The following is a 107515-nucleotide window of genomic DNA, read 5'->3' as shown; positions in this document are numbered from 1 at the left end:
GAGGCGGTGGCCCTGCCTCTCAGTGAGGGATGGGAAGCTCACAGTACAAGAAAGGCACAACGTTACAGTGGCCCTGCCCCAGGGAGGTGCTCAGAGTGTCAAACGGGCACAACATCACAGCAGCCCGGACCCCAGGGAGCTCAAAGTATCAGACAGGCCCATTGTCGGTGGCGGTGGCCCTGCCTCTCGGTGCAGTGCAGTGCCGGGGGTCGACAGTGTCACATAGGCACAACTCTGCATTGGCCCTGCCCCAGGGGGGTGCTCAGAGTATCAAACGAGTACAACATCATGGCAGCCCGGCTCCCAGGGAGCTCAGAGGGTCACACTGGCCCATTGTCAGTGGTGGCCGCCCTGTCCCTCAGTGCGGTGCGAGGGGCTCACAGTACCAGACAGGCACAAAGTTGCAGCAGCCCTTCCCCGGGTGGGGTGCTCAGAGTGTCAGAAAGACACAACATTATGGCAGCCAGGCCCCCAGGGAGCTCAGAGGGTCAGACAGGCCCATTGTCAGTGGCGGCAGCCCTGTCCCTCGGTGTGGTGCGAGGGGCTCACAGTGTCACATAGGCACAACTCTGCAGTGGCCCTGCCCCGGGGGGTGCTCAGAGTATCAAACGAGTACAACATCATGGCAGCCCGGCCCCCAGGGAGCTCGGCGGGTCAGACAGGCCCATTGTCAGTGGCGGCCGCCCTGTCCCTCACTGCAGTGCGAGGGGCTCACAGTACCAGACAGGCACAAAGTTGCAGCAGCCCTTCCCTGGGTGGGGTGCTCAGAGTGTCAAAAAGACACAACATTATGGCAGCCAGGACCCCAGGGAGCTCAGAGGGTCAGACAGGCCCATTGTCAGTGGCGGCAGCCCTGTCCCTCGGTGAAGTGCGTGGGGGTCACAGTGACACATAGGCACAACTCTGCAGTGGCCCTGCCCCAGGGGGGTGCTCAGAGTATCAAATGGGAATATCATCATGGCAGCCTGGCCCCCCAGGGAGCTCAGAGGGTCGTACAGGCCCATTGTCAGTGGCGGTGGCCCTGCCCCTCGGTGCGGTGCAAGGGACTCACAGTACCAGACAGAGACAAAGTTGCAGCAGCCCTTCCCCGGGTGGGGTGCTCAGAGTGTCAGAAAGACACAATTTCATGGCAGCCCGGCCCCCAGGGACCTCAGAGGGTCACACTGGCCCATTGTCAGTGGCAGCGGCCCTGTCCCTCGGTGCGGTGCGAGGGGCTCACAGTACCAGACAGGCACAAAGTTGCAGCAGCACTTCCCCGGGTGGGGTGCTCAGAGTGTCAGAAAGACACAAAATTATGGCAGCCAGGCCCCCAGGGAGCTCAGAGGGTCAGACAGGTCCATTGTCAGTGGCGGCAGCCCTGTCCCTCGGTGCGGTGCGAGGGGCTCACAGTGTCACATAGGCACAACTCTGCAGTGGCCCTGCCCCAGGGGGGGTGCTCAGAGTATCAAACGAGTACAACATCATGGCAGCCCGGCCCCCAGGGAGCTCAGAGGGTCACACTGGCCCATTGTCAGTGGCGGCGGCCCTGTCCCACGGTGCGGTGCGAGGGACTCACAGTACCAGACAGGCCCAAAGTTGCAGCAGCCCTTCCCCGGGTGGGGTGCTCAGTGTGTCAGAAAGACACAACATTATGGCGGCCAGGCCCCCAGGGAGCTCAGAGGGTCAGACAGGCCCATTGTCAGTGGCGGCAGCCCTGTCCCTCGGTGCGGTGCGAGGGGCTCACAGTGTCACATAGGCACAACTCTGCAGTGGCCCTGCCCCAGGGGGGGTGCTCAGAGTATCAAACGAGTACAACATCATGGCAGCCCGGCCCCCAGGGAGCTCAGAGGGTCACACTGGCCCATTGTCAGTGGCGGCGGCCCTGTCCCACGGTGCGGTGCGAGGGACTCACAGGACCAGACAGGCACAAAGTTGCAGCAGCCCTTCCCCGGGTGGGGTGCTCAGTGTGTCAGAAAGACACAACATTATGGCGGCCTGGCCCCCCAGGGAGCTCAGAGGGTCAGACAGGCCCATTGTCAGTGGCGGCAGCCCTGTCCCTCGGTGCGGTGCAAGGGGCTCACAGTGTCACATAGGCACAACTCTGCAGTGGCCCTGCCCCAGGGGGGTGCTCAGAGTATCAAACGAGTACAACATCATGGCAGCCCGGCCCCCAGGGTGCTCAGAGGGTCAGACAGGCCCATTGTCAGTGGCGGCCGCCCTGTCCCTCGGTGTGGTGCGAGGGGCTCACAGTGTCACATAGGCACAACTCTGCAGTGGCCCTGCCCCAAGGGGGTGCTCAGAGTATCAAACGAGAACAACATCATGGCAGCCGGGCCCCCAGGGAGCTCAGAGGATCAGACAGGCCCATTGTCAGTGGCAGCCTCCCTGTCCCTCACTGCAGTGCGAGGGGCTCACAGTACCAGACAGGCACAAAGTTGCAGCAGCCCTTCCCTGGGTGGGGTACTCAGAGTGTCAAAAAGACACAACATTATGGCAGCCATGACCCCAGGGAGCTCAGCGGGTCAGACAGGCCCATTGTAAGTGGCGGCAGCCCTGTCCCTCGGTGCAGTGCGTGGGGGTCACAGTGTCACATAGGCACAACTCTGCAGTAGCCCTGCCCCAGGGGGGTGCTCAGAGTATCAAACGGGAATATCATCATGGCAGCCCGGCCCCCAGGGAGCTCAGAGGGTCATACTGGCCCATTGTCAGTGGCGGCGGCCCTGTCCCTCGGTGCGGTGCGAGGGACTCACAGTACCAGACAGGCACAAAGTTGCAGCAGCCCTTCCCCGGGTGGGGTGCTCAGAGTGTCAGAAAGACACAACATCATGGTGGCCCGGCCCCCAGGGAGCTCAGAGGGTCACACGGGCCCATTGTCAGTGGCGGCGGCCCTGTCCCTCGGTGTGGTGCGAGGGGCTCACAGTGTCACATAGGCACAACTCTGCAGTGGCCCTGCCCCAGGGGGGTGCTCAGAGTATCAAACGAGTACAACATCATGGCAGCCCGGCCCCCAGGGAGCTCAGAGGGTCACACTGGCCCATTGTCAGTGGCGGCGGCCCTGTCCCTCGGTGCGGTGCGAGGGGCTCACAGTACCAGACAGGCACAAAGTTGCAGCAGCCCTTCCCCGGGTGGGGTGCTCAGAGTGTCAGAAAGACACAAAATTATGGCAGCCAGGCCCCCAGGGAGCTCAGAGGGTCAGACAGGTCCATTGTCAGTGGCGGCAGCCCTGTCCCTCGGTGCGGTGCGAGGGGTTCACAGTGTCACATAGGCACAACTCTGCAGTGACCCTGCCCCAGGGGGGGTGCTCAGAGTATCAAACGAGTACAACATCATGGCAGCCCGGCCCCCAGGGAGCTCAGAGGGTCACACTGGCCCATTGTCAGTGGTGGCGGCCCTGTCCCACGGTGCGGTGCGAGGGACTCACAGTACCAGACAGGCCCAAAGTTGCAGCAGCCCTTCCCCGGGTGGGGTGCTCAGTGTGTCAGAAAGACACAACATTATGGCGGCCAGGCCCCCAGGGAGCTCAGAGGGTCAGACAGGCCCATTGTCAGTGGCGGCAGCCCTGTCCCTCGGTGCGGTGCGAGGGGCTCACAGTGTCACATAGGCACAACTCTGCAGTGGCCCTGCCCCAGGGGGGTGCTCAGAGTATCAAACGAGTACAACATCATGGCAGCCCGGCCCCCAGGGAGCTCAGAGGGTCACACTGGCCCATTGTCAGTGGCGGCCGCCCTGTCCCTCGGTGTGGTGCGAGGGGCTCACAGTGTCACATAGGCACAACTCTGCAGTGGCCCTGCCCCAAGGGGGTGCTCAGAGTATCAAACGAGAACAACATCATGGCAGCCCGGCCCCCAGGGAGCTCAGAGGGTCAGACAGGCCCATTGTCAGTGGCAGCAGCCCCGTCCCTCGGTGTGGTGCGAGGGGCTCACAGTGTCACATAGGCACAACTCTGCAGTGGCCCTGCCCCAGGGGGGTGCTCAGAGTATCAAACGAGTACAACATCATGGCAGCCCGGCCCCCAGGGAGCTCGGCGGGTCAGACAGGCCCATTGTCAGTGGCGGCCGCCCTGTCCCTCACTGCAGTGCGAGGGGCTCACAGTACCAGACAGGCACAAAGTTGCAGCAGCCCTTCCCTGGGTGGGGTGCTCAGAGTGTCAAAAAGACACAACATTATGGCAGCCAGGACCCCAGGGAGCTCAGAGGGTCAGACAGGCCCATTGTCAGTGGCGGCAGCCCTGTCCCTCGGTGAAGTGCGTGGGGGTCACAGTGTCACATAGGCACAACTCTGCAGTGGCCCTACCCCAGGGGGGGTGCTCAGAGTATCAAACGAGTACAACATCATGGCAGCCCGGCCCCCAGGGAGCTCAGAGGGTCACACTGGCCCATTGTCAGTGGCGGCGGCCCTGTCCCTCGGTGTGGTGCGAGGGACTCACAGTACCAGACAGGTCCAAAGTTGCAGCAGCCCTTCCCCGGGTGGGGTGCTCAGAGTGTCAGAAAGACACAACATCATGGCGGCCCGGCCCCCAGGGAGCTCAGAGGGTCACACGGGCCCATTGTCAGTGGCGGCGGCCCTGTCCCTCGGTGCGGTGCGAGGGGCTCACAGTGTCCCATAGGCACAACTCTGCAGTGGCCCTGCCCCAGGGAGGTGCTCAGAGTATCAAACGAGTACAACAACATGGCAGCCCGGCCCCCAGGGAGCTCAGAGGGTCACACTGGCCCATTGTCAGTGGCAGCGGCCCTGTCTCTCGGTGCGGTGCAAGGGGCTCACAGTACCAGACAGGCACAAAGTTGCAGCAGCCCTTCCCCGGGTGGGGTGCTCAGAGTGTCAGAAAGACACAAAATTATGGCAGCCAGGCCCCCAGGGAGCTCAGAGGGTCAGACAGGTCCATTGTCAGTGGCGGCAGCCCTGTCCCTCGGAGCGGTGCGAGGGGCTCACAGTACCAGACAGGCACAAAGTTGCAGCAGCCCTTCCCCGGGTGAGGTGCTCAGTGTGTCAGAAAGACACAACATTATGGCGGCCAGGCCCCCAGGAGCTCAGAGGGTCAGACAGGCCCATTGTCAGTGGCGGCAGCCCTGTCCCTCGGTGAAGTGCGTGGGGGTCACAGTGTCACATAGGCACAACTCTGCAGTGGCCCTGCCCCAGGGGGGTGCTCAGAGTATCAAACGAGTACAACATCATGGCAGCCCGTCCCCCAGGGAGCTCAGCGGGTCAGACAGGCCCATTGTCAGTGTTGGTGGCCCTGCCCCTCGGTGCGGTGCGAGGGGCTCACAGTACCAGACAGGCACAAAGTTGCAGCGGCCCTTTCCCGGGTGGGGTGCTCAGAGTGTCAAAAAGACACAACATTATGGCAGCCAGGCCCCCAGGGAGCTCAGAGGGTCAGACAGGCCCATTGTCAGTGGCTGCAGCCCTGTCCCTCGGTGCAGTGCGAGGGGGTCACGGTGTCACACAGGCACAATGCTGCAGTGGCCCTGCCCCAGAGGGGTGCTCAGAGTATCAAATGGACACAGTATCATGGCAGCCCGGCACCCTGGGGGCTCATAGGGTCAGACAGGCCAACTGTCAGTGGCAGCATCCCCGCCCCTCGGTGTGGTGTGGGCGGCTCACAGTGTCACATGGGCACAGAGCCGTGGCAGCCTAATCCTACTCACAATGTCGGTCACTCATTCATTCATTCAATCGTACTTATTGGGTGCTAACTGTGTGCAGAGCACTGTCCTAAACACTAGGGTGTATACAATGTAACAATAAGCAGATGCATTCCCTGCCCACAGTGAGTTTACAGTCTAGAGATAAGCTTACTATGCCAGTGCCAGACCCGTCTAGGAACCCGGCATCCCTGCTCCAGGTGGGTGCTCAAAGTGTCAGGGAAGCACATCATCATAGCAGCCCTCTCTCCAGGGGGATCAGACAGACCCATTTTCAGTCACAGGGGCCCTGCCTCTCGGTGCATAGTCCAGGGGTGGAGGGGTAGCTCACAGTGGGAGACGGGCACAACGTTGAGGCGGGGCTCCAAGTGTCAGAGAGGCGCATGGGTCCGAGGTATGAAGCCAGCCTTTTTGCTGACTCTAGTATTTTTAGTGTGCTTCCTGGCATCCGGGTCAGGAAGATCCAAATGGGTACCGTCAAAATAGCACTCACGTTATTATTGTTCTTCCTGGTGCCTGGACCACGAAGACCCAAATGGCAAGACTCAAATCTGGGGTTCATGGGATGAAGCCACTACCCCCTTTTGCTGGCACCCAAATTTTTAAATTATCATCCCTGGTGCCCAGGCCATAGAGACCCAAATGGGAAGACTCAAATCTGGGGGTCAAGGCATGAAGCCATTCTCTGCTTTTGTCGGCACCCCAATCTTTATTACTGTATCCACTGCCTGGGCCATATAGACCCAAATGGGAAGACTCAAATTTGGGGTTTGTGGCATGAAGCCAATCCCCCATTTATTGTTGTTCCCGGTGCCTGGGCCATGAAGACCCAAATGGGAAGATTAAAATCTGGGGTTTGTGTCATGAAGCCACTACCCGCTTTTGCCAGCACCCATATCTTTATTGTTGTTCCCAGTGGCTGGCCATGAAGACTCAAATGGGAAGAGTCAAATCTGGGGTTCACGGCATGAAGCCAGTTCCTCCTTTTGCTGGCACCCATATCTTTATTGTTTTTCCCAGTGCCTGAGCCATAAAGACCCAAATGGGAAAAGTCAAATCTGGGGTTCATGGCATGAAGCCACTCCCCACCTTTTGCCGGCATCCATATCTCTATTGTTGTTCCCAGTGCTTGGGCCATGAAGACCCAAATGGGAAGAGTCAAATCTGGGGTTTATGGCATAAAGCCAGTTCCCCCTTTTGCCAGCACCCACATCTTTATTGTTCCCAGTGCCTGTGCCATGAAGAACCAGATGGGAAGATTAAAATCTGGGGTTTGTGGCATGAAGCCACAAACCCTTTTTGCCGGCACCAAAGTTTTTAAATTATTGTCCCCAGTGTCTGGGCCATGAAGACCCAGTGGGAAGACTCAAATCTGGGGCTCATAGCATGAAGCCAGTCCCCCTCTTTGCTGGCATCCATATTTTTCATTACGCTCCCCGGCACCCAGGCCACGAAGACCTAAACGGGAACATCGAAATCTGGGGTACTTGGCATGAAGCCAGTCCCCCCATTTTTGCCGGCATCCATATTTTCAGTGGTCTTCCCAAAGCCCAGGCCATGAAGACCCTAATGGAAACACTGAAATCTGGGGTTCTTGGCTTGAAGCCAGTGTCCCACTTTTGCCGGCACCCATATTTTCATTGTTCTTCCCGGCACCTGGGCCACTGAAGACCCAAACGGGAACACTGAAGTCTGGGGTTCTTGGCATGAAGCCAGTCCCCCCGTTTTGCCGGCACACATATTTTCATTCTTCCCGGCACCTGGGCCATGAAGACCCAAATGGGAACACTGAATTCTGGAGTTCATGGCATGAAGCCACTCCCCACTTTTGCCGGCACGCAAATTTTCAGTGTTTTTCCCAGCACCAGGGCTATGAAGACCCAAAATGGGAAGACTTAAGTATGGGGTTTGGGACATGAAGCCAGTCCCCACTTTTGAGGGCACCCATGTTGTTGTTCTTCCCAGAACCCGGGCTAAGAAGACCTAAATCTGAGGCTCATGACATCAAGCTAACCCCCTTTCTCTGACATCCAGAGATCTGTTTGTTCTTTCCAGTGCTCGGGACAAGAAGAACCATATGGGAAGATTAAGGCCAGCCCCCTTTTGCCACCAGCCATATTTTTTTAATCATTCTTCCCAGCACCCAGGTCCTAAAGACTTAAAGTGTTACATAGGCACAACATTGCTATGGCTCTGCCCTCGAGGGTTCATAGTGTCACACAGATACAACGTCATGGCGGCTCTGCTCTAGATGGGCTCACAATGCTACATGGGCAGAATATTTTTGTGGCCCTGCCCCAAGGGCAGGGAGGGGGAAGAGACTCACAGAATCCGACGGGTCCAACATTGCAACAGCCCTGCCCTCGAGGGCTCACAATGTCAAACAGATAAAACATCACGGTGGCTCTGCTCTGGATGAGCTCATAGTGTCGCATGGGCAGAATATTTTTGTGGCCCTGCCCCAACGGGGGGGTGGGGGGAGAGACTCACAGTATCCGACGGGTCCAACATTGCAGCAGCCCTGCCCTCGAGGGCTCACAGTATCACACAGGTAAAACATCACAGGTGCTCTGCTCTGGATGAGCTCACAGTATCACATGGGCAGAATATTTTTGGGGCCCTGCCCTAAGGTGGAGGACTCGCAGTATCCGACAGATCCAACATTGTGGCAGCCCTGCCCTCAAGGGCTCACAGTGTCACATGAGTATTGCATCATAGCGGCTCTGGTCTGGATGGGCTCACAGTGTCACATGGGCAGAACATTTTTGGGGCCCTGACCTTGGGGCGGGGGGAAACTAACAGTATCCGACGGGTCCAACGCTGCGGTGGCCCTGCCCTCAGGGGGCTCCCAGGGTCACCCAGACATAACGTCACAGCAGCTCTGCCCTGGACGGCTTCAGGGCTTCAGACCGCTCCAGAGTTGTGACAGCCTTGTCCTCATTAGCAGTGGGTGGGGAGGGGGCTGACAACCCCAGATCACGGCCAGCCACCCTGCTCTCAGTGTCCCTGCCTCAGGGTGTTCACCGTGTCCGACGGGTCCCAGTTTGTGGGGGTCCACCGTTAAGCGGGCTCACTGTGTGCGACGGAGAGTCCAGAACACTGGGAGTGAGCAGAATTTTACATTAAGAGCATTTAATAAGTGCAGTTTGTGCCGAATCCTCCCAAAAGTTTAGCACACAACACACACCATCACTGCGCTTCAGTAGTTTACAAGTTACCTCCTGCACACAGCAAGTGTACAATAAATACCATGGATTCATTGTATTGTACTCTCCCAGCATGCTTAATTCAGTGTCTGCACAAATAAAGTGCTCAGTAAATACTATTGACAACGTCACGGGCGGCTCTGCTCTGGATGAGCTCAGTGTCACATGGGCAGAACATTTTGGGGCCCTGCCTTTGGGGGGACCGCACAGCATCTGGCAAGTCAAAGTTGCAGGTGGCCCTGCCCTCGGGGGGTTCCCAGTGTCACCCAGGCACAAACGTCAAGGTCACGGCGGCTCTGCCTTGGATAGGCTCATAGCTTCAGACTACTCTACAGTTGTGGCAGCCTTGTCCTCAGTAACAGCGGGTAGGGAGGGGGCCCACGGCCATAGATCATGGCCCCCCTCCTCCCTCAGGAGTTTAAAAGTACTCTGCACACAGCAAGTGTGCAATAAATACCATGGATTCATTGTATTGTACTCTCCCACATGCTTAATTCAGTGTCCTGCACAAATAAAGTGCTCAGTAAATACTATTGACAACGTCACGGCGGCTCTGCTCTGGATGAGCTCAGTGTCACATGGGCAGAACATTTTTGGGGCCCTGCCTTTGGGGGGACCCACAGCATCTGGCAAGTCCAAAGTTGCAGTGGCCCTGCCCTCGGGGGGTTCCCAGTGTCACCCAGGCACAAACGTCAAGGTCACGGCGGCTCTGCCTTGGATAGGCTCATAGCTTCAGACTACTCTACAGTTGTGGCAGCCTTGTCCTCAGTAACAGCGGGTGGGGAGGGGGCCCACGGCCATAGATCATGGCCCCCCTCCTCCCTCAGGAGTTTAAAAGTACTCTGCACACAGCAAGTGTGCAATAAATACCATGGATTCATTGTATTGTACTCTCCCACATGGTTAGTTTAGTGTCCTGCACAAATAAAGTGCTCAGTAAATACTATTGACAACGTCACGGCGGCTCTGCTCTGGATGGGTTCCCAATGTCACACGGCAGAACAATTTTGTGGCCCTGCCCTCAGGACTGGGGGCGGGGGGAAAAAACGACCCACAGTATCTGACAGCTCCAACGTTGCAGTGGCCCTGCCCTCGGGAGGTTCCCAGTGTCACCCAGGCACAAAAACGTCAGCAGTCACGGTGGCTCTGCCTTGGACAGGCTCACAGCTTCAGACCACTCTACGGTTGTGGCAGCCTTGTCCTCGGTAACGGCGGGTGGGGAGGGGGTTAACAGCTACAGATCACGACCGGCCACCCTGCTCCCAGTCACCCTGCCTCAGGGGGTTCACTGTGTCCGACGGGTCCCAGATTGTGGTGGTCGACCTGTAAGGGGGCTCATTGTGTTCAGCAGAGAGCCCAGCACACTAGAGTGAGCGCGATTTTACATTAAGAGCATTTAATAAGTGCAGCTGTATGCTAAACTTTTGGGAGTGCAGTTGTGTGCCAAACTTTTGGGAGGATTCAGCACAAACACCACACCAGCACTGCGCTTCAGGAGTTTACAAGTACTCTGCACACAGCAAGTGTGCAATAAATACCATGGATTCATTGTATTGTACTCTCCCACATGCTTAGTTCAGTGTCCTGCACATATAAAGTGCTCAGTAAATACTATTGAAAACGTCACGGCGGCTCTACTCTGGACAGGCTCATAGTGTCACATGGGCAGAACATTTTGGGGAGAGTACCCTCCGGGGGGGACGCACAGTATCCAAAGGGTCCAATGTTGCGGCAGCCCTGCCCTCGAGGGCTCACAGTGTCACATGGGTACATCATGGCGGCTCTGCTCTGGATGGGATCACAGTGTCACAGAGACAACATATTGGGGGCCCTGCCCCCCCGGGGTGAGGGGGCAGAAATCACAGTATCCAATGGGTCCAACATTGCAGCAGCCCTGCCCTCGAGGGCTCACAGTGTCACATGGGTACATTGTCAAAGTGGTTCTGCTCTGGATGGCCTCACAAGTGTCACATGGGGCAGAACATTTTGGGGGCCCTGCCCTCGAAGGGGGAACTCACAGTATCCAACGGGTCCAATGCTGCAGCGGCCCTGCCCTCGGGGGGCTCCCAGTGTCACCCAGGTATAACGTCACGGCGGGTCTGCCCTAGACGGTCTCACAGCTTCAGAGCACTCCACAGTAGTGGCAAACTTGCCTTCGGTAGCAGCGGGAGGGGAGGGGGCTCAGCCACAGATCACAGCCAGCCATCCTACCCTCGGTGGCCCTGCCCTCAGAGGGTTCAGCATGTCCGACGGGTCCCAGGTTTTGGTGGTCCACCCTTAAGGGAGCTCACTGTGTGCGATGGAGAGCTCAAAACACTAGAGTAAGCACAATTTTACATTAAGGGCATTTAATAAGTGCAGTTGTGTGCTAAACCTTTGGGAGGATTCAGCACAAACACCCACCATCACTGTGCTTCAGGCGCTTACAAGTACTCTGCACACAGCAAGTGTGCAATAAATGCCTTGGTTTCATTGTATTGTACTCTCCCACATGATTAGTTCAATGCACTGCACATATAAAGTGCTTAATAAATACCACTGACTGATTTGAAGGGACACAAGCATTATAATTTTTTTTCTTTTACAACATTTATTAAGTGCTTACCTTTTACCAGGAACTGTACTAAGCGATGGGATAGGCACAATTTATCAGTTGGGACACAATCCCTTTGCCACATGGGGGTCACGGTGTTAATTCCAGTTTTACAGGTGACGTGTTTGAGGCGGAGAGCAGTGGAGTGCCTTGACCAAGGTGACGCAGTAACCACAAGTCAGGGCTGGGACTAGAACCCAGGTCCTTTTGATTTCCAGGTCCAAGTTCTATCCACTAGACCACACTGCTTCTTTCTTGTCTATAATTCCTTACAACTGGTTAGAAGAGAAAAGAGTAAGAACGGAGACAGAGCAGGAAGCGGCCCTCCACCCTTTATCCGCCCCCCCCCCCCCCGCCCCCCAGCCCCGAGGAAGTGACACGGGCTCCTCGCCCACAACCCTGCAGAGGCGGGACCACCCCTCTCCAACCCTCTCTGCCCTCGACCAGTACATTCTGGGCATCGGGCACCACTTTGAGTTCTGGGTTCTTTGTTTACAGTATCTGTTAAATGTTTCCCGTGTATCAGACCCTCTATTAAGCATAAGGATAGATACAAGCTTATTGGACTGTGTCCAACCTGATTACCTTGTATCCACCCTAGCGCTTAAAACAGTGCTTGACACATGCTATTATTATTAGATCATGTCCCACATGGGACTCACAATCTTAATCCCCATTTTACAGATGAGGTAACTGAGTCACAGAGAAGTGAAGTGACTCACCAACGGTCACACAGCAGGTCTTTCTAACTGCCAGGCCTATGCTCTACACACTAGGCCATGCTGCTTCTCAAGGACAGAGAGGATAGCGTCCCAGCCCTCTTACTAGAGGGAGTGGGGCAGACAGACCAACGTTCAGACACATGGAGATGTAGACAGACAGGTGAGCATGCACCACCTGACACTCAGCCCACATGCCCATGCGTCCGTCAGTAAGGCCGTCCTCTGTCCCCAGCCATTCAGTACCCTTGACCCGAGGTCCAGCGGTCACCCCAAAAACCAGGCCAGACTTTCCCTAAGACCAAAGCTATCTGATCCCAAAATCTCCCCCCAACCATCACCCCCAAACTCACCTGCGTATGCCTCCAACCCCCAACCAACAAGGACAGCTCTAAGTCTCCAGCCCCTCCCTCCTCAGACCCTTCCCCCAGCCCTGAACCAACAATCAGAACCCTCAGGACAATCGGCTCCCCACACTCCCTCCTCAATTCCCAAATCGTCCCACCCCGGCAGCGCACAACATATGCATATCATCGGCAATGTCACAACCCATCAGACACCCCACACCCTTCCCTCACCCCCCAACATGTGCATTTAAGTCATTTCAGAAACGCTGGAATCGACTCCTCCCCTCGCTCCCACCCATCAACCCAATCCTAATGGCCCTCCCCAAGCTTCATTATCATCGTCATCATCATCAATACAATAATCATCAGCAATCCCAGCAATTTCAGTCCCACACCCACCCTAAAAAAAAAAGAGGGGTGTAACTGGAACAGCCAGAGCCCCCTCCTTACCTGGACCTAGGGCAGGCCACGCTCTGTCTCCTATCCTCTTGCAAACTGAGGTGGGTCTGGCTCAGGAGCCTTATATAGGGCAGGGAAAGGCCCAGCAGCATCTGGGGCCTTAAAGGGGCAGTGCCACCTCACCTCCTTTAGAAGCACCTGGGTTGATTAGGGCTGGGGGCGAGGCTGTCCTACAATACTGAAAACCACTGAGCTCAGTCAGGTCTGTTCTTCAATTCATGGCCAGCAGAAGGCTCTGCCCCAAGGGAGCTCTTGTGGAGGTGGGCTTGATCAATCGGCTCAATTAATCCAAACATTTTTATTGCGCTCTTACTATGTGCAGAGCACTGCATTAACGCTTGGGAAAGTAGGATGTAACAAAAGTTTGAAGGGGGGAGACAGACATTATTCAGTTCAGTTGTATTTATTGAGCACTACTGTGTGCAGAGCACTGTACTAAGCGCTTGGGGAAGTACAATAGAGACAATTCCTGCCCACAAGTGAAACTCGCAGTCTAATTAACCAATCAGTGGTATTCACTTTTGCGGCTTAGTGAATGCAGAACAAGGTAATAATACTAAGTGCTTGGAAGAGTGCAGTACAACAGAGTGAGAAAGCAAGCGTGGGTGTAGTGGATAGAGCGTGAGCCTGGGAATCAGAAAGTCATGGATTCTAACACCGGCTCCACAACTTGTCTGGCCGGGTGAACCTTGGAGCAAGTCACTTGCCTTCTCTGTGCCTCAATTACCTCATCAGTAAAATGGGAATTAAGACACTGATCCCCATGTGGGACAACCTGATTACCTCATAGCTATTCCAGAATTTAGAAACAGTGCTTGGCACGTAGTAAGCCCCTTAACAATACCATTATTATTATTATTATTAGAGTAGCAAGGTGAGGTATGAAGGGGCAAAGTGACTAAGTGGTTTAAAACCAATGGTGACGAGTTGATGTTTGATACCTAGGTGTATTTTCAACCACTGAAGTTTCTTGAGGAGTGGGAAAATGTAGTCTGAACCTTTCTGAGGGGAAATGATTCTGTACACAGAATGGAATATGGACTGAAGTAGGGAGAGACGGGAGGCAGGGAGGTCAGCAAGGAGGCTGATACAATAAACAAGGTGGGATAGGGTAAGTGCTTGCAAGAAGCAGCGTGGCTAAGTGGAAAAGAGCATGGGCTTTGGAGTCAGGGCTCATGAGTTCGAATCCCAGCTCTGCCACTTGTCGGCTGTGTGACTGTGGGCAAAGTCACTTAACTTCTCTGTGCCTCAGTTCCCTCATCTGTAAAATGGGGATTAAGACTGTGAGCCCCACGTGGGACAACCTGATTCCCCTATGTCTACCCCAGCGCCTTAGAACAGTGCTCGGCACATAGTAAGCGCTTAACAAAATACCAACATTATTATAATGTGGTAGCAGTTTGGATGGAGAGGAAAGGGTGGATTTTGGCGATGTTGTGAGGGTAAACTGGCAGGATTTAGTGATGGCTTGAATACTCTCCCCCGATTAGACCTGTAAGCCCGTCAAAGGGCAGAGGGATGTTCTCTATTGTTACTGATTTGTAGCATTCTAAGCGCTTAGTACAGTGCTCTGTACATAGTAAGTGCTCAATAAATACTATTGAATGAATACGTGGGTGGAAGGAGAGAGAGGAGTCAGGGATAATGCCAAGGTTACAGGCTTGTGAGACAGAAAGGATGGTGGTGATGTCAACAGGGATGGGAAAGTGAGCAGGAGGACAGAGTTTGGATGGGAAGACATGAAGTTCAATTTTAGCCATATTAAGTTTGAAGTGACAGGAGGACAACCAAGTATGGATGTCCTGAAGGCGGGAGGAAATGCAAGACTGCAGAAAGGGAGAGAGGGCTTCCTGCTGCCCTTACGTGATGGGGCCTGCTGCTGCCTGCTGCTTTCCCCATGTGGGGAAGAGAAAGCCCAGAAGGCAACCTTCACTGGCCCATTTCATTCATTCATTCAGTCAGTCATGTCTGGGGATCTAGGACTAGATCCCTAGACACTCAGCTTCATTAGGCAAATATGGCAAGGTTAAAAAAAAAGAGGCTCTGGTCTTTCCCAGTAAAGAAGAGATATTCAAAAATAAAATAATCAGAGATACCAAAGCTACAAAATTTATGGTGGTGTTTATTAAGCTCTTTCTCTGGGCTGACTATGGGAGGAGAGACAAAATAAATAGATTGGACACAATCCCTCTTCCACCAAGGGATTCACACTCGTGAGAGGGAGGATGAACAGGTTACTTTATCCCATTTTAGCAGATGAGCAAACCAGGACACAGAGAAGGTAAGGGACTTTTCCCAAGGTCTCACAGCAGGCATGTAGTGGAGGCAGGATTCGAACCTGGATGCTCCTAACTGCCAGTCCAAGCTCTTTCCACTGGTCTTTATTTTCTCATAAGGTAAATCAGTAGAAGTATTGGTCATACTGAGCAGGTTTGGCTCAAAGCCATTTAACAAACATGGACCAAAAGAGCAAGGAAAAATGTCCCCAACTCTCACCTTCTAATGCAGAGCATTTTATTCTTAGCTAAAAAAAACCTGACAAATGTATCTTCAGTGGAAATTAGTTTATTTAATGATCAAGTTTAACCATTAACAGTTTTGCTGAACCTTAGTGTTTGGAGTTTCAGTTTACATTTATTTATTTCACACTTTGATGGAAGTTTGAAAAAATACCTAGGTGATTATAACAGGGACTTTCTTAGTCTAATATTAACTGAGTTTGATCAAAATAAAGATTCCATTGAACGTTAAAGAATGGGGACATACACAGAGATCGATTCTATTACCCATAGTAGCAATATCGACCAAACAGTCTTGAATATGAACTCAATCCACTAACGTTTACCCAAGCAGGCTGACGGTGGATCTACAAATCCACTCTCAGTCCATCCTGTTAGTGAAAAAGCCCCTGAACAACAGATCATTATTTGGCTCAGGGAATTCCACCTTGGAAAGCCCTCTGATTCTGGTAGCGTCCCAGGGCCAAGCTCTGGGACTGTCCGTCCTCTGGGCCCAACGTTCTCATCATTTGGAGATCTCTCCCCTTATCACTCGCTTTACAGGTCTAATCACAAATCCGGTGAGGGTGGGGCTATGAGGCCTCCTTCTTGGTGAAGGGAGAGTCGACCGCTGACGCCATCTTGGTGAAAAGGAGCCCCTCCATCTTAGGGTGGGGTGTAGCTGCTGGGTCCGCCATCTTAGTGAAGGGCAAGAAAAAGCCATCTTGGAAAAGGGTCAGGGTTACCTAAGGCACCATCTTTGTGAAGGGCTTGGGCGCCATCTTTGAAAAGGACAAAGTTGGCGCGCGCCATCTTAGAGAAGGGCAGGGTCGCCATCTTTAGAAAGGGTGAATGTGATGGGATCGTCATATTGCCAAAGGGCAGAAGTTATTGTGACGCCATCGCATTAAAGGGCAGAGTTCCCATTCACGATATCTTGGAAAAGCGTGGAGTGCCATATTCAGAAAGGGCGGAGGTGCCAGTGAGTCATGTTGCTGAAAGGCAAGCGGTTCCATCCACAAATAGGGCAGGGTTGCCGCCATCGCCGTCTCAATTGGGGGTTTCCGACGCCATCTTGGGGAAGGGCAGCGTGGACGGCCTTGATGGGGAACGGTGGCCCAGCCATTTTGAGAGAGGGCAGGCTGGACGGCGCCGCCGCCCGTTCCCTGATCCTAGCCTGAGTCCACGAGAGGGCGATAGAGAGCCGCAGCCCTTCCGGAACCAAAGGGGTTTTCCCGGGGCATTGCTGGGCTTTCGGAGACGGAAAGGATCAAGGGGCAACCGCCAACTGCTTTGGAGAGGCACCGTGGCCTAAAGGATAGAAAATATGAAACTTGCTAATCCTAATGTCTGACCCCGACCTGCTATGTGACCTTGGGCAAGTCACCGTACTATAGACTATAAAGCATTCGATCACCTTCTCCAATTCTACCTTATCTCTGATTTCCTACTACAACACAGCCCGCGTACTTTGTTCCTTTATACCAACCTACTACTCACAGTACCTCGATCTCATCTCTCTCGACCCTGACCTCTTGCCTCTGGCCTGGAACTCCCTCTCCCTTCAATCAATCAGTCAATCAATCATAATACGATTGACTTTGCTACAGGAAGAGATAGCAAAGACCCGCATGGCCAGACGCCCTCTAAAACTTACCTTTTGATCCCTAGTCACTCAATAAATCCCACTGATTGATTGATTGATTGATTGATTGATTGATTGACTGACTGACTGACTGAATAAACCTGGAGGAAGGATTAAGTCAAGTTGCAGAAGCGGATGGGGGAAGGTCCGCTCCAGGTCCGACGCTACCAAGTGGCAATAGAGAGACCCAATCTAATCTAGTCGAACCCGTGGCCACCAGGTGGCAGAAGAGAGGCGCCAACGAACGCTTCCCAGCCCAAAGCCACCAGATGGCAGTAGAGAGACGCAGACGAACGCACCCGAGACCACCAGATGGCAGTGGCGGGAGCGGGGCGGGAGGGGCGGGGAGAGGGGCAACTTGCGACCCGAGGGCCGCTTGCGGCTCCCTTCACCGTGGAGTCCCTGCCTGAGCTTTTTAACAAATTTACAAATGACCAGGGTTTTACATTTTCTTCACGTTTGTGTCATTAACCATCTCCAGTTTAGGGGATATTTAGAAGAAGCCGAAGCAGCGAATCGAGATTTACTGCGTCTTAATAAAGCCGGGGGGCAGTGGTGAAAAGAATAATAATAATTGTGGTATTTGTTAACCACTTTCTAACTGCCAGGCACTAATTCAAGACAATGAGATGGGTCACAGTCCCTGACCCACATGAGGCTCAGAGCTTGACAATTCCTATTCCAGTTTTATTCAATCAATCCATCACTGGTACTTATTGAGCGACTAGGGATCAAAAATTTAGTTTTTGAGGATGTCTGGCCACGTAAGTCTTTGCTATCTCTTCCAGAAGGTGATGGGGGGGGGGGGGGGGGGACAGTGCTCATTTCCCAGGGCTGACCTGCCCTGACATCAATGGAACCACAGATCACGAGGTCAGATATTTCAAAAGAATGAAAAGCGAAGTCTCAATTTCATAAGAGATCCACAGATTTGGATGAAGATGAGTACTAACTTAAATTTCTGCATCTGCCAATGGAGCGCAAACCTCAGACTATGTCTGAATTATCAAGCACCTTTCCAGTCAGGGTGGCTCACTTTGAAGAGGAAATGCTTAGTACAGCGTTCTCCTCAGTAAATACAATGGATACAGGAACTGATTGAGCCGAAAGTGAACTCTGCCCACCGAGAAGACTCGATATCCCTGGAATTTTGGAAAAGATTATATGAATCTCAGAATTAGCCTACGATTTCTGTCTACGAGACCAAAGTGGACAGTGTTGGAATCCTCCTGGCTCTGGGAACGGACCTTCCCTTTCGCGAAGTTCTAAGATGAAAGCTGAGAACCACAATCAGTGAGGGAAACCTACAGTTAGAATTAAGATGTGGCCTGGCTTAATATTTCGCTCAATTCTCATGAGTTCTGCAAACTGTTAAATACCTGTATTCTCGTTGACCTGATTGAAATTGATCAATGACTAGCATTAGACTTGTAAACTGTCCACTTTTATACAAATAAAGTTGATTCAACTGTTTTTTGAAACTTTTTGTTACTACAAAAAAATCCATAATTTAAATGGCCAACCGGCTCTACTCCACCATGGCTTTCAATAAAAAATGAGTGTGGCCCTCACACATATGGATTTCTGGTCAGGTGGGCCATTAGTGAAAAAATGTGGATGCCGCACTGCCTATGCCCAAGCGGTTGACGGGTCCTGGGCCCAAGGCCACCAGATGGCATGTGAAGAGAGATGCAAATGACCCATATCGGGGAGGAAAGTAGAGGGAAGGGGAGGAGGGAGACAAGGAGCAAAATCCCTTTTGCGAGGGTCCATAGGGAGCAGCCTGGTTCCTGGTTGCCCGGGGTCGATGGCAAGCAGGGGACAGGACTTGAAGAATCAATTGGTTGGGGTCCTTAGGAAGAGAATGTCCTTAATCAATTCATAGTATCTATTGATTGATCAAGCACTATACTCAGCACTTGGCAGAGTACACTAGAATTTGTCACTAGGTTGCCGTGGAAGTGCTAAAGTGGCAGTTGGGGAAACTACAGGAGAATAAATTAAGCAGGGAAGATTTCCTAGAGGAGATGTGACTTCAGAAGGGCTAATAAAAAGATAACTTTCCTGCCCACCATCAGTCGATCAATCAATCATCTTTATTGATTACTTACTGTGTGCAGAGCAGTGTGCTAAATGCTTGGGATAATACAATATAACAGAGTTGGTAGATACATTCAGTGCCTAACAAAGAGCTTACAGTCCAGAGTGGGAGACAAATATTACTAAAAATAAATTATGGGCTGTAGGTAAGTGCTGTGGGGCTGATGGGGTGAATAAAGGGTGCAAAGACAGGTTCAAGGGCGATGCAGAAGGGAATGGGAAAAGAGGAAATGAGGGCTTAGTCGGGGAAGGCCTCTTGGAGGAGATGCACTTTCAGTAAGGCTTTGGAGGTGGGGAGATGACACGGCCTCATGCTTCTGAGAGAACTGAAACCATCAGGTGTGATCTCCTTAAAATCTCCTCTGCTCCTCCCTAGTATCACCCTCCTCCTGCACGCTCTTCAACTCTCCCATCTTTTCATGGTGTATCACAAGAGATCTCCTGTCTCCTCTCAAAATTCACCCCATCTACCTGGACTTCTCATTTTAACAAAACACTTGCCTCTCTCCTTCTCTCCCTGACCTCCATTTTCAACTGTTCACTTTCTAATGGCTTCTTCCCCATGGCTTTCAAACATACTCATTTGTCCCCTAACCTAAAAACACCCCCACCTTGCCCCCCACGACCTCCTCCAGTTATCTCCCATCTCCCTCCTACCATTCCTCTCCAAACTCCTTGAGCATGTTGTCTACACCCACTGTCTCCAATTTCTCTCCTCCAATTCTCTCCTTGACACCCTCCAATCTGGCTTCCACCCCCTTCACTCCACCAAAACAGCCCTTTCTAAGGTCATCAGTGGGCTCTTCCTTGATGAATCGAATGACCTTTACTCCAACCTAATCCTCTGATCTCTCAGCTGCCTTCAACAATGAAGATCATCCCCTTCTTCTGGAAATAATATCCAATCTTGGCATCACTGACATTTATTCATTCATTCATTCATTCAATGGTATTTATTGAGTGCTTACTATGTGCAGAGCACTGTACTAAGTGCTTGGAATGTACAAGTCGGCAACAGATAGAGACAGTCCCTGCCCTTTGACGGGCTTACAGTCTAATTGGGGGAGACAGGCAGACAAGAACAGTGGCAATAAATAGAGTCAAGGGGAAGAACATCTCATAAAAACAATGGCAAATAAATAGAATCAGGGTGATGTACATCTCATTAAACAAAATTAACAAAATAAATAGGGTGATAAAGATATATACAGTCGAGCGGAGTACAGTGCTGAGGAGGTGGGATGGGAGAGGGGGAGGAGGAGAGGGAAAGGGGGGAGAAGAGGGTTTAGCTGCGGAGAGGTGGAGGGGGGGGTAGAGGGAGCAGAGGGAAAAAGGGGGGAGCTCAGTCTAGGAAGGCCTCTTGGAAGAGGTGAGTTTTAAGTAGGGATTTGAAGAGGGGAAGAGAATTAGATGGTCTGAGGTGAGGAGGGAGGGCATTCCGGGACCGCGGGAGGATGTGTCCCGGGGGTCGACGGCGGGATAGGCGAGACCGAGGGACAGTGAGGAAGGGGGTGGCAGAGGAGTGGAGCGTGCGGGGTGGGCAGTAGAAAGAGAGAAGGGAGGAGAGGTAGGAAGGGGCAAGGTGATGGAGAGCCTCGAAGCCTAGAGTGAGGAGTTTTTGTTTGGAGAGGAGGTCGATAGGCAACCACTGGAGGTGTTTAAGAAGGGGAGTGACATGCCCAGATCGTTTCTGCAGGAAGATGAGCCGGGCAGCGGAGTGAAGAATAGACTGGAGCGGGGCGAGAGAGGAGGAAGGGATATCAGAGAGAAGGCTGACACAGTAGTCCAGCCGGGATATAGCAAGAGCCTGTAGCAGTAAGGTAGCCTTTTGGGTGGAGAGGAAAGGGCGGATCTTGGCGATATTGTAAAGGTGAGACCGGCAGACCTTGGTAACGGATCAGATGTGTGGGGTGAACGAGAGAGACAAGGTTGCGGGCCTGAGAGACGGGAAGGATGGTCGTATCATCCACGGTGATAGGGAAGTCTGAGAGAGGACCGGGCTTGGGATGGAAGATGAGGAGCTCAGTCTTGGTCATTTATCCTCCACTGGTTCTTTTCCCATCACTCTGGCTGCTCATTTTTGGCCTCTTCTTATCTGACAAATGATCACTCTTCCCTTCTCCAAAGCCTTATTAAAAGCACATCTCTTCCAAGAAGCCTTCACCAACCAAGCCCTCATTTCCTTTTCTTCCACTCACTTCTGCATCACCCTTGAACTTGGATTTGCATCTTTAATTCACCCCTCCCTCAGCCCCACAGCACTTGTGTACAGATATGTAATTTATTTATTTATATTACTGCCTCTCCCCCTCTGGACTGTAAGCTCCTTGATAGGCAGGGAATGTGTCTACCAACTCTTTTGAATATAGTCTCCCAAGCATTTAGTACAGTGCTCTCTACACAGAAGTGCTCAATTCATTCATTCAATCATATTATGATAATAATGTTGGTATTTGTCAAGCGCTTACTATGTGCAGAGCACTGTTCTAACCACTGGGGTAGATACAGGGTAATCAGGTTGTCCCACATGAGGCTCACGGTTAATCCTCATTTTACAGATGAGGTAACTGAGGCACAGAAAAGTGAAGTGACCCGCCCACAGTCACACAGCTGACAAGTGGCAGAGCGGGGACTCGAACTCATGACCTCTGACTCCGAAGCCCAAGCTCTTTCCACTGAGCCACTCTGCTTCCCGTGGCTCAGTGGATTGATTGACTGATTGACTGAAGGGAGAGGGAGTTCCAGGCCAGAGGCAAGAGGTCAGGGTCGAGAGAGTTGAGATCGAGGTACTGTGAGTAGTAGGTTGGTATAAAGGAACAAAGTACGCGGGCTAGGTTGTAGTAGGAAATCAGAGGTAAGGTAAAATTGTAGAAGGTGATCGAATGCTTTATAATCTATAGTACGGTGTTTCTGCTTGATGCAGGCATGGATAGACAACCACTGGAGGCTCTTGAAGAGTGGGGAAACATGAGCTGCATGGTTTTGTAGAAAAATGATCTGGGCAGCAGAGTGAAGTATGAATTGAAGCAGGAAGAGACAGGAGGCAGGAAGGTCAGCAAGGAGGCTGGTGCAGTAATCAAAGTGGGATAGGATAAATGCTTGGATTAGCACATAGCAGTTGAGATGGAGAGGAAAGGGTGGATTTTAGCAATGTCATGAAGGTTGAACAAACAGGATTTAGTGACAGATTGAATATGTGGGTTGAAGAGAGAGGTGAGTAGAGGATAATGCCAAGGTTATGGACTTGTGAGACAGGGACGATGATTGTACTATCTATAGCGTTGGGAAAGTCAGGGGGAGGACAGGGTTTGGATGAGCAGATGAGAAGTTTACAATCTAAATGGGGTGGGAGTGGGGGCAGGAGTAAGACATACAAAATATTTTCAAATAATGGGAACAGTAGGAGGAACAAGGATGAGAATTAAAGGGTAGAGTGAATATGCCAGGATGACAAACCAGAATAAATCCAAAAAAGGTAATTGAATGTCTGCACGCGCGCGTGCACGCACACACACACACACACACACACACACACATTACTCCTGAAGATGATTCCAAACAGGGAAATGCTAAGGAGTCACTGCTAGATTGATGTGATTCGATGTGTTAGGTGTTCATAGGGTAGAGTGTTGCTGGAGTGACTGGTATTTTTAGTCTTTGAAGATGGGAAGGACTGAGGTCTGCTGGATTTTGAGGAGACTGAAAAGAGGGAATTCCAATGTGAGCAAGGGGTTAGAGTCATGAGAGTTTAGAGCAGGAACAGTTAGGAGGAGAACTTGGGAGAAGGGAAAAGTGTGAGCTGGGAGTAGAGAGTCAATCAATCAATTGTATTTATTGAGCACTTACTGTGTGCAGAGCACTGTAGTAAGCACGTGGAAGAGTACAACACAATAGAATTGATAGAGTTAGAGAGCTGATGGAGAGGCTTGAAATCAATTATGAGGAGATTTTGTTGTACAGAAGGAGATGGATAGTACTGAGGGCTTGGAGGAGTCTCCCCTCTGTAGACTGGGAGCTCCCTGTGGGCAGGGATCATATGTACCCACTCTATTGTATTGTACAATACCATAGAAGCAGAGCAGCTTAGTGGAAAGAGCCTGGGCTTAGGAGTCAGAGGTCATGGTTCTAATCCTACTCCACCACTTGTCTGCTGTGTGACTTTGGGCAAGTCACTTAACTGCTCTGTGCCTCAGTTCCCTCATCTGTAAAATGGGGATTAAGACTATGATAACTTTGTATTTGCCCCAGGGCTTAGAAGAGTGCTTGGCACATATAAGAGCTTAACAAATACCATCATTATTATTATTACTATTACTCTCCCAAGTTCTTAGCAGTGTTCTGCACCTAGGAAGTGCTCAATAAACTCCAATTCATTCATACATTCATTTAATCATATTTATTACGCATTTGCTGTGTGCAAAGCACTGTATTAAGTGCTTGGGAGAGTACATTATAACAATGAACAGACACATTCCCTGCCCAAAACGAGCTTACAGTCTAGAGGGGGAGACAAACATTAATAGGAATAAATAAATTACAGATATGTATATAACTGCCGAGAGGCTGGCTGGAGCGATGAATAAAGGGGACAAGTCAGAGTGATGCAGAAGGGAGTGGGAGAAGAGGAAAGGAGGGCTAAGCCAGAGAAAGCCTCTTGGAGGAGGTGTGCCTTCAGCAAGGCTTTGTGGTAGGGAAGAGTCACTGTATCTCAGATATGAGGAAGGAGGGCATTCCAGGCCAGAGGCAGGACATGGGCAAGAGGTCGACGGCAAGATAGGTGAGATTGAGGCACGGTGAGAAGGTTAGCATTAGAGGAGCAAAGTGTGCAGGCTGGGTTGTAGTAGTAGAGTGGAGAGGGGAGATAGGAAGGGGCAAGGTGATTGAGTGTTTTAAATCCAATGGTGAGGAGTTCTTGTTTGATGCAGAGGTGGATGGGCAACTACTGGAGTTTCTTAAGGAGTGGGACAACATGGCCTGAATGGGTTTTTTTACTGATTGATTGTGAGAGTCCTATCAATCAATCAATCAATCAATCAGTGTTTTTATGGAGCCCTTACTGTGCATTGAGCACCAAGTTCTTAGAAGAGAATGCTATAGTAAATACACATGATCTCTGCCTTCAAAGACCTTACAGTACACTGACTGAGGATGCTTCAGTAAGATGCTGTGTGGTGGAGGTGGGCTGAAGCAACAAGCCTGTAGAATTGAGAAGTGAAGGAAGTGGATGGCCGGCGGAGGCAGAGGGGATCGTCCCTGGGGAAGCTCACGTCTTGAAGAACCAGGGGGAAGAAGGGAGCTGGAGTGAGAATACCGAGACAACTTTGCTATTACACATTGATTGATGTTTGTGATTTGGGGGGGAGACTTGAACTCTCTCTCTTTACCGTTAGCCAAACTTTAAGTCTTTTTTCTCAGCTGGGGAGGGAGATCCTGGGTGCCACAACCCCTCCGCAGAGGGAAGAATTAGGAGTCGGGAGACGTCAGCAGCCCAGCTATTTGGGACCTGCCGAGAAGGGGAGCGCCAGACACCTCGCACTCCCACAACCTGCAGCAGCCTAAGCCGTAGAGGCACAGAATTGGCCAAAGAGGAGGATCCCTGTCATTCATTCAATTCATTTAATAGTATTTCTTGAGCGCTTACTATGTGCAGAGCACTGTATTAAGCACTTGGAATGTACAATTCGGCAACAGATAGAGACAATCCCTGCATAAAGTCGGATCGGTTTCATGGTACCAGCTGTGGATCCTCAGCTCAGGGCCCCAGCCCAGCGCAGCGCGGGGCAGTCCAGCCCTCTCCCCGTCCCGCGCGGCCGCAGCCCGTCCCCGTCCTCCCTCCCCTCCCCTCCCAATCCATCCCATCCCATCCCAGCCCAGCCCTCCCCCCGCCCGCGGCCGCCGCAGCCCGGCCCGGGCTTCCCTCCCATCCCAGCCCTCTTCCCGTCCCCCCCCTGCAGCCCCCGTCCCCGCCCCCGGCCCGGGGCCGGCAGGCAGCCCCTGCGCTCCGTCTTCCCGGAGCGCGGCCCGCAGCCCTCAGCCCTCCTCTCCCGGAGTCGTCGGCGCACAGAAGCCCCATTGTCCGAGCAGAAGAGAGACCAGAGGCCGGAGGCCCGTGGGCGGGAGCGGGGCCGAGGGAAGAGAGGGAGGGAGGAAGAGGGGCCTGACCCCCGGCTCCCCCAGCCCCCACCCCCTCCCTGCGCCAAGGAGAACCCGGAGCCGAAGCCCCAGGAGCTCGGGGCAGGGGGACCCGGGCCCCAGGGGCCTCCCCCGCCCCCAGACCCTCCGGGCAGCAGGGGCCCGAAGGAAGGGTCTTATCCTCACAGCCCCTCAAAAGAGAGGAGTCCCGGGCAGGGGGCCAGACTTCCCGGGAGGGAGCCGGGCCGGACTGCGGCGGAGGCTGCGGCGAAGGCTGCGGCGGGGCCGGCGGGGCGGGGCCCCGGGGCGGGGAGGGACAGGACCGGACCGGACGGGACCGGACGGGACGCAACGACGCCCATCGGACTCCCCCCTGCCGGGGCCCCGCGGCCTGGGAGCCGGAGGGAGGCCGGAGCCGGAGCCGGAGCCGGAGCCGGAGCCGGAGCTGTCCCCCGCACCAGTCCGACCTCCCGGGAGAGCCAGGGAAGGAGCCCGGCCAGCAGCAGCAGCAGCAGCAGCAGGAGGAAGAGGAGGAGGAGGGGGCGGGGGAGGAGAGAGGACGGAGCGAGGAGGGAGCGGAACAGAGGGGCAGGCGGCCCGCCTGGCCCCGCCCGGCCAGACCCGTGAACCCGGGCGACGCCGAGGCGCCGGGACCCGCAGTCATGGTGAGTTCTGGGCCTTGTTTCCCCCTGCCCCCCCTTCCCCCCCCCCAGGCGACCCCTAGTTCCCTCGGGCCCCTGGACCCTCGGCTTCCCGATTCCCAGTTCCTCGGACCCCCAGATCCCTGACTCCGCGGCCCCCCGGCCCCCGCGGCACTCGGCCCTCCCCCGCTCCATCTCCCCTCCCCGATTTTCCTTCTCGCTGGCTCTAGAAGGGGTGTGTGAGAGTGTGTGTGTGTCTGTGTGAGAGAGAGACAGAGAGAGAGATTTCACCTATGTCTCTGGAAACGTGTGAGCATCTGTCCACTTGTGTCTCTGTCTGGAAACGAACCCGTTGCAACTGGGGGCAGGTCTCACTCTGAGTGGGTGGATATCTCGGTGTCTGACTTGAGTGTACTGGTGCCTCCGGGTGTCTGACTTGGGGGTTCTGTGTGTCTCTGAGTTTTTAGGAGTTTCTGTGTGTCTCTGAGTGGGTTGATGTGTTGGAGTCTCTGTGTGTTTGAGTGGGTCTCTATGTGTCTTTGACTCTGAGCGTGTTGGTGTCTCTGCGTGCCTGACTTTGAGTCTCTGTGTCTCTGACTCCGTGCGTGTGTCTCCGACTGGATATGTAGGTGTCTCTGTGTGCCTGACTTCAGCTCCTTGTGTGTCTTTGACTCCGAGTGTGTCGGTGGGGCTCCGTGCCTGACTTTGAGTCTCTGTGTTTTTCTGACTCTGAGCGTGTTGCTCTCTGTGCATGTCTGACTTCAGCTCCCTGTGTGTCTTTGACTCCGAGCCTGTTGGTGTCTCTGTGTGACTTTCGGTCTCTGTATGTCTCTGAGTGTATTGGTGTCTCCGACTTTGGGTGTCCGTAGGTCTCTGTGTGTCTGACTGTGGGTCTCTGTGCCTCTGATTCTGTGAGAATCTCACTCTCTCTTTCTCTCTCCTTCCTTTCCCCCTCCCCCTCCGGGTCCTCTCATTATCTCTCCTTTTCCCCACCCCCACCCTCCTTCCCGACCTCCCTATAACTCCGCGTCCTCCCTCCGTCTCCCCATCTCCGTCGGTCCCCCAGGGAGGGTCCCCCAGCTCCGGTCCCGCGCCTTCCTCCCTGCGGGTCCGGTCTGTGGCCGCGGCCGCCCACGGGAGGGGCTGCGGCCCGGCCCGGCGCGGCCCGGCCCGGCCCGGCCCGGCCCGGGGCCGTGAGAACCGGCCCACCCGGAATGCCCGTTTCCAGCGCACCCTGGGCCGAGGGTCGGGGTTCGGGGGCGGCCCTCCCATCCGTCCCCCTGGGAACCAGCCGGGCCAGCTGGGCCGGGGAACGAGAGGGTCGTGGAGGGGGAGGGAGGGGGGAGTGGCCGGGGGCGGGTGGGCTGACCCCGCGGACGGGGGGTGGGGAGGAGGGGAGGAAAAACCCTGCGGGGGAGGGGGCGGCTGGAGGCCAGGCGGCGGTCGGACCGTCTGATGTGCGACACCCGCCCCCCCCGACTCCCCAGCTCAGCTCCTTCCAGCCGCTCCGACCCCTGCGCTCCCCTGGCAGCTCCGGGCCCTGGGGCCGCGCCTCCCCTCCCATTCCCTCCCATTCCCTCCCATTCCCTCCCATTCCCTCCCCTCCCCTCCCCTCCCCTCCCCTCCCCTCCCCTCCCCTCCCCCAGCGGCTTCCTGTGGGGGCGGGGGTGTTCGCAGCCGTGAGCTCACCCGCCCCTAATGGGTTGCAGCTGCCTCCGTGCCCACCCCCTTTTCCTCTCCCCCTCCCCGCTCCCAAATTCGCTCGCGGGGGGTCGGAGCCGCGCGCTCTCACGTGACCGAGCCGGGTTCCCCGATCCGATGTCCGTGTGTCCTCTGCTGGTCCGGATCGCCTATGTATATCTCCAGTCTGTCCAACTGACCTGGCTCTCTAGTGTTCCCCAATTGCCTGTGGGCGGTGCGTGTGTGTGTGTGTGTGTGTGTGTGTGAGAGAAAGAGAGAGAGGGAGAGATCCCTGTGTGTCGGGTCTGTCTGAGTTTCTGTCTGGGGATTTTCCGCCTGACTGTGAATTGCCTGTCTTGTCTGAGTGTCCCCCATCTGGATCCCTCGGATTCCCCGGCAGCCTGGGTGTCCCCTCTCTGTGAGTTGTCTGTCCGAATCCTCTCTGGGCATCCCGTGCCTATATAAATCCCCGGGAAATCTGTGTGGTTCTTGTCTGGGTATCTGTCCCCTGCTCATGCGTCTCCACCCCTGGCAGTCCCGACCCACGGAGGGCAGTCACCCCTCTCTCCCTCCCCTCCCCTCCTCCCCTGCCTCGCTTTCCCTCCCATCCCGGGGCAGACGCTGTGGGGCGCGGGCAGAAGTGGCCACTGGCTCCAGCCCCCTTTCCCCTCAGGAGCCAGAGCCGGTGGAGGACTGTATCCAGAGCACGCTGGCCTCCCTGTACCCGCCCTTTGAGGCCACGGCCCCCACACTCCTGGGCCAGGTGTTCCAGATGGTGGAGCGAACGTACGGTGAAGACGCGCTGCGCTATACCCTGGATTTCCTAGTGCCAGCCAAGCACCTGCTTTCTCGCGTCCAGCAGGAGGCTTGCGTGAGTTACAGCAGCTAGCGGGGCTGGAAGGGACCCCGGCTGAGTGTCAGCACCACCACTGGGGACTAACCTAGGCCTTGGGATCCCATCACCTGAGGTCTGAGGCAGGGACTCACCCAAATGCTAATAAACGAACGGGTCATGAGAGTCAAGCTAATCAATCGCACAGCCCGAGCCCTAACCCTGATCCTAACCCTATTCCTAGCCCTTTCCCTTCACCCTAGGCTTTTCCTAATCCCCTAGCCCAGATGACCAGATTAAAGAGGGTTGGGATGCATAGCCTGGGGGGAGGAGGTTAAAGTTAGGGCTAGGGCTAGGGTGAAGGGCAAGGCCAGGCAGCATCAGCCTTGGCCATTCCCTTCAGAACAGGAATCAGGCAGTTCAACCCAAATGAAACACACCCACGTGCCCCCGAACATCTAATGGACTGGGGGCGGGGTAGGTAATGGACAGATGGATGTGAGAGAGTATTGTGGGTCCCAGGACATTTTAGAAAGACAACAGGACAATAAATCCAAAATCAAGGTAGGCTTCTCTCTCCCATCTCCCCACCACCACCACCACCATCCATCTCTTGGCACTTCCCATCTCCCTCATCTTTTCCCATCTCTTGCCCCACTCTGTCTGTCTTCCCACAGGCCCAGTACAGTGGATTCCTTTTCCTCCACGAGGGCTGGCCACTCTGCCTGCACGAGAGGGTGGTGGTCCAGTTGGCCTCCCTGCCCTGGCAGCTGCTCCAGCCTGGCGACTTCTACCTCCAGGTCGTGCCCTCAGGGGCCCAGGCGCCCCACCTGGCACTCAAATGCCTGGCACCAGGGGGGCGGCAGGTGCAGGAGCTCCCAGTCCCTACAGATGCCTGTGCTTACCTCTTTACCCCTGAGTGGCTGCAAGGTATCAACAAGGACCGGACAGCTGGTCGTCTGACCACTTGCCTTCTGGCTGCCCCCGGAGGGATCCAGCGCCTGCCCTGGGCCGAGCTGGTTTGCCCACGCTTTGTGCACAAAGGAGGGCTCATGGTGGGGCACCTCCTGGGGCCCCCTCCCACCGAGCCCCTCAGCCCCCCGCCCCCAGAAGTCTTGGGGGCCCGCAGTCCCGGAGACGGACACAACGCGCCAGTCGAGACTCCAGAGGGGGAGTACGTGGAGCTTCTGGAGGTCACGTTGCCCGAGCGGGGGGCTCCCGGGACCATGAGGGAGCCCCCCAGCCTGGCCAGGACTCACACAGTTCCTCCCCGCAAGGGGACAGGGGGCAGAGTGCGGCACCGGCGGCACCGAGCATGGCTGCACCAGAGGGGTGTGACGGAGCCTCGAGGCCAGAGTGGGGCTCACCTCCTGGAGGAGGGCAGCGGCCAAGCCACCCCCAGCCTCCCGCTGCTGATGGTTGAACCTGCCCCCCGAGGGGAAGACCCCAGGCCCCCTGACCTTCCGACCCAAGCCCTGGTGGAGACGGAGTTAGAGGCTGCACCTGAGGGGCAGGAGAAAGAGGAGGAGGAGGCTGAAGGGGCCAAGGGGGATCAGAGCCAAGGGGATGATGATCTGCCTGGGACCCTTGAACCACCAATTAAAGAGAACAGGAGGAAGAATCAGGAAGCAGGGCAGGAATCCACAGGGAGCAGGGCTGGCAGCCCAGGGTGGGAGGGGGATAGAAGTCCCCCCAGCCCATCCCAGCCTGCCATCAGCTCTGATACCCCAAGGGAAGGCCAGCCCCCGGGGTCCAACCCAACCTGCGAGCTGTCCTGGCTGGAGAAGGGGGCACCGGAGCCAGAGAGAGAGAGGGAGGGGGAGTCCGGGACCCCTGCCAGTCCACAGCCTGCGGAGGAGGGAGACAGAGAAGCAGGGCCCAGTGGACAAAGTTTGGCTTCTATTGAAGGTGAGAGGGAGCAGAGTTCCAGAGAGGGATGGGGGCCAGGACCAGGAAGGGGAGGGAGCAAGGGAGGGAGGAAGGGAGGAGCCAGAGGATGGGGGGCTGTTGGGATGCAGAATTAGGGCTTTGGATTGGACGGCGGGGGGGGGGGGGGGTTAATGAAGGATCTAGGTCTCAGACCAGGCTCCACCTGAATTTATTCCAGCCCTGGCTCCTCCTCACTCAACTCCAGACTCCACAGTGACTCCAGACTCCCTCTCTGATGCCCCGGAAGTGAACTGGGACCTTCTGAGCTCCGGCCTCCTCCTGCTCACTGGTGAGGGACAGTGGGGAGGAGAAGCGGAAGTGACCCACAGGGAAGGGCGGGATGAGAACAGCTTATTCTCGCCTGCCTGGAGTCCACAGGTGGGGTAGACCAGAGTGGACGGGCCTTGCTGACCATCACTCCCCAGGACACCGCCCCTGAGTCCCAGCCCTCCCAAGAGGAGCTGAGTACCGCCCTCCGCTATTTCCACTCATTGCTCAGGTAACTGGAACTGACCCTGCTCCCTATCCTCAAACTGACCCTCTGTCTCCATGGACACTGACTCCTGCATCTACAGTCACTAAACCCTGACCCTGACCCTCAGGGCAACAGAACCCTACTCCTTCAGTCCCCTTACTCTCAGGATACCGACCTCCTGGCCACTAAGACACTGACCCTGCCACTTGTGTTATTGACTCCTAATTCTAAGATCACTGACCCAGGACTCTCAAAACACTGACCATCTCAATCTTTCTGTGGTGCTCTCTGAGCCCCCTGTGCTTGACCCATTTCTCCCAGCATTCTTGTCATTAACTCATTCATTTGCTCAGTGCCCTCCTGGCAGTAAGACATACCTCTCCTCTCTTAAACACCATCTTGCCACCGTCGCCTGAAAGGCAAGGGGCCAGAAATGGTGCACAACTCCTGGTATGCAAGATATTCACTCTCATTGGCAGGGTTGTCTTCGAACCAAAGCCTAACAGTTCTGGGAGGAGTGCACTTTACTGGGAACCTACTGAGTGCCAAGTGCCATATGGGGCACCAATTGTGTACTGGGGGCTTAGTAAATGCTGTGTGCTGCACTGGGCACCTACAGTGCCAAGTAGTAGTACGTATACTGATCATAGTATTTAATGAGCACCTACTGTGTGCAATCCACTGTACTAGGTGCCTGGAAGAGTACAAAAACAAGTGGCACATTATCCCTAGTCTATGAAGCTTCTAATCTAATAAGGAAGACAGACATAAATTACATCCATACAATGAGCACAAGAGGAAAAATCTTAATGCAACTGGTAATAGAAACAGTATGAAACTGAATAGATGAGTAAACGGATGGAATATGAATACCAATAGTAACATGAGTCAAAGGAGGCAGTAGGAATGACATGATCAAATGGGTCCATCTCCCCCATACTTAAAAAGCTCTCTCTCGAACCCAAGCCCCCTCCAGCTTTCGACCCATTTCCTTGCTCCCATTCCCAGACAAACCCTGGAGCAAGTTGTTTACACCCACTGCCCTTATGACCCCAGCAGCTAACTCACCCTTTCAGCCAATTAGACCATTGATGAATTGCTAGGGCATTCATCTATGGATGTGTACTCAAATTATTTATTTTGACCACTAGTTGCTGGTATTTTTATATGATGATGATGATGCCATTTGTTAAGCGCTTGCTATGTGCAAATAACTGTTCTAAACGCTGGGGGGATACGAGGTGATCAGGTTGTCCCACGTGGGGCTCACAGTCTTAATGCCCATTTTACAGTCGAGGTAACTGAGGTACAGAGAAGTTAAGTGACGTGCCCAAAGTCACACAGCTGACAAACGGCGGAGCCAGGATTTGAACCCAAGACGTCTGACTTCCCAGTTCGTGCCCTTTCCACTGAGCCACTTTGCTTCTCTATTTATATTTGTCTCCCCCGTTAGAGTGTAAGGTCCTGGTGAACTGGGAATGTGTCACTGTATTTCTGTGCTCCCCAACACCTAGCACGGTGTACTGCACCAAGTGGGCACTCAATAAATGCTACTACTACTACTACTCTCCCCAGCTTCAAAGCCTTACTGAAGACCCATCTCCTCCAAGAGACCTTCCCTGACTAAGCCCTCCTTTCCTCTTCTTCTACTCCCTTCTGCATCTCCCTGACCTACTCCCATTACTCATCCCCGCTCCCAACCCCACAGCACTTATGCACATAGCTGTAATTTCATTTATTTATATTAATGTCTCTTCCCCTCTATACTGTAACCTCATTTTGGACAGGGAAAGTGTCCATTGTATAGTTATATTGTACTCTCCCAAGTGCTTAGTACAGAGCTCTGCACAAAGTAAGCACTCAGTAATTATGATTGACTGACTGCTACTTACTCATTTTCTTCTTGGCCCACGACAGTCAGGTTTTCGACCCCTTCACTCCACAGAGGTTGCACTCTCTAAGGTTACCAGTGATCTCCTTGTAGCTAAATCCAATGGACCATACTCTGTCCTAATCCCCCTTGACCTCTTGACTGCGTTTAACACCATGGACCATTCCCTCCTCCTTGAAACCACTACCACACTTCAGTAGTACTGACACAGTACTGACCTAGTTCTCATCCTACCTCCCTGGCCACTCCTCCTCGGTTTCGTTCGCTGGCTCCTCTTCCACTTCTCATTCCTTAAACGGTATGCATCTCCCAAGTCTCTGTCCTGGACCACCTACTGTTCTCATAGAATACTCACTCTCTCTGGGAGGTCATTCGCTCACATGGCTGTGGATGACTCCCACATAAACCTCCCTAACCCTGAACTATCCTCTAACCTGTAATCCCGCATCTCTTCTTACTTCCAAGACATTTCCACCTGGATGTGCTGCCAGCATCTCAAATTCAACATGACTAAAAGTGACCTATTTATCTTCCCTTCTAAATCTACTCCTCTTCCCTAACTACCCCATCCCTGTCGATAACACCACCATCTTCCCGGACCCAAGAGCCCAAAACCCAGGCATCTATCTGACTTCTCACTGTTCTTCAATTCTCATTTTACTGCCAAATCCTGCAGATTCTTCCTTCACATCTCCTGGATTTTCCACTTCCTGTCCACTCAAACCACTTCTGTACTGGTAGGAGCTCTGGTCATATGATGGCTAGATTACTGTATTAGCCTCCTTGTTGCCTTCAGCCTCTCTTCTCTCCAAACTATACTATATGCTACATGCTACTGCTCCTGAAGCAACCCTCTGCCCACATCTCTCCCCCTCTCAAAACCTTCCACTGACTTTTCCACGTCAAGGATAAACTCCTCACGATTAGTTTTCAGGCTCTCCACTGACTCACCATGACAACCTTATATATCTGCTGTCATCATCTGCTACTCCCTGCCTCACTCTCTTTGCTTTTCCCAAGCTCAACTTTTAACTGTGCTTTGCTCTTGACTCTTCCCTCCTCCATCCCCCTGCTCATGTTCTTCTCCTGGCCTGTAATCAATCAATCAATCAATCAATGGAATCGAGCGCATACTATCTGCAGAGCAGAGTGCTTGGGAGAATACAACAGAGTTGGTGAACATATTCCCTGCCCACCAAGAGCTTACAGCCTAGAAGGGGGACAGATATAAAAATAAATTACAGTCATGTTCCTCAGTGCTGTCAGCCTGGAGGGTGGTGAATATCAAGTGCTTAAAGGATATAGATCCAAGTGCAGAGGCAACGCAGAAGGGAGAGGGAGTAGGGGAAATGAGGGCTTACTTTGGGAAGGCCTCTTGGAAAAAGTGTGATTTTAGGAGGGCTTTGAAGTTGGGGAAATTAGGTGGTCTGTTGTGTATGAAGGAGTAGACCAAAGGGAGGACCTGGGCAAGGGATCGATGGTGAGATAGATGGGAATGAGGTACAGTGAGGTGGTTGGCATTGGAGAAGTGAAGCATGTGGGTAAGAAATCAGCATGGTAAGATAGGTGGGGGTCAGCTGATTGAGTGCTTTAAAGCCAATGGAAAGGAGTTTCTGTTTGAATCGGAGGTAGAATGGGCAACCACTGGAAGTTTTTGAGGAATGGGGAGACATGAACTGAACAGTTTTAAAGAAAACTAATCTGGACAGCAGATTGAAGCAAGGACTAGAGTGGGGAGAGCCAGGAGGCAGGGGGGTTAGTGAGGGGGCTGATGCAATAGTCAAGGCAGGATATGATAAGTGCTTGATCAGCATAGTAGCAGTTTGGATGGAGAGGAGAGGGTGGACTTGAGTGTTATGTGTAGCTGAGCGGTCGAGGAGGATTAGGATGGAATAGGTTGTTGGATTTGGCAAGAGGAGGTCATTGGTGACCTCTGAGAGGCAGTTTCCATGGAATGAAGGGGGGAAAGCCAGATTGGAAGGGATCAAGGAGAAGAGAATGGGAGGAGAGGAAGTGGAGACAGCAAGTGTAGACAACTGGCTCGAGGAGTTTGGGAGAGAAGTCGTAGGTGGGAGATGGGGCAATAACTGGAGGGAGGTGTGGGAACAAGGGAGGATTTTTTTTTTAGGTTGGAGATACGTGAATATGTTGGAAAGCACTGTGGAGGAAAGCCATTGAAAAGTGAATGGCTGAAGATGGCAGGCAGAGAGAGAAGAAGGGAAGGGGCAAGTGATTTGATAAGCTGTGAAAGGATGAGGTCAGAGGCATAGGTGGAGTGCGTAGATTTTGAGAGGAAGTGGGAGATCTTTTCTTGAGATACTTCTGGAACTCCCTCCCTCCCCAAGTATAACAGACCCCAGTGCTCCCCATTCTCTGACAAGCCTTCCCCGATTAATTCCCAGCCTTCCAAGTCATGTAAGCTTACCCACCATCTCGAGCATTACTTTCATCCATCCTCCTTGTAGGCAGGGAATGTACCACTTCTCTGTTATGAACTGCCCAAGTGCTTAGTATGTCCCATAAGGTTTCAGTAACTGTTATTATTACTACTAGAGTAAAAACAATTAGTTAAGGAAAGCTTCCTGGGAGAGGTGGAGTTTCAGAAGGGCTTTGAAGATTGAGCGAGCTGTGGTCTGACAGATTTTAAAGGAGAGAGAGTTCCAGGCAGGGAAAAGTTCATGAGCAAGGGTCAGAGGTGAGAGTGGAGCATGAGGACCAGTTAGAAGGTGAGTTTGACAGGAGAGAAGAGCTCAGGGAGTAGTCACTGACCTTGCCTCCCTCGGACCCTGCCCCCGCCCCCCCATCTCCAGAGGGAAGACAGTCCCATTAACCCTTTTGTTCCCAAACAGATCAGAGCTGCAGGCAGGGGGGCTGTCGGTGCTGCTGGACTTGCGCTGCCCTGCTCACCATCCTCCCCTTCCCCTGCCCCCTGGCCTCATTCCTGCCCTGCGGGACCTCCAGGTACACTCTCCCCCTTGGTCTGCCCCACAGTTCTGGGACTCCCCTCCTCCCCTCCAGGTACGGTCTCCTCCCCGGCCCTCCCCACAGCTCTGGGACTGTCCTTCTCCCCTCAGGCCTTCAGGCTCCTCTCTCACCTCGATCTCTCCCTAGGGCTCTGGGGACCCCGCACTCATCCAGCGGCTGCTGATCCTGACCCAGGGTGACCCTCCCACTGACCTTGCTGACCTCCAGGTGTGATCCACGGTGGGGGAGGCTGGCCGAACCGGCGCACTGGCTACCCGGAGTCCGAGGAGTCACTGGCCACTGACCATTCTTCATCCACAGCAGGAAGCTGAGCTGCTGTTGGAGAGTGACCTCTCGAGTCTGCTGGAGCAGGAGGAACAGCTGTGGGGCTTGAAGGGGCGCAGGGACCTCTCTCCCCAGGCCTGGGCAGAGATTCACCGGGTGAGGGTCCCCTTCTCCTGCCCCGTCCCACCCCCCTGCCCTGAGGCCTCGGCTCCAGGGAAAGGAGGCTCCGGGGGTCCCGGCGACTCCGCGGGTCTCAGTGCCTCTCTTCGACGCCAGGAGGTGGCGCTGCTGAGCCAGTTGTGCCGAGAGGTTCTGCTCTCCGTGCGAGGAGCCATCGAGGAGCTGGAGAGAGATGGGGCCACCCAGCCTGAGAAGGAGGAAGAGGAGGAGGAGGAGAAGGAGGAGGAGGAGGAGGAGGAGAAGGAAGAGGAGGTGAGGAGTGGGCTAGGAAGGAGCAGGAGCAGAGGAGGGCTAAGGGATCGGAGCCTGGAAAGGGACGGGAGGGGAGAGTGGGTGTGAAGAGGACAGTCATCGTGGCAATGCCAGGGAAGAAGAGCGAAGGAGCCGGCCCAGCTCTCTCCCCCAAACCCTTAGGAGATGTTGGGGCCCCTGGAGCCACTGAGGAAGCTCCTGGCAGATCCCAGACTGGCACAGCTACAACGGGAGGGAGGGTCCACCCTGATGAAGCTGCGCATGACCCACAGCAGCAGGTGAAGGGGCATGGGGCGGGAGCAGGGATGGGAGAGGGGCGTTAAGAGGACAGGAGAGAAGGAGAGGACGGGGGGAGGGGAGAGGGAAGAAGTAAGCCAGCAGAAAAAGAGGAAGGGCAGAGGAGCGGGAGGAGCACGGGAAGAGAGAGAGGGATGGGAGGAGCGAGGGGAGGAGGGCAGGAGGAGAAGGAAAGGCGGCGGGGAGGAAAGGAGGTCGGGTTGGGGGAGGGAGGGGAATTGGGCGGGGGCGAGGGGGGAAGGAGGGCGGGAGGGGTGGGGTCCGTCGACCGAGGAGTGGGGAGGGGAGGGCCGGGGGGTGAGGAGGAGGGGTCCCAACGGCCTGCCCGCCCCCCTCCCCTCTGGCAGCGTGGAGGGCTCGGCCCCAGCCGTTCTGTACCAGGAGGTGGACGAGGCCATTCATCAGCTCGTGCGCCTCTCCAACCAGCACCTGCAGCGGCGGGAGCGGCGGGAGCGGCGGCAGCGCCAGTGGCGGGTGGGTTGCGGGACGCTGGGTGCCCCAGCCCCCGGCCCCAGCCCCCGGCCCCAGCCCCCGGCCCCCCCGGTCTCCTCCCTTCCCCCGGCCCCCGCCCCAGGTCGGGCGGGCCGTTGGCGGCTTCCCCATCCGACCTGGTCCTCTCTCTCCCCGGGCCGTCCCTCCCGCCCCCACGCCAGGCCCTGCGGTGGCTGCGCGGCCCCGGCGAAGAGAAGCTGCTGGGCTTCGGGGAGCTGGGAGACTCGCTGTCCAGCTTGCAAGAGGCGGAGGTGCGGTTCCAGGCCTTCAGCGCAGAGGCCCAGGTGAGCTGGGGGAGCCCTGGGGAGAGGGGAAGAGGGAGGGACCACGATGAGCGAGCGGGTCGTGGGAGAGAGGCTGGGGTGCAGGGAGCAAAATCCAGCCCCTGCCGTGGCCGGGTAGTCTTCTCCCGGCCACGACACAGAGCCAGGCCAGGACCCAGGCCAGGACCCAGAGCCTGCGTGCAAGCGGATTCACTGGATGGGGAGCGGAAACTTTCCTATTTCCGGCCCAACGTGAAGGGGACGGGGGCAGGGCTCTCCCCTCGGGACCGGGGGGAGGAATCGCTGGCCCCGCTTGAGCTTTCCCCTCTGTCCCCTAAAAGCGATCCGGGGAGTGGTCGGGGGAGCGGGCCGGGAAATCTGCCATCTATCCCGGGGAGCGGGGCTTCTCCCCTCTGTCCCGAGGAGGGTGAGAAATGCCCCCGCTGTCCCGGGGCCCTGGGAATGGAGTAGGGAGGGGCCCAAGCCTGGGGACCTGTGGCTGAATCCAACACCGTCCTAGACTGTAAACTTCTTGTGGGAAGGGAACGAGCCTAATCTATTATAGTGTACTCTCCCAAGCGGTTCGTACGGTGTTCCGCACACAGTAAATGCTCAATAAATACGATTGATTGATTGATTGACTGTCCTCAGGAGCAGCTAACCCAGGCAAGGTCGTCCCTGCCCCTGGAGGACCTGGCTACTCAGCAGTCGCTGGAGGACTTTGAGCAGCGGCTGGAGCAGACGGAAAGCAACCTGCACCGTGCTCTACGCTTGCACCGCTTTTTCCAACAGGTGGGCTCCCCCGGCGTTTCGTCCCCTCATTCCACTCCACCCTGTCCCCCCTTTCCCTGTCTTCTTCCCCATCTCCTCTGCCCCTACCCCCACGCCCTTCATCCTCAGCCTTCCCTGGGGGAGGGGAGAAAGGGCTTGACCAGAAGAAGATGGGCAGCTAGTGGGGAGGGCGTCTTATGTACCGAACGGGGAAGGGAGGGAGGGAGGGAAGGGGAGAAGGGAGCCACCGGGGAGAGGAGCCGGCAGGGAGGGAGAGGAGCAGGGAAGGAGAAGAGCAGAAAGAGAGCGGGGTGACAGAGAGAGCAAAGAAGGGAAGGAGGGAGAGAAGCTGAGAGAGGGAGAGGAACCGAAAGGGAAGGAGAGAAGCTGGGAGGGAAGCAGGGAGGTCAAGAGGGAAGGAAGGAGGGAAGAGGGTTGGGGGAGCCCCAGCATCACTTCTCCAATCTCAACCCCTCTTGTCTCCACGCTCCCCTCTGCAGGTCCACCAGTGGGCCGACGAGGGTGCCGCCCGGATCGCAGGGGCAGGGCCGGGGCCCGGGGCAGGGGCAGGGGCAGGGGCAGGGGCAGGGGCAGGGGCAGGGGCAGGGGCAGGGGCAGGCAGGGGCGCCCCGGAGCCCAGCGCGGGAGCCTTCCAAGAGATGCGGGCCCTGGCGGTGGAGCTGGGGCAGCCGTCCGCCCTGCGGGAGTGGGGCCGCTGCCGAGCCCGCTGCCGGGAGCTCAGCCGCTGGACGAGCCCCGAGCGGGCGCGGCGCGGGGCCGAAGCGGAGGCCGGACCCTGGGGGCAGCGGCGCGGGGGGCCGGGCCGGCGGCGGCGAGCGGCCCCCAAGCCCGGCCAAGGGAACCCCCGGCCCGACACCCCCAGCCCCGCCAGCAGTCTCAGCTCCTTGCTGGGCTCCGGCAGCCCCGAGAGCCCCGAGAGCCCCCCGGCCCCGGCCCCGGCCCTGCCGCCCCGGGGGGCCTGCGGGGAGGACAGTGAGGAGGAGCGGGAGCAGGAGGAGGAGGAGGAAGAGGAGGAGGAGGCGGCGGAGGGGGCGGTGTCACTGGGGGGCTCCCGAGGGCAGCCGCCCCGCACGGTGCTGATCCGCGGCTTGGAGGTCAGCAGCACGGAGGTCGTGGACCGGACCTGCTCGCCCCGGGAACATGTGCTGCTGGGCCGGACGGGGGTCCCCGAGGGGCCCGCCGGGGGCGGCACCCCCATCCTGGAGCGAAAACGCAGCCTCGGGTGAGCACCTCGACCCAAACCCGAGCCCTTAACCCCCAGGGCCCGGACCCCGAACCACAGCGACCGCCCATCTCTCGTCCCCACTCCCTGCCCTCCGGCCGTCGGCCCCAGAGGCCAGCGGGTGACCCCCGGCCCGGCCCCGCCCCGCCCCGCCCTTATGCCCGCAGAGCGCAGCAGCGACTGCTGGCCGAGCTCCTGTCCTGGGAACAAGAGTACGTGTGTGCCCTGGGCGAGCCCCTGGCCCCCGCGGGCCTTGAGCTGAAGGCGGAGTCGCGGGAAAAATGGAACGCCTTGCTGGGGGCCAGGGAACGACTCCACAGATTCCACCGGCTCCACTTCCTCCCGGAGCTGCAGGGCTGCGCTGCCCGGCCCCTGCGGGTGGGAGCCTGCTTCCTGCGCTACGTAAGTGCCCCCGACCCCCGACCCCCGACCCCCGACCGAGTCTCCATTCGGCCCCGCCTCACTGCAATAGAACTCTCCTCTCCCCTTCCCCAACCCCCTACGACCCATCTTCCCCGCCTCTTTCACCCTAGAACCCAGATCCCGGATCCCTCTCAGCCTCAGCTGCATCTCTTACCCCAAGTGACCCTGGTGGCACCTTGGTTGTCCCCCCCGGAATCGCCCCTCCTCACGTTCCCCTCTCCTTTAACCCCTTCCCCCGGCCCTTACGTTAAGCCCGGGCCCTTTGCCTCCTTCCGCGCCTGGGCAGGGGGACCAGTTCAGCCTGTACACCCAGTACATGAAGCATCGGCACGAGTTGGAGACCAGACTGGCAGCCCTCAGCACCCCCACCAAGGTGATCTCCCTCCCCGGCGCCCCGTTCCTTCTCCAGTGCCCCGTTCCTTCCCCACCAAGGTGATGCCCCGCCCCGTTGCCTCTTTTCTTCCTAAAGGTGATCCCTCTCCCAATGCCCTGTTTCTCCCCCATCAAGATGACCCCCTTGCAGTGCCCCATCCTTCCCCCACCAAAGTGGTAACCCACCCCAATGAAGGGGACCCTCCTCTCCACCCCCAACCCCCTCCCCCGCTAAGGTGATCCTTTGGCTCTCAGCACCCCTTCCCCTAAGGTGCGGCCAATGCTGCCCCCCACCCACACCCACACACCTGAGAGCAGATCCAGGATCCTCACCCCCAGCTGAACCTAAACAAGGTTCTCTGAACCCCTCCCACCGAAGTATCAAGACCTGTGCATGACCGCTTGGGAGGGGTTAACCTCTGAATTGGCCCTCGCTCCTTCTGACAAGATTGGGGAAGCCGCCCACCCCGAGACTCCCAGGCCCATCCACCTAGGCCCCTTTGTCCCCTTCCCAGCAACCCTCTCTCCCTCCTTCCCTCGGTCCATTTTCCCTGAGGGGCTGTGGAGATGACCTCAGACTTCCTCCGATCCCAGGGTTCCGGTCCCAGCGGTACCAGCGAGGGCTGCCCCTCGCCCTGGCCCCTTCAGCGACCCCTGGAACAGCTGGGTCACTATGGGCGGCTGCTGCGGGAACTGCTTCAGGAGGCGGGGTCCGAACGGGGGCCCGAACGCCAGGCCCTGGCAGCGGCCTTGCAGTTGCTGCAGGATCAGGAAGAGGAAGGACACAACCTGCTAGCTGTGGAGGCCGTGCGAGGCTGCGAGGTGACGTTGCCCCCACCTTGGCTGGGACCCACCCTGCCTGCCTGCCTGCCTCCCTCTGGGCCCCGGCCCCAGTCTAACCACCCTGACCCCGGTCTGCCCCACCCCGCCCACTGCAGCTCCTGCCCCAACACCCGCCCCCGCCCCCTAGCATGCTTGACCCAAACCTGGCTCAAACCCTCTCTCCCTCTGACCCTAATGCACGCTTGCCCCTGAACCTAAGCCTAAACTTTCAACCCTGCCTTTTCACTCTCTCTAACCCTGCTCTACTCCAATGGCCCCCAGCGTGGTTCACCTAAACCTCATCTCAGATTGGTTTACCTAACCTAGATGTCACCTAGACTCAATGCCACCCATCCCCCCTTCCCATCCTCTGTCCTGCCGGATTACTATTTGATATTTGCCCCATCTCAGCCCCCCGGCACTGCTCTACACATCCTTACACTCTGCCATTTTCCCTATCTGTAATGTATTTTAACGGTCATCTCTCTGATCTGTACTGTAAGCTCTTTGTGGGCAGGGATAGTGTCTACGAACTCAATTGCATCGTATTTTCCCAAGGACACAGTAGAGTCCTCTGCACACAATGCAGTGCACGGAAGAGTCCTTGGCCCACTGTGGAGAACACTGTAGTGAGCACTTGGGAGAACACAACTGAGTTAGTAGAACACACACACACACACACACACACACACGCACACTCACTGTCCCCGCTCCATAGGTGGACCTGAAGGAGCAGGGCCCCCTGCTGCTCCGTGACACCTTCACCGTGCTCTGTGGCCGTCGGAAAAGCCTCCGCCATGTCTTCCTCTTCGAGCACCTGCTCCTCTTCAGCAAGCCCAAGGGTGCCGAGGGCAGCGCCGGCCCCTTCGTCTTCAAGCAGGCCTTCCAGGTGCCTTCAGCTGATCGGACCAGAAACCCACGGCCCCCGACAGCGACGCAGGCTGCTCGAGAGCCCAGGCCTGCTCTAGGTCCCGGGTGGGCGATTCAGCGGCTGATCTGAGTTGTGGGTCACCCAGGGAGAGGGGTCCTGGGTGGGGTGAGGAGCAGACTTCGGCCAGGGACGGGGAGGGGGCTCCAAGCCACTGTCAGAGGTAGCAGGGGACAGAGCGCCTCCCCAGGGCCAGCTTGACTCCGGCCTCCCCACCGTCCCTTCCATGAGGACCCGTGAGGTCCCAACCGGTAGGCTTCCAAGGGTGGGGCTCCCTGCTCCAGTCCGGCTCCTCCTCCTCTTCCTTCCCTCACCCTTCCCTCACACTCGTCCCCGGCAGACGGCTGACATGGGGATGACCGAGAACATCGGTGACACCGGGCTCTGCTTTGAGCTGTGGTTCCGCCGCCGCCGCTCCCGGGAGGCCTACACGCTGCAGGCCGCCACTCCGGAGCGCAAGCACAAGTGGACGTGTGCCATCGCCCAGCTGCTGTGGAGACAGGCGGCCCACAGCAAAGGTGAGCAGGGGAGGGCCTCCAGGCGAGGTGGTGCAGAGAGGGCAGGGGGCAGATACCCTGGAGACCAGAAGGGTGGGAAAACAACCCAGGGCAGGGTTGGGGGCCAGGGCAGATAAAGCCTTGTTTTCCCAGATATCCGGGTGCAGCAGATGGTTTCCATGGGCCTTGGAAACAAACCATTCTTGGACATCAAGGCCCTTGGGGAGCGAACGCTGAGCTCGCTGCTTACAGGGAGAGGTGAGGGGAAGAGTCATAAAGGAGGCGGGATGCAGGAAGGATGGAGGGAGGGAGAAGGGGCAGGAGCGGGTTTAAGGCAAAAGGGTGGGGAGAGAATGGGCTGTATAAAGCGGGTGGCAGACACTCTCCAGGGTCAGGGGAGAACGGGCTGCATGAAGGGGGTGACAGTCAGTCTCCAGGGTGAAGGGGGGCCCCAGTCCAACTAGCCTGTCCTCACAGCCGCCCGCACCCGGGCCTCCGTGGCCACTCCGTTCTGTGAGCCCACCAGCCCCTCTCCACCGGGCCTCTCCCCGGGCTCCTGCTCGCTGCCTGCCCGTATCGAGGAGGCGACGGCGGCATGGGAACTGGACGTCCAGCACATCTCACTGGGTGAGGATCCCCTCCATCCTCCGGAGCCCCCATACAGGCTGGACACTGCCTCCTCTTAGCCGGTGGTGGCCGAGGACATGTGCTGATGTTAAGGAACCTACATCACGGTTGCTAGGGTAGCCCTCGGAGCTGTCTGCGGCTAGGGAATTGCTATGTTGACACCTCAGCTTCTTAGGATTGTTCCATCTTGGTTGCCCAGCAATCCTCACAGCTTCCTGTTGTTTCCTCCCTGCCTGCTAGAACTTCCTGTCCCGGGGGGGAGGAACTGCCTGCTCCAGGGTGGCTGGGGTGAGGAGGCTTATGTATGGCTTCCCGATGCTCCAGATTTTGGGGTCTTTTCCAGTCCCGATCGATCGATCAGTCGTGTTTCTTGAGCTCTTGCTCTGTGCAGGGCCCAGTACTAAGAACTTGGAAGAGCTCAGTGGAAATAGCAGGCACGATCCTGCAGTCTGGGGACGCTGACCCTCTGGGGGGGTGGGGGTCCACCCGTCTGTTCATCGGCCAGCCTTTCCAACTGTCCATTTGCCTGTAGCTGCCTCCCTCGTTTCTCCTTCCTCCAGCCTCTGAATCATCCAACACGTCCGGGGGCACCCCTCCAGGCTCAAGGAACATCTCCAGGACCCGGGACCCCCACCTGGGCGGCAGCCCCCAAGCCCAGGCAAACAACGTGGCCTTAAGGATGCCCTGGCCGGTGAGTTCCTGAGGGGAGGGGGCTTCCAGAGTCACTAGGCTCAGAATCACCAATCTGAGCTCTGACCAGCCAGGACCCGGAAGCCACAAAGAAGGGGAAAGTTGAGGGAGAAGGAGAGAAGATAACCAGAGTTTACCGAAAAGGGACCGAAGTTTACCAAACTATGAAAGGGGTGGATAAGGTAAACACGGATTTGTTGTTCACCAAATCGAACCCACTGGGACAAGGCGTGGCCCAGGTTAGAAGGTTCCAAAAGAGGAAAAGGAAACGCTTCTTCATGCGGTGGGGACAAGCCCACAGACCTCATTCCCATAGGAAGCTGCACAGGAGGGCAGGCTCAAGAGTTTCAAAGAAGATTTGACTAAATTCACAGAGGAGAGGCCCAGTATGGGCCAGAGGGCTTTAGAAGGCACCCGATGCCTCCGCCGGTGAATTCTTGGGGCTGGATGGACTGCGGGCCTAGCTCCTAACAGCCTCTGGGACTGAGGAAACCAACATGAGGGACATGGGGAAAGTCAGGTCTGGAGGGACAGGAAGGGCAGGGGGCCACAGCTGTTGAAGGAGAGATAGAACTAGGCAGAAATGGTGGTTTTAGGAAGAAAACCCAGCTAGAGGGTGAAATGGTAATGAGGAAGGTAGAAGAAAGACCTGAGGAGAGTTTGCAGAGCTGGGAGGTGGGAATCCAAGCTGAGAAAGGAGAAGGAAAAATGAGGGAGGAGGGAAACAAGCCGAGAAGGAAACACAGGTTGCTGTTGGGTGGTTCAAAGCTGATGAGAGGGAGACGAATTGGAGGATGAAGCAAAGCTCTGAAGGAAGAGCTTGGGGAGAAGTCTGATTTGGGGAAAAAAAGAGAAACTGAGACTGAAAAAAAGGAGAGCCTAGGTAGGAATGGAATGGGGAGGCGCCAGAGCTGGAGAGCTGGTGAATCTATGGAGCAAAGCAGAGGAGAGTCCTATTCATGAGGACTGCCAGGAGGAGGAGAGTTTCAGGAAGGTGGAATTGGACTTGCAGGGGTGAGGAGGGGCGCAGTCCAAGACCTCATCAGACGAGAGGGAACCAGGGTGGTCATTCCCCCCGCCCCACCTTACCCCTGCCTCTTTCTCCAGGGCCACAGTCGCACCTCCAGCGACCCCATCACCCCGCTGTGACCTGGAGCCTGAGGTGAGTCCCCCTCCACTCTCTGGCTCTTCCTTCCCCTCTGGCCTCGGGCCCCTCTCACCCCGCTCTCGGCCTTGTCTTCCAGAGGAGAGCAGGACCGAGCCTCCGCAGGCATCGTCACCGGTCGTGGCAGGGGCTGAGAGAATCCGCGACCTGGATGGGCCATGCCATTCCACATCTTCGACTAGGGCACGGCGGGCGCGCGCATTCTCTTATCCCCCTCCCACCCCCGCCGCCTAGGTGCCTTCTCTCCCCCACCCCCATCCCCCTTTAGAGCAGGGCTGACTCTCTCACCTCTGCCTCGCCCCGGTGTCCCAAACCTCCTTCTGGACAATCTGCCCCTCTCCCCCTCCCCAACGTAGTCTCTCTCTTTCTCTCTCGAACCATGGGACCCAGAGAGTTACCGAAAACCGAACTATGCAAACGACCGAGGGTAGGGGATGAGGTGGGGGGGGGGGGGCTTCCTCCGTGTAACTTCTCCCCAAAAACTCCGTTGGGAAATTAAATCTGTCGACCGACCGGCGAGCCCGCAGCCGGGGTGCCCCCGTGTGTCGGCAGGAGGGAGGGATGTCGGGCCTCGGGCGTTTCTCCTCCAGGGCGGTTGGAGGGAGCCGGGCGGAAACAGGGACGCGGCTCCTCGTGCCCGACACGCGTTTATTGGAGAATGGGCTCCACCACATTGCCGGTCCCCAAAATAGTAAGGCCTACGGGCCCCTGCGGGGTGGGCGAGAGGGAAAGGAGGGCCCTCTTTTCTTCTCTTCTCCCTTCTTCTCTCCGGTACAAAAATAAATTCTCCCGGCTACGGCCCGGTGAGGCGTGGCGGCACCTCCGCCGCCCCTAAGGCACTGCGGCCCCTCCGGCCCCGGACGCCGGTCCCGAGCTCGGGGCTCCGGGCCCCGGGGCCGCTCTAGCTACTCCCGGCCCCTCCCCAACAGGGGGTGCTAGGGGTCCCGCCCCGCCGGGCCCGGGCCCACCGGCCGCGCCTCCTCCGCCCCGAGCAGCGGGAGCGCGCCGCCCCCATCCCCACCCCGCGGGGGGCTGCCGCTGCCGCTGCTGTCACCACTGCTGCCGCTGGGACTGTGGCTGCGGCTGCGGGTCCGGGAAGGAGCCGGCGGAGGGCGGCGGCCGCGGGCCCGGCGGCTGTGATGAACCTGCCGGTGTAAGGCCATCAGCTCGGGGGCGCCGGTGGCAAAGAGACAGAAGAGGCAGCGGAGGAGGGTGCCCCCGGCCCCCGCCCCGGTGCCCCGGCCCAGCCCCGCCGGCCCGACCTCGCCCCCCGGCCGCACGGAGAGGTCCAGGGGCTCCGGCTCCCCGCCCCGCCCGTTGCGCAGGGTCCGACCGGCAACGGCTGGTTGGCAGGGGGCGGGGGCGGTGGCCGGGGCGGAGAGGCGAGGGCCCGGGCCTCCCTCGGCCCGGGCGGCGGGCTTGCCCGCAGCCAGCGGGCCTCGAAGGGGCCGGGCCAGGGGCGGCCCTGGCCCCTGTCCTGGCACTGGCCCCTGACCCGGCCCCTGCCCCGGCCCGCCCCTCTGCTCGCGGTGGTGGCGCTGTAGGTGGTACTTGAGGGAGCCGGACTGGGTGCCCGCGTAGTCACAGTGTGGACACTTGTAGGGGCGCTCGCCTGCGGGAGGGGTCGGAGGGAGCTACCGAGCCGCCCACTCACCCTCGCTCCCCCGCCCGTTCCCTCCCGGGGGTCCCGGGGCTCCCACCACCCTGCCCGCCCTCTCACCTGTGTGCACGCGCAGGTGCACCTTGAGGTGGTGCGCGGAGCGGAAGGTCTTCCCACAGAAGGGACAGTCTTTGCCCGAGGCCCCCCGGGCTCCTCCCGGCCGCGGCCTCCCCGCGGGCACCCCGTTCTCCTCTGCAACACACACGGGGCACGAGGAAGCAGGAGGAGGTAGAGGGTCATTTGTAACCTAATATTCACACCGTAAGGGGTACCAGGACGAAGGTGGGCACTAGGCAGGGGGCGGGATAAGGAGCCTGGGACACGGGATGGGGGCGAACCGGGCGGAGAGCTAGGTACGAGCTCCTTACCCGGTGAGGCGGTCGACCGAGGCGGGCCTCCAGGGGGTTCCCCGTGCAGGCAGGCCGGCGTGCCCGCCGCCTGGCTCCGGGGCCAGCTCTCCGCCGGTTCTTCCCGCTCCTTGGGACACGAACGGCGGGCCCGAGCAGGGGGCGGCGGGCCCAGCGGGCGGAATCCCCCGAAGGTCCGGCCCGCCGCCGCCGCGGCCCCCGCCCCCTCCCCGTTGGACCCGGCCCCGGCCCCCGCCCCGGCCCCGCCCGCCCTCAGGCTCAGGTAGCCCAGCAGGCCCGGGGCCTCACCGCGCTCCCGGGGGGTGGGAGGCGGCGTCGGGGCCAGCAGCAGCGCGGGGCCCAGGGGCTCGTAGGCCGGAAGACCGAGCGCCGGGGCCCGGGCCCGAGGCGGAGGGGCCCGGGGCGGGCTTGGGCCGGACCCCGCGGCCCGCGGCGACCCCATCTTGCTGGCGTGAACCTTCATGTGGTTCTTGAGGAACCAGGGCTCTTTGAAGCAACGGCCGCAGGCGGGGCACGCGTGGTCCAGCGAGGCCTTGTGCTTGCGCATGTGGCCCTTGAGGAACCAGGCCTGGGTGAAGCCCTGGCCGCACACGGGGCAGCGGAACTCCGAGGCCGGAGGCGGGGCGGGGGCCGCCGATGGAGATGGGGGGGGGACCCCCTCGGGCTCCGGGTCTGGGGCGGGCAACTGGTGGGGGTCGGGGGGGTCGGGGAGGTCAGGGGGGTCGGGGGGGTGGGTGGGAGGCCCGGGCCCGTGCGCCGCTCGGCTGTGGCGCAGCAACTCCTCCTCGTGGCCGGAGCCGAAGCCGCAGAGGCCGCACTTCCAGGGCCGGTGGAGGATGTGCAGGTGGCGCTCGCGCTCGCCCGCCGTGCGGAACTTGCCCTTGCAGAACGGGCAGCGGAAAGTGGGAGCGGCCGGGGTCGGGGTCGGGGTCGGGGTCGGGGTCGGGGTCGGGGCCGGGGCCGGGGCCGGGGCCGGGGCGAGCGTCGGGGCCGGGGCGAGCGTCGGGGGGAGGGCCGGGCGGCCTTCGCGCTGCAGGGCGCGCTCCTCCAGCTCCAGCAGCAGGCGTCCGGCGGGGCTGCGCGGGCGCTCCGGCCGGTGCGTGCGCAGGTGCAGGCGGAGGAGGGAGCGCCGGGCGGCGCGGTGTCCGCAGTGCGGGCAGAGGCCGGGCTCGCCGCCGCCCGGGTGCGTCCGCAGGTGCAGCGCCAGGATGGAGTTGAAGCGGAAGCGCTTCCCGCACACGGGGCAGGGGAAGCGCCGCCCGCCCTCGCCGAGGCCCGGGCCTCCGGACGACCCCACACCCGGCCCGGGCCCCGGCCCCGGCCCGTTGGAATAGCGCTGCAGGTCCAGTTCGCCGTCGAAGGAGACGGGCGGGGGGCGAGCGGAGCCCTGCGGAGACAGAGCAAGAGGCAGCGACGGGGGCCGCGGGGCCGCGGGCATCGAGGGCGACGAGGCCCTGGGGGGGGGGGGCGGGGCGAGGGGAGGAGGCGCCGTAGGGGGTCAGGACAAACGTGGGCGGGAGTCCCGGGGACGGACTGGCGGGCAAGGAGCGGTGGGGAGCGCCGGGCCGGTGGGGAGGGGGCCGTGTCCTCACTCACCTCCATGGATAACTCTTCCTTCACCTTCCCTGGCACCGGTTGAAGGAAGGAGGGGCCGCGGATCGGGGACTAGAAAAAGCAAGACTTGAGTTCAGTGAGGAGGGGGGCCCTCTTCCATACACACACACACAGACGCTCGGTGAAAGGCCACCCTTCCCCCGATGACCCCCTCTGCTAGGCCCTTCCCTCTCTCTTAAACCTGGCCCTGACCATCAGGGAGGAGCCTCACCTCTCCATCGTGGGCCCTCAGCCCCCACTGCCACAATCAGGCCAACTCGGAACCCCTGAAGCTCCTGCTCGTCCCTCTCCCTTCCCCCTCAGCCTCCTCCTCCCCGCTGCTGGATTTCCATTCATCACAGAGACTCATTCATGCAGGCAGACACCTCCTAGCCGTCTGGAGACCGAGGCCGGGGGGAGGGGCGTGGGAATGACGGGGAGGCAAGCAAAGAATGGCGGGGGGGGGGGGGGGGGTGAAACGGAAGAGGGAGGCAGCCCGGCCGCTCCTGCCGCCTGGGGATTGGCTTCGGAGCTGAGAAACCCTGGTGGAACCTCAACCCCTGAGGCTGAGACCAACACGCTCCTCTCCGGGAGTAGGTGGACAGGCGGGGGGGGGGGGGGGGGGGGGGGGGGGGCGGGAGATGCAGGGATCTGGGGAGGGAGGAAGGAATGACTGATGTCAACTGAAAGACCTCTGGCCGAGACCCACCGTTGCTGTCTGAGTAACCGCTGGAGTAGGCATGATCACTGAAGAAGCGGGGTGGAGGGGCAATGGCCCATGTACGTGGGGATCTCGCTAGTAATAATAATAATAAACCACACTATAATGATAATGACGACGTGCTGGGTGGCGATTCTGGAATGTCTGACCTGATTAATTTGTATCTAATCCTGCACTTAATACAGTGCTTGACACATAGTAAGCACATAATACACACCGTAATTACTAATGGTATTGTTATTACTCTCGGTCCAATGAGCGGTGCTTAGGCAAACGATCCATCAGTCAATAACATTAATTGATTGGTTGGTGCATTAGGTCAAGCCTACCCCTGGGCGGGGGGCAACTTTGCCTTCAGAGCTCCCCAGCCCGCAATGCCCAGAACTCCCAGCCAGTCTGGGAGCCTGAACTAACCGACCTGTCTCGGCCTCTCCTGTGGCCCCTCCAGAGATCCTCCTTGGCAGGATTGGGGGCTGAGGGCAAGTTTCCCAACCCTGGCCCCTGTAAATTGCCCGGAGCCCTTGGAGGAGGCCAGGATGGACCTGCTCACTGTGCCCTGGCCGGACTGGAGCCTGCAGAGCAGTATTGTCAGCTGAGGGAATTGGATCAGCCCCAGCAAGGAGGATTCTAAAGGCCTGGGGCATTTAGGAGATCTCGGGGAGCTGCACAAAGTACCCCTGACTGGCATATACCTCCTAAGGTGACTCCTCCAGCTAGACAGCCCCTCCAACCCCCTCCAGACCCCCACATTCCCCTCTGGGCAGGGAACAGGTCTGCCAACTCTGTTGTATTGAACTCTCCCAATTGCTCAGTACAGTGCTCTTCATACAGGAAGCGCTCAATAAATCTTATCGATTAGTCGATCGTACAAAGCATCAGTTCTTTCCAGGGAGCTCTGCCACCTCCTAGAACATAAGGCCGGACCCCGGGGGGAGGCAGAAAGAGGAGGGAGGGTGGCCCTGGAGGAAGTACATATGGAGCCACAGCACTGAGAAGGTGAAGGGATGGGAACTCAGAAACCTACCCCAGGGTTTCCCAAATATGGTGGGCGGGATATTTACCCAATAACTGAGTCCCTCCTGGGCAGATCATTTCTGCTTCGTCTACTTCATGCCATTAAGACGGCAAGAAGAGTCACTCTGGTACCCGATCGTCTCTGCTACATTACAGGGCCGACTTAATAGAGAAGCAGTGTGGCTCAGTGGCAAGAGCACGGGCTGGGGAGTCAGAGGCCACGGGTTCAAATCCCGGCTCTGCCGCTTGTCAGTTGTGTGACTCTGGGCAAGTCACTTCACTTCTCTGTGCCTCGGGTACCTCACCTGTAAAATGGGCATTAAGACTATGAGCCCCACGTGGGGCACCACCTGATCACCTTGTGTCCTCCCCGGCGCTTAGAACAGTGCTTTGCACATAGTAAGCGCTTAACAAATGCCATTTTTATTATTATTAATACCTTGGTCTCCTTGGTCCTGAGGTGGTGGGGGATGCTCCCAGCTCCCCCAGTGCCCTCTCTATGGCAGTGTGGAGGTAGAGGGCCTCCGTGGAATCCCTCTGCCCTCTCTATGGCACTAGGGTGGTAGAGGAGCTCCCCGATAGCCCCATGTCCTCTCTATGATACTGAGGTGGCAGAGGGGCCCCCGGCAGCCCTGTCCCTTCTCTATGGTACTTCGTTGGTGGGAGGGGCTCCCTGGAATTCCAACCCCCTCTTTACGGTTGTGAGATGGTGGAAAGGACCTTTTAGGTCAGGCGTTGTACTCTCCATGGTACTGAAGGGTGTGACCCCCCCCCCCCCGCCCCTTTGCCCCCCTCCAGCCCCATCCTGATCGCTCTCTTCCAAGGAGAAGCAGGAGGGCAAGGAGGAGTTGGGCTTGGGAACCTGGAATTGGGTGAGAGTGGACATGATCAATTTGCCAAGAAGAGGCACTGGCGAAACACCTCCCCTCCCTCCTCCTACAGTCGCAAAGCCCCCGCCTCTCCAAACTTTTACTCAGCTCATTCCCCTCCTACCATGTTTCCAAACCCTTCCTCAGACGGTATTACTATTCCGGTATGTATTCGGGGCTTATTTTGTGTCGAGTACTGTTCTAAGTGCTGCGACACAGGTGAGAGGTGAGGGGATGGACGTGGAAAGATTCTCCTTAGGGAAAAGGTGTCCTTAATCTCTCCTAATTATCTGCTCCTGCTACTCCCCTTCCACTATTAGGAAGTTCCTTCTGAGCCTACTTGACATCCCTCCCTGCTGCGTGTTAAACCAATTTTTTCCCCTCCCCAAAGGTAATAGGAGGTAGGTGATTGCTGAATTGTACTTTGCAAGCGCTTAGTACGGTGCTCTGAACACAGTAAGCGCTCAATAAATACGACTGAATAAATGAATGAGACGATCCAGGGCCCTTCTGTGACTGTAGAGGAAACTGAATCACTACCAGTGGCATGTACGTCCACTCCTAAGCTTCTCCCACTCCTGATCCTTGTCCCCTGGACTTCGGCTCTGTCCCCTGCCCCTTGCCTGATCTGTGTCGTATGGACACTCAGATGCAGGACTGACATAGAAGGAGTCTTCCCCTCCAGGGCCTGTGGGGGAAACTGAGGTCAAGGTGGGAAAGACAGCCCCTCGAGGCCTCGAGCCCCCGTCTCCTCCTTCCCCCTCCCGGTCTCCCTTATCACCTCCCCAGAGTCGGCCCTGGATGTCGGGGATCAGGGACCTACCTCTGGATAGAGGCAGCCGCCTTTCTTCCCATTCGACACTGGCCGAGTGAGAGCCAACCTTACGTTCTGCGGGTCACTCCTGCCCCCTGACTATTTGGGCCACAAGGTGGGGGGGGGGGGCTGTCCTCACAGTCTCCCAAATTCATTGGGAGAGGAGCTCCAGCTCCTCTGTCGTCGTCGTCCCTACACACAGACACACACAGACAAACACACTCCCAAGCACCGCAAGAGGAAAGCGGGGGGGTGTCGACTCAGTGCTGGAGGTGCCGCCTCCTCCGGGCCCCGAAGTAGGTGCCCCCAACACCCACCCCCCGCCCCGCATCCCCGCCCCGGCTCCTCGTTTCTGGAGTTTCAGAAAGGTCGAGCCAGGGTCCCGGGCCCCCTCAGAGCCCCCTGCCCCCTTCGGAGGCGGGGAGATGGGCCGGGGGGGGGGGGGGGGGGAGGGCCGCCCGAAAGATGAGGCGGGTTGGGGCTGAGGGGGGGGGGTGTTGGGGCTGGGGGGGGAGGGGTCGGGCTGGGGCTGAGGGGGGGGGGGGGGCGCTGGGCCGCCCCGGGCCCCGGAGAACAAAAGCGCAGCCGCGGCCGCCGCGGGTCGAGTTCTTTGTGACATTTTGTTGGGGGCCGGGCGGGAGGGGCCCGAGCCCACGGCGCCCACGGCACCCAGGGCACCCAGGGCAGGGCACCCGGAGCAGCCGGAGCAGCCGGAGCAGCCCGAGCACCCGGGGGAGCCTGCTCCCCTCCTCCCCGCCCCCGCCCCCCCAGCGACCCCCGCTCTCAGTCCCAGGGCCGGGCTCTTCGCCCGCTCCCCGCTCCCCGCTGCCGGTCCTCGGCCCCGCTGCCCCCCGCCTCCCCCCGGGCGAAGTTTTCTCTGGCGGCTCCGGGGCCGCCTCCACACCCTGCACCTGCTCCCGCTCCCGCTCCCGCTCCCGCTCCCGCTCGGGGAGCGCCCCCCACCCCCAACCCGGGGCCGGAGGAGCAGGGGTCGGGGCCGGGGCCGGGGCCGGGGGGCGGGGGAGCGGGGGCCGGGCCGGGGGGCGGGGGAGCGGGGGCCGGGCCGAGGGCCGGGGGAGGGGGCGGGGGAGCAGGGGCCGGGCTGAGGCCGGGGGGCGGGGGTGGGATGTGTTGGGGGATCTTACTCACGGGCCCGGGGGCGGCGGAGGGGAGCGGGGCGGGCGTGGGGCGGCGGGTCCGGCGGCGCGGGCGTCAGCCTTCCGTGGGGCCGGGGGAGATGCGCCGGGGCCCGGCCCGGCCCCCCCGACCCCCGCTCCCCGCCCCCTCCCCCGGCCCCGCCCCCGGCCGCACATTGTGTAGGGCAGGAGGCCTGGCGCGGCCATTGGCGGGCGGGGGGCGGCGGGGAGGGAGGGAGGGAGGGGCGGAGAAGGGGGCGAGAGAAGGATGAAGCCGGAGGCGGGGGGCGGGGGACGGGGGGCGAGGCGAGCGGGAGCCGGTCCCAGGGCACTGGACATAAGGCAGGAGAGGTCACATCCCGCCTATTCCCCTACTTCGGGGACCGACGGAGCCGGGTCCCCTCTCCACCCCCTCCCCACACTCCACCTTCCTCCTCCTCCTCCTCCTCCTCCTCTTCCTCCTCCTCTTCTCACAGACAGCACCGGAGAAGAAGGCCGCATATTTCCCCTCCCCTACACACAAACACACACACACACACACACACTCACTCACTCACACTCTCTCCATCCCGACGGCACAACCCCCTCTCCATCCCGACAGCCCGACCGCAAGTCCTCTGGCTCTGAGTCCAATCCCCACTTTACTTGAGGCTGGTGGCCGCCTACCAAAGGGCGACAATGGCCTTGGTTTTTTAATTATTATTATCAATAATAATAATAAATAGTATTTATTAAAAACTTACTGTCAAGCACTGTACTGGGCGCTAGGGGAGATGCAAGATAATCAGGTCGCACTCAGTCGCTGTTCCAGATGGGGCTCTGATGTTTGGGAGGCAAAAGAGAAAACAACGTCAGGCCCTACAAGAGTTAAACATGACAGAGGATGGCCTTTTCGTGGGCACGATGTGGCCTGGACCGTGGCTTCCTCATTGGCTTTTTCAGCTACACACACTCCTTGATGAACTTTACCCATTCCTTTCAAGTAAGAAACGAAGAGACAGACAGACAGACAGGGAGACCGAAAAATAGAGGCACCTTTCAGAGACTGGAACTGCCCCTGACTTGCCCCTTCAGCCTTCCCTTCTCCTGGCCAGGCACCCCAAATCCCCACCCTTCCCTCAGGACGGATTGTCTTTCTCCAGCCTGCCTAAGGAAGGGGAAACAGAGGTCGGATTTCAAGATGGGGCAGTGGTGGGGTGAGGGGTCCCGGCCTGACACGTCCACCTGCTGGTTCAGCCCAGTGTCTTGTAGCTTTTTAAACAGAAGCATATCATTGCAGCATCTCACCAGTTTATGGCCAACTCTGACCCCTCCCCCCCCACCCCGTTTTGGTTTTTTTTTGCCTGCCTGTGCCTCACCCTTCTCCCAGATCCTGTGTCTGGGTGTTCCCTTTCTATCACCAGGCACACCACGCAGCAGTTTCCCTCCCATTAGATTTCATCATGTTTGTGTCTGGGTCACTTTTGATTTTTTTCTGGTCAATTAAAAGGGTGTCCACTCCCCTGAGCATGCTTTCACTGCTTTCATCATCATCCTCAGAATGGACAAACTGCTGGGTAAATCAAATCAACCAATTAATGGTATTTATTGAGTACAAGGTGCTGGATTGGGTGCCTCCAATACAGAGCACTGCATTGCACCCCTACCCTTCGCAGGGTACTGTATTAGACAGGGAGAGTCCAGTACTAGATACCTTCCCTGCACAGAATGCTAAACTGGGCACCTACCATGCCCGAAGGGCTGTTCTGTGTGCCTGCTCTGTGCAGAGCACTGTTCTGGGAGCTTAGAGAACGTACAGAAGTTAAAGATCTCCTAACTCAAGGAGTTTATGGTCTAATAAGAGAGACAAGCAGACACGAAGTCAAAAATACAATAGGTTTAAAGCAGGGTGTGCTTAGGAGAGAAGATACAATTGATCAAAACAAGTAGATGAAACTGCAAGTGTTGAAGTGGCTGAGGGGATGACACGATTCGGAAGACGGTGGGATGAATCAGGGAAAGCCTTCTGGAGAAAGGCTTTGAAAGAGGGAAGCAGGGGGTTCCAGGCTAGGAGTTAGTCAATCTTGGCCACAATACTGGGAGACCACTCGCATTTTAGCTAACCCACTCTTCTAACTTCATTCTTGTCCTCACGGCCGTGGGGTCCACCCCATCGGACCCTCATAAGGTACCCCGGAGAGGGGGCGTGAGGGGAGGTCGAGAAAGCTGGCCGGAGGGGGGGAAGGGCAATGGGGTCTTCGGTCCCTGGTCTCCCGTCCCCTTTCCCGCCACCGGTGGGCTGGTTCGCTGGTGCTCGAGGTCAGCGCGGGGGTCTTCAGCCGGGGGACGTCCTGGCCGCGGCCTCCGCCCTCCTCCTGCTGTCCCGGCGGCAGCCGTCCCTCAGTTGCTGCAGGAGGTGGGGAGTCAAGGAAAGGGGAAGGGAGGGTGGAAGCCGGGGCAAACCGGGGAAAAGGGGGAGAATTAGAGGAGAAGGGGGGACTGGCCGCAAGACTCGGCCGCAGCTCCACCTTCCCCCTGGGTCTCCCTCGGCGGGACCTGTCCGAGCGGGAAGAGAGGCCGGACTGCGGCCCACCCCAGGCCCTTCCGGCCGCACTACCTAAGGAGGACGCTCCGGACCCGGCCCCGCCCCCGCTTCGGCCCGGTCAATCCCCGCCTCCCCGAACCCCCCCCCGAGCCCCGCCCCCCACACCCCGGGGCCCCGCCACACCCACCACACAAGGCTGACGGTCCCGCCCCCCGCACAGACCGGAAGGTCCCATGCAAAGCTGAAGGCCCCGCTCCCCGCACAGGCCTGAAGGTCCTTCGTCGTTCTCCATCCCCCGCCGGGCCTGCTGGGGCTGCCTGGCCCCTCCACTCGCAGGCCTGCCCACACCCTGGCTCCCACCCCAATTTAATAATGTTGGTATTTGTTAAGCGAATACATGGGTGTGGGATGTGACTCCCGGCTCTGCCACTTGTCAGCTGTGTGACTGTGGGCAAGTCACTTCAATTCTCTATGCCTCAGTTACCACATCTGTAAAATGGGGATTAACTGTGAGCCTCACGTGGGACAATCTGATGACCCTGTATCTCCCCCAGCGCTTAGAACAGTGCACGTAGTAAGCGCTTAACAAATACCAACATTATTATTATTATCCCATCCCCTCCCCCGCCACACCCATGCAGTCTGCTCACCACATTACACCCAGGTAGCATAGGGTGAGCGGTGAAGCAACGATCCATCCAGTACAGGGTCACCCTGGGGGCCTAGGGGCAGTGAACTTCCCGCCACCACTGGCAGACCCTGGGGCAGTGACCTTCCCCCAACACAAGGTGACCCCTGAGGAAGTGATCATCCTAGCCCCAAGGCTTGAGCACTCTAGACCGGACCAGCTGTCGGGCTGCCCCTTCCCAGTCTTGAGGGGGTGAGTCTGCTTTCTAAACTGAACATTGATCCAGACCTTTCAATCTCAGGAATAGCCCGCAGACACCGTTGGCAGTACTCAGACCCTTAAGGTCGACTTCTCTCCGCCCACCCAGGACACCAGCTTCAGGAGGGGAAAGGTCTGAAGCCTGGGGTTTGGATCCCTCTAGGCTCTTGATTTACCTAGCCTCTGCTCATGTCAGAACCAGAACTGGAACCCGGGCCTGGGGTTTAGACCTTCCAACCTAGTGCTGTCTTTTTGGCATATGAGTTTGTGCCCAGTTTCCCCCTCCCTAATCAACAACTTTCCCCCTGGCCCCACCTTCATGGAATTTCCAATCCAGTCCAGAAAACCAACTAGGGAAACCCTCACAGATCCCAGTGACCAGGAGTTAGGCTATCAGTGGCTTTTGCAAACACTGTTTATCGTAAGTTCACTTTGTAATTTGTAGCTGCATTACACCAAGGCTTCACCTCTGCAGGCAAACAAGTCAGTGAGGGGACAAATGAATCCGAGGGCAGCAATTACAGAGGATTTAAACACTTCTTTTTTTAAACGGTATTTGTTAAACGCTTCCATGCATCAGGCACTTTACTATGCGCTGGGGTAGATACAGAATAATCAAGTTGGACGCAGTCCATTGTCCCTCTTGGGGCTCACAGTCTTAATCTCCATTTGACAGATGAGGTAACCGAGGCCCAGAGAAGTCAAATGACTTACCCAGGGTCACATAGCAGACAAGTGGTGGAACAGGGCTTGGAACCCAGCTGATTCTTTGATTCTCAGGCCCATGCCCTTACCCTTAGTCCATGCTGCTTGAGTATTCAGTTTATGGAAAGAAGTGAGGACTGACACGGCATTAAGAGGCAGGTAGAGTGGTGAATAGGCCTCGATTAATCTCGGAAGGTTTCCTCGAAGTCGATTTTGAATTGAGTTCACAGAGCCCAGGGGAAAGCAAAATGGAGGGAGAATCCATTCTAGAATCTAGAATTCCATTCCCTGCATGTCCCTTATTCTGTCCTTATTATCTTCCCCTCTTTGTCACAAAAGCATAAAGCTGGAGTTTCTGCCCTCAAAGAGCTGACTACCTCTCCAAGGCCTGAAGTGGTCCCAGATAGTCAAACGTTCAACAAACAGAAGAGGAACTCCCCCTTATTTAGAACCTCCACCCTCTCCTCTCCCGACCTCTTCCTTCTCTCCATCCTTCTATCCTCCGGAGAGAAGGGAACCCGGAACCAAATCCTTTTCCCCTCTGCCAGCCAGTCAGGCCATCCTTCCCCCTCCCCCGTGAAACACCAGTAAAGAGCGGGGGACTTTTAAATGCCCAGATCCGGCCTGAGTCTGGCTGAGTCCAGCCTTGGACAGAGCAGGTCGGACTGGGGGGGGGGGGGGGGGTTGGGGGGGACCCCCGCCCAATGTGTCTACAGCAAAGCTAAGGAGGACGCGGCTACCTCTGCTCCTTGAGAAGCAGCGTGGCTCAGTGGAAAGAGCCCGGGCTTGGGAGTCAGAGGTCATGGGTTGTAATCCCAGCTCCGCCGCTTGCCATCTGTGTGGCTTTGGGCAAGTCACTTAACTTCTGTGTGCCTCAGTTACCTCATCTGTAAAATGGGGATTAAAACTCTGAGCCCATGTGGGACAACCTGATCACCTTGTATCCCCCAGCGCTTAGAACAGTGCTTTGCACATAGTAAGCGTTTACCAAATACCAACATTATTATTGTATTACCGAGCCGCCGGAGCCTTAGGTGTGAGGAAGGGGCAGGGCCACTAGGTGGCAGGAGAAGGCTGCTGGTTGGAGCAGCTTCGCTACAGGGAAAAGAAGGAAGGGAAAGGGCCGCAGTCCCGACCTAATCGGGCTAGGAGGAGAAGGGGTCGGGGTGGGGGTGAGGGGTCACTACCTTTGGCTGCAGAAGAAGGAAGAGCACAGACGGGGAGAACTCCATTTGCATCCACGGGGACCAGGGACACCCCCGGAGCCGGGTAGCCGTAGGTTTGGAACCAGTGTCAGGAAGCTCTTCTTTGGTGAGGGAAAGTGTGGAAAGAGTATGTGTCTGGGAGCTAGGAAACCTGGGTTCTAGGGCTGTCTCTGCCACTTACCAGCTGTGGGGCCTTGGGCAAGTCACTTAATCGCTCAGTGTCTCAGTTTCCTTATCTGTAATACTTGCACTGCAGTGCTTGGCACAGAGTAAGCACTTAATTTATTATCCCTCTCAGATCATGAGAGCCTAGTGGGACAGGGACAGTGTTTGATGATCTTATATCTATCCCAGTGCTCAGCACACAGTAAGCATTTAATAAATCCCATCATCGTCATTATCATTCTTCCCTCAGTAGAAAGTGAGCCCAGGGAATCCATTCTGACCGGAACCTATACGGCCGCGTACACCAGCAGAGCCCAGAGGGGGTCTGTAGACATCCATGGATAAGCGACCATGTTGGGTCATTGGGTTGGAGAAGGGAAACTGAAGCGTTAGGATAGTCTGTGCTGGGTCTCTGGAAGGAGATTCAAGGAGAGGGAAGGGAGAGTTAGGAGTGATGGATGGTTCATCCCCAACATGATGGCCTCCAAGGAGGGCAGTTAGAAGATGATTCCTCCAAGCGACCTGATGGCCTTGTCACAGAGAGTCCTGAACTGGGCAGGCCTTGGGGCTGACCCAGATGGTGCTGCTTGTAATCTTGTGTTCTTGGCTTCAGCCAAGGCCTCAAAATATCTGGCTGAAGACAAATTGAAGAGAAAGATGAGGAAGATGATGATCTGTCCTACTGCAGCGTGAGCAGTGGAAAGAGCACGGGCTTTGGAGTCAGGGCTCATGAGTTCGAATCCCAGCTCTGCCACTTGTCAGCTGTGTGACTGTGGGCAAGTCACTTAACTTCTCTGTGCCTCAGTTCCCTCATCTGTAAAATGGGGATTAAGACTGTGAGCCCCACGTGGGACAACCTGATTCCCCTGTGTTTACCCCAGCGCTTAGAACAGTGCTCTGCACATAGTAAGCGCTTAACAAATACCAACATTATTATTATTATTACTGAGAATTGAAGTGAAAGAGGAAGGACAGCATGAGAGCAGAATCGCCCCCTTTCCAGATTAGCAACAGGGCAGGAGCGGCCTCATGTAAGAGCAGCCCTGCGGTCTCCAGTGTGGAACCAAGGATCACTCAGGGCTATTATGTTTAGGGGGTGGTGGATAGGGAAGGCCCAAGCTCTGGGTGCTCCAAAGCATTTCAGGCCTAGCCTTGAGAGAGAGAGAGAGAGAGAGAGAAAGTGGCTAAGGATGCCCACTTATCAGGGCTCTGGTCTTGCCCCCTCAGCGGCTCCATAGTCCATGCCATCCAAAGCCAGGTCTGTGGGGAAGGGAAGGGGACAGGAAGAGGGGGCAGGTAAAAGGGCACAAGATCAAAAGCACTGTAGGAGGGACGGTTGCGGAAGGAACTGGGTGTTCAGGCTTCCAGCTCCTGACCCTGTCACGACCTGTTTAGAAGACCTTAGAAGACTGGCCTGTCCCTCAGGTCTCCCAACCCTCCCACTGGTTCAGCCCCTCCCAGGTCCTAATTATCACTCCAGATAAAAGGCAACCCCTTCCTCCTCCCACTGCCCTCATAGTGACCAGGATCTCTGCAGCAGCCGCAGTCCCAGGGTGAAGAGAGGAGACCCAGGAACCGAGGTCAGGAGGGATTCACGGGGGGTCAGTGAGAGGTCGGTGGGATTGGTGATCAATGAGGACACAGGCACTGGGTTGGGGGTCATTACAGTCACAAAGGAGACGTTGGTGGAGGCACAGGCCCGGAGGAACCAATAAGAAAGGGTCATGGAGGTCAGTGGGTGGATTGGGAGAGGTCTAGGAGAAGGCTGGGGTGTCTCAGGGGAGGAGTCACCCCATCCCATCCCTCTCTCCATCTCCCCTCTCCCCGCTAGGTGTGATGGCACCAGCTCCCCCCAGGACCTCCACGCTGTTCCCGCTATTCTTCATCCTCGCCCTGGACCCCGTGCCGGCCCCGGCTTTGCTCCCCTCCCTGTCGTCGAAGGCCCGAACCTTCCGGCTGATGCATATTGATTTTCCCAGGTCCGAGTTCGCACCCGGGTTCCGGGGCTACTGCAACGGCCTGATGGCTTATGTACGCGCGCAGCGTGAGAGCTGGCAGTGCCCGGAGAAGCACTTTGTGCTGCACGCGCCCGCGGCCACCGTGCGCGCCATCTGCGCGCACACTGACTCCTTCTGCGAAGACTTTGGCGAGTTCTGCACGCGCAGTCACAAGCCCCTTCCAGTGACCACATGCGCCCGCACCCCTGGGCTGCCCCCCTCGGTCTGCCGCTACAATGCCACCGTGCATGTCCAGTCCCACAGAGTCTGGCTACTCTGCTCCAGCAAGTTCGAGGGCTTCCCGATGGATGTCATTGGTGTCTCTTAGGCGGGTGGGAGGCGCCAAGCGAAGCCTTGTTGTGGGGGGGGTGGCGGGGGAGGCAGGGAGCGGGGTAGGCAGCAGGGTGGGGAGCGGGGTTGGAAGTCCAGCCCAGGCCTCTGTGAGGAAACAAGCCCCACACCTCTGATTCAGCTCTCCCTCCCCACCCCTTCCCCCACTTAGCTCCGGGGTAACAGAGGAGCCTCAGGAATCTGAGCCTCACGGTCACCATTCCGCCTTCACAAATAGCTTTCTTCCCCCAAAGGGTCATGACTCTTCCCTCTCCTGAAGTTTCACTCTCGGGTGAGAGGGATCAGGATACTTGGGGATGGATCTAGGGTTCTGGGTTCCCTGAGAGGCCCTTCTCCCTCCTGTCATGTTCAGGCCCCTTGTGTACTAGGGAGGGGGTGTGTGCAGTGTGGGGGTTTTCTCCCAGCCCCATCCCCCACCCTGACTAGGGGGTCTGTGGAGGGGGGGGAATGGTCCTACTGCAATCTGGTATCTTGAGAAATGTGGGAGAGAGTTGGAGACCTGAGAGAGAGACTCTGAGAGGTTGTATCTGATAGATACAAGTAAACTGAGGGACAGTCCCTGAAAACAATAGAAGACAAACAAGAGAGACTCTTTCTGAGACAGAGCCGAAAGGTCATCTCTGGGTGACAGACTTGAGAACCCCATATCCTAGGGGTCCCACAACTGCCTGCCTTTAGGCAAGGGGGGAAGAAGGAACTCTGATCTTCCTGATTTCCAATCCCCCTGTCCGGGGGAGGGAAGAAAAAGAGAGAGGTTTGTGGAGATGAAATGACCCGTGGGAGGGCAGTGGCCTAGGACTCTCTGGCTCCAGGCAGGGGATCTGGGCTGGGGTTCCCAGGTGAGGCTCTTTCCCAGACGCTACCCCATCTACTGCTGTTGCACAGAGTTTATTGTCTCCACCGGCATCCCCACGGTTGGGGGAGAGTTCCCCAGCTCCCAGCTCCCTATGCCCCGGTCTTCTTGTCATAGGTGCCTGCACCCTTGTAGGCGCCCACGTAGCCGGAGTGGTCCTGCACATCTTCACGCCCCGCGATCCCCTTGCCTTTGCCGCTCTCGTCAAAGCGCTCTTTGTGTGAGCCCGTGTAATGGCTGGTGTCGGTCAGCCGATCCACACCGCCTACAGAGGTCATCGCTTTCTGCGCCCAGACACGGGCCCCGGCCAGAGACCGGGGCCAGCCACTGTCAGATGGCCTGCTCTGAGCAGCCTCCGCCCAACAGAAGCCCCCTCCCTGAGTCCCAGCCCTCCTTCCCCCTTAACACCTCGTAGACCTGGTCCCTGGGGATTAGTCCCACCGAGCTGGCCTGGGACAGGGAAGGGCTGCACTCGAAAGACTTGTTCAGACTGACCCATGGAGTGGGGGGGTGGATTGGGGCGGGCTGGACCTCTGTAGGGACCTGGGTTGTCTGGGATTCCTGTCCCTCCTGGTCTCCCCCTCCTCCTCTTCACTTCCCTCCCACCCTCCTCACCCCCTTTCCCCCCCTTTTCCTCTCCTCGCCTCCCCTTGCCCTCTCAGAGGGTGGGGTTGGGGCCGGCCCTCCAAGAGACAGGGTCTTTGAGGGAGAGAGGCCCCAGGCGGGGTCGGAAGTCTGGGTGAGAGGACTCACTGTGACGCCGGTGGGCGTCGGCCCCTTGCCCTCCATGAGGCGGAAGACGGTCTGCAGCACCTCGTCTGCGCTCTGACCCTTGAAGCGTTTGGCACCCAACTCCTTCACCGCCTCTTGGAACTGCTGCCACGTGATGGTGCGGGCACTCTTCTGCCTGCCCATGGACAAAACAGCGCTGAGCCTCCAGCCACATCCCTGGACCCAGTGCAAGAGCCCAGAAGACTCCGTGGCCTGAGACCCACAAGAGTGGATGAACGAGCAAGAGAACCTGCCCCTCTCTCACCCTCCTCCCAGGGACCCCACCTCCCCTCATGTTCTCTTGCCCTTGTGTCTCCCTCTAACTCCCTGGGTCATCCAGAACCCCCCAGCCCGTAGTCTCTCACCCTTAGTACATCTCCATGTATCCAGTAGGAGCTCAATAAACAATGCCATGTCTCCATTTATCCTACCAGTTATCCCACATCCACTGCCTGAAAAAGGGGAAAGCGTTCTCCAAAACCCTCTGGGCCCCACTCCTCGACCCTTACTTGACTTTGCTAAAGACAATGTCCACATCGGTAGAGGTGATGAATTTCCCATCCAGGATGCCACAATCCTTGCAAAGCTTTGAAAAGTTCTTGTTGTTGAGATCAGTGCCTTGGCTGGAAGAGTCTCCATAGGCAGCAAAGCGCTGGAAAGTTTTCTCTGCCTCTGAGGCCATGGTTCAGCTGGGGGCAGCGACAGCGAGGGAGATGGCGGAGCAGGGGATCAGGGCTTGAGGGGGAGATGAGAAGTTGCAGGAAGGATTGGGCAGGGAGGAGGCTGAGCAAGGGTGAGGAAGGGGTAGAGCAGCTGGGACAGATGCCTGCAGCTGAGTGAGCAGATGGTCTCTTTGTGGGGGGCAGGCACTGGTTGGGGGTGGGGAGGGAATGGGGAGGCCAACTGTGACCTCATCACTGCCTCTGTGACCACATCACCAGCTCCACTCCCATGGCGACTGCTACCAAACGGCTACCACACTGATCCAAGGGCTATGAGAAGCCGTGTGGCTCAGTGGAAAGAGCCTGGGCTTGGGAGTCAGAGGTCATGGGTTCGAATCCTGACTCTGCCACTTAGCTGGGTGACTGTGGGCAAGTCACTTCTCTGTGCCTCAGTTACCTCATCTGTAAAATGGGGATTAACTGTGAGCCTCATGTGGGACAACCTGATCACCCTGTATCTACCCCAGCACTTAGAACATTGGTCTACACATAGTAAGTGCTTAACAAATACCAACATTGCTATTATTATCATCTCCCGCCTCGACTACTGCATTGGCCTCCTCACTGACTTCCCTGCTTCCAGAGTTTTTCCCATCCCAGTCCATACTTCACTCAGCTACCCAGATTTTTTTTTTTAAACCTCTCTGTGTATATCTCCCCACTTCTCAAAAACCTCCAAGGGTTGCCCATCCATCTTCACATCAACCGGGAACTCCTTACTCTACGGTTTAAAGCAGTCAGTCAGGTCCCCACTCCTACCTAATCTTGCTCATCTCCCGCTACAACCCAGACCATACACCTCACTCAGCTAACAACAATCTACTCACTGTACCTCCTTCTCACCTATCTCGCCACTGACCCCTTTGATCAAGTCCTCACTCTGGTCTGGAACTCCTTCCCCCTTCATATCAGACAGACCACACGCTCCCACCTTCAAGGGGTAGGTCTGTGAAGGGGGAGAGGCCCCAGGTTGGGTAGGTCCCCACCTTCAAAGCTCTGCTAAAATCCCATCTCCTTTCCCTGCTCTATTCGCCCCCATCTGTGTTACCTCTGATTAATCAATTGTATTTATTGAGGGCTTACTGTGGGCAGAGAGAGCAGTGTATTAAATGCCTGAGAGAATACAATATAACAGAGTTGGTAGACACATTCCCTTTCCATAAGGAGCTTACAGTCTAAAGGGACTCAGGTCAGTACACCTTAAACCCTTTGTTGTTTTTTTAAATGGCATTTGTTAGGTGCATAGGACATTTCAGGCACTTTCCTAACCACTGGGTTAGATACAAAGTAATCAGATCGGACACAGTCCGTGTCCGACATGGGGCTCATAGATTTAAACCCTATTTTACAGATGAGGTAATGGGACCAGAGAAGTTAAGTGACTTGCCAAAGGTCACACAGCAGACAAGTAGAGCCGAGATCAGAACCCAGGTCCTTCTGACTCCTAGACCCATGCTCTATCCGCTAGACCACACTCCTTTCCAACCCCATAGTGCTTATGTACATATCCTTATACTCTGCTACGTCTCCTGACTAATTTATTTTAATGTCCATCTCCCTCTCTAGTTTCTAAGCTCCTTGAAGTTAGGTATCCCATCTACCAATTCTATTGTGGTGTACTCTCCCAAGTGCTTAGTGTGGTGGACGGTACATAATAAAGGCTCAGCAGAGAAGCAGCCTGGCCCCCTGGTGGAAATGGCATGGACCTGGGAGTCAGAGGACCTGTTCTCTAATCCCAGCCCCACCATTTGTCTGCTGTGTGACCCTGGGTAAGTCACTTAACTTCTCTGGTCCAGCTACCTCATCTGTAAAATGGGGACTATGACTGAGCCTTATGTGGAATAGGGACTATGTCCACCTCGATTATCTCGTATGTACCCCAGCGCTTAGTAGAGTGCCTTGCACATAGTAAGTGCTTAACAGATACCATTAAAAAAAACTACTACTGTTTAATGAATTAATGAGTAGTACTGATTGATTCAGTCCTCTAATACCAACCCAGCCACTTGTACCTCACGCTCATCTCTCTTGCTATCAACCGCTTGCTCACACCCTCTCTCCTTCCTGTAACTCCTTTCCTCTTCAGAGAGGACAGATCATCACTTTCCCCACTTTCAAAGCCCTACTTATTATTACTGTTATTATGGTATTTGTTAAGCACTATGTGCCAAGCACTGTTCTAAAATCACATCTCCTCCAGGGAGCCTTCCCTGAAGAATTTCTCATCTCCCTAACCTATTTTCCCTTCCTTCCGCATCATCTACACATTTCAGTCTGGATCCCCTCACCATCGCCCTCACCCCTGCACTCACAGCACTTACGTACATATCCTTATACTTGGTTGCCTTCCCAACTTCCAATTTATTTTACATATTTTTAAAACATATACTATAAATTATATATTCATATTAATGTCTGTCTATCCCTCTAGACTGTATGCTTGTTATGGGCAGGGAACGTGTCAGCTAATTCTGTTGTCTTGTACTCTCCCAAGTACTTAGAACAGTCTTGTGCACTTAGTAAGCAGTCGGTAAATACCGTTGATTGACTGATTATTTAAGTGTTATGTACGGCTCTGCCCACGATAAGCACTCAATAAATATCACTGATTGAATAATACTGACAGCTCACTATGGGCAGAGCAGTGTACTAAGCACTTGGGAGAGTACAATAGTTAAAGGACACGATTTCTGTCCTCAAGGAAATTGTAAGGTACATCAAACCTACAGACAGTCAAACAAATTACATGTACATGAAGCAACTAAGAATAAAATTTTGTACATAAGTGCTTTAAGGAGACAAATACCAGGGGTATTTCCACTAGGGATGCTGGGGGAGGTTTGGCACTAGGAGGATCATCTGTACTGGTTGCCGGGAGGGGAGGTCTATACTCTATGGTATTGTATTCTCCCAAGTGCTTATTAGAGTGCTCTGCACACAGTAAGCACTCAATCTATGGTATTTATCGACTGCTTGCCACTTACTCTAATAAGCAAGCAATCAATCAATTGTATTTACTGAGTGCTTACTGTGTGCAGAGCACTGTATTAAACAGTTGGGAGACCTTGGAACAGTGGCCGGCACATAGTAAGCGCTTAATAAATACCATTATCATTATTATAATATAACAGAGTGGGTAGACATGTTCCCTGCCCACAAAGAGCTTCCAGTCTAGAGGGGGAGACGAGCACTCGGGAAAGTACGGTACATCAGCATTAATAAAGATGTTCCCTGACAACAAGGAGCTTGCGGTCTAGAAGAACTGTCATTGATGGGTTGATTGACTGGAAGGGGGCTGCACCAAGGGAGACTGCACCAGGGAGGACTGCACTGGATGGGGGGGGGGCTGCACCAGGGGAAGCTGCACCAGAAAGCCCAGGCTGCATCAGGAACAACCTGGTTTGGACTCCAACCGGCCAAGAGATTCTAGTGATGCCATTCTCTGCAGTCAGACAGTTGGTGGGCGTGAGACTGGTCTAGAGAACACACCCCTGACTCTGCTCCCAATGTCTCTGGCTCCAAGCCCAGGGCAGGGCCTCACCTCAGACTGGGAACCTGGGAGCCTTAGGGAGGCCTGGTCCCCCCCTCACTCTCACCTCCAGCTCCCAGGTCTGCCCCATCCCCCAGCCCACCAGCCCGGTCTAGACTAAAACTGATCCCATTCCCCCCGACTCCCGGCCCAGTAGGACAATCCCCAAAGGAAATTTCCTGCTGCTTACCCCTCTAGCCTTCCACCTTCCCTCCCCACTCTGGCACCTGGGACCCTTATCGAGTTCCCCTGAGTCATCCTGACCCAGAGACACATTTAGACCCACAGACACTGCTCTGCTCCCTCCCCTTCTTGGCAGTACTCCCTCCCCCCTCGACTAACCCCCACCCCCAAAACCCCTGCCCTTCCAACTCCATGGAGTCCCAACACCACAGGGACCCTTACTCCACGCAGACCCCAGGCTCCAGAGATCCAGACACCAAGGACCCAGACATTCTGCACTGCTATTAAACAAGAGAGGGAACAGCAGCAGTCATCGTATTTATTGAGTTTTTACTGTGTGCAGAGCACTGTACTAAGCGCTAAGCTGAGCTCCCATAAGGAGCTTACAGTCTAGAGGGGAGCTTACGGTCTCAGCACCAGCAGCACCAGAAGCAACAACAAGCCCCAGACTCTGGCTCATTGGCCCTGCTTCCCTTCCCCACAACCAACCCTGTACTGTAAACCAACCCCACAACAGTAAAGGGTTAAATCACCAAGGAGAGCCGGGGGGACGGGGGGGGGGGGGAACGGGGGGGCTGGGCTGGGGTCCAGGATGCCTGAGTCCTGTGCCCAGCTCCTCAGGGAGCGGGCAGAGGGAGGGACGTGAGAGGGAATGGGGACTGGGGTGGGGGCAGGGATTTCCTGATTCCCAACCCCAGTCCCGGGAATGGAGCCCTAGGAATGAGGGAGCCAAGGTTTTGGGATGACCCTGCCCCCCTCCCTGCGTCCTCCTCCTCCTTCTCCCGCCACTCCCCGTTTCTCTCTCTCCCTGCTTTCTCCCTCCCACGGCCTTTGCCAAGAGAGGAAGAAAGGAACATTGATGCGGGGGGCCGGGGGAGGGGGTGGCTGGGCTTCCCACTGACCATTGTCCCCCCGGCCTTGGGTCGGCTCCTTGGAGAGAGAGAGAGAGAAACCCGGGGCAACATCCCCAACCCCCCCAGGAGACCCCTACCCCGCCCAGGAGCTCCCTATTGTGCGTGAGGGTGGGGGTCGTGGCGGGGGGGGCGGGGGGGGGAGGCGGGGGAGGGAAGGGGAGGAAGAGAGAAAAAGGCGTGAACCCTGCCTCCGGAGGGGAAGGAGGGGAGATTTAGAGATCGAGAGAGTGACAGAAGCAGAGGCAGACCCGGAAAGAGAAAGGCACAGGCACAGAGACAGACATGGGCACAGAAACAGAGAAAGAGACTGACCCACCGGCAGAAATAGAGTCGGAAAGACACCTAGAGGCAGGGGCACCCACAGAAACAGAGAAACGGACACTTATTCCGGGGGTCCGGGGTGGGGGGCGGGTAGGCGGGGCGGGCCGGGTCGTCCCTCTCCACCTCCCCCGACCCGGGTGGGGTCGGAGGGGAGGGGTCTCTTGGGTCCCCGCCCGGGACACACTGTCCTCTCGCCCCCCACCCCCCGTTCTGTTTACCCGAAGTCTCAGCCTCGGGGCGGGGGGGAATCCCCGCCCTCTCGAGGGCCGGGACCTGCAGCCTCGCCCCCGCCCCCGCCGTCCCAGCCTCTATTTCTAGCCCCTCCCCTGGCCCCCGTCCCCGTCCCCGTCCCCCTCCCCCGGGCCCGTCCCGCGCCTGTTTTCCAACTTGGAAGCGCCGAGGAGCCGAGCGGGGCCGGAGGGGAGGAGCGGAGGTACCGGCCTCACTGTCACCCCCCCGCCCCAGGACCACCCCCAGGACCCCCTTCCCCGGCCCCCAGCCCTTCTGGCCTCTCTAGGGGCCCCTAGGACCCCCCACCCCCACCCCCTCTCTGGCGGGCCGGGCCGGGGGAGGCTCGAGAGGAGGTGGGGGGCGGCCCTGCCACAAAAGAGGAGAGGGGACGGGAGGGGACAGCGGGGGAAAGGCCCGGAGAGCGCCCAGGCCCAGGGGCCGTCGGGGGCAGGTCAGGAGGGGGCTCCAGGGGCGGGATGGTCGAGGGGGAGTGTTGGGAGGGGGCTTCAGGGGCGGGGTGAAGGGGGGGTCGGGAGGGGGCTCCAGGAGCGGGGTGGTGGTGGGATGTTGGGAAGGGGGCTCCAGGGGCGGGGTGATGGGGGGGGGGTCTCCAGGGCCGGGGTGGCGACGGGAGCGAATGTAGTGGGCGGCCCTGGGGTGGGCTGGGCCTTCGGGGGAACCAGGGAGGGTTTATGGGAGGGTCTTGGGCGGGAGGCGGGTCCGGGGGCGGGTCCGTGTCCGGGAGCGGGTCCGTGTCCGGGGGCGGGGGCAGTGCCGAGTCAAAGACGAGTGAAGGTGGAAGCGACGGCGGTGGCGGCGGCGACAGGTCCGGGGACCCGGGGGACCGAGGTCCGGGGGCCCGGGGGAGCCTGGGGACCGGGGGTCCCGGGGCCCTGGGGGCCCAGTCGTCCGGGGATGGGGGAAAGACGGGGCGACGGGTCGGGCAGAGGAGGCCGAGGGCCGTCTGCGGACGAAGGCCCAGAGTGCGGGTGTGCGTGTGGGCGGTATCGTCTGTGTGTGCACAGTGTCTTTGCGGATCTCTGGAGTACGCTGTCGTGGGCTTCTGAGGGGCGACGAGGTCTAGGAGGTGTGAGTCGGTGTGGTGGACGTGTCTGTGTGTCCTGCGACTTTGTGCAAGTGAGTCGCCGGTGTGTGCCGGATGGGTGTGAGGTACGTCCTCTCGGGTCTACAGTGTGTGCGTGTGTGTGTGTCTACACCTGGTGTAGATATAATAATAATAATGTAATAATAACGTTGGTATTTGTTAAGCTCGTACCAAGCACTGTTCTAAGCGCTGGAGTAGATACAAGGCAATCAGGTCGTCCCACTAAGGGCTCACAGTCTTCGTCCCCATTTTACAGATGAGGTTCCTGAGGCACGGAGAAGTCAAGTCACTTGCCCAAGGTCACCCAGCTGACAAGCGGCAGAGTCGAGATTAGAGCCTCTGACTCTCAAGTCCGTACGCTTTCCACTATGCCACGCTGCTTCCCTACATGCGTTATGTGCGCTGTGGCTTGGGTTTAGCCAGGTTTCCTTTGAACCTTGGGTGAGTGTGTGTTGTTGGGGGGAGGTTTAGTTTGGGATTTGTCACGTGTGTGCCTGGATGGTGTACGGTGTATCGGGTGTCACTGTCGTGCATATGGTGTATGTGGATGATGGATGGATAGGTGTGTCATGACTGGTGTACGTGTGATGTGGATGTGAGTGGATGGAGTGTGTCAATGTGTGTGTTTTGAATGTGTGACGTGGGTGTGGTGTGTTGGTGTTGGGTAGGGGGTGTGCGAGGTGTCGTGGGTGAGTGTATGAAATGTATGTAGTATGTATGTGTAATGGATGGGTGTTTGTGTAGTGTGTGGTGTGGGTGTTGTGTGGAAGGAGGTATGGGGTGGAGTGGCTGTAGTGTATGTTGTGTTCTTTATAGTGTGTGTGTGTGTGTGCACGCACGCAAGTGCTCACACGTGTATGGGGGCGGAGATTGGGTGGGGGGTGTAAATGCCTTATCGTGGTGGTAGAACTGAACCGGGTGCCATTGGGCAGAGATTCAGGGAGTGCCCCGGAGTGGCATGACGTGTCCCAGCCGACAGGCTAAGCCAGGCTCCCCTACCTGTGCCCACTCCCCCTGCCCACCTCCGGGAGGGAGTGTCCAATGAAGACACAGATTGGGAAGCCCAGCCTGAGGAGGGAAAGTGGGGTGGGGGGGCAGGTCTGGAAGGTCTGAAATAGGAGAGCCAGAGGGCTGACAGCAGGTGGACATGGGCTGGGGGGAAGGGAAGAGGGAGGGGTAATGGGCGACCCTTTACCCCAATTCAGTCCTAGCCTCCAGTCCATGAATTATTTCCTCCCAAGATGGAGCCTAGATATATGCCACTGGGGGTGAACATGGGGCAGACTCCAGTCCTATGATTCTCCACCCCCAGCCCCTCCATCCTCCAACCCCAGCCCCTTGGTTCCCCACCTCCAGTCCCACAGTCCCCCCACCCCCCGGTCCCTCTGTCCCTCAATCCCAGATCCTCGGTCTTCCACCTCCAGCCGCCTTGGTTCCCCATCTCCCAGCTTCTCATTCCCCGACAATTCCCCAGCCTCTTGGTCTCCCACCTTGATTCCCATGATTCCTTCCTCCAGCCACCTTGGTCTCCAATCTCCCGGCTCCTCAGTCTCTCATGGTTCCCCACCCCCTTGGTCCCCCATTTCCCGGCTCCTCGTTCCCCCACGGTTCTCCAGCCCCTTGGTCCCCTGTCACCCAACTCAGTCTCTCATGGTTCCCCAGCACCTTGTTCCCTCATGTCCTCAGACCCCACCCCCACGATTCCCCACCCCCAGCCCCTTGGTCCCCCATTTCTCAGCTCCTCAGTCCCCCACTCCCTGCCCCTTGATCCCCCAACCCCTCAGTTACACTAACATCCAGCCCCTCAGTCCCCTGCCTTCCAGCCTAGCAGTCTCAGGGCCCCCAAGCTTCAGTCTCTCAGCCCCCCACCCCCTAGACCCTTGTCCCCCCCTTCAGTTCCTCATTCTCTAGCCCCAAGTTGCCCAGCCTCTTGCCCTCCAGACCCACAGGTCTCCTTTCCTTTCAAGTATCCCCAGACCAGGGTTGACCTGGTCTCAGCTGCCCTGGGGCTCCCCTACACAGATACTGCATACTGGGGGTTGGGAAAGGATTATTGGGGAGAGGGAATGGAAAGGAAGAAGAATTTGGGCACTTGATTGATGCTGTGTGACTTTGGTCAGAACCAGCACCTCTCCAAGAGGGTCACTCACCTGACTCCTCAAGTCCAGACAAGTGAAGCCCCCTGACCCCTAACATTGATCAATAAGAGTCCAGTAAGTGACCCTCAGGCAATCTCCCTGCCTCTTCCCAGCTCTTAATCTTGATAGTTCTGCTCTGTCAACTCTGAATCTCTCTCTCAAGACTCTCTCTGAATCTTTGTCTCTGCTCAGAGTTTAACTCATATAGATTTATTTGCCTTTGGGGTGGAGCCCGGGGAGAGGGAGGCAGAGAGGGCTGCCCACCCCCCACCCCCCACCCCCCTTGGGTCCCCAGTCTCAGGTCTGGTCATTCCTCGGCTCCCGTCTCTCCTTTCTCCCCTTGAGCTGTTGACCTTGGGGCCTGGAAGTGAAGGTCACAGTGGCCAGAGGCCCTCTCCCTCCTTTCTCCTCAGCCAAACCTTGCCCTAGCCCCTAAGCCTCAGTCCCTCCAGACCAGTTGATCTTTACCTCCCTCCAAAGGCAGACTCCAGGAGGGGGTGGGAAAGGGGGAAAGCTTTCTAAAAATAGCAGCAAGAAAGGGGAGCTGTGCCCTCAGCGCCCGTCCCAGCCCCCTCCCCTTGGTCAGTCTATGTGAGGCAGGGCCTTGGTTGAGCCTAGGAGAGATTTGACACCCCTGAAATGTTCTGACCCCATCCTTCAAGAGGTTTCTGTGGGGGTCGAAAGAGGCCCCCCATCACCCCTGGCCCTCCCTCTCCCTAATCATTCCCCTCACTCCCTTCCCCCCACCTCCCCAGCTGTGTCTCCAATGAGTCACTGGTCCCGGAACCCTCGACTCCTGGAATCCAGGCCTGTGTGGTCACGTGGACCTTGGGAAGAGGTCCCAGGCCCACTGCCATGATATGTTTTTGTGTGTATGTGTGTGTGTGTGTGTTTGTGAGTGTGTGTTGGGGCGGTGGGGGGGTCTCCCCACAGCTGCCCCACAGGCAGAGTCAGCTGCTTGGGGGGCCTAAAGTCATTCCAACATTACCCCTCACCTACTGTTACCTCTGCATGATCACAGTTGAGCACAAAAAGGAAAAGGGTAGGGACAGGGTTGGTGTAGGGCCAGAACAGGAACAGGACAAGAACCGGGGCAGGCAGGCAGGCAGAGAACAAGAATGAGAACCCAGGATCTTGCACAGGGGGATGATGGTTCTGGGCCTAGGAGGTAGCTGCAGTCAAACCTAAGCCTTGTGGGGTAGGGGCGCCTGTGCAGTGGAGACAAGTTCCACTCATCCCAAGGGCCCCAGCCTGCTCGGACTGGTCAGAGAAGTGACAATGGGGCCATGTCCATCTGGAACAGAAAAGTGCAAGACAAAAGTCAGTTGGACCTTGGAGGGCAGTGGCTCCAGGCCCAGGTAGCACTGGGGGCCAGAAGGACTCCACAGGGCAGTTGGGGAACAAAAAGGCTAGATCCAACGATGCAGAGGCTGCCGGGGCCGGGAGTGGAAAGAAGCAGGGTTAAAAGTCTACAAATGCTCCACCCTGACCAAAGCTGCCTGATAGGAAACGGGCCAACAGGGAGCAAGGTGACAGGGGAGAGTGGAGGCCGGGGAGCATGGTGGTCAGAGAAGGGGGTGGCCAGAGAGAGGGGTGGCCAGGGCTATTGGTAATCGGGGAGCATAGTGCCCGGGGTGTATGGTGGCTGGAGAGATTGGTGGCCGGGGAACTTGGTGGTTGGGGACATTGGTGACCAGAGAGAGTGGGGTGGTCAGGGTGCATGGTGGCTGGGGAGAGTGGGGGGGCAGTATGCATGGTGGCCGAGTAGATGGTGGTATTCCGGCAGAGTGGTGGCCAGGGAACATGTTAGTGCGGGTATGTGGGGATCAGGAAACAGGTGGCCGGGGCACATGGTGGCCAAGGAGTGTGGGGGCCACGGAACGTGGTGGTCAGGGTGCGTATGATCAGGAAACGGGGCTGGCGAGTGTAGGGGGTCGGTCAATATGGGAGCTGGGGAACATGGTGATCAGGATGTATGATCAGGAAATGGGGGGCCAGGCAGCTCGGGGTCTGGGGAATGTGATCAGGCTGTATAATGATCAGGAATTGGGGGGGCCGGGGAGCATGGGGGCTGGGGAACATGGTGATCAGGGTGCATCGTGATCGGGAAATGGTCGGCCAGGGTGCCCGGTGCCCAGGAGACAGACAGCTGCGGTGCACAGTAGCCAGAAAACGGGGCACCGGGGCTTGTGGTAGCTAGGGAGCACTGGGAAAAGGGCAGGCAGGGTGCTGACTGTGAGAATGGCATAGGCAGGCATATAAAATCCAATGGAAAAGAGGGTCATCATAAAAAGCTTTGACTGGAAGTGCCAAACTTAAAACAAGTAGTAGCAGTAAGCGCTTACTCTGTGAAGGGCACTCTACCAAGTGCTGGAAGCTAAGATTGTAAGCTTTAGAGGGCTCATGATCTAAAAATATAAGGGGAGAGAGGGCACTGTGAAGAAACATAAGGAGCAATGAAACAAAACACTAAGGCAGGCATTAAAGACATGGACAGATACATGTAAACTAAAACCAAAAATCAGTAGGATACTGTGGCTAGAGGAGCAAACAATCAATCACTTGTCTTTATTGAGCACTTACTGGGTGCAGAGCAGTGTACTAAGCACTTGGGAGACAGGTTCCCTGCCTACAACGAGTTTTCGGTCTAGAGGGGGAATTTCAGGCTCCTCAGAGCTCAGGGTTCAACAAGAATATGTAACAGGAGGGTTGACAGGCCGCCTGGCCAGGAAGCACTAGAGAACTGGAAATGTTCAGTGGAAGCTGTCAGTTGAGTGGCCTCTCTAGGGACAGTGTGACGCTGCTCACCACAGAGCTCTCCGCTTGGAAACCCTCAAACAGATCATTGGGAAGATAGAAGGTTTGATTTTTGACAGGATAAATGACTTTGATCAGTTTCCACCTCTATAAAATAGGGATTAAATACCTGTTCTCCCTCCCCCGGAGATAGTGAGCCCCACATAAGACAGGGACTCTTATCTGATATGATTATCTTGTGTCTACCCCATTGCTTAGTACAGGGCTTGTCACAGAGTAAGCTCTTAACAAAATATCACAATTATTATTGTTAGTGGTATGAATAATCCTGAGGAGGAAATAAGATCTGGGGCAGGACTACTAGCAGTCCCAACTTGATCAAGTGTAACGTTTTTGTTGGAGAGAAAAGGCCATAAACCAAAATCCCCATACAAGGTTATTACGCTTTAGGAAAGGAAAGTGTTACGCATGAGCCTTAGTCGGGAGAAAGCTGAAAGGAGTGGCTCAAAGTCGGGACAGAAACAAGCCCCAAGCACCTGGTTCGTAGTGCGCAAGGGAACATTCTCACCAGTGCCATGGTAGGAAAACTCAGGCTCCAGTGCACATGCCAAGTCCGTGCACGCACATGCTCTAGTGCTTACGCCAAGTCCATGCACGTGGTCCAGTGCTCACGGGATCCAAGCCCGCACGTGCACCTTCACACAAGCCATTCCTTCCATCACCGCGCTGACCTGCGTCCAAACCGACTCGTGCTGCTGGATGCACATTCTCTACCCCTAAACCACGTCCCAATTGGGACATGTATTCTGGCAGAACAAGGTGCATTAGAGTCCCTAACAGCAGGTGATCACTAGATCGTAAGCTCCTTGAAGGCAGGGACCGTGTCTCCCAACTCTATTGTATTGTCCTCCCCCAAGTGCTCAGTACAGTGCTCTGTACACAGTAAGTGCTTGATAAAGACCATCGATTGATTGACCAACCAGGAGCCCTGCATAGTTAACCAGCAAAGTCAAAGGTCACGGAGGGAAACTCCCCCCTTCGTAAAATGGAAAACTTCTTGAGGGGATCAGGAAGGTCAATAAGGAGTGGCAGTCAGGTGCAAACAGGAAATTGAGCTGGCTAAAAAGAAGCTTGAAGAAGAGCACCTGGCGCAAAGTGCCAAAATTAATAATAATAGAGCCTTCCAAAGTAGTGACACCGCCAGGAGAAAAGGCTCATTCAAGGATGCAAAGGAGATAGCCATGAGGTGAAGAAATATTCCTGTTTGGACTTTACCTGAGAAGACATTTCCACTAGGGATATTTTAGGCTACCCTAAATGTAAAGTCATCCCGGGGATCAAACAGCTCCCTGGCAAGTGCCGAAGGAGCTCCGAAGGAAGGGGCCGGCTTTGAGCCGGAGCAGCATCCACTAAAGACCACTGGGTAGGAGAAGTGACAGGGTGGGGCAGGGCTCCAGGGAATCCTCATCTATGGGAAGGATCCAGAGATGATTCTGGGAATCAGGGTCTGGCGATACTCAATTCCATACTTGGAAATCCAAGTGCTCTGCAGATAGTCAGCACTCAGTAAATACCTCTGATTGATTGATTGGAAAATCAGCAAAATCTGAAATCCAGTTCCGAATCAGTGAACACTTTGAAAACTCCAACCTACAGAGGGAAAAACAACACGTTTGGGGGGCAGGGAATGGAGGGGAAGGGAGAAGAGGGACAGAACTAAGCTCCTCTGGAACCCGCTGGAGCCCCCTCAAGAGGTTGAGGGCCCAGTTGGCAGGAGGATCGAGGGAACCCCGAGGCCAAAGTCAATGGAGATTATCATAGGCCTTTGGCAAGGTCCTCTGCCTGGACTTTTAACAAAGAGTCACGGGCTTGGAAGGGACTCAGCACGGGAGAGGGCGTGTAGGGATAAGCAACCACTTTTCAGGGTGTGGAAGTGTAGTTACCCGGGCTGAGATCAGTTTTACTTTGTTATCAATCTATCGATGGCTGGAAGAGGGAATACCCAGTGAAATCTCCGAGTTTGCCACGCAGGGAGGAATAAAGCTCAGGAATTGACCTCAGAGCAAAGGGAGCGGATAGAGAAGCAGCAGGCAAAGGCCAGGTGAGCCCCTGGAGGAAAGGACCAAGGACTGAGGATAAGGAGCCGATACATAAGCTTTCAGTCGTGACTCGGGTTGGAGCTTGCTCTCGAGTCACCAGTGAAGAGTGCAGCCGCAGCGGCCCAAGAAGCCGAGAGAATATGCATCTTCCAAAGTGGTGAGGGCAGAGCCAGCAGGGTTGGGCACAGGCGGAGGGGAGACTACAAGGCAGAAAACCCTGGCTGACCCCTACATATAGCCATGCCCAGAGCACTGCCTGCATGTATTAATAATTGTGGTTCTTGTTAAGCTCTTACTCTGTGCCAAGCATTGGGTTGGAGACTCCCTGTCCCATATGGGGCTCAAAGTCTCAATCCCCATTTTACCAATAAGGTAACTGAGGCCCAGAGAAGTGAAATGATTTATCCAAGGTCACACAAGTGGCAAGTGTCTCTCTGGCCCAGATGGATGCAGGCTGAGAGAGAGCACGGGACTCAACTTGACAGAATCAGAAAGGAAGGTGGAAGGGCAAATGCTGAATTGCTGTTTCCTAAATCCCAGCCACCCAGGACAAGGGGCTCCCACTGGGGCTGGAGGGTGGCAGGTTCAGGACAATCAGGGGCAGTGGATGAGCCCAGGGAATCCGTGCCTCCAGAAAGCACCAGCAGGCCCGTGGAGGAGGGTCTGGGCATCCTCACTGTGGCAAAGTCGGGGATGGAGAAAGAAGGAGGGTCAGGGCTGTTGGACAGTGCTGGGTCCCTGGCATGGAGAGGGGAGAATTAGGGGTGGGCTGGGCTGTTCCTAACGATTAGGGTGGTGGGGGATCTTAGGGGAGGGAGGTCTGGAGGTCGGGAGACAAGGACTCCCATCGACCCTGCAGACTCGGCACTCCCTATCACTGCTTTCTCCCCCTCCAGGCAGCCATGGCGGAGCTGCAAGAGGTGCAGATCACTGAAGAGAAGCCACTGCTGCCAGGACAGGCGCCGGCGGCCGCTAAGGTCACCAAACATTCCTGACCCTTGACTGTGGACCTCAGATCCCTCAGACCTCACATCCTTCCATCCCACTCCCCAATCATTCATTCAATAGTATTTATTGAGAGCTTACTATGTGCAGAGCACTATACTAAGCACTTGGAAGTCAATCCTCCTTGATATCTGTAACCTCTGACCCCCGTTCTCATACTGAGCCTCCCCCTCCTTCCCCCCTGCACCTCCTTTGTTCTCCTCTCTCTCTCTCTCTCTCTCTCTCTCTCTCTGCACCTCCTCTGCTCTTTCTCTGCGCCTGCCTCTGGTCCCCTAGTGCCTGTCTTGGTCTCTCCATCTGGCTGTGATGTTCCTCTCCATCTCTCGTCTCTCCAGGAGGCTGAGTTAGCAGCTAGAATCCTCCTAGATCAGGGACAGGTAAAAGCCCTGGGGGTGATCTCGCTCCTTCTCTCCCCCGAGGCAGCCACCCCCACCAGCCCTGAGCCCAACCCTGCCTTGGGGTAGTGGGGAGAGGTGACGCTTCCCTCAAGTCGGGCCCTTCCACTTCAGCATGACCCACCCCAACCAACCTTTGCCTCTCTTCTTACCTCCGCCGGGGCTCTCCTCTTACTTTTGCCCTGTCTTCCCCCTTGCTGATGCCAGCCCGTCTCCAGTGTTCCTGTGGCATGACCCCTCATCTCTGACCCCACAGACTCACTCTGTGGAGACCCCCTATGGCTCTGTTACCTTTACTGTCTATGGCACCCCGAAGCCCAAGCGTCCAGCAATCCTCACCTACCATGATGTGGGGCTCAACTGTGAGTCCTCCCGCCCCTGGATCTCCCCCCACCGACTCCCTGTCCCCTCCTCTGGACCCCCCCCATTTCCCTGTCCCCATTTCCCCTCTGACTCCCTGTCCCCTCCCCTGGACACTCCCCACTCCCTGTCCCCTCCCCTGGACACTCTCCGGTCCTTCCCCGGGACCCCTCCCCACAGGCTCCCTCCCACTCCCTATCCCCTCCCCTCTGACTCTGTCTCCTCCCTAACCTCCAGGAACCCCTCATGAAATAAGTAATCTCTAACCTTTGATCTCTGGGGTGGTTGCCTTGGGGGGTCTCCTCAGTCAAGAGCTGTTTCCAGACACTGTTCCAGTTTGGGGACATGCAAGAAATCCTGCAGAACTTTGTCCGGGTTCACATCGATGCACCGGGCATGGAAGAGGGAGCGGCTGTCTTCCCCCTGGGGTAAGGCCCTTACCACCCTGCAACTCCCAGACACCCTAGGCCAGGAAGAAGGGAAAGAAGGGACAGGGAGGGAGAGGATGAGACAGGGGATTGCTGCATTCTTAACTCCCCCACTACCCCGACCCCCTCTTCTTCCAGGTACCAGTATCCATCTCTGGACCAGCTGGCTGACATGATTCCTTGCATCCTGCAGTTTTTAAAGTGAGACTACTCTCCCAACCCCCCCGGGACACACTCCAGTACCTCTTCTCAGAACCCACGCCCCACCCCCTAACCTCTCACCCAGCACATATACTGGCAACCTCTCCCCAACTGGTCCTGTCTCCTTCCTCTTCCCACTGTCCACATGTCCCACTTTCCTGGGAGTCCTAGACTGGAGTAAGGCAGGTGGCCACACTCTGGCTTCTGATTCCCCACCTCCGACTGACAAGCAGGAGAAAGGGTCCCAGAGGCAAGCCCCCGGCCGCTCGCTGCTGCCTGGTCCCGTGTTCAGGTGGCTGAGGCCAGGCCGGCCCAGCCAAGGAGTCGAGGGCCCTGGATTCTAATTCTGGCCTTGCCACTTGTCTGCTGTGTGGGCAGCTACTGGGCAGCAGATGCACACCCTAGGGGTTCTTCCTTGGTTGCCAGACCCTGCCCCTGGTCAGCGGCAGCTGTGGAGACCTCGACCAGTCAAAAAACCTTCTGCTCTGCTGCCAGCCCCAAGTCTGGCGGGTTGGGACTGGCACTCTGGGTTTTTTGCCGCTGGTGCTGGAAGGCCCAGGCAAGGCCTGGGGCCTGTTCCCCTCCCGCCCCCCGTGACTTGCCTCCCAGCCACGTAAAGCTCAAAGTGACAAACCCAGGGGAACAGGACCAATGGTCTGGGCCCCTAAGCAGCTGGGGGAGAGGGAGCACTGTATGCGTATGCGTGTGAGTGCACCTGTGTGTGTGTACACACACATGTCACGTAGGTGGGCATATGCATCTGTACACATGCCAAAGGGGGACAACGCGTGCATGCATTTGCGCATCAGTATGCGTGTACGCGCATATATTCATTCGATGGTATTTATTGAGCACTTACTGTGGGCAGAGCACTGTACTAAGCACTTGGAAAGTACAGTTCAGCAACAGAGAGAGAGAGGATCCCGGTCCTCTGGGCTCACAGTCTAGAAGGGGGAGACAGACATCAAAACAAGTAAGTAGGCATCTATAGCATCAATATAAATAGAATTATCGATATTTATGCACATCAGAACAAGTAAACAGGCATTAATATAAATAAATAGAATTATAGATATGTACATATATACACGAGTGCTGCAGGGCGGCGAGAGGGGTAGAGCAAAGGGGGCGAGTCGAGGCGATGGGGAGGGGACGCTCAGGAAAAGGGGAGCTTATATGTACATACACAAGTGTATTATGCAAGTTGATGAGCATGTGCGGTGAAGGAGTGAGGGGCAGATCTGGGCGAGGCTGCGGGTGTGCTGAATCTGCATTTCACTGCAACTCCCCTTTGGTGGGGGTGGGGGGGCGGGGGGCAGTCGTCTCTCCAATTACCTGGACTGTGGATGAGCTGGGGTGGAGGCCGAAGGTCTGGCAGGATGTGAAGTGAAAAGGATAAAGTTGCTGCTTGTTGGGAAATTAGGGTAGCGACAAGGCCTAGTGGAAAGAGCACAGTCTTAGGAGTCATGGGACCAGGGTTCTAATTCTGGCTTTGCCATCTGTCTGCTGTGTGACCTTGGGAAAGTCCCTGAATTTCTCTGTGCTTCAATGACTTCATCTGTAAAATGGGGTTTAAATACCCCCTTAGACTCTGAGCACCATGTAGAGCAAGGACTGCATCTGACCTGATTATCTTGAATCTACCCAGAGGCTTAGTACAGGGTTTTGTGTAGAGAAGGTCCTTAAGAAGTAAGGGCTTCTTTTTACTTTGAGACTGCTCTGACCCCAGCCTTGAAGGTCTGACCTGTGGCCCCCTGCACCATCGGTCTGACCCACGGACTTATGGTCTCAAAGACATTTGGTCTGACCTGCGGACCTTCACGGCAGTGTGGGCCAACAGTCTCGGAGATGCCCTGGGGTAGATGGACTGCTGGAAGGCCACTAAAGGGCTCACCCCCCAGGGCCAGGGCAGTGCGAGAGGTCAAGGGGCCCTAGGAGCAAGGGAGGTCCCCCTTCCCTGACCTGTCCTCTAACTGCTTCTTCGCTCCCCCGGGGCCGGAACTCATGGCTCTCCGCATCTCTGTTCCGGCCCCCCTCCTGCATCTGGGACTTCGGTCTCCACTATGATACTGCCCCACCCTGGTCCCCCCTCGACTCTTCTCAGACCCTGGTCCCGGCTTCGAGGGACCCGGAATCTAGAGTTTCCCCTCTGCCCCCAGCTTCTCCACCATCATCGGGATCGGGGTCGGAGCTGGAGCCTACGTGCTGTCCCGCTATGCTGTAAGAGCTGGGTGGGGGTGGGTGGATGGGGTTGGGCTGGGAGCGGAGTGAAGGGGGTTGGGTTGTTTGGGAGGGGTATTGGAGGCTGCCCCCGTCCCATCTCCCCTGAAGCTCCTCTATTCCCCAGCTCTCACACCCCGAAACGGTGGAGGGTCTCGTCCTCATCAACATCGACCCCAATGCCAAGGGCTGGATGGACTGGGCTGCACACAAGGTCGGGGAGGTGGCGAGGGTGGGGGTGAGGGGCAGGGAATGAGGAACGGGTTCCTCGTTTGAGGAAGGGGGAACGGGTGGGGCAGGAGGGAGAGAGTGGGGCAGGAAGGGCAGGATGGGGGACGAGGAGGAGAGGGTAGGGGCCAAGGAGGGTAGGAGGAGGGCACCCCAAGAAAGCAGGGTCTCACTGGGGGGAGGGGAGCCCCAAGATCCGGAAGGGGACTAAGTCCCTTCCCGGCACGGGCCCCCTCAAATGACCCCATGCCGCCCGCAGCTGACCGGTCTGACGTCCTCCGTGCCGGAGATGATCCTCGCACACCTCTTCAGCCAGGTGGGGCCCAGCCCCGGGGGTTCACCTGGGGATGGGGGTGGGACGGGTGCGAGTCCTGGGGAGGGCGCCCCCAGGGACCCCCCCCACCTCGCCTCCCCCAGGAGGAGCTATCGGGCAGCTCGGAGTTGGTGCAGCGCTACCGGGAGGTGATCGTGCATGCGCCCAACCTGCCCAACATGGAGCTGTACTGGAACAGCTACAACAAGTACCGAAGTTGGGGACCCTGGAGGGGGAAGGAGGGGGGACCTGGAGCACGGGTGGGGAAACACGGTGCTTGCACATGGCAGGGGACGTGGCTGGGGAGGCCTGGGGGCGGGGGGGGGGGAGGGAAGGGGGAAGGCGCCACCAAATTCCAGCCCTGCCTCCCACGCCTCGGGGCCTCAGATTCCCCTGGTAAAATGATCTCCTGTCCTCACTTGCCCCGATATGGGGCCCAAGGGACTGGGAAGTGTCACTCTGGGCCCTGCCCCCCACCCCCGACTCCCCTCCCCACCTCGTTAGCTAAAGTCGCGGAGACAGCCCCTATGTTCTACGGGGTTGGGGGGGGCAGTTTCTACCTCTAATTCTCCACCCTCACCCACCTCCAGTCGTCGAGACCTGAACTTTGAACGTGGAAGTGACATCACCCTCAAGTAAGCCACCCTGGACCCCAGATGATCCCCCTCCGCGACCCCCAGCTCTGAGGCCCTGGATCCTTACAACCCGAGCCCAGAACCTTGCTGTCTGGGGAGAGGAGTCTACAGGCTTCTGCCCCTGATTGAGGTTCATCTGGCCATTCCCCTGGGGTTGGGGTCCCAAGACCCAGCCCCCCCACCTGACTGCCTTGCCCTTTCCTTCCTGTATCCGCAGATGCCCCGTGATGCTGGTGGTGGGGGACCAGGCACCCCATGAAGATGCTGTGGTGAGAGGGGCTGAGGGAGGCCCTGGGAGGGGCAGAAGGAGGGGGCTGAGTCTCCAGGGTTTCCCAACCTTCACCCCTACCCCCTACTAGGTGGAGTGTAACTCGAAGCTGGATCCCACCCAGACCTCCTTCCTTAAGGTCAGTGATACCCCCCCCAACAAGCCCCTTCTTCCTGCCTCCCACCAGGGGACAGGCTCCACCGGAGTTGTCGTGGAGAGCTCTGGGTGGGCAGTTACTCTGGGAGCAAACAAGCCAAGGGGTCAGATGTTGCCCATGACCTATCCTGAGGGGAAAAGGTCACAGCCCGAGGGACATGGGGCAGAACTTAGTCGGCAGGGGGTGGACGGATGGTTGCGTGGGCTGGGGGGACCCTCTGTGTCATCCCCTCCGGCCACCCAGGCGTGGACTGGGTCACCACCGGCCCACTAGCTCCACTCCAGCTCCCTCTTGCGGAAGGGAGAGGCAAGGAGGAAAATGGAGGTGGAGGGTGTCTGCCTGCCCCCATCTTTCATCTCACTGCTCATCTCTCTTAACTCTCCCTCTTTCTGTGTCTCTGGGACAGATGGCCGACTCGGGAGGTCAGCCTCAGTTGACCCAGGTGAGTATTCAGCCTCTCAGAGGGCATGCGGGGGAGGGGAAGATGGGGGAAAAGGGGAAAGGAGAGAGGTAGGGGACTCTTCTCCTAAGCCCACTCTGCTCCCAGCCCTCTTCTGAAGCCCCTTCCTGCCTCTGGTCATCCTCTCCCTGTTAGCTTGCTTTCTTGTCCTCCTCACCCCTCCCAGCTTCAAGTAACTCCTTCCCACTTCTCCCCATCCTTTGCAGCCAGCCAAGCTGACTGAGGCCTTCAAGTACTTCCTGCAAGGAATGGGTTACAGTGAGTAAGGGGCAGGCCCCTTCCCCAGGGGCTGGGCACCCCGTCCCCAGCCACGGCTGGCGAGCCATGGGATGAGGATACAGGGATCTGGGCTGGGGAGAGCCAGAGGGGGACCACAAGACAGCAGATGGTCCAGTTGGCCAGGGCTCATCTCTTGCAGTGTCCCTGGCCTAAGACTGGGGAGGGACTAGCTCCTTTGTAGTGAGGCCAACCAGCAGGGAGTGGGAGGACCAGAGAAAAGGGGAAGTGGGAGGAACATCTGCCCACTTACACATGGAACTCTACCACCATCCTCCCAACCAGCTCCCCATCCGTGACCCGGTCCCCTTGTTCAGCGCCCCCAATCCGTGACCCCTGACCTTCCCTCACTACAGTGGCCTCGTCCTGTATGACGCGTCTGTCCCGCTCCCGCACCGCCTCGCTGACCAGCGCAACTTCCATCGACGGCTCCCGCTCCCGCTCCCGCACGCTGTCCCAGAGCAGCGAGTCCGGCCCCCTCCCCCCGGGACCCACTATGGAGGTCTCCTGCTGAACCCCCCTTCCCCCTCCTCCCCTCCAGCACGGGGCTCGGGGGGGAGAGAGCAAGGGGGGTGGGGGCGGGCCCCCAGGAGACGGTCTCATACCCTGGGCCTCAGACCTTGACCTTTGATTGGATGGATCCCCAACCCTGACCTCTAACTTGTGACCCCAAAGGAGAAGCCCCAAGATCTTTCCCTAAGATGTTTCCCCCTCTGTGGTGGAGAATCAGGAGGTGGGGGTCTGCTTGCCCCCTGTAGTATTCTGGAGCCTCTGATTCAGGAAGTGCCCTGTTGCCACCAACCAACAGGGGAAAAGGGGAAGGTATCCCCGGAGCTGAGAGGAGGAGGCTAATGGCTATCAGCCTCCATGGAAAGGGAGAGGGGAGCGAGGTTGCATTAGTATGTGCGTGGTTGGGGCTGGGGGGTGGAGGGGAAGAGTGCTAGGAGACTACTGAGGAGGAAGTACCGCTTGCCCCAGGCTGGGTCAAGAAGGCCAGAGGGTGAGGGCAGATGGGAGGGGGAAGTGAGTAGGACTGTGCAGGGGAGGGCCTGGGGACTGGGGGCTGCTTGGCTGCACTAACCTGCATAGCTTTCAGTGTGTATGGAGTGGGGAAGGGGCTGCACCCCTGCCTAATGCTGCTTGAGAAATGTGGAGGGAACCACGGGGTTATTGACCACATCGTGGGGGGCTTTCTGGCGGGGGGATGAGAATTCCTCCAGTGAGCCCCCACACATCCCCCATAGAAATAAAGTGCATAGAAGAATCGGTGCCCGCGTCCATCTTTGCCAGTCTGTCCCCGCAAACCTTACCCCACTGCCGGGTCGCGCACGACCCAAGCGAGGCTCCTCTCGTGTCACCTGGATAGAATTTATGGAAAAACAATTCCAAGGCAGGTCCAGCCGCTTTCGCCCAAGGCTGAGGCTGCCCGGGGACGGCTTCTGGGCGCCGCCTGCTGGCCGCCCTCTTAAACAGCACCTCTTGGACGGAGCCCGTCGGGTTGGATTCCCGGTGGATTCCCGGTGGATTCCCGGAGAATTCCCGATCCCGCGTCTCCCATCCCGAGTCCCATCTCCGGAAATGGCCCCAGTTCTCTTGGACGCCCAATCTAACTTCGCTCCCACAAACCCCGGGGACCCCATAAGGGACTCACAGACTAAGGGAGAGGGAGAACGGGTATTTATTCAACCCTTCTTTTCCCAAGCCTCAGAGGAAGTAAACGGCTGGCCCAAAGAGACACAGTAGGCTACAGGCAGGCCACAGTAGGCCAGCTCTCCTGACTGCCAGGCCCGTGCTCTTTCCTCCAGGTCCCACCGCTGCTCCGGTCTGGCCGTGTCCAAGCCCTCTTCCCCCTCCACCTCAGCATGCCAGGTTGGCTGAAGGCTCTCCCAGAAAACACAAAAGGACCAGAGGAGGACTGGCCATCGGAGTTTATTATAACAGACGCAGCTAGGGGAGGGGTGTAGGAGAGGGGCCCCAGCTCCAGGGGGAAAAGACAGTCCCTCCCACCTGCCCCCTCCCAGAGTGTCTCGTCCTTGACTCCGGAGCTGGGCCGGGGCAGGAGGCTCCTGGTCTGGGCTGGGGACTGGCGGGCGCCACCTCAAGCCCATACGGCAACGATAGCCATGAAGGCGAAGCCACCTGCCACACAGCCCCACTTGGCGAGGGCGGGCTCGGGGGAGGCCAGAGCCTGGGGCAGAATCTCCAGGAAGGTGACGTACAGGAAAGTGCCCGCCGCCACGCCCTCCAGCACAGCCTGGGTCAGCATCCGAGTCCCCCCGAGAGCGCCCCCGGCCACGGCTAGCCCCAGCGCCAGGCCCAGTGGGGTCATGAGGGCCAGCAGCAGCACGCAGAGCAGGGCCCAGCGAGGGCCCGTGCCCTCCCGCGCCAGCCGCAGCGCCACCCCGAACACCACCAGCCCCTTGTGTGCCAGCACCGCCAGGCACAGCTGCAAGGTGGTGAGCACGGTGGGCTGAAGCCCCACTGCCAGCCCCTCGAACAGCGAGTGCAGCGACAGCGACAGCAGCAGCACTAGGGCCCGCAGGGACCCTCGGGCAGGGGCGGGCAGGGGACCGTGGCCGCAGGGGCTCGGGGCTTCGGGGTTCCCCCAGATCCCCTCCGGGGCTGCAGCCCCTCTGGGGCAGCACTGCAGGGCCAGCGACTCCAACAAGAAGACCAGGAAGAAGCCCAGTGAAATGACCAGCTCCCCGAATGGGTAGCGCACCTGCGGGGCAGACGAGGGGGGCTCTGAGGGGCTGGAGGGCAGGGGGAAGGACGGGGGAGGCACTGGGAGAGGCTTCAGGGGCACACCGGAGAAGTAATCAACTCAGGGCCAGGAGAGCAGGGAAACGGAGGAGGCTGTGGCCGAGACCACGGCCAGGGGACCCAGAGACATTCGGTCCAGGGGCTCAGGCTGAATCTCAGGGATCTCACCTCAGCAGGGTCGGCGGTGCTGGAAGAACTCCCCCCGACGTCCGTCCCGTTCTGGGAATAGTCAACCTGGGGGTGGGGAATGGGGTGGGGAGGGGTGGGGGGGTACATACAACACTGAAGGAGGAAACTTCCCAGCCCAAGCCACTGCCCCGCTTGCTCGTTGTTCCTCACCTGGCCCAGGCCCTCTACATCTTGGAGCCACTGACTTCTGTCCAGCTTTTTGGGCTCACCCTACCCCACTCCCTCCACTGGCTTCAAGATCTTGCTCCTACCTCACAAGTGGTACAGAACTAGAGGGCCCTCTCAAGTTTTTGGGTGCTCCCCAGGCCCGGAGAGGACTGGGTTGGAGAGTCAGTAACCCTGAGCAGAATGGCTGGGGCACAGCAGCACTGGCGTGGATTGTTTCAGCAAGCACCATCTCCAGGGACTTTGGGGACTACGAGTCCCAGCAGCCCCCCAAGGAACCTTGGTTCCCATGCCACAGCAGTCTGGATCAGCCTGACGGCCGACCCCGAGGCAGCAAGGGAGAGCAAGTCTGGAAAAGGGAGTGGGTCAGATGGGGCCGCCCTGGATGCCCTGAAGGCCAGGGATCATGTGTCATTCCCTCCCTTGCAGTGCCGCGCACACAGTAAGAGCTTAATAAATACTATTACTACCACTACTCCTGGACTGATGCCCTGTCCCCACCCCCGCACCTCGTCCCGGCTAGCCCTGTCCCGTCCTGCACAGGTCCCCTATCTTGCAGCCGTGAACCAGTTTCAAGCACTCCCTCCCTTTCCCCCACCCACCTGCAGCCTGTAGCTCTCGATCTCCATTTCAATCCCTTCCAGGGCCTCAGCTGCCATGTGCATGAGCCCAGCGCCCAGGAACACACCTGCTGCCGCACAGCCCAGCAGGCTCAGGACCCGCCGCTGCCGCCCTGCACAAATCAGGGTGGGGACGGTGGTGGCGCACCCAAGTTGGCAGGCCCGAGGCCTGGGATCCCAAAGAGCGCAGCTAAACCAGGTCCTCCTTGCTCCTGGTTTAGGGCTGGGCCATTTGAGCTCACTTCTTGGCCCTACCCCGAGCCCCCACCTCCAGGATCACTGCCCCATAGGCTAATGGGAGTGGTAAGGACCAGAAACCTCTGCAGCAACCGCCAAAGCGGGTCCCCAGCCACATCTGGTTCAGCCCAGATTCCCCATCAATTAAGCGATGTCCCAAATGGGGAGGCTGCCAGATGCTACCCGCCCACCCCAACGCCTGAGTTTTGGCAGTTTGGGTGAACATGGAGAGGACCCAGCCTGGGGACTAGGGCTCCGGGACTACAGGAAACAAGGTCTAAGTTTGAGCAGAGACAAGGCTCAGAGACTGAGATAGGCTGAGCTGGGGCAAGGAAGGATGGGAAGGAGCAGGACAGGGAGGGGTGAGGTGGGATGGGTCGGGATGGAACTGGGCTGGGTATGACAGGATGGGCTAGAATGGAGTAGGGGAGGATGGACCGGACTGAAAGACGGTATTGGACGGGATGCGATAGAGTAGGACGGGGTGGGATGGGATGGGATAGGCAGGAGATGGGGCTCGGTGGGTTGGGATGGGGCACGGCAGGGTGGGATGGGCTGGGATGGGACAGGGCTGGGGTGGGGCGGGGCAGGCTGGGTTGGGATGGGACAGAACAGGAAGGGCTGGGATGGGACAGGGCAGACAGTACGGGCCAGGCCAGGATGAGAAGGGATGGGATGGTCCAGGCTCAGCCCTACCTGAGGCCGCATGAATCTGGAACCACTTGCAGCGTATGGGGATGAGGCCGCAGAGCAGGGTGAGGGTCAACAGCGCCAACGAGCAGCCGATCTTCACCCCCAGCAGTGGCTCCATCCCTGAGGCCCCAAGGAGCAAAGCCCCAGAGCCACAGGAGGTTCTGCTGAGTAGCAACGGGTGAGGGGATGGGGCCCAGGACCTGTCCCTGCCAGTGGCCCGCAATACCTCTGCCTGGGCAATACGATGCCGGCCTCTTGCCCCCTCGCTTCCCCTCCCTCCCCCTCCCCCGCAGTACTACTGGGCCCCTCCCCTGCCTGGCTCCCTCCTCCGCTCAGTGTAACCAGAAACTCCAGTGGATTTCTCCAGTGGTATCGCTGGGGCCCGGCTCCAGGCTGCTGCCGCCTCTTCACGTTGACTGATCCCCCAGCAGGGAAACTGTGGGGAGCCAGGCAGCTAACAGGCCCACTGCAGGGGATGAGAGAGCCAGGAAAGCGGGGCCCTAGGGCACCACACCCTCCCCAGAGAATTACAGGCTGCCTCTGGATCTGCACCTCCTAATGCCCTGACTCCATAAACTACCCCCTCAGGAGGAATTTGGGAGTTGGAGGGGAGGGGCTGGAGCAGTTGGGTTGGGGGCTGTGGATGGGCGGGAAAGGGAGGCCCAAAGGGGGCAGGGCTTAAGCAGGCCAGGCCAGGAGGAGGCCGGAGCCGGGCCACCCAAGGGACAAGGAGCCCTTTGGTCGCGGCATCAGGATTACCCCACCCTTCCCGACTAGCACCTATCACCTCAACACAGCCTCAGCTTTCAGGGCACCGGCGAGGAGGCCCAGAAGGGACTATCGGTCCAGCGGGTGAAGCAACTCCGGCCCCAAGTACCAGAGCCTGATCAGACCAAGGAAGGGATGAGTTTGGGGGCTGCCCCGGGCAAGGAGGTGCTTGACTCCCAGCTTGCTGGGGCCTCCTCTGGGCAGTGGCTGGGTCTGGGGTCAGGTTAAGGGGGTCGGAAAGGGGAGAAGGGGCAGGAGGAAGGGGGAGGGAAGGAGCGGCAGCGGGGTGGTGCCCGGTGCCCATTTCGTCGCCACCCAGCCAGCTGCGCTCAGACCCGTCGGGCCTGTTCTGGGAGATGTTGCTGCCTCGGTTCCCGCTCTCCCCTCTCCCCCAGCTGGCAGCATCGGGAAAAGCCGGATCCCAGCTCTGGGTGGGGTGAAAGTAGAGGCAGGTAGGTCCAGGGGAGGCAGGAGATTACACTCGGTGTGTTTATTGTTCACTGGCACCAGCCGGGCGAGGGGCGGAGAGACGGTGGGCTGGGGGAGGGGGCCGGCACCGTCAGCTACCGTGGAGGGTCCTTCGGAGGCGGTGGGGCTGTGGTCACAGGCAGGAGGTCCCCCCAGGCGCTGGCTCGGGCGCAGCGGTAAAGGTCTCTGTGGAGAAAGATCACTGGGGGCTCCATACAGCCCCACCCCCTGGTCCCCTCTCAGCCTTGCTGCTTCCTTGGCTCCGCCCCACCCAGGCCACCCACCCCACTCACCTGCCATGCCGACGGGCTGTGAACACCATGTGCTCCAGGTGCCCATCAGGGCAGCAGAGATGACAGTGCACGTGGCGTGGGCGCTTGAGGACAGGCTGGATGACGCGTGACCAGCGCTGACCCCCTGGTGGGGGGTCCCGGGACAGGATCACTAGGGAAAACTTCTCTTCCCCGTGACCACGGTCCTGCTGGAGCCACATGGAGGAGAGAAAAGGGCAGTGACCGGCAGGGCCAATGAGGTGGGTGAAAGGGACACTGTGACCAAGCAGAAGGCGCCAGGGGCCAGTACAATTAACCATCGGGGGGTCACTGTCCAAAGGGCCATTCGCCAGGATGAGACAGTGGTGACTGGCCAAGATGGAGAGAGAGAAGGGAGCTCCACTTCTCATTCCTCCCCATCCCCAACCCCTTCCCTATTTCCACTCGAGACAGCACTAAAGCTCCCTGCCCCGTGACTCCCTGCCCGGGTGCCTGGGACATACCCAGCCCCCAGGCCCTCCCATGCCCACCTCTCCACTCCTGCTCTCAGACTCCCTTGTCCTCCCTCCCCCATACCCTTCACCCCCTGCCCCCACCACCCCCAGCCCTTAATCATACCCAGCCAAAGGGTGTTGGATAATACGTTTGGGAAAAGTTGCAGGGCAGGGTCCGGGAAGCAGACAGATGGGGACAGGCCAGGTCGTGGGGACACTGGGGAGCAGAGAAGAAACCAAGGATCAGGGAGACGGCACCCACCCTGGCCAAAGAGGAGGGACAGGATGGATGCTATAGGAGGGCTGGGGGCAGAGAGAGCTGAGGCCAGATCAGGGAGACAAAAATCCCCACTTCTCAGGGCTAATGAGAGACTGCCAGCAGTCAAAACTGGCACAACTCCCCTCCTGGATCCCTGCACCGGGCTGTTACTGGGACAACACGCAGCGGCACATGGCAGACCAGGGTGGGGGCCGGTGTTATCATGACAAGATACAGGGACCTACTGCCAACTGGGAGACCATTGCCGTGACCGAGAATACACCCTGGGGGTCACAGGGCTAGAATGGCATGGGGGAGGCGGCCGGGCCGGGCATGCCGTTTTCCCCCTTTCCCACCAAGCCTGAAGTTCAAGCTGGGGCCAAGGATCGGGAAGGGACAGGGGATACTCACAGGGGCAAAGACGTGGCCGGGTCGAGGATCCAGGGGAGTCTTCTCTTGGCCCTGTGGCACAGAAATGGAGGCACTTGTCCACCTCTGCTCCCTGGGGCCCTTCCCGCCCCGCCGTTCCGAAATTTCTGAAGAGGGTCCTGGGCTTCCACCTCCGGGGGTCTGGCTCTTGGCTCTAACCCACCCCAGCAGAGGGAGGCGGGGGCCTCACCTGCAGGACTAGGTCCCGGGCAGCCATAATCAGTTGGTGTCCAGCCTTTGTTCCACTCTCCACCAGGACCTGAGGAGGCGAGGGGTCAGGGGGCTGGGGGGGCTGGGGCACTGGGGGCAGAACAGGGTTAGGAGGGCCTGGGAGGAGCCTCAGGTGGGGGAGGTCCTGGGGCAGGGGGGGATGCACGATGGATGGGAGTCTCTGCAGATGCAGACGAAAGCGGAGGAAGGAAAGTAGAGAGGCATGAAGGAAGTGGAGGGGAAGGAGAGGAAGAAGGAAAGGGGGGGAGGGAGGAGAGGGGGAAGACGGAAGGAAGTAGAGGGGATAAGAAGAGCCGGGGGTGCTTCTACTGACCAGGAAGCGGCCTGTTTTGCGCCACAAGGTGCTCACCACCTCGGAGCGGGCAGCAAGGCTGGGCAGCTCACTCAGGGAAAAGGCTGCCACCACAATATCAAACTGCACCTGGGGAGGGGAAGCAGAAGGCAACCAGGGGTAAGACCACTTCAGCCCCTCTAGTCTCAGGGGCACAGAGGCACCCGAGATTCCTATTCGTGTCGGCCGCATCCACCCCACAGGCCGGTACTCTTCTGACTTCCCACCCTCACCCTGGACTGCTGAGCTCAGACCCAGGCACAGCCCATCCTCACACTGGGGTCCAGAGTCCCGCCCCCAGCCCCCGAGCCCAGCCATCACCTGCCTTGGGTGAGACAGGGAGGAACTGTCTGAGGAAAACCGCCGGGATTCGGGACTCCCCAGAGTCTGAGCCACCTGTGAAGAGGAGTAAAGAGCAGACCAACTTGGGGATGGGAGGAGGGGTCTGGTGGTTCGGGGGGCTCACATGGGCTGTGGGCTGGGGATGCAGGGGGGAACAACACGAGAATAACGGTCACCTTCGTGGCGGCCCCTGGCCCCTCACCACAATGGGCCCGGCTTTCAGCCCACAGGGTCCGCTGATGTCCCCGCTGACCGATCGGGGGCTGAACAGCCAACAGCTCACCATCACTCCCAGCCCCCCCGGGGTTTTCCAGGGGTGAGAGGGAAGGGAGGGACCTGCCCCACCCCCACAAGACCTGTCCCCAAAACCACCTAGAACTGGGTCAGTCCTGTGCCGCTCCAGGAGCGGGCAGAGAGAGCAGGCTCAGCCCTCCCTTGGCTTCCTTCCCCCCGATCCAGAACACCTTTCTCGGGCCCCTCGACCCCTCCCCCATGCCAGTCCACGGCCCCTACCCCCAAGCAACCCCGGGTTACCCCCCCTCCCGGCCCTCTCACCTTTCAGCAGTCTCTCTGCCAGGGCCAGCATGGCAGCTGAGCGGTCTACACACAAGTACTCCCGCAGGCTCTGGCCCCAGGTGCTGTGTGCTGCCCTGGGGAGACAAAGAGCCATTTCTCCCCTCAGAGAGACCCCAGTCCTCAGCCAGCTGGAGCCCCCAGACAGCCCCCCCAGACCACCCTCCTCCCACTCTCCAAATCCCCATGACCACTGTCCCACTCTCCAAACCCTGACCGTCCTCGACTCCTCCCTCTCGTCCACTTCCATACCCAGTTTGTTGCCAAATCCTTTTGATTTCTCCTGTACATTTCCAGGATCCACTCTTTCCTCTCCATCCTAATGGCCACCTCACTAGTCCAGGCGCCTGTCATATTTCAGATGGACCGACTGTACCAGTCTCCTCGTTGACCTCCTTGCCTCCAGGCTCTCCCCTCTCAAATCCATACTTCCCTCTGTTGCCCGCCCAGATCACTTTTCTCAAATGCTGTTCTGCACCCATCTCTCCACACTACAAAAACCTCCAATGGTTTCCTCTTTCTTTTTGTATCAAACACAAACTCCTGACCATGTACTGACCAGCTATGTGACCAAGGGAAAGTCACTTGATTTTTCTATGCCTCAGTTTCCTCATGTGTAAAATGGAGATTCAGTACCTGTTCTCTCATCTACTTAGCCTGTGAGTCCCATATGGGACAGGGACTATGTTTGACCTAATTACATGGCATCTACCTTAGTGTTTACACTGCAGCACTTGGGGACAAAGACTCTTATACTGTACTCTCCAAAGCACTTAGTATAGTGCTCTGCGTACAGTAAGTGCTCATTAAATGCCATGGGTTGATTGCTTACTACAGTGGTTGGCACAAAATAGCACTTAAAAAATACAATTATTGCTATTTTTATTTTTTATGGTATTTGTTAAGCACTTATATGCCAGGCACTGTATAATAATATTAATATAATGGTTGACTTTTAAGGCCTTCCCCTCTTATCCCTCTTATCTAGCTACTCTCTTCTCCCACAATAGCCCAGCTCGCAGTCTTCATTTCTCTTTAGCTAATTTACTCGCTGAGCTTTGTTCCTGTCGCTCTCGCTGCCAGTTTCTTGCCCACTCCCTTCCTGTTCCTGGCACTCTCTGCGTGCCCACCAAACTTCAAATTTGACAAACCACTGCTCTCCCCCTCTTCAAAGCCCTTATGAAACCACATCTCTCCAGGAGGTCTTCCCCTAATAACGCTCCCATCCCTCCGCACTCCAGCCCCCGGGCTGCTACTTCAGTATTTCCGTGCCACCTTAGCTCTTGGGTACTGACACAATCTCCCAAACCACTGAGGTATGTATCTTACATACTCTATTTCTTAAGCACTCACTCGGTGCCTTTTCCCCCTTCCTCCTCCTACCTGTGGTTTATTTAGGTGTCTGTCTCTCCGGTTAGATTGCCAACTGCTTGAGGGCGGGGGTCGTGCCTCCTAGCTCTACCGGATCCTCCCAAGTCCTTAGTACAGAGTGTAGCCGCCAAGTGGTGCTCAGGAATAGGTCAGCCAGCCTAGCTGACTGCTCTGGAGAAGCCACTCACCATGAGACGGAGCCAGGGCCCGAGCCAAAGTCCAGCAGGGTGCGTGGCTGGAAGTCAGGGAGCCGCTTCTGGATCTGGAAGGAGAAAGTGGCAGCAATGAACCGGGGCAGGAGTGGTGGGGTTTTAAAAGACCAGGGTCTCGGAGTGCAGGGCAGACACCGTCCCGGGGATGAGGCTCGAAGCTGCTCAGGTCCAGCTGGAATCTCTAGACTCAAGGAGAAGCAGCGTGGTCAGCAGGAGACCCGGCTTGGGGTCCCAGCTCCTCCACTGCTTGGCTACGTGGCCTTGGCAGGTAAGTCGCTTCACCTCTCTAGGCCTGTGCCCTCATCTGCACAATGGGGATGAGATAAGATCGGAGGCTCGTGTGAGACAGGGACTGTGACTGATTTTGTATCCTTGGCTCTACCCCAGTGTTTAGCCCAGAGCAAGCACTTCATAAGTCCCAGGATTACTCGTTATTACTATCTCGGAGGAATACAGTACCGATGGGGCGGGGAGCAATGGGAGGGGCACGGGGCAGGGGTCTCATCTTGCAGGACCTCACCTCATGGAAAGCCCTGGAAGTGGCTGCAAAGGTCCCATCCAGCCGAGCGGCCATGTACACCAGGCTCAGCCCTTCGTCATAGCTGCCGGGGGACCAGAATGCCAATGGTTATACGACTGTGACCAGATACTCCTGCGAGCCCCCGCCCGCCCCTGTCAGAGACCCACCCTCATGCCGTGTCCCCTCTCTTGATGCCTCAGTCCATCCCTGAACGTTTTTCACAATCCTCCCCCATCACAGCCTGACCCACCCTGATTCCCTTATCCCGCCCTAAACCAGGGCTGGAGAAGGTGACCCCAAAACAAGGGCCTCTGGGGTTCAATCCAATCTCTCGGGTCCCTACAAGCCCCCTCCCTGGGCCTTCATCTCAGCACCCCCGCTTCTCCCCTGGGGCCTCCCTCACTGCCCCCTGCAGCCCCAACCTCCTCCTCAGGTCCTCATCTCAGCTCCTCCCTCCTGGGGCCTCTCTCTCTGGCTCCCGCAGTCCAAAACTCCTCCTCAGGTCCTCACCTCAGCTCCTCACCCCAGGGACCTCTCCCATGGGCCCCCACTCTGGCCTAACACCAGACCCCAGCCAGACCTCCTCCCCAGGCTCTCACCTCAGCTCTTTCCAGTGGTATGTGACTTGGCGCAAGGCACTTAAAACTGCCCCTTGCAGCTTCTCTTCTGCCTGGGCTGACCCTGGGGGAGGAGAGACTGCCAGTGAGGATCCTGGGACCATCCAACCTCACCTACTCATGAGGAGCCCCATGCCCTACAGATAGGGTTGTGACTCTGCCCATGCCTACTCCAACCTCTCCTGTCTATCCTGAGCAGCAGCTATGCTGCCTCCATGGCAGCACAAAAGCAGCAGGAAAGACAGCTGAGGGCAGCAAGAAAACTTTAATCTACCACCGCACTTCCTTGCCCACAGTCAGGTTTTTTGTCAACCTTTGGGACCCGCTGCATGACAACTCCCAGCAGCCCCCAAACCCAAGATCACCAAGTGGGACAAGCCCCCAAGAGCATCTCGCACCTCTCCCTGGGGACTGGGACACTGATCGATCGTGAGATCGCAGACTCCCAGACCTCAGAGGCCCAAGAAGCCACAAGAAGCCCATGCTTTCCTCTGGGCCAAGCCACTGGCACTCCCTCCCCCAACCCACCTAGGGCACCTCTCGCCTCCTGCTCCCTCCGCTTCGCCGGACCCGTCACTTGCCCCCCGGGCCCAGTCCCATCCAGGGCCCAGCCCCTCCCGTCCGCAATCTGCCCCCGACCCTCACCTGGGGCCGGCCCTATGCGTTGTCTGAGTTTTTCCTCCAACTGTGCAGCCCGTCGGCGCAGCTCCCCTGGCTCCACAGGCAGCTTCCGGCTCCACAGGTACCTGGTCAGCATCTGCACCTGCTTCTCCATGTTGGGTGCTGAACTCTCTGGGACCAGGGAAAGGTCATGGCCCTCGGAGACAACCAAACGGTGGCAGAGACCACCCTCAGAGAGCCTGTGAGCACAAAGACCTCTGCAGGCCTTCACCAGCTCTGTGCCCCTACCCAGGCCAGGGCCCCCAAGTCCCACAGCCCCAGTGCCCAATTCTAAGCCGGCTCCACTGTATTTCTTTCATCATCGCCACCACCAAGCACCGTGTTTCTAGCACCTTCCCACCCGCTGTACATGGGACGAGGAGCAGGCAGACACGGGAATGATTGGCCGACACTCCCTATTTACTTTCTGTCACGAGGTGGGGGCGAGGGGGCAATCAATGGGATCACTGGGGTCACCCATCCACCCCTTGCCTCCCAGCAAGCGCCCTCCCAATCACCGGGGTGGCTCGAAAGCCCAGCCACCGAGGCCCAACCCCAACCCGGTCCCGAGGGCTAACTAGCGGGCTTGGGTCAACGGCCCCCTGACCGCCACTGAGTCTCAGCCCATCTGTCACCCAACTCCTGGTCTATTTAATCAAGTTCTGGCCCGTGCCCACCCCAACCCCCACCAGCTGAGGTCACTCACCCTGTACTAGTCGCTGGGCGGCAGCAGCCAGGGCTGGGGGCAGCCGAGTGTGGGGCAACTGCAGGATGCCGGGGTGACGCCGGTGTGGTTCCTTCCCTAGGATCTCGGACAGACTGTCCACTTGGTAGGCCAGAGGGGTTGGGGTGGCCAGTGCCTGAAGTAGAGAAGAAGGGCAGGAGTCAGCAGAGAGCAGGAACAGGCTAGTCCTGGGGAGAGCAGCCACCTCACTCCTGGAGGTGGGGAGAGGGCTCTCCAAAGAGGGCCTCTCTCAGGGCCAGGCTGAAAACACCCAAATTACCATGGAGAATCTCCTGATTCTCCTCTGCTAACCTCCCTGTCCCTTCCCATTCTAGTCCATGCTTCATTCTGCAGCCTGGATTATTTTTCTACAAAACCATGTTTCCCCACCCTCAAGAACCTCCAATGGTTGCCCCCCCACCTCCCCATCGAACAACAACTAATTATTTAGTTCAGTAAGGCAGCACACTAAGAGATAAAATACAATACAAATGCAGGATGGAGAAGGCTGGGCTGGGCCCAGGCCCAGTTGGAAAAGACAGTGAGGCAGCAATGCAGTCCCAAGGTGCCAGGACTCATTGATAGATGGGAGACCGACAAGAGTTGGGAACTTGGCCCTGTCAAGGCCAGCCCAGAGGCTGTCCAATTTGGTCTTCTTAACTTAGAAAGGATAGGGACACACTGGGGGGGGGGTAGAGACGAGCAAAGTGATTTTTTAAAAAAGAACCTATTGAGAAAGAGGCTCCACAGGGGACACTAACGGCTCTCTGAAATACCGAACACCTTTCATGGGCCAGGGTCTGTGTCCAAACTGGTTATCTTATATCACGTTGGTATTTGTTAAGCGCTTACTATGTGCAGAGCACTGTTCTAAGCGCTGGGGTAGACACAGGGGAATTAAGGTGTCCCACATGGGGCTCACAGTCTTAATCCCCATTTTACAGATGAGGTAACTGAGGCACAGAGAAGTTAAGTGACTTGCCCGAAGTCACACAGCTGACAAATGGCAGAGCTGGAAATCGAACTCATGACCTCTGACTCCAAACCCCGGCACTTAGTACAGTGCCTGGCAAACTGTAAGCACTTAACAACTGTAAGCACTTATGGGAAGAAGCGTGGCTCAGAGGAAAGAGCTTGGGCTTCTGAGTCAGAGGTCATGGGTTCGACTCCCGGCTCTGCCACTTGTCACCTGTGTGACTGTGGGCAAGTTACTTCACTTCTCTGTGCCTCAGTTACCTCATCCGTAAAATGGGGATTAACTATGAGCCTCATGTGGGCCAACCCGATTACCCTGAATCTACCCCAGCGCTTAGCACAGTGCTCTGCACATAGTAAGCGCTTAACAAATACCAAATACCAACAAAGACCATTATAATTATGATTTGTTCTGTGTCTCCTGAAGAAGCATCAAGAGGAAAGGAGCAACTATAGCAAGAGAGACTAAGGTGGGGCAGAAGGATGAACTTCTTGGTTAGTGGGGATGGAAAGAAGATGCTGGAGCAGGCTATCTAAGAAAGGGGCAAATTTTTAGAGAGGAGGTTGACAACTCAATCAGTGGTATTCTCTGTGGGCAGGGAATGTGTCTGTTTACTCTTGTACTGTACTCTCCCAAGCGTTTAGTACGATGCTCTGCACACCGTCAGCACTAAAATACGAACGAATGGATGGTGGATAGTGGACACAAAGCACTGTACTAAGCACTTGGGAGAGGACAATACAGCAGGGTTTGCAGACATGATCCCTGCCCACAAGGAGCTTATAGTCCAGAGTGGGGCAAGGCAGGGGTCTGGGCCGGATTCATGCAGTCATTTGTATTTATTAAGCACTTACTGTGTGCAAAGGACTGTACTAAGCGCTTGGGAAAGAACAATACAACAGTAAACAGGGTCGTTCGCTGCCCACGACGAGCTCACCGTCTACAGAAGCAGCCTGGCTCAGTGAAAAGAGCCCGGGCTTGGGAGTCATAGGTCATGGGTTCGAATGCCGACTCCGCCGCTTGCCAGGGGCAAGTCACTTCACTTTGGAGAAGCAGCGTGGCTCGGTGGAAAGAGCAAGGGCTTGAGTCAGAGGTCATGGGTTCGAATCCCGCCTCTGCCACCTCTCAGCTGGGTGACTGTGGACAAGTCGCTTCACTTCTCTGGGCCTCAGTGACCTCATCTGCAAAATGGGGATGAAGACTGTGAGCCTCACGTGGGACAACCTGATGACCCTGTATCTCCCTCGGCGCTTGGAACAGTGCTCTGCACATAGTAAGCGCTTAACAAATACCAACATTATTATTCTCTGGGCCTCGGTGACCTCATCTGGAAAACGGGGATGAAGCCTGGGAACCCCACGTGGGACCACCTCATCACCTTGTATCCCCCAGCGCTTAGAACAGTGCTTTGCACCCAGCAAGCGCTTAACACATACCACCGTTTATTTATTTTTTTATTTCTCGGGGTCTCACCCGGGCCCAGAGGGCCAGTCCGGTTCCACTGCCCCAGCGCGCCCATCTCAGGCCCCGGCCGGTCCTGAAGGAGGCCGCCATGGTGGGCGAGGGGGCCTGACAGCAAAAGTGGAAGCGGGTCGGCCGCGCGCGCTCCCTCCCTCGCGCGCGCGCGCGCTCCCCCCTGGCTTCCCGCCCTCGAAGGGGGGGCGCGAGGCCGCAGCGGCCAATCCGAAAGGCGGAGGTTCTCCAGGAGCCAATCGGAAGCCGAAGGGAAACTCCCCCTCCGCCCCCTCCCCCCGAGCGCGAGCCCGGGGCCGCGCAAGGACCAGGGGAGAGAGAAAGGCCGCCCCGCGCCTCGCCCAGCCAATAGGAGCCCGACAATGGCGGCGGGGGGCGGGGCGGCGGGGCGGGGGGGGGTCCATCCATTCATTCATTTATACTATTCATTCATTCAATAGTATTTATTGAGCGCTTACGATGTGCAGAGCACTGTACTAAGCGTTTGGAATGTACAAATCGGTAACAGAGAGAGACAGTCCCTGCCCTTTGACGGGCTTACAGTCTAATCGGGGGAGACAGACAAGAACAATGGCAATAAATAGAATCAAGGGGATGAACATCTCATTAAAACAATAGCAAATAAATAGAATCAAGGTGATGTACATCTCATTAACAAAATAAATAGGGTAATGAAGACCACTGAGGACCTCACCTCCGCCAAACTGATTCTCTTTCCCTCTTCAAAACCTTACTTAAAAATCACCTCCTCCAAGAGGCCTTCCCAGACTGAGCTCCTCTTCCCCCTCTACTCCCTCTGCCATCCCCCCTTTACCTCTCCGCAGCTAAAGCCTCATTTTCCCCTTTTCCCTCTGCTCCTCCACCTCTCCCTTCCCATCCCCACAGCACTGTACCCGTCCGCTCAACTGTATATATTTTCGTTACCCTATTTATTTTGTTAATGAATTGTACATCGCCTTGATTCTATTTAGTTACCATTGTTTTTACGAGATGTTCTTCCCCTTGACGCTGTTTAGTGCCATTGTTCTTGTCTGTCCGTCTCCCCCGATTAGACTGTAAGCCCGTCAAACGGCAGGGACTGTCTCTATCTGTTGCCGACTTGTTCATCCCAAGCGCTTAGTACAGTGCTCTGCACATAGTAAGCGCTCAATAAATACTATTGAATGAATAAACCAAGACAGGAAGATGAAATTATCATTCATTCATGCATGCATTCATTCATTCAATGCAGAGAAGCAGCGTGGCTCAATGGCAAGAGCCCGGGCTTGGGGGTCAGAGGTCATGGGTTCGAATCCCGACTCCGCCGCTTGTCAGCTGTGTGACTTTAGGCCAGTGACTTCACTTTTCTGGGCCTCAGTTCCCTCATCTGTCAAATGGGGATGAAGACAGTAAGCCCCACGTGGGACAACCCGATCACCTTGTATCCCCCCAGCTCTTAGAACAGTGCTTTGCACATAGTAAGCACTTAACAAATACCATCATTATTATTATTCAATAGTATTTATTGAGCACTCACTATGGGCAGAGCACTGTACTAAGCACTTGGAATGTACAATTGGGCAACAGATAGAGACCATCCCTGCCCAATGATGGGCTCACAGTCTAAAGCGGGGATACAGACAGCAAAGCAACACAGAACAAAACAAAAACAGGACAACATCATCAAGATGAATAGAATTAAGGGGATGTACACCTCATTAACAAAATAAATAGGGTAATAAATAATATATATAAATAATATATACAAATGAGCACAATGTTGAGGAGAGGGGAAGGGGGAAGAGCAGAGGGTTGGGGGTGAATTTGTTAAGCATTTACTCTGTGCCAAGCACTGTTCTAAGCACTGGGGTAGATACAGGGTAATCAGACTGTCCCACCTGAGGCTCACAGTCTTCATCCCCATTTTAAGTGACTTGCCCCAAGTCACACAGCTGATAGGTGGCAGAGGTGGGATTAGAACCCATAACCTCTGACTCCCATACCCATGCTCTTTCCACTGAGCCATGCTGCTTCCCAATCACAGTTATCACAGTTACGGATGCCAGGATACAGGGTCCCCCCGCAAGCCTTATTTGCCCTCTCCCACCTCATTCATTCATTCATTTAGTCAGTCAGTCAGTCAGTCAGTCAGTCAGTGAGTCAGTCGTATTTGAGCGGGAGAGCTGAATCAGATTAAAAAAGGATCAGTTGATGACAACTGAAGGAAACCGAAGCACAGAGAATTTAAGCGACTTGTTCAAGGTCACACAGCAGGCAAATGGCAGAGCTGGGGTCAGAACCCAGGACCTGTGACTCCCAGGCTGGTGCTCTTTCCACTAGGCCACACCATTTCTCATTTGTTTGTCCTTTATGGGTTCCAGACAGAAGAACTGGTCTAGGAAGGGGCCTGGTTTATTTTACCATTGATTGATTGTCTGACTGATTGCTTGATTGACTGAGGAGATTATAATATAAATAGACATAATCAATCAACCAATCATTAAATCAATCATATGTATTGAGCAATTATCGTGTGCAGAGCATTGTACTAACTACTTGGGAGAGTACAATATCGGCCTAGTGGATAGAACCCAGGCCTGGGAATCAGAAGGACCTAGGTTCTCATCCCAGCTTCTCCATTTATCTGCTGTGAAACCTTCACTGTGAAGGTTGCTGTGAAGCAAGTCACTTCACTCCTGTAGGCCTCAGATACCTCATCTGTAAAATGGAAGTAAAAGGACTGTGAGCCCCTTGTGAGACAGGGACTGTATCCATCCTGATTAGCTTGTAATGCCCCAGTGCTTAGAACAGTGCTTTACACATAGTAAGCATTTTACAATTACCATCATCATTATCATCATTATAACAGAGTTGGTAGATACATTCCCTGCTCATAAGTATCTTACAGTCTAGAAGGGGAGAGAGATATTATTTTAAATAAATTACAGATGTGAACATAAGGTGCCATGGGGCTGAAGGTGGAGTAGAAATCCAAGGATGAGGGTGATGCAGAAAGCCTTGGGAAAAGAGGAAATGAGGGTATACTCAAAGAAGGCCTTTTAGATGGGATGTACTTTTATTAAGGCTTTGAGCGTGGGGAAAGTGATTGATTGTCAGAGATGAAGAAGGAGGGACATTCAAGCCAGAGGCAGGATGTGGGCGAGGGGTCAGCAGTTAGACGAGATTGAGGAACAGTGAGTAGATTGGTGTTGAGGAGCAAAGTGTGCAGGCAGCACTGTAGAAAAACATCGGCATGTGCTTACTATGTGCTAAGCCCTGGGATAGATAGATAGAAGGTAATCAGATTTTTCCCAAGGGTAGCTCACAGTTTTAACCCCCATTTTACAGATGAGAAAACTGAGGCTCAGAGAAGTTAAGTGGTCTGTCCAAGGTCATATAGCAGTTGAGTGGCAGAGGCAGGTTTAGAACCCACAACCTCTGACTCCCAAGCCTGTGCTTTTTCCTCTAAGCCACACTGCTTCTCATATGGGCCTAGGAGCCAGAGGACCTGGGTTCTAAACCCAGCTCTGCCCGTGGCTCAGTGGAAAGAGCATGGGCTTTGGAGTCAGGGCTCATGAGTTCGAATCCCAGCTCTGCCACTTGTTGGCTGTGTGACTGTGGGCAAGTCACTTAACTTCTCTGTGCCTCAGTTCCCTCATCTGTAAAATGGGGATTAAGACTGTGAGCCCCACGTGGGTCAACCTGATTCCCCTATGTCTACCCCAGCGCTTAGAACAGTGCTCGGCACATAGTAAGCGCTTAACAAATACCAACATTATTACTTGCCAGCCAGGTGACCCTGGGCAAGTCATTTAACTTCTCTGTGCTTCATTTTCCTCAACTCCGAAATGAAGATTCAATACCTGTTTTCCCTCCTTGTCTATGAGCCCTATGGAAAACAGGGACTGTTTCCCACCTGCTGAACTTGTACCTACCCCAGAGCTTAAAACAGTGCTGGAAACATAGTAAACGCTTAACAAGTTTCATTTTAAAAAAATCAAAGAGGTAAGGCAGGAAGGGGCAAAGTTCTTAAGTACTATGAAGCCAAATGGCAAGATGTTTAAATTAAATATGTTATAAATTATTTATTTATTTATATCAAAGTCTGTCTCCCACTCTAGACTGTAAGCTTGTAATGGGCAGAGAACATGTCTGCTAAATCTCTTGCACTATACTCTTCCTAGTACTTAATACAGTGTTCTGTGCATAGTAAGTGATCATTAAATATGATTGATTGATTGAGTTTCTGTTTTGTGTGGTGGTGGATGGGTAACCCTGGAGGTTTTTGAGGAGTGAGGAAATATGCATTGAACAGATTTTTAGTTTTTTAATGATCCAGTCAGCAGAATGAAGTCTGGAAAGGACTGGGGAGAAAAAGGAGCCATAGGAGTCAATAAAGTTTGAAAAATAATGTTTCTGGACAAGGACAAAGTCAGCCTGACATCTGGATTTCTGCCAGCAACACTCTGCGGTTCATGATCAAGAACAAAGAAAGTGAACTACAAAGGTGATCCTGGGCTGTGGGAGAGTGGTACGAGATCAGCTAAGGGATAGGGGAGCTAATGAGTTGAGTTCAGATGAGAGGGTGATGTTGGGGGCGTCATTTTGGTCTCAAGGTAAGGTGGTTGGGGTATGGAGAGTAAAAGGGGCATGATGAGAAAATTGACGTAAACCGACAAATATCCCATAGTTAAAAGTGAGTGATAGGTGCAGTCATAGCCTGAAAAACAAATCAGTCACTCCTACTTAAACTGTGAGCCCCATATGGGATAGAGACTGTGTCCAACCTGATTAACTTGCATCTACCCCAGCGCTTAGAACAGTGCTTGACACACTTGTATGTGCTTAATAAATAAAATAATAACAATGACAGATCCTTGAGTACTGAGGAGGCAAGGTCAGAAGGTGGAGATTGATCCAGGATTGACTTGTGGAAGAGGTAGCTTTTTGGGTGGTTTAGCTGAGTTAGCGGGGACTTTGATATCTTTGCCCATCTTCAGGAAGAGCTTTTGGAGCTGCGACTTGGCTTACTCATGGAAGGAAACAAGTGATCAGTATGGGGAACCAAAATGCCCACAGGGGAACACACCTCACGGTTGGGAGCGGAAGGGAGGACCTGAGTCAGAACACATGTGGGGACAAGGGTCAGTAGGCCGGGTTTTGGATGAGCATCCAGGCTGGGCCACTGGAGGGGCAGAGAGGGGAGACTTAGTGGGGTTGGATGGTCTATCTTTAACCATGAGGGCAGGGGTCGAGGGCAGCAACCAGCACACACGATCCCTCCAAAGGTCCTGGTGTTCCTGGTCAGAGACAAAGTCTTGGGCTGGGTGGGCTGTGAGGTTGACCTGGAGGGAGTTTCTCCACATCTGATGTAATTTCTGTTGCTCTGCAATCTATGTGTCTGAGGTGGGCAGGGCATGAGCAGACCCACATCGACAAAACCCAACATAATCACCATAACTAAGAACGGATCAGACCACTAACATGCCCAGGGAACCAGAATGGAGGACAGTATTTCCCAATCCTGTATTTCTTGGTGAGTCAAACCAAAGGCTGTTTGTTGTTTGTGGGTTCCAGGCAGGAAATCTAGGCTAGGGAGAGGCCGGTCCAGGGAAACACCTAATTACTCCCCCTGAAGCAACCTGTCTGGACCTTTGGAGTGGAGCTGGAGCAGGGGAGGCCCCGCTCCTTGGAGAGAAACATGGACAGTCATGGCCACCGCTGGGGTCTGGTGGAGCCTCCAAGCCACAGGCAGTCTGGCCCAAGCCCCTCAACAAAGAAAGAAGGCTGTGGGACTGGGAGGTTGTCCAGCAACGGAGCTGCCTCTGGACCCCTGCCTGCCCTTCGGCAGCCACCCTCGTTTCCAAGGACTTCATGAGACCAGGCTCGATGACTGACCCTTGAGGAAGAAAGAGGGCCAGAAGCCCCAGTCTCCCCTCTCTCCTCCAGGCAAAGGCAGCGAGAATCTGTGGAGGGCACCATCTTCCTGAAGCCCCCAGGGGAGGTCCCCCCCAGACCCAACCTGTTTCAAGGCAAGCTACCTCATATAGTGAGATCAGGAAGGAATAGATACTGTGCTGACTAGAGGGGCAGATCTGCACGGTCAGACCATGGTATGACCATGATCATACACATGTCTTCAGCCTATTTGAATGAGGCATGACATTTTTCCAGTGCAAAGACTGTACAAGGGAGCTGTGATGGGGTGACAGGTCAGGGGATGTTCTATGCCAGAGGGAAGGGGAGGATCAATCAATCATATTTATTAAGCACTTTCTGTGTGCAGAGCACTGTACTGAGTGCTTGGGACGGTGCAGTATAATAATATGAAAATATAGCATTCCCTGCCCACAATGAGCTTACAGTCTAGAGAGGGAGACAGACATTAATGTGAATAAATAAATTACAGATATGGACGTAAGCACTACGGGGCTGAGAGAAGGGATGAATAAAGGGAGCGAGTCAGGATGACTCAGAAGGGAGTGGAAGTTGGGCCAGGGCTCTGTCACAGGGACTGGGCTAAGACCTAGCAGGCCCTCCAGAGACCAGAACTCCCTCAGGGCAGGTCCCAGTGGACTCAGGTGACAGCCAGCCTATCTGCTGGCCCTGTGATGGTTGGCCAGCCTGCCCCACAGCCAGAGTCCAAGTAGTTTTGTCCCAGGCTATGGATGGGTTCCCCGTCCATCCTGGGTTGGAGGGATTTTTCCAATAAGAGTAATGATGGTATCTGTTAGGTACTTACTATGTGCCAAGCACTGAACTAAGCACTGGATGGATGCAAGCAAATTGTGTTGGACACAGTCCAATAGGTCCAAGCCACTCTGTCCATGATGTTGTGCCTCCAGTCACCAAGCTCAGCTGTGGCTTTAAGGCATTCTTTCAGTTCTCTTTCCCCTCCTCTGTCACCACACTTCAGCCGAAACACTTTGCTCCTTTGAAGCCAACATACTCTCTCTGCCTCCTTCTCAACTCTCTCGCCACCCACCACCTGCTCATTTGACCTTCCTGCCTGGAACTCCCTCCTTCTTCATATCCAGCAGACCACTACTCTCCACCCCTTCAGAGTCCTTCTAAAATCACACCTGCTCCTGGAGAGCTTTCCAGAATAGCCCTTCATCTCCCTATTTCAGGCCTACTGCCACTTCAGCACTTCTACTTTACCTAAGGAACTTGGATACACATCCCTCCTCCACCCCCATAGCACTTATGTACATAGTCTAAAACTCTGTTGCTTCTTCCTACCTAGAATTGATTTTATGGTCTGTCTTCTCTGCTAGACTTTGAGCTCCTTGAGGGTAGAGAGCCTGCCTAATAACCCTATTGTACACTTCCATATGCTTAGTATAGTGTTCTGCAGAGAAAGGGTGTTCAATAAATACTCTTGATTTCATGATTGAGCTTTTGCTCCTTTGCCTGAGTCAGTGAAAAAGAATCTCTCTCTCTCTCTCTCTCTCTCTCTCTCTCTCTCTCTCTGTGTCTCACTAACTCACTCACACACACACACACACACACACATGTATGCAAGGACCTACCATTGGACACCCCTTCCTACTGCCTTCGTCCAGAACTTTGGCTTTCTGAGTTTCATTTGCTTGATCACTTACTGCTCTCCTCCCACTGCAGAATTTTGGTTGTAACTGCTGGAGTGTCCAGTCCAGCTCAGTAGAGACCCTTCCCCATTTGCTGTTCTGGAGGCAGGGGCTGCCTGGAGTCAGGGAAGGAACAGACAATAAGCACTCAATAAATACCATTGATTGATTGATTGAGAGCAGGGTTAAGTCAAGCCAGAAGTCCAAGATGTACCAAAAACGGATGGGACGGTTGGTGAGGGGAAAGGGAAGTGAAGGAGTCAAAGGTTTGGCAAGGGCTTTGTGTAACAAACATAACCCCTTGGCCCATCCCAGGTCCCCAGCTGGTCTTTGGGTGGGGGTGGTGGGCTGGGGGAATGGAAGTGATGGGGAAATGGCCCAACGGTTTCCCAGGGGTCTCTTGCTGGCCTTGATTATTGGAACAAGGATGGCTAAACCTGGAACCACCCCGCGATGGAGCAGGACTCCAGGGTTTGACTGAGAAGCTTCAGGGAAGTTGTGTATCTGAGCCTGGAGACATGGAAGTAAGTGGTTCCTCCAGAGATCTTCCTAGCCATTCCTCTCCCTTCGGGCAGACTGGCTTGTCCGCAGTTCACACAGTTGGAATTTCTCCTGGGCTGAGAGACCCCAAGCATCTCACATCCTTTCCTGGCACAAGTTCTTCCTTTTGACTGCTCTGAATCCCTCTCACTGCAGGTTCAGCACATGCCTCCTGAGGGACTGACCTGGAAAATATTAACCCTTTCTCAGCTTGTCCCTATTCAGGCCCTAATAGGTCTCCTCTTCCTCCTCCTGAGATTGCCTCAGCTTCTCCTCCCAGAATTGTGTTCTGGGGGACTTGGATGCCTCAGTTTCTGCATCACAGTGGGAGCTACATACTGCTCTAAACCGGGGTTGGCTGGGGCAAAGCAAAGATATCAAGCAGTGGGTGTGGAGGCCAGCCCAGC

The 107515-nt window shown here is 56.7% G+C and overlaps 7 protein-coding genes across 13 annotated transcripts; 3 read left to right on the top strand and 4 right to left on the bottom strand.

Annotated features, from left to right (window-relative positions):
- Positions 1 to 25364: 25364 nt before the first annotated feature.
- Positions 25365 to 45555, top strand: ARHGEF40 (Rho guanine nucleotide exchange factor 40). The gene is made up of 25 exons (XM_029077933.2): positions 25365 to 25982; positions 28312 to 28509; positions 29148 to 30378; positions 30578 to 30688; positions 30778 to 30898; positions 35615 to 35726; positions 35877 to 35957; positions 36054 to 36170; positions 36291 to 36446; positions 36609 to 36724; positions 37091 to 37217; positions 37397 to 37519; positions 38150 to 38290; positions 38770 to 39262; positions 39299 to 39512; positions 39680 to 39914; positions 40222 to 40308; positions 40902 to 41129; positions 41848 to 42018; positions 42398 to 42575; positions 42708 to 42812; positions 43032 to 43181; positions 43742 to 43872; positions 44979 to 45033; positions 45116 to 45555. The coding sequence occupies exons 1-24, from the start codon at positions 25980 to 25982 to the stop codon at positions 45018 to 45020; spliced, it is 4671 nt and encodes a 1556-aa protein (XP_028933766.1). The 5' UTR covers positions 25365 to 25979; the 3' UTR covers positions 45021 to 45033; positions 45116 to 45555.
- A 109-nt stretch (positions 45556 to 45664) lies between these two features.
- Positions 45665 to 48809, bottom strand: ZNF219 (zinc finger protein 219). Its single transcript, XM_029077932.2, has 4 exons — positions 48661 to 48809; positions 47065 to 48451; positions 46757 to 46888; positions 45665 to 46648 (listed from the first exon to the last, which is right to left on the bottom strand). The coding sequence occupies exons 1-4, from the start codon at positions 48664 to 48666 to the stop codon at positions 45972 to 45974; spliced, it is 2202 nt and encodes a 733-aa protein (XP_028933765.1). The 5' UTR covers positions 48667 to 48809; the 3' UTR covers positions 45665 to 45971.
- An 11723-nt stretch (positions 48810 to 60532) lies between these two features.
- RNASE13 (ribonuclease A family member 13 (inactive)) lies at positions 60533 to 61021 on the top strand. The gene has a single exon (XM_001515543.1). It carries the CDS (start codon positions 60533 to 60535, stop codon positions 61019 to 61021), a length of 489 nt encoding a protein of 162 aa, XP_001515593.1.
- Positions 61022 to 61913: 892 nt separating this feature from the next.
- On the bottom strand, positions 61914 to 63545 carry TPPP2 (tubulin polymerization promoting protein family member 2). Its single transcript, XM_029078068.2, has 3 exons — positions 63178 to 63545; positions 62651 to 62804; positions 61914 to 62181 (listed from the first exon to the last, which is right to left on the bottom strand). Exons 1-3 carry the CDS (start codon positions 63348 to 63350, stop codon positions 61990 to 61992), a joined length of 519 nt encoding a protein of 172 aa, XP_028933901.1. The 5' UTR covers positions 63351 to 63545; the 3' UTR covers positions 61914 to 61989.
- Positions 63546 to 69310: 5765 nt separating this feature from the next.
- Positions 69311 to 84882, top strand: NDRG2 (NDRG family member 2). Of its 3 annotated transcripts, XM_039913924.1 has the most exons (16): positions 69311 to 69394; positions 77564 to 77644; positions 78008 to 78049; positions 78324 to 78429; positions 78735 to 78855; positions 78994 to 79056; positions 81216 to 81276; positions 81404 to 81490; positions 81764 to 81820; positions 81922 to 82025; positions 82408 to 82452; positions 82670 to 82721; positions 82812 to 82859; positions 83284 to 83319; positions 83544 to 83595; positions 83970 to 84882. In XM_039913924.1, the coding sequence occupies exons 2-16, from the start codon at positions 77570 to 77572 to the stop codon at positions 84125 to 84127; spliced, it is 1107 nt and encodes a 368-aa protein (XP_039769858.1). In that variant the 5' UTR covers positions 69311 to 69394; positions 77564 to 77569; the 3' UTR covers positions 84128 to 84882. The 3 variants fall into 3 exon arrangements, with proteins under 3 accessions (XP_039769858.1, XP_039769859.1, XP_028933926.1); XM_039913925.1 differs by lacking the exon at positions 78008 to 78049; XM_029078093.1 differs by lacking the exons at positions 69311 to 69394; positions 77564 to 77644; positions 78008 to 78049 and having other exon boundaries at positions 78370 to 78429; positions 78752 to 78855.
- A 644-nt stretch (positions 84883 to 85526) lies between these two features.
- Positions 85527 to 89408, bottom strand: SLC39A2 (solute carrier family 39 member 2). Its single transcript, XM_029078411.2, has 4 exons — positions 88284 to 89408; positions 87333 to 87463; positions 86545 to 86610; positions 85527 to 86335 (listed from the first exon to the last, which is right to left on the bottom strand). The coding sequence occupies exons 1-4, from the start codon at positions 88396 to 88398 to the stop codon at positions 85712 to 85714; spliced, it is 936 nt and encodes a 311-aa protein (XP_028934244.1). The 5' UTR covers positions 88399 to 89408; the 3' UTR covers positions 85527 to 85711.
- A 115-nt stretch (positions 89409 to 89523) lies between these two features.
- Positions 89524 to 99135, bottom strand: METTL17 (methyltransferase like 17). Of its 5 annotated transcripts, none has more exons than XM_039913982.1 (14): positions 99001 to 99135; positions 96534 to 96687; positions 95813 to 96027; positions 95150 to 95231; positions 94551 to 94632; positions 94007 to 94080; positions 92430 to 92524; positions 91858 to 91928; positions 91515 to 91622; positions 91161 to 91229; positions 90953 to 91003; positions 90407 to 90499; positions 89810 to 89997; positions 89524 to 89702 (listed from the first exon to the last, which is right to left on the bottom strand). In XM_039913982.1, the coding sequence occupies exons 1-14, from the start codon at positions 99044 to 99046 to the stop codon at positions 89612 to 89614; spliced, it is 1419 nt and encodes a 472-aa protein (XP_039769916.1). In that variant the 5' UTR covers positions 99047 to 99135; the 3' UTR covers positions 89524 to 89611. The 5 variants fall into 5 exon arrangements, with proteins under 5 accessions (XP_039769916.1, XP_028934240.1, XP_028934241.1 ...); XM_029078407.2 differs by having other exon boundaries at positions 89810 to 89994; XM_029078408.2 differs by having other exon boundaries at positions 95813 to 95959.
- Positions 99136 to 107515: the final 8380 nt, after the last annotated feature.

The sequence above is a fragment of the Ornithorhynchus anatinus genome, chromosome 13 (assembly GCF_004115215.2).
Source record: "Ornithorhynchus anatinus isolate Pmale09 chromosome 13, mOrnAna1.pri.v4, whole genome shotgun sequence".
NCBI classification, from domain to species: domain Eukaryota; kingdom Metazoa; phylum Chordata; class Mammalia; order Monotremata; family Ornithorhynchidae; genus Ornithorhynchus; species Ornithorhynchus anatinus.
The sequence above is the reverse complement of the archived record's forward strand: the minus strand, read 5'-3'. Positions and strand labels throughout refer to the sequence as shown.

What these genes read in the sequence shown, in the direction of transcription:
- METTL17 (XM_039913982.1), bottom strand. Translation starts at nt 99,046, where the DNA reads ATGGGCGCGCTGGGGCAGTGGAACCGGACTGGCCCTCTGGGCCCGG. An exon ending in GGCCCTGGCTCCGTCTCATG is followed by an intron (nt 92,525 to 94,006) that starts GTGAGTGGCTTC and finishes TTGTCTCCCCAG; the next exon opens with GGCAGCACACAGCACCTGGG. An exon ending in CCGGCCACGTCTTTGCCCCT is followed by an intron (nt 90,500 to 90,952) that starts GTGAGTATCCCC and finishes TCTGCTCCCCAG; the next exon opens with TGTCCCCACGACCTGGCCTG.
- RNASE13 (XM_001515543.1), top strand. Translation starts at nt 60,533, where the DNA reads ATGGCACCAGCTCCCCCCAGGACCTCCACGCTGTTCCCGCTATTCTTC.
- SLC39A2 (XM_029078411.2), bottom strand. Translation starts at nt 88,398, where the DNA reads ATGGAGCCACTGCTGGGGGTGAAGATCGGCTGCTCGTTGGCGCTGTTG. An exon ending in CCAGATTCATGCGGCCTCAG is followed by an intron (nt 87,464 to 88,283) that starts GTAGGGCTGAGC and finishes TGATTTGTGCAG; the next exon opens with GGCGGCAGCGGCGGGTCCTG. An exon ending in GCACCGCCGACCCTGCTGAG is followed by an intron (nt 86,336 to 86,544) that starts GTGAGATCCCTG and finishes TCTGCCCCGCAG; the next exon opens with GTGCGCTACCCATTCGGGGA.
- ZNF219 (XM_029077932.2), bottom strand. An exon ending in TCGGTCGACCGCCTCACCGG is followed by an intron (nt 46,889 to 47,064) that starts GTAAGGAGCTCG and finishes TGTGTGTTGCAG; the next exon opens with AGGAGAACGGGGTGCCCGCG. An exon ending in GCACCTGCGCGTGCACACAG is followed by an intron (nt 46,649 to 46,756) that starts GTGAGAGGGCGG and finishes CCCCTCCCGCAG; the next exon opens with GCGAGCGCCCCTACAAGTGT.
- NDRG2 (XM_039913924.1), top strand. Translation starts at nt 77,570, where the DNA reads ATGGCGGAGCTGCAAGAGGTGCAGATCACTGAAGAGAAGCCACTGCTG. An exon ending in TCGCACACCTCTTCAGCCAG is followed by an intron (nt 81,821 to 81,921) that starts GTGGGGCCCAGC and finishes CGCCTCCCCCAG; the next exon opens with GAGGAGCTATCGGGCAGCTC. An exon ending in TACTGGAACAGCTACAACAA is followed by an intron (nt 82,026 to 82,407) that starts GTACCGAAGTTG and finishes ACCCACCTCCAG; the next exon opens with TCGTCGAGACCTGAACTTTG.
- TPPP2 (XM_029078068.2), bottom strand. Translation starts at nt 63,350, where the DNA reads ATGGCCTCAGAGGCAGAGAAAACTTTCCAGCGCTTTGCTGCCTATGGA. An exon ending in ATTGTCTTTAGCAAAGTCAA is followed by an intron (nt 62,805 to 63,177) that starts GTAAGGGTCGAG and finishes GTCCATGGGCAG; the next exon opens with GCAGAAGAGTGCCCGCACCA. An exon ending in CGACGCCCACCGGCGTCACA is followed by an intron (nt 62,182 to 62,650) that starts GTGAGTCCTCTC and finishes GTCTGGGCGCAG; the next exon opens with AAAGCGATGACCTCTGTAGG.
- ARHGEF40 (XM_029077933.2), top strand. An exon ending in GCGTCCAGCAGGAGGCTTGC is followed by an intron (nt 28,510 to 29,147) that starts GTGAGTTACAGC and finishes GTCTTCCCACAG; the next exon opens with GCCCAGTACAGTGGATTCCT. An exon ending in TCTTCAAGCAGGCCTTCCAG is followed by an intron (nt 42,019 to 42,397) that starts GTGCCTTCAGCT and finishes CGTCCCCGGCAG; the next exon opens with ACGGCTGACATGGGGATGAC.